A 144,179-nucleotide genomic window follows, 5' to 3' on the forward strand; every position below is an offset into this window, starting at 1 on the left:
AAAAAAACCAAAACACTTCCATTTGCTCCTGGAGGCAGCCTTGTTCATTTGGGCCAACTGTACAAACAAGTTTTCAGTTTAAAAATGCATATTCAGAAGAAAGAACAAGTATCACAAATGCACACAACACAGAAAGAAATTGTAAAGACCACAGTAAAGCGAGCAATGGTGATTTTTGTTTTTTTACATCAAATTATCCACAGCACAAGGTAATATCGCTCACATTATGGAGATCCTGCTTTGTTTCTATTTTTTCTTTTTTTTTTTTCCAGAGAGATCAGATTTGTCCTCTGCATACAATGAAGAAAAAACTCCAGTAACACTGAGATAACAAACTCTGTAAAATATACATCACTACCAGGGAAGTACACACGCTCTTCATAATCATTTTTCACAATTAAATAGCTAAATGATTTGATTCTTAGGATCAAGCTTGAGACCCTATTACAACAATCCATCTAGATTCTTATGGACTGTCTGATTTTCTTTACCATCGTTGGAATCTCCTGGAGGTGTATACTGGACTTGGTATTCCTGAAGGATTTTAAATACATCATGGTGTCCAAAATGTAGAGCTTCATCCATGGGAGTGTTATTCCACCTGTAACAAATAGCACAATTGTGACTGAAATGTTCAGTGAATGAAAACACTTGTCAGTCATCTGCTTTGTAGACAAGCCATCTGCTACCCAAAATGATAAGACCCTTTCATCTCACAGTCTTGTGAGGTATTATAGTCCATATATGCTTTTATCCCTGCCTTCTTCTGTAAGGTGGATCACTGAGATCAAGGAGGGAAGGGGCTTGCCCATCAAGTGGTGGGACCAGTTCCTGAACTCACAATCTTCTGACTTGGTCTAGTGCTCTCCCTATTACACTCTGGAAAATCATGGGCTCTGCATTTAATTTATTTCAGTGATTTCTTGTAGAGGGAATTTAACAGGGGAAATTCAGAAAAGGTCTTTAAATTCAAAATGTGAAGCTTGAAGATGAATTTTCATTCTGCAATCAATTTATCTTTCCAAGTCAGTCTGAAAAGTAAACTTTAAAGAAAATGTTGCTAAAGGGAGATGGTATAATGAAGACTTTAATAATCTAAAAAGTTGAGTGAAAAACACCAAGGCATCTTTTTCAATTATATTTAAAGATGATTAACAAAGCTTATATACACTCATCATATGTACATAGTTATATATGGGGTCATATGCATGTATATATGTAAAAGTTTATGTATATGTATACACACATATACCTATCTTCATATAGTGTGTGTATAAATGTACACACACACACACACACACACACACACACACGAGTTCCATTCAAAGACATTGTTTCTCCCCACATTTCCTCATCCCAAACTACAACTTAATTGGGGTACATAAATGCAGCTAGGTAATAGTGTTAACTATAGAACTCAAATTTTACTTTACTACATCTTCCATTCTCTTCAATGATCTGCAACTACCATTCAAAGATTCTGAAGGTTTGTTTTTTTTAATTTTTATTTTAAAGAATACATTTTAGGACTTAAGATCAAAGATAACCTTGTTCCTAACTGGATAATTTGCATCTTAAAGAATGGTACTAAATGGTAAGGCTACTCAAATAAGCTAAATATAGAATAATAATGATGACGATGGTGATGATGATAGCAGCTAACAGTTACATAGCACTTGCTAACTCTTGAAAATCATCACCTGAGCCTTTCTCCCACTTTTTTTTTTCCCATGCTTGCATTTCTCTTTGGGATGCATGCCATCCCTTTCTACATCTTGAAAACCTATTTATTCTTGAAAAAGCAGCTAAAAGTCAAAATAGCATATTAGAAAGAGTATCTAAAGCCCTGGGCTCAAATATTATCACTGACAACAATTTGCTCTCTGATTTTGGGCAAGCCATTTAAGGTTTTTAAGACTCAGTTTCCTCATCTATAAATTGGTAATAATACTAGTTATAATTACCTACTTGACAAGGTGATTGTGAAGAAAATGCTTTGTAAACTTTAAGATATATAAATGTGAGTAGCACATTGATTAAATAATAGCTAAATTCTAAATACTAATAAAGACATTCTAGCTTTACATTCCCCAAATCTAGCTTTGGGTGCTTGTGTAAAAGCTGGATCAAAGCTGGAAAACTGAGTGAGATCTATGGTCATCCTGGCTGCTAGGTAATCCTCAAGAATAAGAAACTAACATAAGATTTCCCTAAAGCTGGGCCTAGTCCATGGCTATTAATAAATCTATTTCCTTCTAAAAGCAAAGTTCCATTATCTATCTTTGGTGTGCTCACACAGACTCAAGGGTTAGGATGCCCAGGTAACTGTTAAAGGTACCATACAATAGATGGAGGACACAGAATAATTTTACATGTATTAACCTGACTGCTAACTCAAACAATACAGCATTTTGGAAATCGATCTGGCCAAAAGGGTCAAGAGAATTAGCTTTGTGATTAACTAATTATTGAAACCTTTGGAAAACCACTTCACCACTTGAGCCTGCCACCTTACTTATTACCCAGTGGTTCCTGGCCTCCATTCTGGCCAAACAAACTCTAAAATGCCTTCTTTCTTTCTTTGCTACAAATCATACTTATCCCTTTGCTCAAAATCCAACTCTTCCATACATATGTTCTCAACTTCCCACTAATCCCGCTTCAAGACTTCCAAGAGCCCTCAGTACTCATTTATATAGTTCTGCACCATTAATTGTTTATACATTTGCTCATATGCATCTATTCTAAATGCAATTATATAAATGTTCACATGTTTATCTTTTTTCCCTCATTAGGTTGTAAAGTCCTTGAGATCAAGGAACCAGTCTTCTGTTCCTACAATTCTCACTATAGTGTTCTACATAAAGAGGATGCTAAACACTGACTAACCAAACAGTCTGAAAAATCAAAATATCTATGTTATCTCCCTAGACAAGAATCTGGGTGCTGGGGGGAGGGGGAGGAGAGCAAAGAAAAATTGAAAGTAGACACTACATATCAAAAACAAGGAACTTGTCGACTATGAGACCAGCTGGAAAATACATCATGGTTTCAGGTATGAGTGTTCATTTATAAAGCACCACTACCTTACAAATGGCAATAAAACACCACCAATATAATCAAAGGAACCAGTAAGAAACTCCATATTTACAGGGGAGAAACCAAAATAACTGCTCACCTGTCCTTGGGGAAAGGATTCACTTTGCAGGCTTCCAACAAAAATTTAACTACTTCCACATGACCTGTAATCCCAAAATAGTAACAGTTAAGCCTTCATATCTACTAGAAAGCTAACATGAAGATGAATAAATTAAAGGTTTCAACTATTACCTTCTGCAGCAGCAACATGTAATGCAGTTCGAGAATCATAGTCCCGTTGTTCCATATCCATTGCTGACAAAGCAAATCTGAAAATTCACAAGCACAATCACTCATTAAATATAGGTACTCTAAAATTAATCCACTCATGACATTTACAAAGGTAGTCTAGTACATCAAGTGCTTGCTGCCCTACCTACAAATCACCTTAAAAACCTCTCAACCAAACTTTTCTCTTTAATTCTATTAGATAGCTAAATTGAGCAGATGCCTTCTATAATGAGGTTCATGGAAACCAAGATACTGGAAAACTAATTCACGTGCATATTGGGGGAATTACCTTCCTTCTCTCTGTTAGCTTGCTGGACTGGCATAGGGATATAAACACTGAGCACCTCACAAGACAATTACACTTCATTATGATAAATACTCAGAGATCTGAAGAATGGAAGCACAATAGGCACCTTCAAGTCTCTAGAGGACAAGAAACCAACACCAAAAAAATCCCCCGTGTTCACAAAATTAAAAAAAAAAAATCCTGATTGCCCTACATTTTAAAATCTTCAATCCAAACAGTAGAAAATAAGATATTTCAAGAACATCAATGAAAATTAAATATTAGGATCTTTCCATTCCAAAGACCTAGAGAGACAATGGCAATGAGATCCACTGAATTTGTAGTCCAAAGAAAAATAGTTCACAACCAGATACTGCTATTTTACCACCTGTATGGCCATGGACAAATGATTTCACCTGGGGGGATTAAACTTGATGACCATAAAACTTCCCTTCCAACTCTAAATTTCTATTATTGATATCTTTCTAAGAATGGTATACAATGCTGGAGTAGTTAGCCTCCTATATAGCATTTTAGGGATACCAAAAGGCTTTATTTATATAAAAAATACTTTACATACTTCTGCCACTATTTAATTATAAGACTTATTTCTTGATGGAAAAAGGAAAACAGATTCATCTCTTTCATTCATTCATTTTAGAAGGGGATTGCTAAAACCTGATTTGGGTGGGAAATTTAGGATGGGTAATTTTCATGATTGGTCCATCACTACCCATAAATGTAATTTATTAGATTAGCCTCTGTATACAAAGATCAGGTCTTCAGAGGGGAAAAAAAAAGCTACATAAGTTTTTATAGATCAAAAAGGAGGGAAAAAGAGGCAGCATTCTTAAGTGGGACATTGGAAAAGTATTATTTAACAACAGCTTTGTCACCTGTGAAATTTTGTGGGGGGAGGGGTCTTTCTATCTAAAGAGAAAAAAAATTAAGAATTGACTTTGACCACTTATTAAGAAATAAGGTCCATATGTGTGGCAAGGAGACTTTCTCTAGCCAGTCACTCCCACCCTTTTAACTGACCTTCTAAGGGCTGACACATCTCCAGTATATGCAGCAAACAAGAGGTTTATCACTGATTTCACCTGTGAAGAAGACAAATTTCAGGAGTTAGCTAAAGAAAAGATGCAGGGTATAAAAGATGCTATATGTAAATAACTATACATATTTTAAATATAACAGTCATACTGACTAAAAAAGGAAATTATTTACCTCATCCCCACCATTTTGTGTTAATTAGAAACAATAGAATACACGTTCTGTGCTACCAATTCTTCCTCTTTGAAGAGTAAGAAAGGTCAATCAACACACTAAGAACCAAAAGGAAAGAGAAGATGGAAACAATTGGCAACAAATTACAAGGATTTAAAAAAATAAAAAGAATCATGGGAACTTCTGTTATAAAAATATGGTATGATGAAAGAAGAAAATATAGTTTGGACTATTTTTGTGCATCATGGTACTTCTTAACTATTTAACAATTCAGAAAACTGCTGGAAGAAAATGGCTTACCATCATATTAAAGAAGTATGCTAAACACCAGTACCCTGCCAGCAGTTATCATCATCACTAGAGCCATTAGCTCCACTTGGAATCGTAATCAAAAAAAAAAAAAAAAGAAAGAAAGAAAGAAAGAAATGGTATCCACCTTTAACTATTCTCTCAAACATAGTAAATGGGATTTGCCTGAAAGAAAATGTTTGGTTCTGGGTTTAAGCTACCTCTGGTGAGGGGGCTTCCCAAGTACCAAGAGCAGAACATTAGAGTTCATTAGAGAATGGAATATCCATTCATTAGAGAATGGATAATGTCTGGTTTAAGATTATCAGGAGCAAAGCATTCCACCATCACTACTCCTATACCAACTCCAAGAAAAATGTGAAACACCAGTTCAGTCTTGATAGTGGAGCATATGCTTAGCAGTTATATACAATAGTTATATAGTATTAAAAAAAAAAAAAAAAACTTTAGCAATCTGTGGTTCTCAGTGAATTTAGCATCCATGTTGCCAACCCACCTAAACCCCCCATTCTTTCTGCTCCTCTTTCAACTCTGACCTTTAGTGCCATGTTCACTTGTTCAGAAAAGCATACATTCTAAGGAAACCAAGAGCCATGCCAACTATTGTGCCAGGCACTGGGGGATACTAAATGACAAAAATGAAACAGGTCTTGCTCATTGGGCCTTTCTGTTCTAGTAGTGGGGAAGGGGGAAAAAATGTGGATAGAGATCACCACAAAATATACTAAAAATGGGGAGAAGGCCCTAACAATGGGAGTTAGGAGCATGGAGTAGCAAGTGGAAATGTTGATAATGTGATAAAAGATCAGTTTGGAAAGATAGATTGGAGCCAAATTATGAAGGGGTTTAAATGCTAACAAGAATCATGGGAACAGAAAAGGAAAAGAATAAATATTTATTAAGTATCTACTTTGTGCTGGGAATGATACTAAGAATTCTACAAATATTATTTCATTTGATCCTCACAATTTTCCTAGAAGTTAAGTGCTATTATCCGCATTTCAGCTGAAGAAAGTGGGCAGACAGTGGTTAAGGAACAGAGGTAGTATATATATCCGAGGTCACTTTTGAACTCCAGTGCTCTTCATTCCAGCCTCCTCCAACCCAGTGCCCTGTGCCTGCAGGTTGCCTCTGAAAATGCAAAGCCACTTCTTCAGGGAGTGATATGGTCAAACCTGTCCTTCTGAATTACTGTGACATGAGAATGGGAAATGAATAGTCACCAATCTTCCATTACTAATATCTCAGATTTAATGATCCTCCTCCAACCAGTTTCTTTATCTATTATCTCTCACTTGGGCTAACCACTGAAGCAATTTCTTCCCTTCACAAAATAGTCACTGTGCTTTTCCAGTTCATCCAGGCCCATTAGTTAGGATGGGGGAAGGGGAGGCAGGAAGGAACCAGAAGTAAATATACATCTAAAATACAAGTTTCTCCAGACTCTCTGTGACTCTGTCTAACCCTAATTCCATAGTCCACTTTCACAAAGATCCTAAGAATGTCTCACCTCCTTAACTTCAACCCTACCACTACCCTGATCATTCCCATGTTCTTTGTCCACTCCTGAATTTCAGGTCAGAAGCAGTGGTTAAAAATCAATTCACTCATTAAATAAATATTTAAGTACCTACTAATGTGCCAGACATTGTGCTAAGTCATTGACACTTTGCTACTCTGGTTCATTAGAAATTTCATTCTGGCTAATAAATTGGATCCTCGGCTGCTGACTATCAACATCTTTCATTTATTTCTGCTTATTCCCTTCTCTACTCTCTATCCACTGGATCAAAAGAATAAAGATTTAGAGACCTTTAAGGAGGGACCTTAAAAAGTCCTCAAAAAGAACCACCAAGAAGAGGTCACTAACCCAAGTTTACATAGGTAGTAACAGGGCCAAGATTTGAACTCAGGCCTTCTGACTTCAATACTAGCATTCTCTGATGATTATCTTACCCTCAACTTTAATGAACCTAAAGTTACATTAAAGTTTTCTCTCTTCCAACTTAAATATCTACATCTTTTTTTCTATCCTAAAAGGTGTTTAGTTCTCACTAGCCCCCCTTACATGAAATGAATCCCCATGAACCCTCATTCCAGTTGTTATGGTCAAATTGGTCTGTTTGTTATTGCCTGAACTGTGATTTTTTTGATCTTCCTACCTCTACTTATGATGTAATTCTTTTCTTTCCGGACTATCTTCCCTTGTTCTTACTAGCACATTAAGGAAGGATGATATGATATTTAGAACATTGTAACATCAAAAGAGCTGGATCCAAAATCCTAATTCTGCTCATTGTTGGCCTTGTAACTTTGGGAAAGTCATGAAGGTTTTCATCTGTAAAAGATGGTGCTCTCAAAAGTTCCCTTCCAACTAAAAATCATGACCAAGTCAAATAAGTCTTTATTAAACATACCATGTTAGGCACTGTGCTAAGCTCTGGGGATAAAAAAGGGAGCTTATATTCCAATGGAGTTCTGAAAAGGGAAGGTACCCCCATGGGAATATTATCTAACACTTATCCACAAAATCTATCTCAAGTTCCCATTCTCCAGAAAGTAAGGGTAGGGGCCATGTCTTATTTGACTTTGCCTCCCGACTCAGTTTTCTCAGAGAACTTAAGTTCGCTCCTGGATCTAAATCTATGATAAATATTTCTTGAGCAGACAAAAGAAGCTATACCATTGATAAGCTATGTGACCCAGAGTCAAAACCAATGGGCTAAACTACTTTTAATATGAAGGAGGCATGAAATAGGGTTGAAATGGAGGTAATTCCTTACAACCAAACCACTGTAGGAATCTGTGATTAGACAATCTTGAGAATATCTTAAGAGTCTCCGTCTTTCCATCTCCCACACTTTTAAAATTAGTTTTTGTGAATTTATGTTTCCTTACCAACTAATTTTCAGCACTTTGTTTAGTTCAATTTAGGGATTTAGACTCCATTTGTATAATTTTTGACCATACAGTAACCAGACTCAACTTTAACTTCTAACATATTATTGAGTTATAAAATTTGCATTATGGGGGACAAATTATTTCAATTCAATAAACAAGAATCAATCATCTACTTACTACAGACAGCAAAGCACAGTGTTAAAGGACAGGAATTTAAAGCCAAGCACAAAAATGCTCACTGCCTTTAAAACTCTTACAATCTAACAGCAAGACTAAAAGTATTTTAAAAAAATTTTTATTAAGGTACCCAGTAGATAAGAGTGCCAGTTCTGAAAGTCAGTAATTTCCTGAGTCCACCTCTCACCGTACTTAGTAGCTGTGTCACTTAACCCTGTTTGTCTCAGTTTCCTCATCTGTGAAATGAGCTGGAGAAGGAAAGGGCAAATTGCTGTAGTAGCCAAGAAAGCCCCAAAGGGAGCCATGAAAAGGCTCAGATCACATCTAATTCAATTTTTCATCTGCTTAGCACTGAGAAGTTCTTTTGAACCTCAGCTTCTTAATCTGTAAAACTTGGAGTTTAACCTAGGTGACCCCCTAAATTCACTTCTGGCTTAACAAAATTAGGTATGAGGTAAATACATGGGAATAAAAGTTCATTGAGGGCAGGGTCTGTTTGTACCTTTGTGCACAATATTGGCTGGCACACAGTAAGCACTTGTTATGGTTGTGGATTTTTATTAACCATGCTTGATGCTTGTGAACTGACAAAAGTAAATTCCATAAAGAATAAAGACTAGACTAGGCCTGCATTTTCATTTTAAAACATCTGAGGGAACTCAGCTAATAATGCAGGGCTGCACTTTCTCTACAATTCATTAGTCTAATATGGCCTAGAACACTGAGACACAAGTAATTTGCTCACAATCACACATCCAGTAAATGAGAAACAAGGCTTGAACAGAGCTCTTCTTGCTTTCTGGCCATACTTCACTAATCATTGAAAAAGAATGGCTTCATGAAGGAGATCATTATATACTTTAACAATAATACTATATGATGATCAATTCTGATGGACATGGCCCTCTTCAACAATGAGATGAAACAAATCAGCTCCAATAGAGCAGTAATGAACTGAACCAGCTACACCCAGCGAAAGAACTCTGGGAGATGACTATGAACCACTACATAGAATTCCCAATCCCTATATTTTTGTCCTCCTACATTTTTGATTTCCTTCACAGGCTAACAAAATAACTGTATGGGCATGTATACATATACTGTATTTAACTTATACTTTAATATATTTAACATGTATTGGTCAACCTGTTATCTGAGGCAAGGGGTGGGGGGAAGGAGGGGAAAAGTTGGAACAAAAGGTTTTGCAAAGTGTCAATGCTGAAAAATTACCCATGCATATATCTTGTAAATAAAAAAGCTATTTAAAAAAAAAAAAAAAAAAAAAAAGAATGGCTTCATGAAAGTGGTAGTGCTTGTACTAGGCCTTGATGGACACAGCTCCACAGATAGACCCCAGTTAAAATCCAGCCTCAGACCCTTCCTACCTGTGTGATCTTGGGTATATCACTTCACCTGAATTTACCTGAATCCACTAGAAAAAGAAATGGCACAACACCTCATTATCTTTGCCAAGAAAATCTCATTGACAGTATTGGTCTACACTTATGAAGAGTCAAGATATGAATGAAGAAATGATTCTGCAAGAGACACTTCCAGACTTGAGGGACCACTTGTACAAAGACAGAATTCAAACACTGAATGAAGTGTCTAAAAGTAGTATACAACTGTTAACTAAATAGCATTCTACTATAACCATGAAAATAAGTCCACTGCTTTATTGGCCTAGGTTATTTCTGACGTATGCCTTTGAAAAAAGGTCTTTAAGAGAAAAAAAGAAAGAAAAAAGGCCTTTATATTTGGTTCCTTCCTACTGTCCAAATTAGCTGGATTTAACTGTTAAGGCACTTTCTGTTACAGCATCTAAGCATCTGCTTACTAATAAATTATTCTGAAGTCTCACAACAATATTATCAGGTAAATTCTTTTCTTCATTTATAAATTATAGATAAGACCCAAAGAAATCTCTTAGTAAGGGGCTTGCTTAGATGAATTCTAAACAGCAAGATTCCTTACTGAGGGTATTTAAATAGGCTCTTAAGCACTAATCAACTTATGTATATGAATAACAGTATGAATGAAACAGGCAACATCAATAAAATCTTCTAAGTAAAATTTACAAACATGTATAAACATATAATTGTGTGCACCCAAATACACATTTTACTTTTAAAGTCTACTTTCTTCTCCAAATAACAAAATTGCATAAGATAGTAGCCAAACAGATGCTCTTCCTTATTTCCTAAGATTCTCTGCAAGATGGAATGAATTAAGGCCTATGTCAGAAAATAAAAGGCTAACTAAAATTGAATCCTGATGGACAGAAGCAGCTACACCCAAAGAAAGAACACTGGGAAATGACTGTAAACTGCTTGCATTTTTGTTTTTCTTCCCGGGTTATTTATACCTTCTAAATCCAATTCTCCCTGAGCAACAAGAGAACTGTTTGGTTCCGCACACATATATTGTATCTAGGATATACTGTGACATATTCAACATATAGAGGACTGCTTGCCATCTGGGGGAGGGGGTGGATGGAGGGAGGGAGGGAGGGAGGGGAAAAATCGGAACAGAATTGAGTGCAAGGGATAATGTTGTAAAAATTACCCTGGCATGGGTTCTGTCAATAAAAAGTTATTAAAAAAAATTTTAAAAATGAATCCTGAAATTCCCTGTCCCTAGCACACAAACAGAAACACTAGGAGGCAGTATTAGCAAAGTAATCATGATCCCTTGGAACTTCCTCATTAAAAGTGGGTTTAAAGGGGGCCAATAAAAACAAAAATCCACAGCAAACTAAATTCTCCAAGAAGCTACTGCACTTCCAAAATTTACATACAGCATGAAATGAACTGACTTGTCACTGAAAAGAAACTTAAGTGTGCTGATTCTAAGAGCTATAAAGTAATTGGTGGATTAGTCATTTGGTTAATTTAAACTAAAACTTGTAGTTACATCACAGACTTTGTGTTATGTTGTACAGGGTATCAAACCCTTTTCCATGTTTTTCATCTATTAATGGGTTCCAAATAAACTGACATCCTCTGGAATAGCTGCTGTGGAGGTCAAAAAGGAGACGAGAAGGAACTTTGGAGCTGTACATCCATCCTCAATTTCTGCAACCACTGGACATGTCAGTAGGGTTGGCCAAATGGAGTTCAACCCTCTGTCACCTATATAAGTCAATACTAAAGAGCCTCTCATATTTTAGCTTTTAAAGTAACTTAAATGCCAAGGTCCAGTAGATAAAGTGTTAACAACAGTGCCTGGAGCTAGAATTTATTTGATGGATCACTTGAAACATTACTCAGTATTCTGGAATACAAACTCCTGCAAGGGTAGTCTCCTCCAAAGATTATGAGCCCTAATGTTTATGATTCTTGTAGGAAAAAAACAATATAAAACTATACATTCCATAAATGCCTCAGACAAATTTTCCAGGTACAGACAGACAGATGAATTCATAAACCTAATTGTGAAAGGTTTTACTTCGAGTTACTTAAATGGCTACACCAGATGAACTTTCAAATCTGTTCAGAACTTGTCAGAACCAGTAATCTTTATCAGGGTTGTATTTGTACAAGGTCACAACAGTAGAAAACAATGTTCCAGGTCACAAGATCATTTAACTCTTTTCCGAACTTTGTCAATGTGTGGCACCCGCCTCCCAACTAACTCCTTTTTCTTCCATAAACACTGGGTGCGGCTGGAAACTGGAGTTTCCACCTGATTTGCAAGTCATAAACATGGTATCACTTCCCTTTCACTGTTTGTTTTATATTTCCAACTCCAACTTGGAGTTTGTTTTTAGAAAGAAATGTGTCCGTAAAGACATTTTGTGGCCTTCCCTTTATCCCCCCATTCCCCCATCAATTAATTAGACTTAATTTTCCTAATTTATATGTAATGCTAGTACTTATCTGTAATGCTAGGGATGCAACTTTTTTAAAATTAGAATTTAAAAGGTATAAATGTTAAATAGGAAGGTTTATTGCTTTTATAGGTATTTTATTTATTGCTGAGATTAAGAGACTGCTCAAGGTCAGGTCAGAGAGGAAAGGGAATTAGAGGTTCAGCTGGGAAGAGAACCCAGGTTTCTTGATCCTCCCAGTCCTGCAGTACAGCATGAAGCCTCTTTTTAATACAGTCTCAAAAGCTTTATCCAGGGGATAAAAAGAAACCATGGGATTAAACATTAATTGAGCTCCAGTCCGGGTAGGCATTTATGGAAAGCCTAAAATAATGATGATGATGACGACGACATAGTCACATTGCCTTTAATCCCACACTCCTCCTAACATCCCAACTTGAAAAAACATTATTCCTACAGCTTCTTTTACTCATTTTTGGTTCCAGTTCACACATAAAGGCTAATTCAGGCTTTTGGCTTTGGGAAAAAAGGGCCTTTAAGGAAGGAAATGACTAACCAAAAAGGTAGTTAACTGAAATGTCATCTTCCGGCTCCTACAGTTTCGGCTTTATGTAAAACTCCACTCTCATTTCAGGCTTACAGTGAGATGTGTAGACATAGAACAAATATATTCTCATTCTTTGTGTTAAATAAACCATCCCTACCCCAAGTAAGATTTGTCTGAGTCACTATAAAACCAGATGTCTTGAATATAAATGAAGTGTTTTCAGACAGGTTCTATGGATTGATACCATGCATGTACTTGGTTTATAAAGCTCCATTTAATCTCCAGTTCCTCCATTATTGCATGTGTTAAATAAAACTACTGGGAAAATGTAATTTTATTAATATGGTTAAATAACGCAATTACCCCTTCTGACAAGATTTTTTAAAAAGATGGTATGTAAATGTATATAAAAGGCACTGGTTACTCAATGTGAAAAAACTAAGGTTTAAATCCCCATTGTTTGTGTTTTCTAGCTTTAAGTCTTAGAGCCTTCCCTTTCTCTCCCCATGCTTCCCCAATTCCCAAGCAGCTTATCAATTAATTAGAATTTTTCTAATTTATATGTACATATATATAAATTCTTGGGGAGAGGGGGATGCAATTTTTTAAATTAAAATTTAAAATAGCTAAAGTAGAAAATCCATTGCTTTTATAGGTATTTTATCACTGAGATAAGCCCAAGTCTGTTTTCTCCTATAAGATGAAAATGAGATGGCTTGAGCATTGTGCATAGGAGATCAGCCTAAGAATCTTCAAGCCCTGACACTGATGCATATAATTTCTATAATCTTTTAATGACTTAGGCAACTAAGACTAATAAATTTCCATCCAGGCAGTACCTTACACTAAAATTGTAGGCCTGGACCAAAAAATAAATATACTTCTACTGTCTGCTTTACAGGGTTAATCGTGAGCAAAATATTTAGTGAAATCTTAAAATGCTATGCATGCCATTATATTGCTGGGAAGTTTATATAAACCCAAAGATAATTTAGAATTTCTTCTATTTATTACTTAATTGTTAATAGTCATGTAAACAGGCTTCTAAAAAGCAAATCATAGCAAAGTCAGTTGAGATGAACTAAGATTACTATAAATTTCTAAACTTTCTAGACACTGCAACATATTCTGTAGGAAATAGCTGCATCTGTGGTTTCATTAGTATATAGGGAACTCCTGAGAAGGGAAATTCTCTACTAAATGCAGGTCAGCAACTTCTATGAAAGGTATTCATTACAGATTATATCATTTTAAAAGCATAAAACTGAATCCCAAATTAGATCATTTACTTAGAAAATATCTTTTATGGGAATACAGTATGGGAATACTGCAAATTCATGACCAGATCCTGAAATGGAGGCAAATTCTTTAATTGCATTTTTCTATGGATGAATTTGCAATCTCTGAAGCAATCAAGTGAATGTGCTTGAACCAGAAAATGCTCATGTTTGACTGTTTACTTCAGAAAAACGTACTTGTTGAAATAGCCTCCACTAATACACCACGCTGAGGTATTTAAGGTTTTTAAAAAGTATTCAATTTTAAAGTACTTTAAATTGCTAACAGTTGGTCTACCATTAAACTACAAAGATCAGATTCAGAACAAAGGAAATCTGGATGACCTTTCATAAAAACAAGGATTTAGGTTTAGCTTATCATTTAAACTACAGTTTTAAGAAAACTGGTGCCATGAGTATAAACATGGCACAACAGATCCCAACCACAAAGTGACCTTCTAGATCTGTTTCTGGAAATCTAAATTAAAAGGGTTGAGCTAGAACTAATAACATTTTATCTAGCATAAATTCCTATGAATATGCCTGAGCAGATTTATTCTGCTCAGTATCTGAACAAAATCTGAAGATCTCACCACTTCATAGTATCAACATGAAATGTATACGTACCATAGAAAAAGCACTTAAGAAATCTTATTGGTATAAAAAATACTTTTATTTTAAATTGAGGAAGTAATCAAAGCCTTTTGGGGGTAGTGATGGAATTGTGTGTGTGTGTGTGTGTAAAGATCAAAGAGAAGGCAAGAGAAACCCAAATGATTGGTTTTCATACATTTTATGTGCTAAAGAATAGATGAAATGTTGGAAGCAAATAAGCTTTTATTCTTTATTTATTTGCCTTTAAAGTTCTAACAGTGAAGCCTATATTTTGAGTTCATATTGATGAGAGCAAAGATCAGCAGAGGTGTAAACATCCCTTATCTTTTAGTGGCTCATATTATGCTACCAGACTTCTAACAAATGGTTTAAAAGGAAATGGCAACATAACTATCCCTCCTTTTATTACTGATTACAAAAGTTAACTATTACATCTTTATTTGGTATTGGGTCTCTCAAAATATTTCACTGAACTTGTACACTTAGTGTTAGACCCAAATAAAGGAGGAAAAAAATAGAATTTCAAATACAAAACTTGACAAGAGAAAACAGTTTTCAAAAAAACATATTGTCTAAAAATAGTTTCAGCATATCTAGCTTTCCCTCTCATCTTTTGTCCCAAGTCCTGCTCTTACCCCAATCACTGTGAATTCGAAGGGAATCCAGGGGTGATTTATGACAAGAAATCATTACATGTCAATTCTCAAAACTAGGAATTAAGATACAAATAATTCTTACCCAAAGAAACTACTGAAAGCAAATCAATGGAAAAATATGTAGATGTCTACACTTGGAGAACTGTTTAAGCCTGCAATTTCAGGGATCTAATTTATTAAGAATATGCCTCCTAACAGGTTCCAAGTACTTATTTAAAAAATCTCATTCCGTGAGTTTCAATCCTAGTACTTCCTCATATACACTGCATTCATTCTCTTTAAAAGATAGTCACTTTTCCCTTTTTTCTATAGGATTATACATTAATTTTTGCAACTGCATTTTTAATAGCTAGAGATGTTTTGCAAGGCACACACAGTATAGGTAGATTATAAGGTAATAAAAACACAAACTTATTTTTAGTTCTATGGAGAGATGTGTCATGGTTTATAGAATTTAAATGGTAAACCTCATCCAACAAATGGGAGAGGAGAGAGGGAAAAGTAGAAAAGATAACCATATTTGTAGTGTTTTTCCTCCTTCAATTTGTACTTTGATTTCTCAACATGGTGTACAAGCTACTTTAGGCTTTCTTAAACGCTATGGGTACCAGTCTGGTGTTAGACAAACAGTAAAAAAACTTAAGCGCAGGTCCTAGCAAGTTGCCTTCAGAGGTTTTTCACTAGGCAATTGGCTACTGAGTGATGTCTCTCCTTCCCAACCCTGGTGTTTTTCAAGTGGCTTTACATGAATAAGGCTTACAGATATATTAAATGGTTTTAAGCTGTGCAGATAGAATGCCTACAAAAATCAGAATTCCTTCTAAACTAAAGTCCTTTAAAATTCTCATTTTTACTGAGGGAAAGATTAATTCAGGTACTAAGCAATTGCCCTTAAAATTGTCTTTATGGTCAGTATACAGATAGACATTCAGCAAGTGTCAGCCCTCCTCTGATGTTTCTTAGTGTTGTGTAGCAAGGAACCATCTGTAACAGGTTCTAATGACCTTGAGCTCTCCTAAGTCACCAAAGTAGTACCACCAATAGCTGCTTGGCAGCGAGAGGATGGATTAGCCATCAATGAATAAATAACCTCATCAAAGGATGATGACTTTTAAGATATGAACTCATGTAGGAATAGAAATTTTTAACTTAAAAAAAAGCAAAGAAAATCCTACTTTAAAAAAACTTGGTTTAGAAACCTAAGTGAGGATTACTGTAGTTCCTACATACCTTAAGATTATGCCTCTACCCATTCCCTATCCTTCCTAAACTGTGCCCATAGAACATTCTTGGAAGGTCTATTAATGTTATCCTTGCATAGAGCAAAGGGATAAGTAAGGGTACATCTGCAATCAGTATTTGTTGCCACAAGGAATAAACTAAAGAATCTGCCCAGTTTAGCCCTATTCATTTAAGTGCACTTTACTGAGTCATGTGAAAGACTTTACCTGATTTTCCAGATCTTCTCTAACTATAGATCCCTAAAAATCATGACTCCAGTCATGACAAAAAAAAGATTATAGACCTAGAGCTAGAACAAACCTCATTTGTTGTCTACTTCAACACTTTCCTATCACGGATTTGACAAGTGCAGCTCAGGGAGGTTGTGACATAACAAGGTCACACATGTAGCATCAGGGAAATGGGAACACATAATTGCAGTGCAGCAGTGCAATCTCCTGTGGATTCCTACAGTGTCCTTTGCCAGTTTATCACTAGGAAAGCACTCCCTATTAAACTAAATTAAACAATCCCTATCAAGAAAAAGATTATCAGCTACCATTTGACCTAAGCACAAATTACAGGTCCCAAGATTTAATAGTTTGATATTACTTAACAAACTTGTTTCTATAAATGTGTGTGTGTGTGTGTGTGTGTATAAAACTGTCCTTTAGAGACAATTCATTTTATACAGGAATGTCATCAATGTCACAGAAAATAGATAATGACAATTTCTTATAGGAAGACATCCATTTCACCTAGAGGAGGGAATGAATACTTAAGTTCAATTGAATCTATTCAATATTTTGTACTAGGCATAGAGGAAATGTATTGTGGAATTGTCAATTATATTTGAAAACTATGATTAATGTCTTGATTCTCTAGTGGCTTTAATTAGTATTTTCAGCACATCCACCTTGCTGTATAGTTAATTAAAACCCAGAAATAATAATAGTAAGGAATAGAGAAATCTTTATGGATAACTTTCCACCAAATAAAGGGGCTATGATAGAGAGCGGAAAAAGAATACTTATGTTTAGATAAATTCTTCTCAGTGCTAGACAATCTATTATGAGGGTTCCAAAACCCACAATAATGGCTTAAAAACAAACAATTTGTAAAACCCTCTTCCACTTTGAAACTACAGAAATGTAAGATTATATAAGATCACATAAAATTTGTGTTAAGGTTAATAGAATTTTTTTTAGGGAGGCAATCAGAGTTAAGTGACTTGGTTAGTCATATAGCTAGTGGCTGAGCCGGAATTTCAACTCAAATCCTTGACTCAGGGCTCTCAACTGTGCCATCTAGTTGCCCCAAGGTCAATGGACTTTAAAGAATAAACTAAAGCTTTCAAAACTAATTAAGCTTAGTACTGATTCAAGTTTTAAAGATCATTAGGGCAATTTATCTTTAATCTTAACTAATGAGGTATTAAATAAAACTAGCATTTGATTTGTTAAGTAAAAATATAGGACATATAAATAAAATTTCATCCATAATAGCTGCTTCTATAACTCTGCATAACGACAAATTATATCCATATACATAAAAAATGAAACACTAAACTGAAAAGCCAAGTCAATGGGTAGGGAAGAAAAGAGTAGGGGGTTGGGGAAATGGGAAAATTAGGATAGAAAAAGAAATGTCAGTATTATATATATATGCTGCTCATGGAAATGAATTAAAAACATGGCAGTACAAAATTAGCTACTTTAAAGAGCTAAAATTAAAACATTAAGGAGTTTATACAACCCTGTCACCTTTGCCATTTTCCTTCATGTAATATGCCATATTATTGGATGGAAGATGCTACTTCTCTCCAAAAGAACAATTTTCCAAACAATTAAGTGAAAAGTCAATTTTATCTTTCCACCAAACAGCTTGGAAGAACAAAAAGAGTCTTTACACCAATAAAGGAGTTTAATAAAATTAGTTTAACTAAAAATTGTTATTTTAGTTGTCTTACATTTTGATGTTGCAGAAAACATGTAGGGTATACATTAATTGAAATACTTTATATTTTTATTTCAGTTCACCTCTAATTAATACTAATTATAATCAACAATAGCAAACCACTTATTTCATTCCTTTATTTAAAATACAGTCAAGTGCATATAGACTTGGACACATGGCCAAATCCAAATGTACCCAAGACCATATCAGGAAGTTTTAATGAAAAGTTAGAAAAGAACCGTTTGTCTTTATTAACATTAAGTGTATTTTTAACAATACAGATGTTATGGAAAAGATTATCTTAAATTTATGGGTTTTTAAAATAAAAACACAAAGGGAAAACTTTTGGTGGGTAAGCTATTTAATTTAATAGTTTGTTCCCAAATTCTAAATTTCACATGTAAAAATAATAAAGGTAAGATATTCTGAATTAAGACAGTGTTATATGAGAACATGTAAGAATAAAACTACTCTAAAAGCTTGAACCAAAATTCATTTAAACTTAAGATCATTTTGGGGTGAGGAGGCAGAGTGAAGTGACTCATCTGAGGCTACCCAGCTAATTAAATGGCTGAGATCACACGTGAACTCAGGTCCTCCGGTTTCCAGTGCTAGCATGCTATATCCATTGCACTAACTGCCCCTTATTACCATTGTATACAATGGGGATACTCAAAATAGAAGACCAATTTTATTTTAGTCAAAAATACATAATTAATAAATGATATTATATGCAAAACACTTCAAGCAGATCACACTAAAATCAGAACAAGAGCATTTGCAATAATTCCCAGAATAAAAGGTCAAGGAGGGGCTAAATATTAATGATTTTAGTATTAATTCTATAATGAAACTTTAAATTTGCATAGTCTTTGTGACAACTCCAATTTTAGTATGTTACTAAGAGCATTTTTTTAACTGAATACTAATTTCCATAAGCTTTCAGATAGACTCAATTTATTAAATTTTAGTGTACACCAGCATTTTAAAACATGTTAAGCTTGTGATTTATCAAACTTAAAAGGATAAATGAGAATTAAAAAAAAAAAAAAACATTAAAACATTTGTTAAATATTAACTGTTAATATCACTATTTTGAAACCAAGCAATTCTAATAAAAGAATAAGAGAACCCTAGCAATGTGGCAGAGATTTTTGGAGAGCTTGATAAATAAAATAAACTTAGAAAACATTTTTTTTTTCAATTTGTGAGAATCTTTTATTTATTCATTTCCTTAGTTACTATCTTTTGTGTACCTTCTCCCAACTTCAAAATGATTATTTTTAAAACTGTTGGTGTAACATTTATTTTTTGAGTCATAATGTCCCAAAACACATTATCAAAGGCTCAAATTGATACTTCACTTTTGGAACCACTATAAATTATGTGATTGCTTCCATAATTAATGAAAAATTAACTTTTACAATTGTGGAAAAAACTAATTTAGTAATCTCAACAGTTGATCACACACCACAATTGATTTGCCTTTAAATTGGTTTCTTTCCAATGTGCCTCCTTTTTAATGGAAAATAATCTTTAAGAAAACACATAAAAACAAAATAAAGCAATTTATTAAACCTGTTAAGTGTTTTCAATTTTGTTTTTGTTTAACTGGTTAATTTTTACTATAATCAAGTAACTATAGACTTTTGGTGGGTTCAAGTCTCTAGTTCAAATTTCTGTGATTCTAAAAATAAACAGCAGCATAGAAATGTTGCCATAAACTGACTCACTTTAGAACAAAAATTATTATAATTGGCTGGCTGGGGGCATAAATGAAAACCAAATCTTCTTAAATTTCCAAGTTGAGCTGACAAGTTTATAGCCATTTTTAATTATTGAAAATATTGATATGGTATGTAAAAAAAAAAATCAGACTTTTTCTTTTCATACTGTCCTTTAGATTCACCCACTATATACAATGCAGGTGTCATTTATGCAATTTTTATATGAAGCACAGTTATTAAAGATTTAATTTTGAAAGACGCTGATTCCCTTTAGTATACTGATAGTGTATGATAATTTATATGCAAAGTATAATGAACAATCTAAAATATAGACAAGTGTCACTTAGATCATGTACATTTGAATGGATCATAGCACATCAGGAAGTTTTTATTCAAGATATAGTATATGGGAAAAAGTTGCCCCTTTGCTCATGAAATAATATAAACTAAAAATTTGGCAAAACAATAGTCCTGAAAAATATCAGTTTTTTAAATTAATAATACAAACCTTGACAATGGTTTATAAAGATGTGACAACGGGGCAGCTAGGTGGCACCAGCCCCTTTAGTCAGGAAGGCCTGAGTTCAAATTTGATCTCAAACACTTTTAACACTTCCTAGCTGTGTGACCCTGGGTAAGTCACTTAACCCCAATTGCCCCCGGGGAGGGGGGAGAGAAACTGACAACAAAATCTTATTTCTTCAAGTTGATATATTTTGCAATACAGAATTCACAGTAATCACCTAATTGGCAAAACAAAAGAATCTTCTATTTTTCTATAACAGAAGAAATGAACATTTTTACTGTCTTGCAAACAAGTAATAAAGAAACAAATGACACAAAAACTTCTTGATATGGTTTCTAATTGTATGTGTAAACAAAATTTACATCGTTTTTAGGTAAAGTGACTTCAATTACATTGGAAACTTGATCTAAATGATAGTGCAAAATAGTCTATTGTAAAGCTAGTATACCAAATTTCAAGTTATGCTCTCTTCAACAAAGTTTTGCCAACTTAAGTTTTATTATAAATGGAAATTTTTGAAAATACTGAAAATGGCTGATAAAGGATTAAGGATACTCAGATATAGTAAGGGATGCACAAATAGCAAATAAATTCATTTCTCTGAGAAGAAACAAAAAATGTTATTCAAAAATACTTGAAGGTTTCCAAGCACATCAAGAAGGTAAAACAAATCAATATACAACTGACTGGTGAAGTAAAATGAGTTATTAAAAATAAAATTGTGTTTAGTCAAGGATGTGCACTATTTAAACCAATTTATTTTTAAACTGTAATGTTCTTGTACCCTGTTAATTTAAATATTGGTATCCTGATATAATCTAGGTGTTCCTTAACCTATTCATACATTCCATATATAAAAATCCTATAGATGATGGCCTTGGGCAGACCTTCTGAAGATGATCTTTAATTTAAGGGAGAACAAAAATAGTACAAGGTGAAAATTTCATAAAACAATTTTAAAACCCATAAAATGTTAACTTGTTGTTAAGGGAAAGCTTTTAAATTCACATACTGTGAAACTATCAAAATGAGTTAATTCCAAAAATAAAATTCTCATGCACAGGGCTTAATATTATGCTTCTGTAGTACAGTGTGTCAGATACAAGAATCTAAACTCATTCTTCAATGAATAAAGCAACAGATTTTCCCTATTCTGTAAGATTATAAATGAATAAATTCAGGGTTATGTAATCATAAATACAAATCTAGGATTATGTGAGAATAATAGTCTTCTCAGAAAGCTGAAAGTAACTTAATTGAATGTTTACTTCTCAAGGAATGATTGTTGTTTTTTAGGTAGAGGAGGGAATTAGTGCTGAATGGGAAAAAAAAAAAAAAACCTCAAAGAAAAAATCTTTATTTAAATGCTTCTGGTACAAACAATAAAAAAACAAAACAAAATGAAACAAACCAAAAACAAACAAATAAACCATTCCCCATACCCCACTGCACAGTTAAAAAGGAAAAAAGCAACTGATGCACCTTTAAGTATTTCCAGTTTTTCTTCATAACCAGTCTTATAAGTAAAAATATTTAACACGTTTGATGGTATTTTTATAGCAGTTAAATTTTTTCTAAATTAAAAATCTCCAACATGATTTGTATAAATAGTTGGAGTTGTTTTCACCAAAAACACTTTCAAAACAATAAAATCAGCTTAAAATAAATTTATTAAACAATACAAAAATATGCATGCTGGAAACAAAAGGTACATTAAATATACAAAAGCAATGAAAGAAGAAACTATAAGACAAATGTTTTAAATCTAAATACTCAAGCAAAATGCACAACATTTATGCTGAAAAACAAAATATTTAAAGAAATGTACATTTCAAACGAAATGTCAATGATCCCAAACAAAGAAAAAAACATATTCTAACTCCTAAAATGCTTGAATATCAAGAATCAGTAACTGTATGAAACAAATGAAACCCAACAATCATAGGCATTATCTTGGGAAAAAAAAAGTATTAGGTAATACTGAATAATGCAAGATAAAGCCTTTAAGGTCTTAGGCAAAGTGTTGTGTTTTTGTTTTATTTTATTTTAAATATAAATGTTTTGGGTCCTATTCACAAAGTATCTTTCCTCTCATTTCAATTGCTTTTTTTCTTTATTGAAGGAATATTTTCTTAATTACTTTTAGATCTTGTTCTATAAACTTATTGGAGTAAACGTGGTTATTTTACTTCTAAATGAAAATTTAAGTTTTACAAAGACAGGAAAATTCTACAAATAAACAATTTGTGATTATAAATATATACCAATACATGAAAATACATTTCCTTTTTATAATATTTTCATAACTATTTCCAGTTTTAGTAACAAAATTAAACTTTATTAAATGTCAACTCTAAAAAAATAAAACCTATGACAAAATGAATAGTAGAAGGATTTGAATGGGAACATTAAGAGCAGAGAACCCTTCTTCATATTTACTGCTTTGGGCATTCAACCTGGTCAAACTTTCAATGGCAAGTTATATGAGGATTATTAAGAGTCTGAATCAGGTTTAAGGTTACAGTGGTGAAAATGCTCTCCAAAAGAGCGACCTTACTTTAAAATTTAAATGTATGACATGATTTTAAGTAACCACATGACTCAGAAAAAAATAACTTAGAACTGAGGGTTAAGTGACTTGCTTATTAATAAGGTCAAAAAGCCAGTATGCATTTGAGGCAGATATCAAACCAAAGTCTTCTTGGCTTCAAGGTTGACCTGGTATTGCCATACTGTCTTGTCCTTAACAACATCTCTTCATCTTGGATAGTCATTACAATCAAAACAACTAACCTTTCTTTTATGTCTTATTATCCTTTAGTAATCTTTACCTTGACATGTATAATCTACAATTACAAAGTCTACATGCTCTACCCCTCTCAAAGGAAATGATTATAGCTTTAGAGAAGAATAAGGAACTGGCTTATGATGGAACTTAGGTGAAGTGAGCAGGTAAAATGAAGGAAGAATTGTGAATAGGTTCTGTCTAATTTCAAAATATCATTTGTCAAAAGTTTTGAGTTAACATAGTTACCAATTTTTAAAAATACAAAGTAATCAACTGGACATGTTATTCTCAATACACATTTTAAGTTACTAGACATCTAACCTCAAGAACTTAGAATATAAAAGTAAATGTCTTGATGTAGTATTAAATTCCAACAAGTTCTTCAGTCCATTCCTATGTCGCTACACTTAAACAGTTAAAATAAAACCTCTTTTAAAGTTAATGGATGTGTTCCAACCTTATTGTATGTGAGGAGAGGTGGGGAGGGAACCTTCATGAAAAATTAAAGAAAAAGAAATTTTTTTTATGCAATTATCCCCTAGAAAAAATTAAGTTGGAACATGAAAATTGCCAATAATCAGAAACAATTTCTCCTAAGAAATGCTTTTGTTCCTTCTAGTTTACTAGCAATTTGAGCATTAATTTTATTCCTTAAGTTATTTTGGCTGGAATATTTAGGAATAATACAAGTTACTCCTCACCCACTGTAATTTCATCATTTACAACGCTGGAGTTACAAAGAAAATGTACTTAATATATTCACTACCAGACCTCAAAAAATTGCTAATATTTAAAGTAATAAAAAAAAAAAAAATACTAAAAAGTGCTACAAAATATTTCTGAACTTAACTTGAAGTTACTTTGTATTTTGGAACTATTCTGGTATGGTGTCAATGATTAATATTGAAATAAATCTGACTATCACTTTAACTTTTTAATAGTAACAATTACAATTATTTTGTCCATTGGATTTGGCTTAGAAAGTGATAATATTATCACCATGTCAGTTTATAGAACTGAAAATTAAAGGTTTAATAAGAGATTTGAAATTAAGAATTTCTATTTTTCCAATATGACAATGTATCTTTAATACTGTTAACAAAAATACTTTTAGAGGAAATTTTTAAACCAAATAATATATTTCCTTTCTATAGTTTTCTTTAAAGTAAATTTCCTTTAATGCCTATTTTGCAGTCTTTAAAAGGACAATGAACCTATTTTTTGATTTCTGATAGTTTTACACAAGGGATAAGTCCATGAATTGCGTCAAAAGTTGAGGGAAAAAAAACAAATAAATAATAAGAGTATGCATAAAACAAAAGACATTATGAGCTCAATAAAGAAAATTCTGACACTAGAAATCCCATTTCGTTTAGCTTTTCTCTCCCAGACTTTCCATTCTATACACTACAGTTGTGGAGATGTCCTCATTTGCCTCAGGTGACACTTTTTTCCATACTGTATCTTTTAGAGCAAGTTCTTGTTGAAGACTTTCATAATCCAAGGGTCCAAAGGCATGCTAGTTGTTCAAGCAACATACATAATTTTATTAGTGCACTTGAGTGAAGAAAGGTCCAAGCTATAAAATGGTATTTTTCAATGAATGTTATTAAAATCCATTAGCGTACACCCACCACCACCACCAATAACAACACCTAATATTGTATTTCATATAATTTAGGATACCTCTTATGGAAGGTTCTATCTTGTCTTGCATTATTCTTATGTACTTAAATAAAACTAATCAAAAAAGAAAGTTATAAATAACAGAATTTATATAAAGTGCTTTGTAAGCCTTGCAGTACTCCTATAAATATTAGCTATTATCACTTATTATTCCAAGGGAGAACAGCAAGAACATAAAGCATTTACCAGATCTTTTTCTAGTTATAGAAAGATTCAAATTTCTACTATGCCATTTTTCATGAAAACTCAACACCACCCCAATAACCAGTCCAATATTTTTAAATATTCATGCAAATTTGCCTCTCATTGAAGCTAATCTAAAAACAAGGGAATGATAAGCATTGCTAATACTTCAAAAACCTTACCCACTGATAAAATAAAAACACAACTTCCAACTGAGGCTACTGGTTGAAAATGCACACATAATTAAAAGGTGTTTTTTTTTTTTTATTTTAATAAAAAATATTGTAACTTACCATGAACTAGGAAATTTTCTTTCTCAACTTGGTAACCTCTACTACTAACCCTATAGCTTCTTCTTTTTTAACATATCCACCAACATTCTAGTCAGGAGAAAAGGTTCATTTCAAAGCAGAACTTGCTTTTTAAACTAACAATCATTGAGAACAAGGCATATTTGTTTGCAGTACTACCAATATCTATCTACATCTCTACAAAGAATTAATCCCAAATCTCATATTCAGTAACTAGTACAGAAGACAGAAAACTTATTAAGTTACTCCAGTTTTTAAAAACACAAAGGAAAATGCTCATTGTGTATATATATATATATGTGAAATCAAGATAATTTCCACAAAAGCTTCCGATAATTTAGACTCATTCATAATTATTGAAAACTGAACTAAAAATCTATATTAAATACTGACATTATCAATGAAAGGTAGATCTCATTTTTTATTTTTACTACAAAAAGTTACAGTGTAATATAAATAAAAGTTTTAGCTTACCCTCTGATCACCACCTTCTCTTCGAGGATCAAGTTTTTTTGCAAAGTGTCTCAAATTATCATAGTTATGGAAATTGCACAAAGAAACAAGATCCTGCAAATTAAAGAGATGCTATAAGAAATTCGTTATTTTTAATGATTCATCATGAATATTCCCAATACAAAATACATTTTTAGAAAATGAAGTCAGTTTTACTTTTATCTTTTCATCAAACCTAAATTTAACTTTTTAAAAATTCTGTGCCTGAGTGCAGCTAAGACACTGCCAACTCTGATACCAGAAGAATCCAAGTACAAATTGAGACTCAAACACTTATCTCTATTTGCCTCAGTTTCCTCATCTGTCACATGAACAGGAGAAGGAAATGACAAACTACTCCAGTATCTCTGCCAATAAAGACCTCAAATAGCATTCTGAAAAGTTGAAAAACTACTATCTACTCTTCCTAGTTATGCCCTCTGGAGCCAATCACTTGGAGCTTCTTTTATACAGAAGATCTCTAAACACCTGGAAAAGTTCTGTCTAAATCCCCAATTCTTTCAACAGACTCTCTTATGACATGAATTTGAGGTCCTCCTCACCATGCTAAGTACTTTTTTTTCCAATACATTTTCCACCTTTACTCACTGATGTCCTTCCTGAAAATAGTTTCACAAATTGAACACAATCCTCTAGAAAAGGAAGCTCTGATCAAGGAAGGATATAGTAGAAAGCTATATTTCCATAGTTCTTATTTATACTAGGTCCCCCTTACTCCAGACTAATGCATTAGTTTTCTTGCCTGCTCTACCATACTGTTGACACATATTGTATTTTAAGTGTACTAATCCTTATTCCCTCATCCCTGCATTCTTTTCAAACTTCAACACAGCTATGCCTCATTCAGCTTGTAATTGGGAATTATTTTTATTAAACTAAATATAAATTTTAAAATTTAGATCTATTAAATTTCATTAAGCATTCAGCTCAAAGCTCTAACCTATTCAGAATCTTTACATAGTTTTCTGAATCTCAACTTAACCATTGTGTTATTCTACTTAGATTGGACTTAGATCACCTGTACACTTGAAAAATGTATTAAAATATTATAATACCAAGCAAGCAAGACTCCTGGGATACCATACTAAATACTACATTTCCACATTAACATAATGCTATTAACAATTATTATTCTGTACCTGGCTATTCAACCAGTTCTAATTATACTATACACTCTATAACATTATATTAAGCTGGGGTCCATGAACTTGTTTTTTGTTTAATGTTGTATTTCAACATAACTGGTTTCCTTTGTAATCTTTTCTATTTTATTCTAGGCATTTAAAAACATTATCCTGAACAGGGGTCCATAGATTTCACCAGACTATCAAAGAGGTTTTGAGAGAAAAGGGTTAATAAATCTGCTTACACCTCTTCATCTTTCCCACAAATAGCACCAGGCTTTGACAAATGCTTGGATAAAAACCTAGATAAATTTTATCTACACCACCTTTGGATCTATCAATTTAATAACCTGTCAAAAGAAGACTTTTTTATTGAAGCTGCTTTTTTTGACTACAGATATTCACTAATATAAAGATTTACTGTCTAATGTTCAGATTTTTTTCTGATCAGAAACCAAAATCAAGTTTGCAGATTTCCATTATCTTAACCTATCTGGAAACTGGGACAATGTTCCTTTCTCCAATTCTGTGGTATACCTCTCCTATACTACATGAGTTTTCAATCACCAATAATGGCTCAGGAATCACTCTGCTAGTTCTTCAGTGTCTTATATGGCTCATGTGGTCCCAGTGATGATTCCAACTCATTCAGGACAGTGGAACTCATTAATGGCAACTAGATGCTCTCTTTTTATTTGTCTTGGTTATCAACCGTCAATTAGGGAAAAGAGTCTATTAGCCATAGGCAAAAAAAAGTGTATTAATTTCTAACAACTTTGATCTGATGTTATTATTTCTTAAAGTAAGGACTCTCTGGTTACTATCATTAAAAAATTTTACTTACATGACAGAAGTGAATTCCCTTAACACTGTTGCCCATCTTATCTAATGGAGGAGACCAGCACATCATTCCCATAACATTAGGAACAACTAAAAGAATGCCCCCAGCAACTCCAGATTTTGCAGGGAGACCAACCTGCAAAAGCATTAAAAAAAAAAAAATGTCATTTAAGTTACCATGATAAAAAAATAACAAAAGCTAATTTTTATATAGTCAATTGAAGGTTAACAAGTCTATTAAACTGACAGAAACAATTCTTTTCTTCTTTCTAAGTCTAGAACTCAATCTATTATGCCACTATGACCTAGGACTTGGAAATGTGTGATGATGATTCATAATTTTTAAAAATTACCTGTCCCTCCATGCTTGCTATATGACATACAAATATGAAAAAGGAGAGATGTTCTATTCAAATTCACTTTCCTCTTCAAAATAACCAACTACATAAATTAATAGGCAATTAAGTGTCTAAGAATATATGACCATGGGGGTAGGGGGAAGAAGGTAAAATAAAAGATTTCTTCCCTCCTCCCTCCTCCAACACAAATAAAACTTGAAACATAAAGGATTGTTTTCTTAAAGAAGCCACATAACTTTCAATACTTACAAGTGCAAAATAATGTAAAAGAACCTAAATAATAACAGGTTTTAAAATCATGTATGCTACAAGTTGACTAAAACAAAGATTTATTATTTTTAAATTTTAGTAATTCTTGAAGCATTAATAACTCTAGTGCTAAATATTAACAACTATAAATATGTTCTCTATTGACCTTGAAAATACAAATAGATATGAAATATTTCTATAAACTAGTTCTAGAATTTTTAAGAGCAGTCAAGATAACGTTTAGCTGTGTTACTTAATACTGTAATAAACCTTTTAAGACTCTCATACAGTGTATATGTATACAGTGTAAATGTAAAGTATAAATGTTTTCAGAACATATCTTAAAAATCAGTCCAGACTAGTTTCTTGCTAGAGAAAATAAACATGTAATTACTTACATGGAAAGCAAATTGACCTGAGAAGTCATACATGCCACAAGAATGCATCAGACTTAGTGTATTTCGAACTGCTTCTGGACTCAGTACTCTTTCACCAGTGATTGGACAGAAACCACCATTAGCTAATGTAGAAGCCATCACACTGGCTGATTCACAAGTCACTTCAATGGAACACAACTACAAGAATAAAGAATTTTGAAAATGTAAATTCTAATTTCCTCTTAGAATTTTTTCTTTTTTTTTTTTTTCATTTATTTTCATTTATTTTATTTTTGCTGAGACAACTGGGGTTAAACGATTTGTCCAGGGTCATACAGCTAGTTATTATTAAGTGTCTGAGGCCAGATTTGAAGTCAGGTCTCTTATTTACTGCATCACCTAGCTGCCCCCTTTAAGAAATTTTAAGCTAACTCCGAGGTTGGGTTATCTGGATTTTTATTTTATGGACATTTGAGAACTCTCTTTCTGGGGGATAATATGGTTCTATTAGGTGACATCTCATAAACCTCGCTTTATTTAAAAGTAATTAAATAATGAATAAAATCCTGATAAATGAAATGATTTGTCACCCAAGCAGCAAACTTAGCACTAGAAACACAGTCCTCAAATTTACAACATAAATGAGTTACACAGTGAGGCTTCATGGTGTAGAAGACTTGTTTCAAGTTTCACCTCAGTTCAGACACACACTAGACTGCCTAATTGGAAAAGGGGGTTTCCTTATTTGATGGTTCCCTAAATTAACGGAATTCTTCTCCCTAGTCATCCTTCTTATACAAGTTATTCCAAAGCTCGTTTGCCTGCCTGCTAAGTGCCTGAAAGGGCCCTACACAAACTACCCTGATGTTTTCTTGCCAACTCTACTGGACACATACTTAGTTGAACTCCTTCTTCCCCTAGGCCTCATTTTGGAACCATTATCAAATGAATTCTGCCACTACTTTTATCACTCTACTCCTTCCTCTATGGCTATAACTCATGAACTCTGTAACTTTTAAAACTAAATTATACTTCCCTGATCACTCCCCTTCCCAATGTGTTTTCCCTCATTAGAATAGGATATGTTTGACACATAATGAACACTGAATAACTATCTTTTCATTCATTCAAACACTTTGTTACTTAAATAGGAATACTCAATGTAAAGAATTTATTTTTATTTCAATAATAGAGAAATTGAAGCATGCTATATTTTAAAAGTTAAGAAATATATCAGAACTAGAGTTAAGTTAGAAGAAAATGCCTATTTGACATATGAAACTAGAAACTTACTCCTTCAATGAAACAAGTATTTGTCAAGATATTTAGGACATATCTGAGAATTACAAAGAATAAAAAGGACTTAATTTTCCCCAACTTGATCCCTCTTAGCTCATCTACCTTAAAGCTTCTTAAACTGTGGGCTGTGCAACTGAATGCATGGGTTGCAAGATTATGATATATATTATCAATAAATCTTTGATTTGTACACCTCTTTTATAAGGATCTGACAGCTCCAATGCGTTATTGGCATGCTAAGAAAACTTCCTAAGAAGTTTGGCCTTCAGATAATGAAATTTGTAGCTTAAGGAACATAAAATATGGAGCTGCTGTTACCTATGTTGGAATCCCTATACCGATGAAATTATGGATCGAAGATACGTAGATACTTTGATACTTCAAAGCAACAATGCTTTAACAGAAAATTATTTTTCCTTACTTTTACAATTTTTAAATGCTTATTCAATTCTGAAGTATAATAAAAGGCTACAAATCCTTTTGCCTTTGGGCAAAATGTTTATTTTAAAAAGACTTAAAGTGCTTATTAAAAGTATTTATTGGGGACGATGCTTTTACATTTATAATGGAAGCTAATGGAAAATTTGCATATATACATTAGCTTAAGTCATCTTTTCTGAAACAACAACATTCTATGACTTGAGGTAGAATGGCAAACATATTTTGTATAGTGAAATCATAGCAAATCACCTGGAAGTAGAAGTCTAATATCCCAACCATGTCTGTGCCTTCTGGAAAACACTAAAAAAAGAAGAAAGTCAAATAAAGATATTTAAGCAATTATTTAGTTTGACAAAGAAGAAAAATAAGTAAAAAGAAGGCAATGTATTGTTTAAGTCACAGTATTTGATATCCATTTCCAGATGCTGTTTGTAACATAATGATGGAAACATTTTGGATCACAACTGAAAAAGTATTAGTATTTAATCCACAAAACTTTATAGTACTACAGGCATATTACAGCAATGAAAAGTGAAGATAATTTAGAAGGAATTAGGAAAGATTATTAATCACAAGTAAATGTTTAAAATGTGACTAATCACATCGTTTTTTAAAAGATTAGTGAAATATAACTTTTAAAACTATATTTGCCATATTAAGTATGTTATGCACCTTAAAATTCCAAGTGCTGAGTTGGAATAATAATTTTTCAAGGGCTAAAAAACTAATCTATGCTGAGACAAAACAAGAACATAAAAGCATAATTTGTACTTAAAAAAAAAAAAAAACTTTAAACCTTTTTCTCCTTTAAGTAATATCCTATTGCAAAATTCCGATCTCCACTTTCCCGTTCAGATTGAAACCTGGAAAACAAAATAGATTCAATCTAGAGAATAAAGCACAGTAATTCTGTAAAACTGCAGCATTCTAAAAGCTAATATCTCAAATATATTTCCATGAAATAATATTACAAAGGTGTAGTATTAGAAGGAAATTTTAAAAAGTTAAGAAATATGTTCAAATAATGGGTCTCTCAAGTGGCAATTAAGCTAGACTTAGCAAGGACTCTGGCAGGGGAGGGTTCACTGTGCCCTCCTGCCAGCTTAGTCATAAGGCCCAAAAGGAAAAAGTTGAATCTTCTCTTCCCTCTCAACCCCATGGCCAGTACTCACCAATGATAGATGCTTACTAACTAGAATGCTAACCCCCGAGGTCTTGCTCTATTCTGATCCTCAGGGATCATCATTCCCTTCATGATAATATCGATCAGGAACATGACCATTGACAATGTGGTCAATAACTACAATATTTCAGTGAGCTGGTGGAACACTTAATCCTTACTTCTTGTCTTGCCATTTCTCCCCAAGAACTCCAGGCTTCTCCCCAAGACTGGGCCTTTATATCTTCCCTGAATCTAAACCATTCTATGTGTTTTGTTCCCTAATTATGATGGGAGCTCCTTAAGAGTTAAAAACTGTCTTGCATTTATATTTGCGTCCAAGAAAGGTTCAGCACAGTCCTTGGCAAATAATAAATATTTATCAATTTCTTTCTTTTATTCTAGTCCATCCAACCCAGCTGCTGAGTGTCTGAACCCAAGCCATTTGTTCTCCCATATATTCTATTTATTTTCAGTATGCAATACTGAAATACATATTATAAAAATTTGAAATCTCTAGAAAACAGGACAATTTTATTCTAGGATGAAGCTGATTTATTTAGTTATAAATACATCTTTAGAATTCAGATATGATAGTAAGAATAGAAGCCATTAACTATTAAAAAAAATTCAGATTAGTTATTAACTAAGTCACTAAATTAAATGTTTACACTACATATGCCATTAGAAGTATAGTTCAGGTTCTGAACACATGAAAAGTCACAACTCCATCTGTCACTGCAAATGTTTCAAAAATAACAAGTCTCATGAACAAGATCTAGCAATCAAAGATAGAGATAAAATTGTTTCCTTAAACATTTATAGGGCTGCTTTCATTGTATTTTTACAGAGCTATTTGTCCTGCTTAGCAACACTCCATTTACTCAGCTTTACTCATATAAATCCACATGTAGACATAATCTGATGTCCATTCCTAATATCATAAAGGCTTAGAAAAACTAAAACTGCTGCTTGTTTTTTCTTTAGACTAAAAGCTAAACGTAAAGAAATTACATATCAATTGTATCTCAAATGCTTAATATACTTTAAAATTTAAAAATTGCTATTTTTGAATGTTCTGCATCACCAATTTTAATTTATAAGAGAAAAACTGCTATAGAGCACAAACCATATGTAAGTTACTACAAAGGAGACCCAAAGACAGGTTGCCAAAATTATAGCTTCCTGCTTAGGATATGACCCAAATTTTGCATCACTCAAATTCATCTCTTCCTTTCCATTTTTACAGTTATCATCCTAGTTCAACTAGGCACTCAATATTTCTAAGTCTTCTTTAATAGCCATCACTGATCTTCTAGTTCTAATTCATATGTATGTATATGTGTATAAATAAAACTACCAGAATATTTTTTTAAACATTTAAGATATTCTACTAATCAAAAATATGCAAAATTTGAGTAACAGAATATTCTGACTAGTGAAAGCCTAAATTAATGGATAGAGAAACATGGATGAAATGGCTGGTGCAAAAAACACAATAAAAAATTCACTAAAATACAAATCAAAGGACATCCAAGCAGCAGTAAGGGTCCACTTGAAGTATAAATCTGTAGTGGACTCACTTCCTTCAATAGTATTTTGTAGTTCCAAAAGGATGGATGAGGATGACCAAGAGTTAGGGACTGCCAGGAAAAGAACAGCTAAAAGGTCAAAGTAGTAAGGGGACATCAGGGCTGAATAATACAATGAGGTTTTTTTTGTTTTGTTTTGTTTGTTGGTTTGCTATTTTGTTTTTGTAATACTGGATAGTCCCATCTCTCCCAAATTGGAAATAAAGAACCCAGACTCAGGCAAGATCTCATTACTTGTTGGCAGGGAAGTAGTTTAACCCGCCTCAGGCAACTTGATCAATCCTCACTTCTGAGGGGATCACCATACTGACACTGAACTTTTTGCAAATACCCTATAGTTATCCCACTATGGCAGTTTTCCCATCAACCGTTAACCACTTTAGTTTCCAGGATCATAATTATTTGCCACCATGCCTGGAAACCAGAAAAAAAGATGACAGACTTAGAAAACAGAGAGGGTTCAAAAAGGAACAGTTTCCAAATGAGTTATACAGATTCCTAAGCTTGGATGAGTTGGAAAGTGAAAGGCAAAAAGAATGACAAAGTCAGAGTAGGCAATTTCAGAGGTTCAATATGTTAAAAAGCAGATATGCAAATAAATAAATAAAATTTAAAAAAAAATGTCAAAGAGTTATGATTTAAGTAAGATACTTAAAACACAATCCATCCTGCATACAGCATAGCCTTTTTTTCCACTTGGAATTATTGAATAGTTTTCTACACATAGTCAGAAAGAAAAAAGTGAGGAAGGCCTTGTGCATTATACAAAATAAATAAATAAATAAACAAATAAATGCCGATTCAGTAAAGAAGGAGACCTGACCAGACTCATGAATCAGAGAGATATCAGAGTATGATTATAACAATAATACAGCAGTATAGTGGTAGCAGCAGGAGTAATTATATATTGGTATAGAGAAATATGTTAGTATTTAAATTGTAAATTTTCTTTGCAATAGACTTTACAAATCTTAATTTTTCCTCACAAAAGCCTTTAGGTAGGTGCTTTTATTATCCCCATTTTAGATAAGGAAACTAAGGCAAAGAGGGATTAAATAAATTGCCCTGGGTTACTCAACTAGTTAAATGTCTGAGACAGGATTGGAACTCAAGAATTCCTGACTCCAACCACCACACTAGCTAGCTGCCTGAAAACTCTGCTGCCGAATTCAGAAATTACTACTGGAACAAGACCTTTTTGATCTTTACCTACTCCTGGCCTGTTAATATTAGGAAATGCTTTCTAATGAAGACTTTAGACTTCTAGAAATTTCCCTTATTTACTAATTTTGCTGCTTGAGTAATCCTTCAGAGTTGGAGCAGCATAAATCTAGAAAATCTTAAAAGGGGCTAGCTATTTACTTTAAGGATTAAAAGGCAGAAGAAAAGATACAACCTTTATTTTAACACTAATTCATAAATTTTAAAAAGACACGAGCAAACAAATCTCAAGATTAATGCAAACCTATTAACAACCTTATAAAAAAACTGTCCAAATAAATGATAAGAGAAATACAAATCAATACAATCCTAATAACATCCAGTGAATTGGTAAAAATGACAAAAGAATGGAAATACTCAATATTGGAGGTATTATGGAAAGGGAAGAATTTAATGTATCCACTTTTAGTAGAGATATGTAAAGGAATTTAGAATTTTGCAAATAACATGGCTGAAATGCTCAGAACATTGGACCTAGACATTCTACTCCAAGATGTATCATTCCAGATAAGACACTGACAAAAAGAAAGGTTCAATATACACCAAAATATTTTAGCAGCAGTATTTTATATGGTAGCAAAGACTTGGAAATAAAGTAGATGCCAATCAATTATAGGAATGTGTAAACAACTTGTGATACAAGAAGGAAATGAAATGTCATGCTGTAACAATATTGACGAATATTGAGAAGACACAAACTGATAGAAAGTGATGCAAAGTCAGAAAAACAATATACCCAATGATTAACAATTAATAATAAGAATTTATGCTTTTTGTTTTAAACTACTTATGTAAGAAAACATTTGGAAACAAGGGATTCCACTGTATTGGATAAGAGCATTCAATAAAAGTATCACTAATGAAATCTGTGGTAAACACCATTTTCCTAGAGTTTATCTTTACCAGTTTTATGACTCAAATGTTTCTTAAAAATATTCATTTTTAATGAAAGTCAATAGATCAGCAAAACTTTATGAAAAAAATTTTCAACTCCTTCTATTCTAACACATTATTCCTAATTATTTGAAAGTTCTTCCCCTATGCTTTCAAGATATAACTAGAATCCAGTTCCAAATTCTGATTACAAGTAAATAAAAATACATTTTAACATTTTATAATAATTTGGACTAATTTTAATTTTCCCTTCCCATCCCATCCCACATAAAAACTCCCATACACTGAGTAAAACCCAATAGGAAATACTCACGTGGCATTACTGAATCCAACATATTCATTACCAGCCATCTTATTCAAAAACTGCATCACCTATAAAATAAAATTTAAATTTTTTTAAAGTTATAACATGATGATCAGTAGAAAAATATTGAATGCAAAGTAAAAAAAAAAAATACAGTTCACTTACATAGTCAAATTTTTCAGCATTATTTACTCCTTGCTGCAAAGAAAAATGAGAGATAAGAAAGTGTAAACATATTAATTACCATAAACTTTTAAACTACATACTTTTAAAATTTCTACTATTATAATGGGTACATTAGTACTTTTAAATTTAAAAAATACTATTCAAATAATTTAGTATTTAGATAAACTGTTTTTACTACATATAAGTTCTTTCATCAAAAACCTGTATATTGAGAATGGATTTGAAGGAGGAAGGGAATGCTTTATTTTAAGTATTTTAAAAATACAACACGACAGATGCTAACTATATAAGTGTAAAAAAAAAAAAAAAAAAAAAAAAAGATTCCTCCCATCTTTCTAATTAGCACATTTTGGTCCAAGTTCAATTTTGCTAGGATTAGTGCTATCAATTTAATTAATATTGAAAACTTAAAATAAAGTTTAACCCTTAGGCACAGGAACAATTACATTTTCATCATTATTTTCAATAACTAATTTTAATCAACTTTAATCAGTGCTAGAGTTAGAAAAATGTTATTTTTCAAAGCTAACTAGTATTTTATTGTTATAGAACTAAAAATATCTAGTTGTGTAAAAACTACTGGTGTAGAGAAAAATCTACACTTAATGTCATTTACGACACCAATACCTTGGCTATCAATTCTATTCCAGAGTCCATTTTGTAGAAAATTGGCTACAACAAAACGTGGCATTGAACCAAGTTCAGTTTATAGAAGATGTATTGTTTCATCTTACTAATTCTAACATTTGAGTTACTGCAAATTTAAATAAAAAACCCTACTAAGCTCACTTTGTTTTCAAGTAACCAAATGGTTTCATTTTACCTCAGAGAAGTTTACATAGCAGTAAGTTGTAGATCTGAAATCAAACGTATTAATTGGTGATATGCAGCACCACAACAGAAACAATACATCTTTAATTTTTTTCAAAGTTACAGAAAAGTCCGCTACTTTATATAATATGTAAAATTTATCCTAAAAAAATCATTTTTATTACAAAGTGAAGGACAATATATCAATATTTTACTTGGTGAAATGCATAAAGCCAGGTTAATTTTTCCCTTTACAGTAAATTGGGGTATTTCCTGATATCTGTGAATTCCCATGTAATTAAATCCATCAGAAATGAGTATGTGCAATCATACACGTACAATCACTAGCTGTAACAAACATTATACATTTGTTGCATAAAAAGTGAGCACTGATCAAGCTTAATGAGTACAAAATAAAGGCAATTAAGTAATAACCATATTTTACTCAGATCTAGCTATTTTCCCTACAAGACCTCCATCATGAATTTCATCATCAAATGTTGTTTCTAAAATATAGCAGAAAATACAAAATGTAGAAATGTAATGCCCCAGCTGTTCAATGAAAAAATAATTAAAAGAAGAATTACCAACTTCATTGAACTGTTGCAGTTGTCAAAATATTCCATAGATCCTAATGCTGTAAAATATGTAACAACATTTAAACCACAAAAACCTTTAAAAAAAAAAAAAAACAAAGAACATCTCTTTGGAAAGGTATGTCAGCATTAGTCATGGGATGACATAGGAAGAATCACTTGGTTATACATTTAATAAATGTAAAAATAAAACAACTTACACTATGGTTCTGTACAAGTATAAGCTTGTATATAAATAAGACATAAGTATATGTCATAAGTACATAAGTATATGTTTGACTTTATTTTGGTTCTTTTACTCATTACTTAACATGACAAATATAAAAAGTTCTTAAACTACCTTTATAGGCATATGTCTAAATTACATAATAAATAAATGAAGGGGGAAATTTTTCATTTTGCTTCTACTGAACATTTGAAAAACCATATGTCTTCCTTGTATATTATTATATTATATTATTATTATTATTATATATTATATATATTATATTATCTAAAATCAAAAAAAAAGAAAATCAATTTAAATCCACAGGCTGTAGTTACATATAATGGAAAAAAGGAAGACATTTAAATGTCCTCGAACTAAGTATCTTGACCACAAATTCCATATCTTAGTTTAAAAGTATTAGAAATATCTTTTAAATGGTAAATCACAGAAAATCCCATCATTAAAATTTAGTGATCAAATTTATTATTTGCTATCTATATTTTCCGAATAATAACTTATAACCACTCAATTAAATTGATTTTCAAACTACAGCTTAAATTTTAGATCTTTTTTTTGGAATAGAGGGGGGGCAAAATGGTTAACATTCTTATGTTTCAGATTAAAGTTTGGACACTTTTGGAAAAATATGTGCAGATTTCATCCAAACACGTATTCATGTGTATACTCATATAGGTATATAAGAGATATACCAAAATAATACATTTTTACATTCATGATATACATGCTTGTGTATATAGACCAGACTGTGTGGATGCTGTTGTACATGCATACATACATATATCATTCCTTTGTTAGATATATAATATACCCATTCATAAACATGAAAAAATGTTTCTAAATGAATACGTGAATTTATCTGGTAAATATTATGTCTAAAATGATACGTGGGATGCCTACTTTTATATATATATATAAAATCAACTCTAAATTTCCTCATCTCTGATAACTTGAAAAACTACAATGGTTAAGGAAACTTTATTGTCCTATGTGAATCTGATATTTTAATTTAATTTAATTTTTATTTATTTTTTTATTCTTTACAGTATTCTTAAAAGATGCCAGTTTAAATTTATTAAGTCTCAATTAAGCAATTCTTTATCGAGTATACTAAAACATATATAAGTACTTGAGGAAAAAAATGAACTGGACAAAAGAAATTTTAAAAAAAATAGAACCGACTTTCTAATTAATTTCTCAAGCAGAGTACAGAAAATATTTTCTAGTTTATACAAAACTGACATATTACACTCTCGTCATAACCTCAAACACACAGTAGTACCACATTATCCAGATTCACGCCTCCAGAAATATAAAAACCAACTACAAATAGCGCAGCATAGCAGAAGGGTCACTGGAAACGTAGTCAGTCAGAAGACTTCATTTTGAGATTTTTCCCTGCCTTTCATTAGCCATGTTACAGCTCTCGGATTCCCACTTTTCTCCCCTGTAAAATGGGGGTAGTTAGTTATACTTGTACTACCTACTTTCTACAGTTATTATGAATATCATGCATGGAGAAAGAAGTACTTTGCAACTGCACAGAAATGCATAAAGATGTTTTATTATGAAAAAAAAAATTAGAGGGAGATTTCAATTTCAAAAAGGAAAGGTATGATAGAACCCATTTATGGAAACTGGCAAGTTGTTGAATCAATTGTTTATTTTAGTATTTATCCTGGGAAACAAAATCCAACCTAAATATGGCTATGTACTTCTTTGTAAGTATGTCACAAGGGGGATTTTCTACTATATATTGAGGTGAAAAATACCATTAGGTGACTATGATACAGGTCCATTTACAAAATAAGATTAACTAAAAAGGATTAAGCTAATTTGTTTTCTTCTCTAAATGAGCTACTTGATTCTGTCACCTAATATAGCAAGCCACCCTATATATTAAGATTTAAAAACTCATCTAAGAAGACAGAGGGAAAAGAGGCATTTAAGCAAGAAAGGTGGGAGAATTATACTAAAATGGTTGAATAAAATTCCCATATTATCAATTTAGCTCTCTCATTGAGAATGCCTTGAAATCAAAGATTACTGGGAAAGTTAAACTAGATATTACAATCACAAATAAGAAAATTATTAAGTCATATAAAAAGGAAAAAAAGAGAAAAATTATTTTTGATAATAAATTCTGTTCCTATCTGATATGTACTAATATCAAGGAGCACAAAATGAAATAGACTAAACAATTCTCTCTTTACCAAATCCAATATACCTACATTTATGCTTTGAATTGACCTTAAAAGTAGGTAACATAAGCAAGCCTAAAAGGATACTGATACATAACAAAAATCCTAGTTCAATTTTTGTGATACGCTTAAGGGCACCTGCAAAATAAGCTGTAATTTTTTATGTGGTCTTTAAATTAAGGAAAACTCCAATGTTTTTTTGTTTAATTCCAAAGTATTTATCTTATGGTTTCTTTTAAAAAGCTAAATCAGCATTTAAATAAGTCAACATCAGAAATAATAATTTAAAAAAATCTTGAGACTTGAAGTAGAAAGTGACATAACAAGATTAGGCAACTTCTTGTTAACTTTTAATAGGAAAAGCAGGAGAAGTTGACAACTGTGTTCCAAGTTTCTTTGATAACTGCTGTCCCATTCCCACCACGTTATTTCCATAGTTACATTTTTGAAAATTTAAACTAGGTCATAAAGATTTCTTATTACTGAAAAGGAAATGAGTATAAACTATCTTTTAAAAATGTTAAGTGTCACAAATATAGGAGCATCTTCTTTCAAACTCTCTTGCTTTTCCAATTCATTTAAACAGGCAAAAGACATGTGAGATCAAATGAAAGAGACTACATTCAAGTGTAATGTCCATAGTGACCAACTGCTGTCCCCCACCCAAGAAAAGTAACTGTAACACCTTTAAAAACTTAATGATGTGAATTTTAAGTGCAAGATTACATTTGTTTTTAAAAAGGTATTTACCTAGGTAAGCTTTGTTTTAAATTATTAAAAATTGGAGTTTTCCTATAAGCTTAGTAAAGTATATATGCAACAGGTTCCTTCTGTCCAAATTCTCCTCTTTCCACAATCTGCTAATCCTTTTGAACAATTCCTTTGCCTCTTCCCCCATTTCCTGAGATCACCACCAATCCTACAAGGAAAAAATATCAATACTACAAAAGTGTAATCTAAAGAGTCATACGTAAGACTCCACCTTAAAATTTTTGAAGCAATATAAGGGAATATGGAGCAAAGAGCACTACAAGAAAGCCTGAAATTAACAAGACATCACAAATTAAGGTTTTAACTTTTTTAAATATATTATCTTTAAAAGAGTGATTCTAGTTCACAAGTCATGCTAACAGCAAATTCTGAAGCATTTTGTGTCAAAGCACTTCTCTTACAAACTATATACACAGAAAAATTAACTTTGAAGCACATTTATCATTATTAATGGTCCTGATTGTCACATTTGAATAAATTATAATTCCTAAAGCAATTTGTCCACATACTTTTAAATTTTAATGAGCTGGTGTCCTCTGAATAATCTTAACTTTAAAAATTTTATTTTCTCTTTTAGGAAAACATCTCACAAATTCATATAAAAAAGTTAAGTTGGTAAGATTAAAGTCCCTCATCTTCAGAAAAAGTAAACATAATTATGGAGCAAAATAAATGCCCAGTACCTTGTTCCTTAAGAAATTAGCTAATTAAAAGCACTTAAATTTGTATGACTTGTATTTCCATATATATATATATATATATATATATTCTGATTTAAATGTTTTATGACTGACTTCAACTTGAAAATATCACCTCTAACAGGTCATCCTACAGGTATAACATACTTAATTTTTCTATAAAAACTCTGAAGTCCTCAAACAGACATCATGAAAATATTACTAAATTCTTAGATATTAATTTTACCATAGTTATTTTAAAGTAGAATTTTTCTCTAAAATAAGCTATCATGTTGAAAAATAATTAAAACAGGAAAGTTGCCTTGAATATAAAATCATAGTCCAAATCCTTATTTTTTTGTAAATTTGCTACTACAAACTCTTAAGCAAGTTTGTTTTGAGAATTTTAAAACTAAGGCTTTTTCATACTACAAGACTTTAAAGTATACAATTATCTCTATGTTTTTAAGTATCCATGTTAGAAATACTTTAATTGGTTGAGGATATAGTCCACTGTCACTAAAAACAAGTAATGAAGTGATAGTGTAAATATGATAATCAAACATGCAATTTCTACATGCAAGATTTTGAAGCAGTAAAATAAAACCCAAAAATCATTATTTAAAAAAAAAAAAAAAAAGTAAATTTAGGCAGTTAAACTTGCATAAAGTATACCTTAGGGTACTTGGGGTACTATATTAGTATCTCCAATGATTCTGTCATCAAAGCATAAAGGTTTCATCGAGTATGGTATAATTTCTAATCTCTAATTTAAGTTACTAGCTCTAACTTTAAGAAAACAGTATAACTTATGATCAAGCCTCATTTTGGAGAAGAGAATCTAAAATATTAAAGACTTATTTTATTCTGAAGGCAATTTTTATGTCACACAAAATAGTTTTATAACAGTGAGTCACATGCATAATACTTTTTAGTAAGATAACTAAGAATAATTGCATAAAACCAACTCTGTTACAAGGGGTTCTTTTCCCTCCAGAGGAAAGACAATTAAAAATGAAAAAACAGGGCATATTTCTAGTGATTAACCTAAAAATGATTATACTGGTTTTTTAATAACTTGTAGGATAGGGCATTAACTTATGCTAAAACATTTTCTCATGTAAACAAAGCAAAATGATTCTATACTCATTCATACTAATTCATCTAACATTGAGTCATGTGGTATGACTTATTTCAAGTTCAATTATACAAATAGGTTTGCTGATGAAAAAGTTTCAAAGTTAAATGACAGGAACTTGATATAAATAGAAATTCAAACAACTTTAACAAAATTATAAATGAAAATCAATTTGAAATATCTATCAAAATAATGATGTAGCTTACAATTATATAACTCAAACTTCAAAAAATGTGATTTTTTTTTACATTTAAAACTTTAAAAATACATATTCATAATTAGAATATGCCATGGAAAAGTGAAATAAATGAAAAGCATTTAACCACAAGCATAATTCAAACTTACAAAACTGAGAACATTGAGAACCCTACTAAATGCATTTTGGCAATAATGGAAATGACAAGACTATTTGTCACATATAAACTTATGACAAAACATCCTTAGTAAAGAACTTAAACTCTATCCAAAACTGTCCAAATGAAAACAAAAATACATGCCAGACCATTAAGAAAAAAAACATTTCAAACTGGATTTTTTAGTATTATATGTTGAAGGAACCCAAAAGAAAACTTTTTTTTAAAAAGAAGGTTCCTTTAAAAAGTTTTTTCCTTTTGACATTTCTGTAATATTTATACTTAAACAGAAAACTAATACTCAAATACTTACTTTTAAAATACCAAAAAAAATTACAAGACTATTGATTTCACAGCTATGAAAAACAATGCAGGATTCTTTTCAATAAGCTATCACTGAAAATAAAGGAAAACAAATAAAAAAAGGAAAAAGAAATGTCAACATTTTACCTTTATTAATGAAGTTACAACAATTGCTCCAGCATTCACCATAGGATTATGAGGCCTATCTGTGAAATATAAAATACAGTATTATCTAAAATGACTGATACTATGAGGACAAATCTTTAATGCAGACATGCATATACTTTCCAGAACAGTGTATTTTCTTGTTTTTTGGATGCAAGGGGATCTGAATTTTAAAAGCTGCTATTTCAGAAATTTTTAGAATATAAGGTTTTTGTTCCCTTCTCAATAATCTTAAGTTCCAAAATAAGAAACAAGATTCTTGGAGGAAATCTGCATTTTATATATCAGAAACTTAGTTTGGTACTATCTCTTGTTGTTCAGTTATATATGACTCTCCATGATCTCATTTGGGATTTTCTTGGCAAAGATCTCCAGTTCATTTTACAGATGAACTGAGCTAAACAGGGCTAAGTGACTTGCCCAGGGCCATATAGCAAGATAGACTAGATTTGAAAACACTAATCACAGGAAGGAAATTATTAATTGCAAAATGCAAGCACATACAAGTATATATGGATAAAGAGTTAGAGGATCTGATTTGAAATCTCAGTTTCTGCCACTTACTCCTTACTATCCTGGCAATTTAATCTCTGTGAACCTCAGTTTCCTCAATATGCAAAAATGCAAGGTGTGAGAGATGCCAATTATATGATCCTATGACATATTCAAGTCTTTCCTTAAATCAGTCAGGTTGGCCTAAATTCAAGCAAAACCTAAATTGCTAGGATTCTTCATTTACTTTCTGAACAGTGCAAACCATGAAGAGGTCAAAATTAACTTCTAAAAATATTTGTTCATGGAAAACAACCAATTACATGTCCCTAAAAATCTATTAGTCTTCACTTGACACTACTACCCATTCCCTTCCAACTCACATTTATGATGTACTTTCAGGTTTATAAAATACTTCATTAACAGCCATGATGAAGAAATTTTGAGTATTAGGATCTGCAGGATCTGCTTTTCTGGATAAATAACCTGAAGGTCAGGGAGCTTCTACCTCACTTACCTAGGGTGTCACACAACTGTTAAGTCTTAAAACATACTCAAACCAAAATCTTCTGATTCCAAGATCAGTCCTTTTTTGTAGTAAATCATGATATCTGAACCCTTCTAAATATGAACCGACCAACACAGAAATAAACTCCCCTGACATTCAACTAGCATGACAGTGGATAAAAACTAGCTTTGGGATCAGGAAGATAAAGGTTCAAGCCCTGTCTCTTACATATATCAACTGTGTGACCATGGGGAAAGTCACTTGTCAATTCAGGCAATGTTTTTTCTTTTTCTTTTTTTTTTTCCTTATGAAATAGAGCATTCTTTCAATTAAAATGTTATCAAAATAAGCAAATTACAGGGTTACAAGTCTGGACCAGCAGGTAAAGTTGAAATTTCACCTCCCCCTGATAGTTTACTACAATGAAAATTAGAAACATAGGCTTCAAAACTCTCTAGCAATAATATCCTTTGGCTCCCAATTATATCTGAAATCTTAAGTTTTGAAATATTTTCATCTCCATTTTACAGCTGGCCAACAAACCTGAGCAAAGCTGTTTGGACTGACATTTCAGGAGACTGTCTACCAGGTCTCAGGGGCCAGACAACTCTCTTTAAAACAAATTACAGGTAAGTTATCAATGTGAATTGATGGCCAAAAACATAAGTCTAGATAAAATATGACAGTATGTTGTGCTGTTTTATGTGGTTTTGATCTATGTACTCATTAACAGAGACTTTCTTCCCAGGTAAATTCCACCATTTCTAGTACAATGATAAGCAAACAAAATAGGGGTTTGATAGTTACTTATAAACTGATCAAACTGCCGGATATACTAGGATCTTTTAAAACATCTACTTACTAAGTAAGTAAGCTCTTAATGAAAAAGACCATTTAACATCCAGCCATTCTGAAGAATGATTTGGAACTATGCTCAAAAAGTTCTCAAAGTGAGCATACCCTTTGATCCAGCAGTGTTACTACTGGGCTTATATCCCAAAGAGATTTTAAAAAAGGGAAAAAGACCTGTATGTGCATAAATGTTTATGGCAGCCCTCTTTGTAGTGGCTAGAAACTGGAAACTGAGTGGATGCCCATCAATTGGAGAATGGCTGAATAAATTGTGGTATATGAATGTTATGAAATATTATTGTTCTGTAAGAAATGACCAACAGGATGATTTCAGAAAGTCCTGGAGAGACTTACACGAACTGATGCTGAGTGAAACGAGCAGGGCCAAGAGATCATTGTATACTTCAACAACAATACTATATGATGATCAATTCTGACGGACGTGGCTCTCTTCAACAATGAGATGAACCAAATCAGTTCCAATGGAGCAGGAATGAACTGAACCAGCTACACCCAGCGAAAGAACTCTGGGAGATGACTATGAACCACTACATAGAATTCCCAATCCCTCTATTTTTGTCTGCCTGCATTTTTTGATTTCCTTCACAGGTTAATTGTACATTATTTCAAAGTCCAATTCTTTTTGTATAGCAAAATAACTGTATGGACATGTATACATATATTGTATTTAACTTATGCTTTAACATGTTTAACATATATTGGTCAACCTGCCATCTGGGGGAGGGGGGAGGAGAAAGGAAGGGAAAAATTGGAACAAAGGGTTTTGCAATTGTCAAGGCTGAAAAATTACTCATGCATATAACTTGTAAATAAAAAGCTATTTAAAAAAAAAAAAAAAAAAAGACAATTTAGCAGCCTGGTATAAAAGTTAGGTTTGGACTCAGAAAGCCCTGTCTCTGGAACACACCAGCTGTGATCCTATGCAAGTAATAAAACTTCTCCCTTCTCAATACTCATGTAATAATATTGCATTTGTTACAATTCAATACCAACTTCTCAGTTTACAAAGAAAACTATAAAATCAGCATATGGTCACAAGGGTTGACTCTAGTTTGACCTCAGAACATTTCTAAGAACACTTGGGGTACTGGCTACTACCCATAAAATACCAAAGCAAAATAGTCAAATGAATAACTAAAGGAAATTAAGGCACACAAGGCAAATAATCATCAAAATTATGGAATATATTTCTGATATTGGATATTTTGGCTTATTTAATGGTTAGTTTCATTATAACACTATGGACCAAGAATTTTTAAAAGCTACTGCCATAATTGTGATTGGCAAAAAGTTCTTTATATAGGCAGGAATGAGAGCCAATAAAATATGCAACATTTTATCTAAGGAAAACCTAATTTCTAAAGTCATACACCTCTCTTGAGATTAACATTATTCAGAATAGAAACAAACCTTGGGGGGAAGAGAACAAATATTACTACATATGGTGCTGTTCTTAGTGCTTTATAAATATTATCTCATTTGAACTTTACAACAATTCTGGGAAATATATGTTAAATATCATCCCTGCTTTAAAGTTGAATCTGAGGGTCAACTAGTTCAAATCCTTCATTTTACAGTGAGGAAATTGAGGGTGAGAGAATTTCAGTGACTTGCCCAAAGTCACATGGAATCAGGACTCAAACTCAGGTTATCTGAATCCAAATGCAGCATGTTTTCTTTTGAGCCACATTACTTCTCAAGTTTATCATTAATGCTACTTAACATCCCTCTCCCCCATATGGGTAATCCAGTGTTTTCTCTATTGAGAGGCAGGTAAAAAGAGTATTATTCTGAGAATCAGAAGAAATCTAGGTTCAAATCTCATCCATAAATTTATTAGTTCTAATCCTTGGTAAGTCACCTTATCCTTGGGGCTCATTTATAAAATAAGTATAAAAAGCTGTGATACTTTCCTCATGAGACGGTTAGTATTAATGAAATAAAATGAGGTTGATAAAGCTGATTGTAAGTTATAATGTACTCTATAAGAATATCAACTGCAATAATTATTCCTTATTTTAAGGATGAGATGACTTAAGTCTTTTCTGTTTCCTATTATTCAAACATTAAATTCCATAGAAGAGAAATATGCAAGGTGGTATTTTAAAAATAAATATGAAAACGTTAATTTGCATCCTCAACACTGCCCTCCCCCCCAATAATAACTAGCCTTTTAACATTCAAAAAAAAAAAAAAAAACTTTTTAGATACTTTCTCTTAATATATACTGGATATATATTCTCAAATATATATCAAAATTTGAAGAAACCTCAGAAGATATCTAATTGGTATCCTCTATATCCTAACAGACAAACTTGAAGATCCCTAGATAATCCTCTTACTTGGGGATAGCTCTGATTTTTCCTAGAAAGTCTAAATTCACCACTGTGGCAATTTCTACTCATTATTCCTATGTAGGCCTTAGATGGCCAAAAAAGAATGAGACTATTTCCCTTTTTCATTCATAAATACATGTTATTATTTTCCCCCTAAACTTGTACTTCTTCAGGATAAGAAGAATCCAAATCTTTCAACAAATCCCCCTATGGCATGATCTCAAAGCCTTTTTACCATTTCTGTTGCCTTCCACTAAAAATTCTTCAGTTTCTCAATGTTGTTCCTATATTGTGGCATCCAGAATTAAACACAAGATTACAAAATCTGACGAGGCACAACACAGAAAGAACATTCTAGCCTAAACACTTTTGTCTCTTAATGCAAGCTAGGATTGTAGTAGCTTTCTTGATTACCATAACATACCGATTTATATTCAAATTGCAGAAATGAACTACCTAATATCTCTCCCACTTTGCACATGTGAAGTTGATGTGAAGTATAAAAGTAAGTAAAAACTAAGGAAAGTATGGCTGGATAGCAAATCACCTGACCAAGAAATGAGGTTTTAGTGGTTTACAAACTCAATATGAAGAAAAACCAGAGTCCTTCAATTTATGCTTACTACTTCAGAGGTCTTTAGGATATAATAACTTTGAATTCATTTTAAAAGTTAAGTAATGACTACTTGGAATCATGCAGGAAAATAAAACTTCTTATCTTTTATTATCTGATTCTTACCATCTTCATTCAGGAAGAGTTTGTTGAATCTTAATCCGCTGGGCTCTTTTCCAACATATCGATGTACATACTCTGTTCCAAGGTCATTTACAGCAATGGCATATTTCAAGGGCTTTACACAGGACTGAAGACAAAAGGGGACTTTGGTATCTCCAATAGAATGCCTTTTTAAAAGCAGATAAAAAGAAATATTAACTTGTAGAAAATGCAATAGCCTAATTATTGCTAATACAATATTAATTCTTATTTTAAAAACCATGCTTTCCTTTTGTTACAATTATTAATCTTAGGAAATAACTAAGAAACAAGTTCATTTTCAGAAGTAAAGGGCATGATTCACAACTGGATCACATAGCAAGTTTCATTAACTTTCATATTTGGGCAGACTTTTTTTTTAATTTAATATTTAACTAGACCAACTACCATGACCTAGGTGAAGAAGTCACTAAAGAAGTAATGGTTAAACAACTGCTTGAGAATTATAAAGCTCTGAGAAATTTTTTTAAAGAGGAACACCTCAATAAAAGAAAACAGTACCATATGATTCCAGAATCTGCACTAAGTACCCAAGAAGTACTATACCAAAAGATGAGCTATATATGCCTTCATGCATTTTCCATGGAAAAACAGAAGAATGAGGATTATGTTGTGAAAGTAGGGATAAAGAAAATGGAGTACATCCTAAAGTAAAAAATTCTGGTCATTCTACCAAAGTAGTTTTTAACTATGACAAAAAACAAAAAAGTATGAGTGATTAATTTTGCTAAAATAAAATTATTAATTTTGAAAAACAAAGTCCCAAAGGTTTAAAACAAGTTTGTATTTGCATAGAACTTCACAATTTAAAAGATATGTCATTACTATGTTTTGTTTTTATATAATCTAAATTTTCCCATTATATTTTCCCCTACTCACTTCCTTGAAAATCATTCCATAACATTTTTTTTTTCCAGGAAAAAGGATAAAAATCTCAAAAAAAAAAAAAATTTTGACAATTTAAGTGATGCTCCACAATGCATGGATCTACCACTTCTGCAAAGTTGAAGGGGGAGGAAGGGGGAAAAGAAATATCTTCTTATATCTGTTCTTTGAGGCCAAGTTTGTACTTTGAAGTTTTACAATATTTGTTTTCAATTGTTTGTGGTGATTGATCTTTGATATTTATTTACATTGTTGGCAATATGTATGTTTTCTTCGCCGTTTACTTCACTTTTCATAGCCCCTCTGCACCACATATCATATTATATTAATGTAACACAATTTAACCATTCTATAATTGATAGACATATACTTTGTTTCCAGTTCTTTAAATGCCACCAAAAACATGCTCTTATAAATTTGGTGAATCTAAGGAATTCTTATCAATGACCTCCTTGTAGTATATACTTAGCAGCAGAATCTCTAGATCAAAGCATATTAGCCATTTTATTTGCCCTGATTTAAAATTGTATTCCAATACAACTCTACTAATTTACACCTCCATCAATAATGTCCTTGGAGGACAGAGACAGAAGCAGAGTGGGTTCATTCTATAGCAAAAGCCAAGAAAGAAACATTTTTCAGATATTTTAAGTGTTCATAATGTTATGAACAAAAAGACAACCATGAAGTTAAAATCATGACTTCTATGCTCACTTTTGTAGCAAAGATGGAAGAGAAGAACAGAAATCTTAGGAAAAACTTAACAAACCAACTCTAAATATAGAGTCTTTCAATATAAAGATGGGCAAAGGAGAAGATAAAAAATATTAGCGAATAGGACTCATGACTAAAAAATGGTTTATAGGAGACCAAAGGTTTGTAAACTACTCAAAAGCAATCTCAGTCAATAAGCATTTACTAAACACCTTTGTGACAGGTCTCATGTTACTGACAAAGACAAAAATGAAATAGTTCTTACCCTTAAAAAGTTTGCCTTCTATTGGGGAAAGAACATGCACATATAATGAATTAAAAAAAAAAAAAAATCACACACACACACAAAAAAGCATCAGGATACAAATAAAAGCCAAGACAGTCCCTGCCTTCAAGTGGCTTATTTTCTAATGAAAGAAACAACACAAACACACACAGTAAGAAGTGTATTCAGTGAAGGGTCTGGAATGTTAAATTATGTTGACGATGAGACTGAGGTGAGGGAACAGACTGACATTCCTTTTAAGAACAATGGGAAATCTGAAAAATGATTCATGTTCCCTATGTTCATGGGTCTATATAAATAAGGGAGGGAAGGTTGAAGAAAATAGATAGAGAGGAATGCATGTGAGCAGGAGATCAGTAATGAGGTCAGGAAATCATAGAAGAGAAGGTTAAGTGAAGACTGGGTAAGGGTTTCCTGGAAGCATTCCTAACGAAGCAGTCACCAAAGGGGAAAATTATCTGAGATTATCTGTGTGAGCTTTAAAAGACTGTGTATTTTATTAGATTGACTCCTAAACTTTTCAAAAATCCTCAAAATTCTGTCACAAAAAAATAACCCTTCCCACAAAAGAAAAAAAGACAGAATCAATGTTTAATAAGAGCAACTGACTTATAAGCAGTATCATACTGATACATTCAGCTCTAAACTACTGAAAGAACAAAATCACCAGAGAACATAATTCTCTATGTGTTCTATGATTCACTCAAGATTACTCACATGTATAATACTGTTAAACACAGCATCGAAAAAAATCAACTAGGAGACTAAAAATGATTACTAATCAAAGAACTATCAGAAAATTTCAAAAAAGCAATGATGTCATTTTTGAAATAAAATGCTATTTTCATAGCCTCACACACCACATTGAATATAAAGAACCTCCAGATACTGAGACCTTGGTTTTAATTCCCCGAATTCCCAAAGGAAACTTCTTAAAAATGTATGAAATCCTCAGCTTGGCTGGTGGTGAATAAAGCTTTCATTACATATACACAGTAAAAGCATTGGTTTCTTCAAAAATATAATTAATAGTATGAAAATGGATTCCTTAAATTCTATCAGACACCTTCAACAAGGTCTGAATAACACATTTTAAATATAGAGATATGTCATATATATGAGTAGGTTTCTATAAAATGTGGTTTTAAAAAAAGAAAGTTACATACAAACCAATACAAGGTGTGTTTACTGTTCCAGATTAAGTTTTTTACTAAAGAAACTTGAGATATGCAAAATTTTACTTTTTAAAAAGCAGAAATTGACTTCATTATTCTAACATTTAAAAGGTTCTTTTAACTACATATCATGTCATTAAGTTACAGAAAATTTAGTTTTACTTAACTTTTTTTTAAAAAATGAACTACATCAGAGATTACTTCATGTTTTCTCAATAACCACTGATAGAAAGAACATTTCTGATTTAATAATCTATGTAATTTTAACTTGAAAACACTTCAACATCAAACAATGTTTAACATGTGTATAAAGGTAATGACTACATAAAACATTGGTTTTGCTACACAAATACACCCAATTAGAATGACCAGCGCATACATATATAACATAAACATACAAGATTTACTTTAAGAGCAAATTAAAAGTTTCTAAGCTATATTTATTTATGCAAATATTTAATAAAGAAACAGAATCTTTTCAATCAGAAGAAAAGTAACAAAATTATCAGCATTAAAAATTTTATTTTCACAACATCCAAAAACAACACACACTAGTGACCACTTTTGAGAAATTCAATCAAATAGTCCTTTTCCTTTTTCTAAACACCAACATACTTTTAAGGTATCCTATATTAAAGTTACATTGAAGTAAGATTATCTAACGTCATCATTCACAATCCAAAAAACAAATATTACAAAAATTATACTTTCAAAATATTCACAATATTTTAGACATTTACAAGATATGACTCACCTCTGTCCATCCACTGTACACACTGATACTCCCCATAAATCTGGACTGAACTTGGCCAGTTGAGGGATGTAATCAGCAACCTAAACCAATACATTGGCAAGGAATAAGAAGTTTAGTACAGACCCAGGAATGTAAAGTTCTAATGCAGGCAAATAATATGCATACTCTGCAACAATTAACACTTTTGATTTTAATAGAGACTCTCTGTTCCTGGTTGCATACTTTACTAGGTGTTAATGTCATTTTGTAGAACATCTGTGGTATTTTGAAAATACCTCTAAGATGGACCCATAATAACAGGACAGCAGGAAGAAGTGAGCTCCATCTCCTTACAATCCCTTCCTCCTCAAACTCCAAAATGACCTAGAAACATGTCAAACTAAACCCTGACTCGGAAACCCAAAGGATTAAAAAAAACTCACAGTAGGTATTTTTTTTTTTTTTACACTGAGGCAATTGGGGTTAAGTGACTTGCCCAGGATCACACATCTAGGAAATGTTAAGTCTGAGGCCAAATTTGAACTCAGGTCCTCCTGACTTCAGGGCTCGTGCTCTACCCACTGTGCCACTTAGCTGCCCTCAGCAGGTAATTTTTATAGCCCAGATCAGTATAAAGAGACAGAGGTCCGGCAACAGAGGGAATGTAACATTTGGCCAGGAGCCCACTAAACAGAATGTTTTAGAAAATGAAGAAGGTAGGCACCAGGTCTTACCCTGGTTTCATATGCAGCAAAAAAGGATCTAAGTTTGTACAGAATAAAGGAATAAATACCAAATGACAGGTCTGTTACCCGCTACTGAATTCCCAGACATAGATCCAGAATGGATCCTACAGAGGGGAAAAAATGGGCCTTTAATAAAAAAGAAGATTTCGTCAAAAGAAACACAAAATAGTAAACATGAGTAACTAAACAAGGATTTTTCCATTCTAATATGGTAAGATGATATGTGTCTCTTCTAAACTCTATCATCACTTGAAGTCACAGAGGGAATCTAATTAGGACAGAAAGCCTGGGAGTGGTTTCATTAAGCCCTGATGATCTTAAAAGAATGCAAATAGAATTGGAGAATTACTGAAGGGTAAGGAGAGAAAAGGTAAGGAAATTTTTATCTCATACAATCAAATTATTCAAGTAGAAATCTATATAAAAAAAGAATAAAGTGATTCATCTGAACTGGTTTAAAAGGAAAGGATATCACCCCTACACACACCTCCACCCCTACACCAGAGATCAGAAATACATTTCACCCAACAAGGATACAGAAGGAAAAATAAGGACTGAAGAAGAGGAAATAATAAAGTAATTAATTAAAAAAAAAAAAAAAGCAAACTTTTCTTTCTGTAGTAGCAAAAAATTATAAACTGGGTATAAGAAATGGCTGAACAAGTTTTGGTATGTAAATGTGAAAAAATTTTACTGTAAGAATAATTACTGTGCTGTAAGAAATTATGAAGGCAATGGTTTCAGAGAAACCTGGGAAGACTTATATGAAATAGAGAATGAAGTGAGCAGAACCAGGAATACCATTTATAGTGACAATACTGAAAAGGCAATCAGCTTCGAAAAAGCATGCTCAATCATGATTTCAGAGTTTCATCATTAAACTTCTTCCCCCCTTCCTGACAGAATCATGAAAGAATTAAAAAGATTTTTTGGTGGGGAATGAGGGTTGAGATGGGGAAAGTGTTATGACCAATGCAGGAAATTTTTTTGTTCATTATAAATGTTTGTCACATGGTGTTTGTCTTTCTTTCCTTCTCAATCAGGAATGGAAGTAAAAAAATTCAACTGAAAAAGCCAAAAAATAAAAATACCTCTACAACTTGATCTATAAGCAATCTCTTCACTCCCTAAGCATCCCCTCAGGTTTATTCTTTCCTTATCTTTCAAAGCTACCAAGCTTATAATAAGCAGAGGCTTGTTCTTCCCCACATCTCCAAGAGAAAGATATAATAAACATTAAATGCCTACTATGTGTGAAGCATTGCATTAAAGGATACAAATAAAGAAGGAAGACAGTAGAAAGAACAGCTACACAGGTGACTTCAGAGGTGTGAGAATTGACAGGGACATATCATGTATTAAGAACATATCCTAAAATTATCACTTGGCCATAATCTACAACCAAAACAAAACTACATTTCTCAATAGGATTGACTGCAATAAGAATCTATTGCATTACTCTGCATTATAAGTATTATTAAGGCAAGTACTGAACATTTCAGAGCTATCATTAAAAATGAGGAAGTTAATTAAAATTTAAAGGCAGCCTAAGCATAGTGAATAAAAAGCAAGTCCCAGAACCACAAAGATGTAGATTCAAGTCCTACTATCTCTGATAAATTCTAGATTTATTCATTTAACCTATCAGTGTCCCAAACAAAAAGGTGCTGTCTTTATATTACTTGAAGGAGGTTTTTATAATTATACATTTTTAACCCAATATTAAAAAAACTTCTTCATTCATTCAAAACATGAACAATTTGAGAAATCAATTATGATAATGATTTTTAGAAATTTGTAATAACAAAATAATTTAAAATATCAAAGTAAAAGAAAAGTCATTGTCCTGATTAGTTGGGAACCATTTGGAAAAGCTGAGAGTGAGAAGTAATGTGATAAAGTTGGCGTTAGAGTTAGGGAGACCTGCATCTGAATTTTTTAAAAGTATAATATAAATATAATAATATATTTATATATAACATAATAACATAAATTCTAAGTACAATCTTCTCCTAACTTTTGGACTTTGTAATAAGCCATAGAACATTTGTGTTTTACCTGCAGTTTGGATTTTTATAATGACATCAAGTAAAGTCACATAAAAGCTTACCTTTCCTCCAGACTGTTTTTTAGCACTTTCATACAATTCATCAATGTGTGAGGTAAACGACATAAAGTCTGGAATGACAAACTTTCTCCTAAAGGCCTGTGTAAGCAGCACAATGTTGCTTTGAACACATCTGTGAAACAGGAGAAAAAAATTAGCAAATGCTATATCCTACTGAAGTATTAATAAAAATGAAATACTTTAACACATTTTTTTCATGCATATTGTTACTTTATGTACTCACATGAAAAAATACATTTTAAATAAAACGGTAGTAAAGATTGAGAATTATACAAGATGACAAAAATGATAGTGCCGCTCAAAACAAAGCATTTAGCATATCAGAATAACATTTAACTGTTGCTCGTTTAGGAGGGGGGAAGCATTCTTACACTTTCACATCTAGATTCAGTTTATTTTAACTAGATGTCTTTGAAAAGGTGGCCCTTACACATCTTTATTTTAAAAATCACCAATATTTCAGAAATCTAAAAAAACGAAGTATTTTTAACAAAGAGACTCGTGGCTTAAATGAGATTAACATTCCATTAAAGTACAAATTTTCGAAATCTGAAAGTTTCAATTTCTAACCAAAAATTAAATTACAATATAGAAGATAAAAACTTATGGATCAAGTTCTTCTTTTCTTTTCTTTTTTTTTTAAAAGGATTTAACTTGAACTTTACTAAAATGCTTTGTAGAGAAAAATTCACTGATGATTTTAAAAACAAGGTAAAGTGCTGAGGTGTTATATAAGTACATCTAATTAGTATATTTAAGACAACATATTCAAATAACCTTTTGAAAAGTTTTATAAACAGGTCAGTTTGTTGTACATGATCCCTTGATCATTTTCTCACCATTACTTGTTACAGTCAGTACCAAAGTTGTAAAAATTAATGATGTTTTAGCTATTCTCCCAAATATCCTGAGTTTGATCTATCTCCTAATAGTTCAAAATATTTATTTCAATTACATTTAGTAAATAAAATATTCAGTTGTTGCATAATGAGGAACACCAAATAACCATATTAACTTAAAAACATATTACCTTCTTCCAAAAATGAAATTTACATATCCTTCATGATATAAATCTATAAAATCCACCTTACCTTATTTTTCAAGAAGTTCTACCACAAGTGACACCAAAAATAATTTTCTATAATAAACTATTGACCAATTTGGCACTTTTAAATTAATCAGTTTTTCTTGGGGGAGAGGGGGAATGACTACTAATAACTACTAATAATTACTAATTATTACTACTAATAACTAATATTCTTAAATAGTCAAATACTGTTTTTATCTTCTTAACAAAATTCTTGTATCTAATACAAGAATATGTATTAAATATGGCTCCACAAACTTAAGAAATCTGACTTCTATCCACAAGAAATGTTAACTCTTTCCTCTTCTCGAAACCCTGATCAAAATATACACAATTATTCTGTCGATATAAAATTAAAACTGAAAATTGTATATAACCCAAGACTGAAATATGATTTAACTTTGAGAAGAATTAAGTACAACACTAAGCTCTCCAGGTAGATGTGACTCTGGACATAAGTTTTCTTACTTATCCTTAAAAAAGGAAAAATCAGCCTTTCCCTATCTGCACAGGAATACTATGAGAATTAAATATATATTGTAAAGTCCTATTATATTACTCAAGTTTCTCAGAAGCTACAGTATCTCAGAAGAAGTATTACACATATAAATGTAAAATGTAAAATGTACACATTTCTGGCACTCAGTTATACTAAAGAAAAAATGCTGTCTGAATCCATAATTGTACAAAGCAGTTCTAAGCTCTCAAAATTCCAAGTATTTTGATCCTTTGAGTGATTCAAAGGGTTGGGCATTGCAAACTATCCTTTAGAATTAGTTTCCACATATGGGACAAGACACATATTCTCATATAACATTAACAAAATAGAGAAATCTCCATACTAAGTAGATTCTATGACTACCCCAAATACATCATTCCTGGCAAATGCTACTTGATTTAATTCAATGTAGTTACTCACAAATTAATTATTCAATAATGGATATTTATGAATATCTACTATGGACCAAGAACTGTACTAAGTAGTGAGGACATAAAAACAAACAAAAAACAATCTCTGCCTAAATGGTTTAAGATTATCCCTACATGGTAACCAAAACAATTCACCTCTAAACTTTTAAGCTTCTACAAAGAAATCAAAAATGACCCAATGATTTTGTAAAAACAGGTAAAGAATAGATTCCTTAGGCCTTACCTAGATCCTGATAAGATTTTTCAGAGATGGAGTTTATAATCATTCACAAAGAATTTTGAGTAGTCCTCAAGAGATGTCAGATTGTTATCACACCCCCTCAGACTTTCTGTATCTTATACTACTTTATGCCTCTTAGGGAATATATATATCATCTAGTAAAAGTAATTTCATAACAAAACTGAACTAAAAACATATAAGCGGTAGTTAAAGCTAGGAATAATCAAAATGTACAAAGATATATTATTGTTAATCAAGCATTCATACAAACTAATCTGAATTAAAGTACATAATTAAAATTACATATAATTAAAAGTATGTAATTTTCAAAAATTAAATGAAAACATTATTTTCTTTACAATATAACTACACATATTCAAATAATCAGGTATAACCACAATATATATGTATAAAAATGGATCTTTGCTGAAATCTGGGTATTCCTATGTGTTAGGATTATAAGGATAAAAAGATTATGATATTGACACATCTGAGTATAGGGGGACAGGAAGAATAAGACTGTTCTGTGTCCTAAATAAATTCATTTTCCAAATACTACAAATTTTTTATACTTTTTGTCACTTGCAATTTCATTAAAATGAGATTTCATGAAATATCTCTTTTAATTACACAAAAGCATTAATCTTCAAAACAAATGCAACTTAAAATTTTTATATAATTAATCATATGTAACACAATAAATTGTTCATTAAAATTTTGACCAAGTTTTTACTTTTTAAAAAGATCTTTGTCTAGCATGACACCATCTGATGTTGTCTGAAGAGTTAATCTCAACATATCCATACACTCTTTCAACCTGGGATCAGAAGTTCGCAATCCTGTAGATTTCAGTGCCTATTAAAAGTGAGTGACAGAGAGAGAGAACTTGTAAATACATATCCCAGATAATTTGCACATTCATTTTTATTACACATTTTTATCAATATATTAAAAATGCCTTCATTTGTTTAAAAATTGTTTTTACAAAAGAATTAATATCACTGTTATGAAATTTCTGTACAATTTTTCATTGTTTAATTTGTGCTTTATTGATTATTTAATCATGAAAACAAAAATGTAATAGAAATTGTGGGAATTAACATGTAGACAGTCATTAAAATATTTCAATTACAAGACCTAGGGCTACCAATGAAATGTACAAAATGTGGGGAAGAAAAAGATAACTTACTGTAATGAACTTATGAACTGGTATTTTTTCTTGCCCTTCTGCAATGGTATAGAACAGCAAATCCTCCAAGCTAGGTAGAAGACCCTGTTTGATCTTACTGGAAATAAAGGGGAGGAGTAAGGGAGAATGAATTAATATTTGCAGTTTGTTAGATATAACATGTTTATAGTACCAAAAACTAGACTTTGGCCATGTTTATATAAATCACTATGAATCAATCTATATATATCAGCTATTCATCATGGATATTTTTATAAAGAATAACAATACCCCAAAATTAAATAAGTAATCAAATACTAAAATTGAAAACTATATCATTCATACTATGTTCTATTAATGTGCAATATGGTGTTTATTTTTAAACTGGAGTTTTTAGTCTATTTTCACTCAACCACCAGCTAAAGCAGAGAGTTGTACTGATAGCATCATTTATAAAACTACTGAGCAAATATTCAGGTAGGCATTTCTAAAGATAACAAATAAAATGTTATTTTATCAATAAAGTTAATTCTAACATTTTGGAAGACTTTGAGAAGATAGGAAATGGTAGATGATTTGAACACAAAGTTGGACTTAAAACCAAGTAGGAAAAGCGGACATTTCAAAATGGATATTCCAAAGACATCTCAAACTCAACATATAATAGAACTTATCTCTCTCTTCTGTCCCCAAGCCTCTCCTTTCCAGTCCAACCTCAGCTCTCTCTTCAGACCATAAACTATTTTTATCAAAGGCACCAATCAGTGAGTCAATTATTTCCTAAGCACCTCATTAAGCACTGGGGATACAAAGAAAGGTATAAGTTCCTAAGAAGCTCATATTCTAATGCAGGAAAGTAAATAACTATGTACAGACAAGCTATATACAGGATAAATTGGAAATAAATTAACAGAAATAAGGCATTAGAATTAAGAGGGATCAAAAAAGATTTCTTGTACAAAAGATTTAATAGGACTTGAAAGAAATTCAGAGAAATCAAGAGGCAAGGTTGAAGGACAGCATTTCATGAAGAACATTTAGTAAAAATAGTCAGGATATAAGAGTATCTTGTCCAAGGAATAAGAAGACCAGTGCCACAGGCTCAAGGAACACCACATTATCCTAGTCTCTTAGGATTTTAACACTGGTATAATCCTTAATATTGATCCCTTAAAAGGCATCAAGGACCATCCTTGAAACTTAAAACAGCCAGTGGAAGTCCAGAGGCTCTCAAAAGCCTGCCTGGTGGATAATGAAAGACAGCTTCACTGAAGTGAATCAGCTTGAAGTACTTAGCATAGTTAATATTCTTCCTTTGCTATGGCTAAGTAAATCTCTTTTTTGGTCTTAATATTGAAATTAATTTACCACGCATAAGCCTGAATTAAGCCTAGAACTTGAGTGAAAGGAAATAAATCTTTAAAGATCTACATGAACAAGAAAGAAAACACTCATGTAGTGAAAACTGAGAAAACAGGTGGACAATGAGCATTTTACCTGGGAAACTGCCAAAATACTAAAAGAACTAGTTGAAGGCTTCAAAGAGCATCAAGTGGCTTTTCTATAGAGAATAAATGAAAAAAATCAAATAAAAATCACAAAAGATAGGAGTTTACTCCAACCTATATAGCTTAACATGGGATTACATACTGTGTTGGTAAAGATCTTGTAGGCCACCTAACCCTCTTAAGACTTCTATTTAACAGATAAGGAAAACAAGGCAGAAAAGGTTGAGACCTGACCTGTGAGTAAGACTATAAATTCCACTTAAGTATCTAAATACACAGATTTAAACTCCAAGAACCATAAATATAAATGTGATTTTAATAATAAAATCACTATAGTCTCAATTAGATACTCCCATTAGAATGTTGAGGGAATAAGATGATGTGGTCAAGTAGTCTTAATTAGTAATTAGACCTTTCTAACCATTTGTTAGAAGTCTTTTACAAGTAGCCATTCTCCTTTAGACTATATTGAGTCTTCAGGTTTTCATTCTCAACAGTTAAGAATCACTACAAAGTACTAGAAACATAGACAATATAGAATATTGCTCCCTCAAAGCACCAGCCATCACTTCCTTGTTAAGAAAATAGCAAAAGACATCGAGTCATCATCTTGCTCTACCAATATTTATTTATAAAATGAAAGACTACTCAAGTTCACCGAAATTTAATTTTATCTCTATATTCTAACATTTTTATTATATCTGAACTCTTATACCAGTAACAAATATCAAACTTTCACCAAAAACAATCCTGAGTCCACATTCCCCACCAATAATAACAACAAAAGTTTATTTTCCATTACTGAATTTAGGAATCAAATTAACAAAATACTGGAAGACTCACAGGTATGCTGGCAACTAAGACAGGAAAATTAAAGAACACAGTGCCTTTGTAAAAACTGCCACGCAGCAAAGTCTATGTTAATAGCACTGTTAGACTGTCTGAAAAGACCATTTCTAAATATCTAAAAATTTACTAGATTACAGAAAAATTATGCAGTAATTCATTTTAACAAATGTTACATGTATAAAGTTGCTTCCCAATATTCTCTTTCCTGTAATTTAGTTTTCAGTTTATGTATTTGCTCTTTAAATTACTTATAAAAATTTGGCTTTTTTAGAAATTTGCAAATATAAGAACTTTAAGATGAACTATTTTAAAAGTCTGCAATCTTTAAGATAAAACATTTTATACTAAAATACATTAGATATTGTATTTCTTCCCAATTAGTGTGAATTCTTCCACTGTTTGACAACTTTTAAAAGAAAATTTATATTTTGGCTGACAGTCTTTACCCTTTAACAGGAAAAGAAAAAATTTAGTTTCCCTATTTCAATTCACATCTGATACTATAAAATTAGATTGGACAATTCTAATGTCCCAATATGAAGAAAAAACTGCACCATCTGTCAAAGCAAATAGACAGTAACATTCAGATTATTAACAGAAAATGATTTTGTCAAATGAACTACCCTTAGATGAAGTTTGTTGCTGAAAAAAACTTGCAGAATAAGCCTTCTCTCTATTTATCATGCCAGTGAATGGTGTTTACTTTGCCTACAAGCAAAGTAAATATATAAAACATACAATTAACTTTTTCATGTGATTCTTCAGGCTTTTGCTATAGTTAGGGGGGAAAAAAGTAAACATTTATTCACTTTATAATATTTTGCTTTTTTTTATTTTTGTAAGGACAGAATTTTTTTTTCTTATTTTTAGCTCCCTAAAAAAGACTGTGCGTTGCTCATATATACACTTGTGTGACTTATAGCATTAGAGTTGGAAAAATTCTTTCTTAAATTGCAACTGATTTGGTGACACTTCCTGTTGAGTTTTTAACAGCCACAGCCAAATGGGCAGCATTCTGTGGTACTTCAATGACAAAATGACAAAGAGATGGGAATGATGGTCACAGAATCACTGATAAAAGCTTTCTTTCTGTCAGATGATCCTATGATCATTAATGCCCTTAAATTCTGCCTAAGCAAATTCAAACTAACCTTCAAAATCCAGTTAATGTTTCAACTTGGTCCTCCATGATGGAATATTCCATCATTCATTCAACAAGCAATTAATACAAGCCAACACTGGTAGCACAAAGGAAAAAAGAGAGAGAAACCTTGGAATAATATAGCAGTAACTAAATACGAGAGTTTATATTCTGTTGGAGAAACTTGAATACAGATAAATAATTACAAAACATATACAGAGTAAACAAAATAATTTCTAGTGAAGGAAGGGCCAAATCAGGATACAATAAAGAACTATAAAGCAAAAGACTAAAAAGAACATAATAAGGAACTGAATAACTGATACTGTTGGTAACAGATTTCAGATTTATAGATTTGAGAAGAAATGGTCAAAAAAAAAATTTCATGGAGGAAATGTTGGCTTGAAAGGGCAGGTGGCTTTTGGAAGAATTTGTTGACTGGAAATGACAGAATCAATACTCAGTGAACATTTATTAAGAAGCTAGTACAGTTTGCATTTTTGTTTTTCTTCCTGGGTTATTTCTACCTTCTGAATCCAATTCTCCCTGTGCAACAAGAGAACGGTTTGGTTCTGCACACATATATTGTAACTAGGATATACTGCAACATATTTAACATATATAGGACTACTTGTCATCTGGGGAGGGGGTGGAGGGAGAAAGGAGAAAAATCGGAACAGAAGTGAGTGCAAGGGATAATGTGAAAAATTACCCTGGCATGGGTTCTGTCAATAAAAAGTTAGTACATAGAGACCATCACTAGATGATGAGGAAGATACAACAATAACTAGCATACAGAGAGTCTCTGCTCTTGGGAAGATCATACCTACCTATTCTTGCAGTGTATAGAGTTGAAAGATAAAGGTAGGTTCTCCAACATTAACCTAGCTTACCTTTAGAAATCAATCCTTTCTCTATTTCATTTTGATATAGATATGACGCAGGATTCTCAAAGGCTACCAATGGACTTACAAGTTTTAATAGTCTCCCAAGTGGGAATCACTTGGAAAAGAGGTCAGATCAAAAATTATCTTTTAGCCAACTTTAGCCAAAGAGTTGAGTGGGCTTGGCTTGACAAGAAACTATAAAATGGACAATTTTTTTGTCATCACGTAGTCTCAATCTTATTGGCCACATTAGATAATTCTATATCAATGGTGAAGATGTAGCCTTGGAATCATAAAGTCTATGAAACAATGGAAAACAACAATGTGCTCTCAGGTTCAACTAGAGTGTGAATCTGGCAATGGAGCACAAGGGCAGCTTAATAAGTGAGAAGAGGCTTAGAACCAGATAGTTGGCTACAAAGTAATAATTCACAATTCAAAACCCATCATTACTCTTTAACTAGAGTATAAGTTTGTATAGAATATGGACCACAATATGGTCAAATCAACATATTTATGAACCATTTCACAATGTGCAAGAGGAATTTATCTGCTCTCAAAGTGTTAATTAACATTCTTAAGAGAGAAATAGCATGAAAACAAAACTTATGAATACAAAACAAAGGAACCTATATAAGGAACTATGAAATACTAAAAGGGGAAGAAGTAGACACGTAGAAGGACAGAATTAAGAGAAAAGGAAATAACCGAGGGCAAAATCAGGAGAGTCTTTCTGTAAAAGGTGGCACTTGAGGTGACTAATAAAACCAAGGATTCCAAGAAATGGAAGTGAAAAGAAATAACCTGTTATACAAAGAGAAAGAGTGAAGTGTCATGTGTGAAAAACAGATAGAAGGCCAATTTGGCTGGACTGTAGAGTATGTGGAAGGAAATTTTGTACAATAAATTGGAAAAGTAGGATGGGGCCAGGCTGTGAAAAACTTTAAATACTAAATACAATAGTTTAGATTAGATGTGGGTAACAGGGAACATCACTGGCGTTTACTGAATGGGAGGGAGAGGGCAGCAGCGAGCGGATACATAATGGATGAAGAAAGCAATAGATTTGGCAAGATATTTGGAGAGAATAAGGAATGAAGGATGACACTAAGGTTGTGAACCTAGATGAGAGAAAAGTGGTATCTTTGAAAAGAGAGGTAGGTTTTTGGGGAAAAGATAATGAATTTTGCTTAGTAAAAGTATAAGTTGCAGAGAGAGGAAAGATAATGAATTGTTTTGAATGTGTTGAATGAGATAGCCAGTTTGAAATATCCAATAGGCAACTGGTAATATGAGAGACCAAATCGCATGAGAAATACTAAAGCTAGACTTGAGGTGATAAAGTCACTAAGTGAAAGAGTACAGAAAAAAAGACAAAAAGATTCTAGTATATCTAACATTCAGGGATGGGTTAGAAGATGAAATGTAACTCTCAATGACTGACCTCAATTTTCTCAATAAAACATACTTGGCAAGATCCTTAACTGAAAGAATGCTAAGGAAGGCCTTAAGAAAGAAGCACAAGAGACAATCATTCTAATGAGAGGAATAAAAAAAAAAAAAAATCAATTAAAAGAACACAGAAAGTATCACAGTACTTATTGGATTAATGTTATACAGAGACAACAGCAGCTAAAAGCATTAAGTACACAACCCAGCATGCACTAGACAAAACTGACAACAGTCCCTGACCTCTATCTAGATTACATGAAGAGGGAATAGTTGCAGTTATATGTATGTTCTATACACATGACATTCAACAAAACCAACTCTCATAGAAATTAGAATCCCCAGATTCACCGCAATGCACTTTGATGACCTTTCCAGGCTTGTTGCTACATGTTTCCCACCTCCCCCTCCGCATCCCAATTCCTCAGCCTTCCATCTCTTGCCCTGGGAGCAGCAAATTAATACAACAAAAAAGAAACATGCATCAATTGCTCTAGGTTACTCATCATCGCAGTGACTGCCTAGTCCAAAATAAGGCACCTAGGCCACTACTCCCTGATTAAAATTTAAATGTATTGAGAGGCAGAACTGTCTTAATTTAGCCAAATGCCTAACTCATTAAGAGCTAATAATCACATGTACCATTGCCCCTCACAATTGACAAATGTGACTTAAAGCACCACCACCTTTAGATTAAAACTCTGAAGACTTATGACAGACTCCCAAAGAAAATGGCTATCAGAGTTTAGCTCTGCCTAATAAATGAACTAAAATGTTCCTTAAATAGAACCTTTTAATAGCCTAATGTAGCTTATGATACTGTAAAATGACTCATGACCCTTTATTATGAATTCTACCATATAAATCATGGATCTCCATGACATCCCTACTTAAATTCAGTCTTGTACATTTACAGAGGGTCTTAGAGATAAAATAGAATCCTTATCATTGGCTGATAAAAATGGACAAGTCACCTTGTCTCTTTCCACTTCAAAGTCACAAAGTAAAAACTTGTAGTAGGTGGAATTAGAAGGCAAGTCTCAACTCCCACAGTAGTGTGCTTTTTATTTCTAATGGGAACTGTCTGACCTGAAAACCTGGACTTTCCCATAAAGACTGACAACAATATATTTCAGGAGAATTCCCCCCTATAATTTTCCTGAGAGAAGACGAGAGAGGCAGGCAATGCATCTGATTCTTTAGTTGCTATGTTCTGTGCAAAGATGCCACATTCCCATGACTCTCCCTCTAAAAATACTTTTTTTTTCTCATCTGTAAGATAAACTTACGATCTTCTATCTCCTCTAAAACATCATAGTTTACACTATATCATATATATACTATATCAATCAAAGTTTACACATATCAATCACTCTTTGGATCAGGGAATCCCTTATACCTTGCCAGTCTAGAAAGCAAAGAACAAGGCTCTTTCATTAGGCCTTAGCACCAAACTTTAACTGGAGTTAGATATTTTAAATGTAGAGTATTAACAGCTTGTCTCTGATTTGGGGACAAATCAGTCTTAAAGAGCAGGCTCTATTCACAAAACCTATTTGCCTTGGTTACTTGGCATTAAAGAATCCTGGAATATTATTGTTCAGTAAGAAATGACCAACAGGATGATTTCATAAAGGCCTGGAGAGACTTACACAAACTGATGCTGGGTAAAACGAGCAGGGCCAGGAAATCATTATATACTTCAACAAAATACTATATGATGATCAATTCTGATGGACCTGGCCATCTTCAGCAATGAGATGAACCAAATCAGTTCCAATGGAGCAGTAATGAACTGAACCAGCTAAGCCCAGCAAAAGAACTCTGGGAGATGACTGAGAACCATTACATTGAATTCCCAATCCCTATATTTTTGCCTGCCTGCATTTTTGATTTCCTTCACAGGCTAATTGTACAATATTTCAGAGTCCGATTCTTTTTTTACAGCAAAATCACGTTTTGGTCATGTATACTTATTGTGTATCTAATTTATATTTTAATATATTTAACATCTACTGGTCATTCTGCTATCGGGGGGGGGGGGAGGGGAAGGGGAAAAATTGTAACAAAAGCTTTGGCAATTGTCAATGCTGTAAAAAATTACCCATACATATAACTTGTAAATAAAAAGCTATTAAACAAAAAAAAAAAAAGAATCCTGGGAAAGGCTTCTGTCAGAAGATAGGATTTTATAGCTATGATCAGGAGAAAAGAGAAGGGGACAGAGAAAATTCCAGGCATGGGGAGAGCCAGTGAAAATACAAGAAGTCTAGAGATAGAGTGACTTATTCAAGCAACAGTAAACAATACAGAGTTAAGAGTTGTAAAGTATGTAGAATGGAGTAAGGTATGACTGCAAAGTAAGGGAAAAGCCACGCTACTGAAGCTTTGAAAAGACATCAAGATTTTATATCTGAACCTGAAGTAGTAAGTAATCACTAGAGTTGGCTGAATAAGGACCTGATCAGGCCCATACTTTAGGAAAATCACTTTGATAGCTGAGTAGAAGACAGCAAATGTGGGGTATGGAAGCCAACTACATCATTTTTAATACAATATTTATTACGTGCCAGGCACCAGGCTAAATACTATCTCATTTGATTCTCATAACAACTTTGGGCGATAGGTATTTTACAGAAGGATTCCTGTTTAGGTACAGAGTACACTAGGTAGCCTCTAGGGCCTTTTCCCCTCAGCTCTGAGATTCTACAAATTGATAATGAATAATAAATGTCACAATCTTTTATAAGTTACCTCTTTTTGTTCTTTTATCATTACTTATTGGTGCATATATGTACTACATATCATATGGTCAATGAATACCAACTTAAAATTTTAATTATTAAATTTGTACTCTTGCTCTCAATCTGATGAATTACCTTTTGTCCACATGAGATGTTAAAACAGAAGAAATCTATTGAACTTAAACATGGCAATAAATTCTGCTTATGTACCTCAACTTTTTGTTAACAATGATAATTACCAGTCATAAAAAAACAACCTCTTTTCATCTGCTAAGACTTCCTAATGAGGCATCCATTAAATGATTAAAATTGGAACTGAAACAATAACAGATATAATCTATTTGCTTATGCCAGTTGACTCTTAGCCTTATCTAGACAATTTAGAATATGTATGTGTACATGTATCTTTTCTGTAACATGTTTTATATATACAAGATGTATATTTGCATATATATTTATTAGATAACCAGCCACAGATTATCTAGTCTTATTTTAGAAACATCTACTTGAAAACAATATTTATAAGTGCTCAAATTAGACATTTAAAAAATTTTCCATTAATAAAAGGTTGCAATTAAAAATAAACTTCTATGTTGTTTTAATTCAATTATATCAGCAATTACATGAAAGAAACAGATTAGTACTAAATGGCACCAGACTATTTACTGGCAGTTTCCTTCATATATAAAATCAGAGTTAGAGTAGCTGATCTGTAAGATATACTCCTAGCTCCAAAAATTTTATGTTTTAAGTCCTCAACTAAGTCCTAGTCCAATTATCTCATCTTAGCATTATAATAACTTTGGATCTTTTGCAGATTATACAACAGCAAAGTGCCAGGACTTAATAGTAAGCTAGAACAGCTTTGATTACAAGCCTTGTCAAAAGACTATCTGAATGCCTAGTTTCTGAGGACCAATCTGGTCATCAGAATTTCCATCATCAAAAGTTCTGCTTTATGGATACAGCTATTGAGTCAAAGGAGGTAATGCTTACACTTGCATCTTTTGAAAGATAAACATAACCCTCTCTTATTCAAATCACTTGTTTAACAATTTCAACAATCTACAATATTTCTAAGAATACAGAACTAAGCAAAAAAGGCTTCTTCCTTTTCAGAAGGAAATATTTTTTTACTCTCTCTTACCTCAGTTTTCAAACTATAAAATAAGAAGGTTGGAAAGATGATTTCTAGAGTTCCCAAGAGATTTAAATTTCTAAATTTCTAGTTTTACGAGCAGCTAAAATACAGATGCCATAAAGTTCATGCAATAATGTTCCTGTTTTTTTATTAATGGGTTCACAGGAGCTTACTTTAGATAATTCTAAAAGTGCTACTTATTTGGCTTTCTAACCCACAGGAGATTATGGACTAGAAAGACAAAAAGTCACTATTGAACACAGGTATGCTGTTAGTAACAAAAAAGTAACAATGAAAGAAAAAGAAAAAAAAAGAAAAAGTCATGAAAAAGCACAGCCTGAGGTCATTTAATGAGGGGCAATTAAAGCATAGGATTTAGAGTTAGAAGAGACCTCTAATTTAGTGCTTTCTTAATCTGAGGGCTACGAACTTATTTTTTTTAAATATTATCTTGATAATTGTACTTCATATAACTGGTTTCCTCTATAATCTTAATTTGAGTTTTTAAATTTGTTTTTGAGACTTGGTCTCTATCTCCTATTGTCTGGAAGTTGGCACCACATATGGCATAGGCAATCCCTGCTATTGATCGAACTTCTCATATGCTATTTCGGACTTGCTATTTCTCCTTAGGAAAACTGATGATCCTCTACTCCCAGAGATGCGTGTAATACTGGTAGTCAGACTTAGCACAGACACCCCTTAGTGTAGCTCTATTATAGTCCAGAATTCCCAAGCTCAAGAAATCTACCAGCCTCAGCTTCCTCATGGCAATGCCTTTTATAGGTTTAAGTATAATTTTTTGAGAGGGGATTAAGTTTTAGATTGTCAAAAAGATCCATATGACATTTAGGTGGTCTAAGTGATTATAGCACTGGACCGGTGCTCAAGAAGAACTGAATTCAAAAGCCTCCTTAGATATTTACTAGCTATGTGATGATCCAGGACCTATCATTCTACTCCATCTGTAAAATGAGGATAACAACAGCACCCACTTCCATGATAGGGTTGTCATGAAAATAAAATGGGATATTTGTAGAGAACTTTGCAAATCTTGAAGCACTACATAGTACAAGCTATTGTTATTATGATACACAAAAAATTAAAGTATTCAAGTGCAAGCATATCATTTTGCAGATGAAAAAAACTGAACATACCAATAGGTAAGTGATGTGGTCAAGGTCATACAAAATCAAAAAAATGTTAAATATATTTGCTATACTATATAAGATAGGAAGATGTTTAGTACATTTTGAAGTCATTTACATGATAAAATATTAAATCAAAAGTTTTGCTACTTAAATGAAACTTAAATGTTAAGTTTCAGCCACTTGAAAAATTCACATTGGACAATCTCATTCCCAATCTTATCATGGAAATCCATAATGTAATATTTTTGAGGGGTAATAAAGCTAATTTCCCTCAAATTTAATTACTTCTAGGGAATTGGGCTGGTAGCTTTTTAAGCTGGTCACTTAAAAGAATCTATTTTATTATACAATACATTTATGCTACAAGTAAGTAGACTACAAACATATCCAATCTTGAAAACTATAAAAAGCAGTATACATTATCAGTTGGTTTAAAAAGGATACTTTCATTTTAAAATGTCTTGCTTCTTTATTCACCAGCAAATGATAATGCCCATCACAGTCAAAGAATGGCAATTGCCTTAAAATTTACGCTTTAAATTTTACAAGTTCATAAAATTAGCTAAATGCTGATTTTGGTCATATACAATTAATTTTAACAAACAGCACTGAATTTCATAAGAGAATTTTTCAGGCAGCTGCATTATACCACATTAACTGTTGGATTCTCACCTAGAGACTTAATATAATTGGTCTTTTGTCTTGGCAATATTAAATTTTCCAATGTATCAGTTACACCTTCTATGTCTTAAGTATTTTATATATCAGAAAATCATTTGAGTAGAGTTAGTCTAATCCAGAAATCAGCAGCAATTGTACTGCCTTATAAAGAATTTTGTACTACTGAACCATTAAGAAAATAAAAATTAACTACAGGAATTTCACTTTTCTGTTTCTAGATTTCCTTCATTCTAGCTGGCAATGTCTTTATAAAAATCTTCAATTAAATCTCTTTGAACTCAAAACTACTGAAAAGAGACAAGTATTTAAAATAAATTTCATTACTGAGCAAATTCATGCTTATTTCCACTAAAAGTAGCACATTTATTAAATTTTTTTAAAGCAAGCAAATTACAGAAAAATAAATAAAAGGTCAAATTCCATTTGATAATCCTTTCCTGAGTTAGCTAGTTTTGAGGTAGGCAGTTCTGCCTGGAAAAAAGGCAAAGAAGCTTCTTCCACATTATGGAGAATATATTTAAGAAATATCCTTAAAACCAAGTCACTGTTAAACTAATGTTATCAAATACAGTAATTGTATTCTCCTTTTCAGAAGCAAGAGAAAAATATAAAACATTAAATTTTCAAGCTATATTGAAATCTGTCAGGTTGAATCAAAAATCTGAAACAAAAATAAATTTAGCACCAAAATTCGTACATCACTCACTATTGAAAGATTCTAAAAACACATACTGCAGTGGTCAATTATTACATTATTTGCACTATCATTACCAAGAATCTAATTTAATGTTTACTGAACTGTAAACTGTAGTAACATGGGAAAAGATAGTTAACACTTAAGAAAAATCACTTAATATCAATTTGCAATATTTCCCAGTATCAAGATTTTGTATATTCCTTCTACCCCCCCCTCCCCACTGGATTTCCCATTATTATTAGAAATACAAAATCCACACGAGTATTTTAAGACTTATCTAATCCTATATATGCCCTTTATAGAAGTTAAAACAACTTCTAGAATACCATTTTTAAGAACCACTAAAAACTACTTACTCCAAATTCTGCAGATAGATAAACATAAGATAGTCATTTTTCTGTTGATATATGAGAAAAAAAAAATCAAAATCCAAAACCAAAAAATATTTACACTCACAATTCTAGGACAAAGATTAGGATTTAATAAACACAGTTCTTAGAACAACAATCCTCAATATTTCCTTTTTAATAGAACTTTAGCAAGCTCAGGGGATGAAACCAGAAAAGATTTTAACTAAAAAAACAAGGCTTTAACAAACTCAGATGCAATGTGACAACCTAAGGTCACCATTGCCACCAGTGATGTAGTAGCTCACTGCCCACTACAACAATGCAGTATTATTTACTAATCCATAGTAATTTTGTCTTATGCAACTGTATGCTGCTATCAGGTAAATGGCAAGTAATTTTAGGAGTCATTTTAGGATTGGTTTTGAAATAATAGTGATTGATATCAAATAACTATACATTAATGTTCTGCTTTTGTACAAGCATAATAGGACACAGGTCAATTTTCAAAATTACCACAAGCATATTCACTAATTATAAGTACACAGCTTAGTATACTCATTTGTATACACATTTGTACCTAAATGTACTTGAGAAGGGAGGAGAAATGTACTTACTTGAGAAGGGAAATACTCCAAGAAAAAATTTTGAAAAGAATTTGGCACAATTGATGTGAAAACCAAGTTTTCTCTATTTTGCATATATGTTCTACACTACTAATAAAATTATATCCTAATGCTTTCTAATGAGATGATTACAGTTCCTGATAGCAATGCTAGCAAGGCACAAGTTCCTAGTAGGGTTCTTTCGAGCTGCATAGGCTCCAAGCACTGACCTAGGACAGGCTATGTTCTATACCTTACCTATTGTGCAAGGCTCAGTCATAATGAGATGAATTTTTTGGGCACAGCAAATATCAAAGACCAACAACATACAGTGATACAGGTTTTAAAGTTAGTGATCCACACCTATGTATCATAGAAATCTGAAACATTGAATTGTTCTCAATTTTACTTTTTATATAAGACTAATATCCTCCCTTTAAAAAACTGCTACAAGTAAATGAGGAACTTAATTAAAGCATATCAAAACTGATAACATAAATATGCTGTTGCTTAGAGTATATATGAATGTCAGTCTCTTTTTTTTTTTTAAAGGAATACTGTTCTTTGCCTAGAAGAGCTATCATGCTTTTTGTAGTGAATTCAAGCTATTATGCTATTAGTGACCCACACTTATGCATTTTTTAAAGGAATACTGTTTTTTGCATAAAAGAGTTATCATGCTTTTTGTAGTGAGTTCAAGCTATTATGCTATTAGTGATCCACATCTATGAAATAGAAATCTGAAACACTGAATTGTTTTCAATTTTACTCCTTTAAAAAGCTGCTACAAATAAAAAAATGAGGAACCTAATTAAAGCAGATCAAAACTGATAAACATATAATGTATGCTGTTGTCTAGTGTATATATGAATGCCAGTCTGCATTTTTTTTTTAAAGGAATACTGTCCTTTGCATAGAAGAGCTATCATTCTTTTTGTAGCGAGTTCAAGCTAGTATGCTTTTTGCAGCAAGTTTCAAGTTTCAAACATCCACATTTTCTTATTATTTCCTCCAAATGACACCAACGGCACACATTTGTAAGATGGCAATCTAGTGTATATAGTGGTCTGTGACAAGAAGCAAACTTTCTGTGTAAAGCCAATTAAATTCTTGAGGACTGTTTCTTACTAGCACTATTACACTCTAAACAACTGAGTAAACTTTTAAAGTGACAACTTAAAGTGGCATAAATATGGAATTCTTTTCCCAGAGGTTCTTTGCCCCAGAGATAAGATTTCAGAAACATCAGGAGTTTCCTTAATCTTTTTTTTTTAATTTTTAATAGCTTTTAATTTACAAGTTTTATGCATAGGTAATTTTACAGCATTGACAATTGCCAAACCTTGCTCCAATTTTTTCCCTCCTCCTCCCCACCCCCTCCCCTAGATGGCAGGATGACCAATACATGTTAAATATGTTAAAGTATAAATTAAATACAAAATAAGTATACATGTTCAAACCGTTATTTTGCTGTATAAAAAGAATTGGACTTTGAAATATTGTACACCTAGCTAATCTTTACCATGGTGCTAATTTTTAGGGAAAGAGGTCATCTCTAAAGTAATATCAAATGTGCACTTTATACAAAAGGGTTCCTCTGAATCAAAATAGTAGGTGGTAAATGAGCTATGAGCCAACTAAAACCATCAAATAACTGAGTGCACCATGCAATGCAAGCTTTTTTCTGCTGAAAAAAAAAAAGTTGAATAGTGTCAATCATTTTCAAGGTCAATTCTACTTGAAGGGACTTGAGTCATTTAGTCCAGTCCTCTTAACATTACAGATGAAAAAAACTGAGGCCCAGGCAATGTAGTTCTGGATAATCTGCCTCAAAGTTACAAAACACCACTGTTCAATTATAGGAAGTAAACATGCTGTTACAATAAAACTTGTAGTACTATATACACACACACCCATATACACCTTGCCCTGCTTTGAGAATGGCCAAAAATAAAGGTGAAAAATTGTACACCTTTTACTAAAATAAAAAAGATAGCTGCAATGTTTTCCAATCTGAGAAAATTACAGGAGGATAATGAACACATGCACAAGTCAAGGAACCATTTGCAAAGATTTCAGGAGTTACCAATGTTAACTACCAGAAATAGCAAACAAGTTCCTACAGTAAAACCCAAGCTTCCTCTTATGCTACTCTTAATTGTGTAGGATGGAAAGGAGCAAAAGTAGGACTTCCAGAAATCATATATTCGGTCAAGTCAGACAAGAGTAACAAACAGTAATAAGGAGAATCTCACTCAGAATAGTAATTTAGAATCCATTCTACATTCTATTTAGATTTTGCAAGTCTTATTAGGTTTTACATATTTAATATGGAAAATTAACAGTAACAAAATGTGAATAAAGTACAATTTAATTAGTTTTTTTAAACTAGATTCATTTCTTATTTTAATTTTTTTTAAATGACTATTAACAAATGCCTTAAATAAATTTTTTTGTTAACCAGTTTTGTCTCATTTAATTTTGGTTTTCTTGGCTGCTTTCTAAATGATATGGGAACATCCTACAGCATACATAGAGGATAGTCCAAGACTGCTTTTGAGTGGGGTTAGGTAGTTTATGCCATCCTCTGGTCTATAGGACTCTTCCTCATAATCTGGTTTCCTTCATGTTGGTTTTAAGTGTTCCTAATGGTTCTTCATAGCAGTTCATAAGCCACAGAAATTATCACTATTAAACAGTTTTTAAATATTCCAGTTTGCCCCTCTTGACTGCTTAAGATCGAAATACAGTACATCTTAAAGAATCCATCCAAGGACAAGCCAAGGCTACTGGTGAAGGACTTATACGTTCCTCAATCCACAGGACTCTTTCCCCTCATAATCTGGTTTACTTTATATTGTTGTTTCACCTAAGTAAAGGAGATTCCTCAGATATGCTATTATTGCTCTGAAACATAAGGTTTCCAGGCGTCGGTGGTGGCAAGATTCGGGGGAGGAAGATAGAGAAGGAGAGAGGAGAGGAGAGACAAGAGGAAGGAGAGAGGAGAGACAAGAGGAAGGGGAGAAGAGAGACAAGAGGAAGGGGAGAAGAGAGACAAGAGGAAGGGGAGAAGAGAGACAAAGAGGAAGGGGAGAAGAGAGACAAGAGGAAGGGGAGAAGAGAGACAAGAGGAAGGGGAGAAGAGAGACAAGAGGAAGGGGAGAAGAGAGACAAGAGGAAGGGGAGAAGAGAGACAAGAGGAAGGGGAGAAGAGAGACAAGAGGAAGGGGAGAAGAGAGACAAGAGGAAGGGGAGAAGAGAGACAAGGAAGGGGAGAAGAGAGACAAGAGGAAGGGGAGAAGAGAGACAAGAGGAAGGGGAGAAGAGAGACAAGAGGAAGGGGAGAAGAGAGACAAGAGGAAGGGGAGAAGAGACAAGAGGAAGGGGAGAAGAGACTAGAGGAAGGGGAGAAGAGACAAGGAGGAGGGAGAATAGAAAGGAGAAGGGAGAAAAAAGGAGGGAGGAGACAAGGAGAGAGAAGAGACATAAGCGGGGAGGAGAGGGAGTGAAAGAAAAAGGAGGGGAAAGCTATATAGAGAGGAAAAAAGAGGAGAGGGGTGAGGGGAAAGGGACAAAAAAGAGACAAAGGGGAAAAGAGAGAAGGAGGGAGACGACCTCTGTTAAAGGTGTGACAAATCAAAAAAAATATGGGCGAAGAGGTTCCAGCATCCCTTCTTCCCCGCCTCCCATGTCACTAGAAGAAGTTCACGTGGGCATCACCCTAGGAGAGGCGTCGGGTAGCAGGACGCACAAGGAGGGGGAGGGGGAGCAGGCCCGTGCTCGGCACGCCGGCAGCGTGGCCACCGCGCACTCCAGCTTCTGCCTCCTCGGTACCCTCGGAGGGGCCCGCGGGCATCTCGCACGTAGGAAGAAGGGAGGGGAGAGGAGGGAGCGCACGCGGCTTCGAGGCCGGCGGAATTGCGGGCGGAGCCCGGGCCTAATCACATGGCGCACTTAGCGCTGAGCAGAGCCAGCGGAGCCGGCATTTTTGCACGCCCTCCCTTTCTCCCCCCCCCACCCCCGCCCGTCTCCTCCTCTTCCCTCCTCCCCTCCACGAAGCCTGGATCTCCATCCCGGCCTCGGCCACTCCCCAGCCCAAGTCCAAGAGAAGGGAGAGGCCTCCTCCTCCTCTTCCTCCGCCTCCCGGCTAAGGGAAGCGACTCACTTTTCTCCCCCGGCCATCTCCTTCCCCTCGCTGTTGCCATAGGCGTTGCCCTCGCCCGGGCCGTCCTTCGGGGGGGTCGACGTAGGCGGCTGCATTTGCGATGTCTGCGACTGGGAGCTCCCCTTGCCCAGCTCCTGCAGAATTTCCGAGTGGGAGCTCGTCAGCCCCCGGGCCAGGGGCACACCGGGCTGTCGGGTGCCTCCACCCCGCCAGGGGAACAGTTCTCTGGCGGCGGCGGCAGCAGCTCGGCCGCCGGCTCGGGGGCGCCGGCACAAGGTGGCGAGGGGCTGCGCCCGTCTCAGGGCCGCCCCAGCGGCGGGCGGATGCAGCAGCAGCAGCTCCCGCAGCATCGCAGAGCCTCGGAGCCGCATCATGCCGGCTGGGAAGTTTCGCTCACCCCCTCGCTATCCACCCCTAGCGGGGCTTCTCCGGCGCCGACTAGAGAAGGAAGGATGCACCGGGTCAGCGGTTCCTCAGAGAGACCGTCGATCCTAAGGAGTGACGGAGGTTTTTACGGGCTCCGGAGCTGGGGTGGAGAATGAACGAGGGAGGCGGCGTGGCGGGGATCCTAGCCTGGATGACGGCTGCTGCGACCGCTGCTGCGACCGCTGCTGCTGCTGGCGCTGCTGTTTCTCCGGTGGCCGAGGGCTCCGCACTGAGGCCCGGAGCTGAGGGGAGGGCCAGAGACACTCCGCTCTCGCCCACCCCGAGGCGGGAAGCGAGAGACGGCCCGCCCGCCACGCCAATTCTTATTGGCTCACGGGACAGACTTCTCTTCTAATTGGCGGATGGAACAGTCAAATTTCTCTCGGTATCCGTGCTCGAGGGGGGGCAGGTGGAGAGGGGGATGAAGAATTAAACTGACGTAGGAAGAGGAGGAGGGCCTGGGTCCTGGGCTCTGGGCTTGGGTCCTTCTCGCGTGCCCCTAGATTCCTTAATGATATACGAGTCCCCCAGGTCTCGGTACCTGAGGGACCCCGACATTCTTGCGGGGTGTAGCCTTAACTATGGAAGCCCGGGGAAGATTCTTGACTTTGGAGCCTTAAATGGGGGAAAACTGATGGGCCTTAGATCCTGACTCTAGAGCTGGGGAAACGGGAGGGCAGCTGGGGGGAGAAGGGCGGATTGATGCTTCCTTCATGGCTTGCTTCAGGACCCCCAGCTAGCCCCTAAAGGAAAGAGGAAATGCACTTAAACTGCCTGGAGCAGCCCCGTTAAGAGGACCGCGATACCTTCCCCAAATAGCGTGTTTTTTAGTTTAGGGTTTCCCGCCCCCCTCCCCAACTTTCCGTTTTTGGCTTCCACTCAGATATGAAGTGTTTTGGAAAAAATGAATAAAATCCTTTCAGCTATGTGGCTCCTTTAAGCCACAAAGGAGAAGAGAAAAAAAAAAAAAAACTCCTTTCCTCAGGAATTCTTTTGAGATCCGCACATATGTTTTAAAAAAGTAAGAATTTTTAATTGCAGCCATTCAACTTTAGACCAGTTACTCATTAGCTTGAAAATAAAACCTTAAATAATTTTAGGTAATTTGCTTTTTTGTTTCAAGAGAAAATGTCCAAGCTTGCTAATAACATAAACTAAACTTTTTATATCCATATCTTTTCATTCTTACCTTAAAATCCTTGGTGAATTAGGGATCCTAGGAATATCGCAATTTTAAAAATAAATGAAGAAAAAGTCGCTTGATACACTTTAAAAGTTTTTTTTTTTCATTGCTGTTTTATTATACTATTTATTAAAACTTAGCAATTCGTAGTATTAGCAAATCCCCCTATCTCTTTGATAGAATCTTGGTGCCAATTATGGTTTCCTTCCTCCTCTGACTTCACATCCAAATCAGGTGTTTTGTTTTGTTTTGCTTTGTTTCCTAACAGCTTTTCTTTCATCCTGTCAGTTTCCTCTGAGAAATAATTATATTTTTCTTTAATAACTTATTCATTTTTCTAATTTACATGTAATAAAAGTACAATAGTTTTTCTCCAATCTCTCACCAAGAGAGAAGTATCAAGTATGAAGTAGAGTCAGTTTCTACCAAAAGAGAAAGGTTTTCAGTCTATCCCAAGCAATCCTGTCTGTTGAGGACCTACCAAAATAAAGAGATAGATATAGGGACATATATAGATAAATAGATGTATGTATGCACATATGTATTTATATATTTACAAATATATAATAAATTGGCAATTCATTGATCATGGCAACCTATGAAACAAAACAAATACTTCAAAACTCAGAATTGGGGCAAAATTATGAGATTTGAGGGATAAGCTTGAGAAATAAATATTACTCCAAGCAACTAGATAAACCAAGAGCATATTATCCAACTTATCAAACTCAATGAATCAACATCTGGGCAAGTTGTAAATTGCAAATCTAAACCATTAAGTAAGTAAATTTAGAATTAAAACATAATATTATAATTTTGATTTTTGGTAGCTAGTCTGTCTTTCCTATAATTTGTTTCAAGTTTAGACAATATTTCAATCAAATAAATGCAATTACAGAATCTAATTTAAATTTTTTTTTCCTAACTTAATTGTATTTATTATTAAATTCACTTCATCTCATTTTCTATTGGAAAGAGAAACAGCATGATAGAGATCTGTCCTTGAAAACCAGTAAATCTTGGTTTCAGTTCAGTCATTGTTACATGCTGGCTATTATCTGTGGGTAAGTCATTTGACATCTTAAATGCCTTAAATGACCTCTAAAACTATAAAACAGATAACATTGACCTGACTTTCCTCATCTAAGAGAGCTTTGATTCCTCAAAGTATATAAAAGATCTCCTGGGGGTTTGGGGAGAGACCTTTCAAGGGGTCCATGAAGTTAAACTATTTTTATAATAATAAGATCTTTATGTTTAACATATATTGGATTTTTAGATGGGAGGGAGAAAAAAAAATTTGGAACACAAAGTTTTGCAATGTTGAAGATTATATGTTTTTAAAATAAAATAATAATAATGTTTATTCTGTATATAGCTTTCTTTGTATATATTTGTTTGCATGTTGTTTCTCTTTCCTCCCCATGCCCCTACATTTAGGTTGTAAACTCCTTGAGGGCAGAGACTTTTTGCCTCTATATATCCCCAGTCTTTACACAAAGTATCTGACACATAGTAGGTACTTAATATATATTGATTGATTTATAAATCAAAAGAAATGTTTCTGAGTTTTCATAATCTTGAAGGCATTTTAGAGTCTGAGATAATTTTTTCAGTATCTTAATGCTTTTCCAAGTTACAAAGCAAATCCTTCTTTCACAAAAAATGCCTGATAGTTTACAATTTTGTAGAAATTTTGAAACACACAAAAAAATCATGTTCCATTTGGACAGCATTTAAAATTAGCTTAAAATTACACTTGTGGTTTTTGTTGTAATTCCTGGGGAGTCTATATGTGCTAGTCCTCTTTTTATTAGTTTTCTGCTTTCACTGGCTAAAGTGGTAAGACTTACTTTTCCTTCCAGTACATATTATTTAGTCATTCAATGGTGCCTGACTCTTTGTGTCCCCATGGACTATAGTATGTCAGGCCCTTCTGTCCTCCACTATCTGTCGAAGTCTATCCAAACTCATGTATGTAATTCCATGACACTATCTATCCATCTCATCCCCTTCTCCTTTTGTCTTCAGTTTTTCCCAGCATCAGTGTTTTCAGGGGAATCCTGCTTTCTCATAATGTGAAGAAAGTATTTAAGTTTCAGCTTCAGTATTTGCCTTCTAATAAATAATCAGTTAATGTCTTTTCTCTTTATTTTCCAAGAAAGGCACTCTCAAAAGTCTTCTTCAATACCATAATTAGAAAATATATATATTCAAACATATACAGTACATATAGATTAATATAAAAAGCCTACTCTGAAGGCTAATTCTCCTATACAAATTTTATCAAGTATTTGATAAATTTCTATTCCTGCTTTTGAAAACACAAATGAAAGTTTAAAACCACCAGATCATGAAAGCATCTCTTTTAAAAATTCATCTAATTTCTCCTTTAAAATAGCCAAATGTAATTTAGAAAACATCTCAAAATATAATTCATGATTTCAAGATGCTATGAAGACAAACAAATCTGAACTCAGTAGGGTAAATACATAGACATTTTAAAATAAAGGATTTTATCAAAAAAATGCATGATCAAAATGATGGGTTTGTCACGACAAGAATGAGGAACAACTAATAGATAGCCCCTATGCTCCGTTGGTGTCCTCTCAGGAGAGAGCAAGAATGATAGAATCCTTGTGGAAAATTTATGCAAACACTTGGACAATAGTTACAGAAGATTTGTAGACAGATTGAATATGATCTGCGTTTTTAGAAGGACAGAGATTTGGGAGATTACAAACATTGTATTCTAATATAAAAACATATATATACATATATATATATATATATACACATGCATATCAGATTCACAGTGGATGTTAATTGCAAGTCATGAGAGCATCAATCTATTGTACATTGGTATTAATGTTTCCAGGTTCACTGCTTCTATCTTCTGTCCAAATAGGTGGGTTGTTGGCTTGTCCCATTAAATTTTTGACTGCTTGGTCAGCTCTGTATCGTCCCAGAGGAGCCAATCAGTTACTTGAACTAGTATCTGAGTAATCTTCAGCAAATTTATTTTATTTTAATTATTTTATTAATTTCAGGGTGCATTTGGAAAAGGAGATGCATTTACAGCAAAAGGACTAGGATTATAAATAAGTAGTCTATCATTTAACTGCTATGTGATCTTAGAAAAGTCCAAACCTCTCTAGGCTTGTTTCCTTACCTGGAAAATGAAGATATTGGATTAGTTAGTCCCTTTCAGATCTAAATCTATTCTGCTATAAACATTTGGGAGCTTCATTTTCCTCATTGGTTAAATGACATATGCACTACCTATATTTCATAGGGTTCCTATGGGAAAAGTACTTTGTATGATATAATCTCTTTTATAACAGAGGGTTATTTTGACTCTACACTTAGATTCAAATTATCAACTATGGTGCCAGTAACCAAGCATTTATTAAGTGTGTATTATGGGCTGGACACTGTGGTAAATGCTGGAGAAAGACTAAAAAAAAAATGCTCCCTGACTTTAAGGAGCACACATTCTAATAGGGAAGAAAACATTTAAATAACTAGGTATGTAAAAGATAAACATAAAATCTCAGGAAGACACTAGCAGCTGGACAGTCAAGAAAGGCCTCCTGCAGAAGGTATGATTTGAGCTGTTTTAAATGAAGCCAGAGAAATTAAGAGGCAGAGGTTAGTTGAGAGAAAATTCCAGGCATGAGGCAAAAGGTAAAGTGAAAACCAGTAATAAGGTAATGTTGCCTGAAATTGTAGTATTATGTTGGAAATAGCAAGTAAGGCCTGTATTGCTACATTCTATACTATATGGTGGGAAAAGATGTGTAAAAAGACTGGAAAAATAGGAAGAAATCAGGTTTTAAAGATGTTCAATGTCAAACAGAGAACTTCATATTTGAACCTGGAAAAAATAGGGAGACATTGGTATTTATTGAAAGGGAGGCAAGGCATGACATGTGATCAGACCTGCATTTTAGGAAAATGACTTTGGAGGTGAGTGGATTGATAAATTAAAGAGAAGAGACTTAAGGCAAAGAAACCAATTAGAATGCTATTTTATAAACCTACATTAGCAAATTAATAAACTGCTAATTTGCATCTGTGGATAGAAAAACTGAAATAATCTCTTAATGGAAATATTCTACAGAATCCTTGACAAGGACCTTCCCAGGCTCTGACAAGTCCACACTGCTTGCTTGCTCCCAGGCCTCTTCCATCTCTGTCTAATGCCCTGAGGCTAGACACCATTGCAACATAATCCAATCTTCTCACCTGCCTAACGGGGATTGAAATTCCACTTTCCATAGAGCTTCCTCCTTATATCTCCAGACCTTGTCTAATCTGCCTACAAGGGAAAAATAAATAAATATGTTCTTCCATCCATTCCCTGCATAGGCATTGTTTAACAATTTGAGAGGACTCTGCCTAAAACCATCATATCCCCAAGGGATGTTGATTCTTCAAAGATTTACTCTCAACCTTATCCTCTGTTACCTTCATCCTAGCGATTGTGAACTGCTATTGTTTATCACTCACACAAGTTCTCTGTCCTCCAATGGTCATACATACTTTTCCCTGTAATCCCTGTGACTATCCGTTACCTCCAGGATCAAATATAAAATCCTTTATTTGGCATTTAAAGCTCTTCAAACCTGACCCTTTTCTGATATTATTACACTTCGTTTGCCTCCATTGTACTCTACAGTAACTTCAACCTTCTGACTGTTTCTGAGTCCTGGCATTTTCACTAGCTATTCTGGAATTCTTTCACTCTTTATTTTTTCTTTGCTTCCCTGATTTTTTTCAGGTCCTAGCTAAAATCCCCTTTCTACAAGAAACCTTTCCTGAGATTATCTCCAATTTATCCTATCTATATTTCATTTGTACAAAGTTGTTTGCATGTTGTCTCTCCCATTGGTCTCTTGAGACCATTCCCTTCTTTGTATCTTAACACTTAGCATAGTCTCTGGCACATAGTAAATATTAAACAAATACCTTTTGACTTAGTTTGACAGAGAGAAAGAGGATATGAATGATGCTTTCTTGTTGAAGATTGATAAATTGGTACAGGGGCAAGTAGTGATAGGCAACTTAAGGTACCTGGATATCTGTTAAAAATATCATGCTGTTAAAAACATATCTAAAACTTTTTTTTTTCTTTGTTAGTAATTTCAATTCAGAAGGCAGAGGAATCAATTGGCAAGTATATGTTTAGAACCTTTTATGGGCTAGAGCCAGGGGTCTTCAAACTTTTTAAATAGGGTGCCAGTTCACTGTCCCTCAGACTGTTGGAGGGCCGGACTATAGTTAAACAAAAACTTTGTTTTGTGGGCCTTTAAATAAAGAAACTTCATATCCCTGGGTGAGGGGGATAAACATCCTCAGCCGCGGGCCATAGTTTGAGGACCCCTGAGACCCTAGTAGATTATCACAGAATATTTTCAAAGAATAAAATAATCCCTATTCACATTAATATGCTATCCTAGTGGGGGAGACAAGTATATATGAAAATGAATGCTGTTTAAATACAAAGGGATAAAATATGCATTGTATAAAATGGTTAAAATACATGATAATTTTGAATGGAGAGTACTAGCAGTTGTGGACAAGTGGAGGAAAGGGAGAAAGAAAAAAAATCTCAATGTAGAAGATAATACTTGAGCGTCATCTTAAAGGAATTGAGGTACTCTGAGATAAAAGTAAGGAAGAAATGTATCCCACACATCTGGGACAGCTCATGCAAGGCACAGATGCAGCAAACATTATTATATGATGAAAAAGGTACTAAGTTTAGAGTTATACAACCTAGATTAAATACCAGTGTGACACTTGTGATCTTAGGCAAGTCATTTTTTTGAGTCTCAATTTCTTCATCTACAAAATGGGTCTAATATTTAAACTACTTATAGGGTTTTTTTGTGAGAAGAAAAAAATATTGTAAAACAAAGCAACATAGAAATATGAATTATTGTCATGTTATATTAGGATGTTAGCATATCCCTTAAGCTCTAACCTAGGTCTTCTTCTCTTTCTTTTGGTGTTCTTATCAGCTCCAGTGGATTCATCTCTAAGCAGAGGATTCCCAGATCCATACATCCTAATCTTCCCTCTTGAACTTCCAGATCAAAGTTGCCTCTTAGACCATTTCAAATTGAATATCTCAAGGATATGTCAAAGGAAAACTTATCTTTCCTCCAAATCTTCTTTTCCCAATTCCTGTTTTACTGTTGAGGTCCCCATGGTCCCCATCACTGAGGCTTCAAACTTTGCTATCATCCTTAATTTCTCACCAGTGCTCACCTCACCTATCTTGTCTTGTCTCCCTTCACAACAACTCTTGTGTGTATTTCCTTCTCTTCATTCCCACATGTTCCATTCTCATCACCTCAACCCTGCATTACTATAGCATTCTTCTGATTGGTGACCCTGCCTCAGGCCTTTCCTCACTCCAATCCATCCTCCACTCAGTTGCTAAAGTGATTTTCCTAAAGTATCAGGTCTTATTTATTCAATTAAATCTATCCCTATCCTTCAGGATCAGATATTTGACACTTAAAGATCCATTTGATATTTAAAAATCTTCCCAATGTAGCCTCTTCCTACCTTTTCAGTCTTCTTACTCTTTACTTCCTTCCATGTTATGATCCAGTTATAATGGCTTACTTGCAATTCCTAATACACAACATTCCAATTCTGTGCATTCCTATCTAATCCCCAAACTATCTTCTCAGATCCTCCCTCTTTTTGCTAAACCCCATGAGGAGTCCGCCTCCAATCAGGGCTTCTACTTCCTTTCCTCCACTCACCTCTTCATTTTCTACCATCATCATTCAACCGAAACAGCTCTCTCCAGCAACCTCTTACTTGTCTAATCTAATGACCATTTTCTCAGTCTTCATCCTTCTTCATTTCTCTGCTCTTTGACATCATTGATCACCCTTTCCTTCTTGGTTTCCTCTTAGCCTGACCTTCTTTGGCCTTTCCGCTCCAGGTTTTTGACATTGTAGCTGATAAGCAACCAGTCTGAAGACTGGCTATCCTCTAGGCCCCATGTTTGGAACACTTTCCTTTATTTTCACCTAATTTACCTTGTTTCCTTCAAATGTCAGCTCAAATCTCAACTTCAACAGGAGGCCTTTCCTGGTCCCTCCATCTTACCTTTAGTGTCTTCCCTCTAAGGTACCCTTCCATCTATTCAGAATATATATTTTATATACTTATTTATTTGCTGTTCTCCACCATTATAATTTAAACTACTTCAGGGAAAGATTCACAAAAGCACTTAATAAAAGCTTATTGATTGATTGACTGATTGACCCCTTTTGTTTTTCTTCTTCTTTTTAAGCTTTTTCCCCTAGAATTTAAACACCAACTAAAAGGAGTACCTTCATATACACAATGGGACAGAAAAGGGGAATTGTACTTGAAATTTTGAATATTATGTGCATACTTTGATTTTCTTTTTAAATATATAATCAAGCCAACATTTTCAAACTATCTTACTTGTTAGTGGTTCCTTTTGGTCTTCCTTTCATTCCTTTCTGTGCATTATAACACTTCAATGATTATCTTTTCTTTTATCTTTTTTAAACAATTTTATTCATAGTCTCTCTTTCAACCTAATTTTTTTAAAAAAAGGAAAAATTCTTTAAAAATAAGCATAGTCTGCTCAAAAAGTTATCAAACTGCACATACCCTTTGATCCAGCAGTGTTACTACTGGGCTTATATTCCAAAGAGATTTTAAAGAAGGGAAAAAGACCTGTTTGTGCAAGAATGTTTGTGGCAGCCATCTTTGTAGTGGCCAGAAACTGGAAACTAAGTAGATGCCCCTCACTTGGAGAATGGCTGAATAAATTGTGGTATATGAATATTATGGAATATTATTGTTCTGTAAGAAATGACCAGCAGGATGATTTCAGAAAGGCTTGGAGAGACTTACATGAACTGATGCTGAGTGAAATGAGCAGGACCAGAAGATCATTATATACTTCAACAACAATACTACATGATGATTAATTCTGATGGACGTGGCCCTCTTCAACAATGAGATGAACCAAATCAGTTCCAATGGAGCAGGAATGAATTGAACCAACTACACCCAGTGAAAGAACTCTGGGAGATGACTACGAACCACTACATAGAATTCCCAATTCCTCTATTTTTGTCCACCTGCATTTTTTATTTTCTTCACAGGTTAATTATACACTATTTCAAAGTCTAATTCTTTTTGTACAGCAAAATAAGTGTATGGGCATATATACATATATTGTATTTAACTTATGCTTTAACATGTTTAACATGTATTGGTCAACCTACCATCTGGGGGAGGGGCAGGGGGAAAGAGGAGAAAAGTTGGAACAAAAGGTTTTGCAATTGTCAGTGCTGAAAAATTACCCATGCATATGTTTTGTAAATAAAAAGCTATTAAAAAAAAAAGAATGTAAGTGCCAAAAAAAAAAAAATTGTATATGTTAAGACATGTATACATAATAAAGTACATCAAGCATAAAAAAAAAAGCACAGTCAAGCAAAATAAAGTCTCATGTTGTCCAAAAATAAATGTCTCATTCTGCTCCTTGCGTCACCCATCTGCCAGATGATGGATAGAGGACAATGATCCTCTGAAATTGGGGTTGATCATTGAATTGATCAGAGTTGTTAAGTTTTTCAAAGTTGTATTTCTTTACAATGTTGTTATTATATTACATTATTCTGCTGATTTTGTTCAAAGAAATGCACATAATACAATGACCTCATGTTCCAGTAGTATAAAAGACTCAAGAGGGATGAGTTTCTTCAAAAAGAAATGTTGATAATATAAAAATGCATTATTCCAGTTGACAAAGTAAAGAACAATGATAGAAATCTATGTGACTACACAGAAAGCTCTTCTGTGAGCTAAAAGGATCTATGCAAATATTTATAAAAGCAAAGCACATAATCAAAAGGTATATACAAAAGAGTAACATGGACACAAAAGGTTCTTTAACCTGAAAAGGGCAGAATAGGAATGGTTAAAAAGGAATGAAGCCAAAGATAGGTGAGAAGATAGTAAGAGAGTACCTTGCTAGTTCAAATATCCATGCCCAGATAAATTACATACTGTAGTACTGAAAGAACTTAAAGAGGTTAATAAATGATACTGAGGAACTGTGGAAAATGGGAGAATAGGAACACTAAAGATAGGCAAAAGTTTTGACTTCAGAAGAGGAAAAAGGAGTGGATTTTGGAAAATCTAGAGGGGTAAACTTAAATTGACAGTCACTTTACCTTAATAACTCAGTCTTTTGAGCCTTTTCATGTGATTCAAGGGGAAAGGGGACAGACACACACACACACACACACACACACACACACACACACACACAAAGGAATAAAGGAATGATTAAAGAAAACAGAAATTAAAGACAGATCTTTACTGATGTTGTAACATGAATTTCTCAACCCAGATCATTCCCCACTGCACAAGTTGTCTACTGGAGAGGCCGGCAGTGTGCTATAATGGAAAGCCTGTATTTAAGTGGAGAAGGGATGTGGATTGGAATCTCACTATTCACACTTACTCCCAGAGTGATCATAGGCAATTTATTTGACTCCAGTTAGTCTAAATTTCTTGGACATGACATTTCATGGAGATGATATCTCCTGTTATGTACCTTAAAGTGCTATTTAAATGCCGGGTATTGTTATGAAATTCTCTATGCTTTGTCTACTTTGATAACTGATGTTCCCAATTAAAATTCCCAAACAGGTTCTTAAATGGACATTTTGTGAGCTTTTAGAAAGAAAAGCAGGAACGGCATTAGAACACAAACTAAAGCATACTTTTTTCCACTTTTTTCCTTTCATTTGTTTTGTTTGAGTTTTTTCCTACAATATGACTGACATGGAAATGTATTACATGATTGCACAAGCATAACCTATATCAGATTCCTCATCATCTGGGGAGAGGGGTGGTGAGAAAAGGAGGGATAGAATTTAGAATTTGAAACGTGAAAAAAATGTTAAAAATTGTTTTTACGTGTAATTGGGTAAAAAATTTTAAAATTAATTTTTTATTATACTTTTTATTTACAAAACATATGCATGGGTAGTTTTTCAACATTGACCCTCATAAAACCTTCTGTTCTAACTTTTCCCATCCTTCCCCCCATGCCCTCCCCTAGATGGCAGGTAGTCTACTACATATTAAATATGTTAAAGTATATGTTAAATCCAATATATGTATACGTATTTGTAGAGTTATTTTGCTGCACAAGAAAAATCAGGTCTAGAAAGAAAGAAAAAAAAAAATTAAGAAAAACAAAAATGCAAGCAAACAATAAAGATAGAGTGGAAATGCTATGTTGTGGTTCACACTCATTTCCCATAGTTCTCTCTGGGTGTAGCTGACTCTCTTCATTACTAAACAATTGGAACTGTTATGAATCATCTCATTGTTGGAAAGAGCCATGTCCATCAGAATTGGTCATCGTATAATCTTCTTGCTGCTGTGTATAATGATCTGCTGGTTCTGCTCATTTCACTCAGCATGAGTTCATATAAGTCTCTCCAGGCCTTTCTGAAATCATCCTGCTGGTCATTTCTTACAGAACAATAATATTCCATAGCATTCATATACCACAATTTATTCAGCCATTCTCCAATTGATAGGCATCTGTTCAGTTTCCAGTTTCTAGCCACTGCTGTATCAAAGGGTATACACAGTTTGATGGCTTTTTGAGCATAGTTCCAAATTACTTTCCAGAATGGTTGGGTTTGTTCACAATTCCACCAACAACATATCAGTGTCCCAGTTTTCCCACAACCCCTCCAATATTCGTCATTATCTTTTCCTGTCATTTTAGCCAATCTGAGAGGTGTGTAGTGGTATCTCAGAGTTGTCTTAATTTGCATTTCTCTGATCAATAATGACTTGGAGCACCTTTTCATATGACTAGAAATAATTTCAATTTTATCTGTTCATATTAGAGAATGGATTGATTTCTTATAAATTTGAATCAATTCTCTATATAATTTGGAAATGAGGCCTTTATCAGAACGTTGAATATAAAAATGTTTTCCCAGTTGATTGCTTCCCTTCTAATTTTATTTGCATTAGTTTGGTTTGTACAAAAACTTTTTTACTTAATATAATCAAAATTATCTATTTTGTGATCAATAATGAACTCTAGTTCTTCTTTGTTCACAAATTCCTTCTTCCTCCACAAGTCTGAGAAGTAAACTATTCTATGTTCTTCTAATTTATTTATAATCTCATTCTTCATGTCTAGATCACGAACCCATTTTGACCTTATCTTGGTATACAGTGTTAAGTGTGGGTCAATGCCTAGTTTCTGCTATACTAGTTTCCAATTTTCTCAGCAGATTTTGTCAAACAGTAAGTTCTTATCCCAAAAGCTGGGGTTTTGGGGTTTGTCAAACTCTAGATTGCTATAGTTATTGACTATTTTGTCCTGTGAACCTAACCTATTCCACTGATCAACCAGTCTATTTCTTAGCCAATACCAAATGGTTTTGGTGACTGCTGCTTTATAATATAGTTTTAGATCTGGTACAGCTAAGGCACCTTCATTCATTTTTTTTTTCCATTACTTCTTTTGAAATTCTTGACCTTTTGTTCTTCCAAATGAATTTTGTTGTTATTTTTTCTAGGTCAGTAAAATAGTTTTTTGGGAGTTTGATATAGCACTAAATAAATAGATTAGTTTAGGGAGTATTGTCATCTTTATTATATTTGCTCAACCTATCCAAGAGCACTTAATATTTTTCCAGTTGTTTAAATCTGACTTTATTTGTGTGGAAAGTGTTTTATAGTTTTGCTCATATAGTTCCTGCTTTCCCTTGGCAGATAGATTCCCAAATATTTTATACTATTGGCAGTTATTTTAAGTGGAATTTCTCTTTGTATCTCTTGCTGTTGGATTTTGTTAGTAAAGTATAAAAATGCTGATGATTTATGAGGATTTTTTTTTTGTATCCTTCAACTTTGCTAAAGTTGTGGATTATTTCTTTTTAGTAGATTCTCTGGAATTCTCTAAGTATACCATCATATCATCTGCAAAGAGTGATAATTTAGTTTCCTCATTACCTATTCTAATTCCTTTAATCTTTTTTCTTCTCTTATTGCCAAGGCTAGCATTTCTAATACAATATTGAATAGTAATGGTGATAGTGGGCAACTTTGTTTCACTCCTGATGTTATTGGGAATGGTTTCAGTTTATCCCCATTACATATGCTGCTTACTGATGGTTTTTAGATAGATGTTACTGATTATTTTAAGGAAGAATCCATTTATTCCTATAATCTCAAGTGTTTTTTAATAGGAATGGGTATTGGATTTTATCAAATGCTTTTTCTGCATCTATTGAAATGATCATATGATTTTTGTTAATTTGGTTATTAATATATTCAATTATGCTAATGGTTTTTCTAATATTGATCCAGCTTTGCATTCCTGGTATAAATCCTATTTGATCATGGTATATGATTCTGATAATGATTTTCTGTAATCTCTTTGCTAATATTTTATTTAAGATTTTTGCATCAATGTTCATTAGGGAGATTGGTCTATAATTTTCTTTCTCTGATTTCATCCTACCTGATTTAGGTATCAGTATCATGTCTGTGTCATTAAAGGAATTTGGTAGAAGTCTTTCATTCTCTATTTTTTCAAATAGTTTATATAGTATTGGAGTTAATTGTTCTTTAAATGTTTGGTAGAATTCACATGTAAATCCATCTGGTCCTGAGGATTTTTTCTTAGGGAGTTGATTTATAGCTTGTTCTATTTCTTTTTCTAAAATGGGATTATTTAAGCAATTTACTTCCTCCTCTGTTAATCTGGGCAACGTATATTTTTGTAGATATTCCTCCATTTCACTTAGGTTATCAAATTTATTGGCATAAAGTTGGGCAAAGTAACTCCTGATTATTGCTCAAATTTCCTCTTCATTAGTGGAAAGTTCTCCCTTTTCATTTTTAAGACTAACAATTTGATTTTCCTCTTTTCTTTTTCTAATCAAATTTACCAAATGTTTATCTATTTTGTTGGGGTTTTTTTCATAAAACCAACTCTTAGTTTTATTTATTAATTTGATAGTTTTTTTATTTTCAATTTTATTAATCTCTCCTTTTATTTTTAGAATTTCAAGTTTAGTATTTGACTGGGGATTTTTAATTTGTTCTTTTTCTAGCTTTTTTAGCTGCAAGCCCAATTCATTGATTTTCTCTTTCTCTATTTTATGCAAGTAAGCCTCTAGAGAGATAAAATTTCCCCTTATTATTGCTTTGGCTGCATCCCACAAATTTTGGTATAATGTCTCATTATTGTCATTCTCTTGGATGAAATTAATGTGTCTATGATTTGCTGTTTCATGCGTTCATTCTTTAGGATGAGATTATTTAGTTTCCAATTACTTTTTGGTCTATCTTCCCCTGGCTTTTTATTGAATGTGATGACCACCTTAGCACCCGGATACGTTAGAATCAGCCAGAGTCAGGATAAGCAAAAGTCCTTAGTCTTTATTCTTGGTTTTTAGAGGTAGGATTGAATTGGATGGAAGCAGAATCTCTGTGACCTTCCTTCTTTGTCTCCCGCCCAGAGTAACCCTGGCTAGTCTTACTCCACCCCCTAGTACCTTCTGCAATTCTCTGTATATACCAATTATTGAGCCAGCACAGGATAGTGGGAAGGGCCATTTTCGAAGTATATGCTTATAGAGTATTGTCCAATCAGTAATCAGCCTTAAGTGCTCCATTGTCCGGACCTCAGTGCATGAACTCAAGAGTTTCAGCCCTCTACAATTGAATGTAGTTTTTATTGCATTGTGATCTGAAAAGAATGCATTTACTATTTCTGCCTTTCTACATTTGATTTTGAGGTCTTTATGTCCTAATATGTGCTCGATTTTTGTATAGGTTCCATGAATTGCTGAGAAGAAAGTGTACTCTTTTCTGTTTCCATTCAGTTTTCTTCAAAGATCTATCATACCTAACTTTTCTAATATTCTATTTATCTCCTTAACTTCTTTCTTATTTATTTTGTGGTTTGATTTATCTAATTCTGAGAGTGCAAGGTTGAGATCTCCCACTATTACAGTTTTTCTGTCTGTTTCTTCTTGCAGCTCTCTTAACTTCTCCTTTAGGAATTTATATGCTGTACCACTTGGTGTATATATCTTTAATATTGATATTGCTTCAAAATTTTTAAAATTAAAAGAGAAGCAGGATCATTAAGTAGCAATATGGGCTTGTAATCTCATACTCATAATTTTTGAATAGGGTTATTATATTGATAGATCAGGAAAACATAGTAGACAGCATGTCTGGATTCCAGGAAGTCATTTGATAAAGTCTCTATCATGATTTCCTTGTAGACAATATGTAAATAAGCCCATAAGGAGATTTCTAGGGCATGCCACAGAGGTTTCTTCCTTCTTGTCTTAAAAAATATTTTTATCAATGTTTTGGATGAAGGCATAAAAAACAACCTTAAGAAAATTTTGGCTGACACTTACCTAAGATGTACCTAATAAACAAGCAATAGAATTAGTTGCCTTGAAAAGTAAAGTTTACCTATGACCAAAGGATTATAAAACTGTGTATACTCTTTGATCCAGCAATGCCCATATTGGGCCTGTATCCCAAATAGATCATAAAAAGAGGGGAAAAGGAGCCACATGTGCAAAAATGTTTGTGGCAGCCCTTTTTGTAATAGCAAGGAACTGGAAACTGAATGGATGCCCATCAATTGGAGAATGCTGAATAAGTTGTGGTATATGAATGTCATGGAATATTATTGTTTTATAAGAAATAATGAGCAGGTTGATTTCAGAAGCCTAAAAAGACTTACATGAACTAATGCTGAGTGAAGTGAGGAGAGTCAGGAAAACACTGTACACAATAACAGCAAGATTATGTGAAGTTCAACTATCATAGACTCTTCTGAGCAATGTAGTGATCCAATTCCAATAGAGTTGAGATGAAAAATGCCATTTGCATCCAGTGAGACAACTATGGAGACTTTAATGTGGATCAAAACCTAGTATTTTTACCTTTTTTTTTTTTTGCTTGCTTGCTTTTTCTTTTCATTTTTTTCTTTTAATCTAATTTTTCTTCCATAACACAACAAATATGGAAATATATTTAAAAGTATTATATATGCATAATTTATATCAGACTGCTTACTGTTTTGGGGAGGGGGAAATGAGAGGAAGGGAGAAAAACTTAAAACATTTAAAATTAAAAATTTTAAAGTTTTACAAAAATGAATGTTGAAAACTATTTATTGAGCAGGGCCAGGAGATCATTATATACTTCAACAATACTATATGATGATCAATTCTGATGAACCTGGACATCTTCAGCAATGAGATTAACCAAATCATTTCCAATGGAGCAGTAATGCACTGAACCAGCTACACCCAGCAAAAGAACTCTGGGAGATGACTAAAAACCATTACATTGAATTCCCAATCCCTACATTTTTGCCTGCCTGTATTTTGGATTTCCTTTATAGGCTAATTGTACAATATTTCAGAGTCCGATTCTCTTTGTACAGCAAAATAACGGGTTGGTCATGTACACTTATTTTGTATTTGATTTATACTTTAATATATTTAACATGTATTGGTCATCCTGCCATTTAGGGGAGGGGGTAGGGGGAAGGAGGGGAAAAATTGGAACAAAAGGTTTGGCAATTGTCAATGCTGTAAAATTATCCATGCATATAACTTGTAAATAAAAAGCTATTAAAAATAAAAATTAAAAAAAAGAAAACTATTTTTCTTAAAAAAAAAAACAAAAAAAAAAAAACTTTCTTCACAATGTATTTGGGAAAATAAAATGCCATGGAGAAAAAAAAAGTGAAAAGTAAAGTTCACGCCCCATAAGTAGCCCCTTAGCCAAGGTCAGAGGATATATTGTCAAGTGTGCTGTAGAAGGAATTCACTACAAGATTTGAGAGTTTGTATTAAATAATTCCTTAAGTTACTTTCTAATTATAATATTCTATTATGCCATGCTATATTAGTATTCATTTCAGAGAACATAACACTAACGAATGGGACACAGGTAAATTGTATTAGCAGGTAAGAGGAAAAGATCTGGAAAAATGCAGTACATAAATAGCTATCCTCATAGAAAAGGTTCATATGGGGGACCCATGAAATGATGAGGGGCAATATTAGATATTCTGGAAGAGAGGGCTGCAGGAACAAACTTCCCCTTGTTTATATTTTTTCCCCATCAATTACCTCTACCTCAGTAATGTGGAAAGTAGGCCAAGGAATGTTTCTTTGAAAAGTAACTGATTTTTTTTATTGATTTAAGGAACAGTTTATAGACAGAATATTAGGTTGGAAATCGGGTGATCTGTCACTAACTAGCAAATCACTTATTGTTTTGGGGCATCAATTTCCTATCTCTATAAAAAGATTGGACTAAAGTAAATGATTTCTCATGCTTTCCAGTTCCACATTTCTTCTTGACTCTATGGGGCAGTTTGCACTAAATTGCATCTTTTATCTAAAGATAATGAAATTTTTCTCAGACCTTGACTGATTAAATCTCATAGCCCAATCTTACCTCCTCTTGTCATTAAATACCTCAAATGACAGGTGACATGCTGTAAATACCAAGCAAAATTAAACAAAGCAAAACAAAACAAAACTCAACAGTGCCCAGACTGGACCAAAGCTATAAACAATCACTTGGCAGTTTTGCAACAGCAATAAAAAATAGTTTCTTTTGGTTTATGATATTGGATTGCCAACTAACCAGAAATCTTAAAAGAACCATAGCCTAGGGACTAAGTATCATCAAAGGCTTAGACTACCTAGTGGAAATATCACCAGGGTGTGGATAGGTATCTCTATGTCCCAGCTGATAGGGCTGTGATCTCTGTCTGAGTTTTTTCCAGTAGTAGGCATTATTAGAATACAGAGATAGATAAAAACCAAAGGCAGCTCACGCATTATGCAACAAACAGCCTGAACACATGCCACTGGGGTAGTGGTCATTGAGAGATACTATGTATGCATGTGCTCACAGTCATCAGAAACAGCCGCTGGCCACTGCCATAGCCACTCTTTATTGGAGACATACCATGGCTGAGGGCTGTATTTTGGAATAAACCCACCCCAGTCATTTCAGGGTCATTAGAAAAAGTCACTTCCAAGTGGATGACCACAAATAAATAGCAAGATCGTTAAGGCTGAGCTGAAGTATTTTTTAAGTAAAGTTGTTTCTATTCTTCCTTTTTAGAGGCAAAATACCTATCCTCCACTTATCTTTAATCAAAATCTCTTCACTTCAAAAAACTCCACCTGATAATCACTGGGGTTTACTGTTTGTCAGGAGATAAATCCCCAGTACTTTCAGCAATGATTGGAATGGCTTTAAGAGAACAGATTTGATGAGCCACCAGCTTTGAGAGCTGGCTGCCACATGAGAAGGCATTATCCTCCAAATTCTTTCCAGTCTCACGTGATGCTTTGACACTATTTAGCCAGTCTATTACTAAAATTGTCCACAAAGCACAATCTATATCCAAACTGAAAGCAATATCTAAGAAATCTTCTTGTACCTAGGGCTTCCTAGCTACCAAATAATGACAAAATAACTGCTTTTATTGAGTCTAAATGAGGGAATCAAGATATACTGATCAAGAGAATATATCATATGCCTATTGCTTATATAGAAGAAGCTAGATTCACTTGACAAAATGTAGCCTGAGGACCTATTTCAGCTTCCTTCTGCCAGTGAGGTAGCTAGATAGCTCAGTGGATAGAATGCTGGGTCTGGAATCAGGAAGACTGGGTTTAAATCCAGCCTCAGACACTTATTTAGCAATTCACTTTACCTCCGTTAGCCTTAATACACTGGAAAAGGAAATGGCAGCAAATACCTCCAATGTCTTAGCTAAAAACAAAACAAAACAAAACAAAAACAACTCTCAGGAACCCAAAGGTCATTTATTTCCATGTATCAGACTTTTCCCACTACTTATTCTTTACTATCAGTATTCCTTTTTCCCCAAGCTATCCACTGCAGTTCATCATTCACAGATGATTATTCTAACATAACAAGGTCTAGTACAAGATTTGATTGTGAAAAGCAATTTGAGGAATACACATATCATATAACTGAAATATATCAGAGATCTATAGCTTCCAGCTCTAAACACTAAGAGCTATCCATAAACTCTCAAATTTAAAGCCCTCAACCAGGCATTCTTTGTTGTCATATCTCTTTAGTTCCCTCAATGAAGCATTGTCTTGTTTTAGCTTGATGACTCAATTCCAAAGAATTGAGCTCCTACCTTCATTTTCCTTTTGGTCACTAAAGGATTAATGGCCTTTCCTGATTACAACCAACATAAAGTTCAGAATCTTGATGTTGGAAGAGACCTCTGAGAACTAATTAACTTGTATCTATTCAAGAATCCCCTCTGACATTTGTCTTTGCCTAAAAAGCTCAAATCAAGGGGAGCCTACTTCCTATTGAGGCAAACCATTCCACTTTTGAATATCTCTAATTTTTAAGAAAATTTTTTCCCCTTATATCAAATATAAATCTGCTTCTTTGAAATTTAGTCATTGTTTCAAATTCTGCCACATTGGGCCAAACGGAATAAGTCTACTTCCTTTTCCAGATGAGAGCTCTACAAATACTTGAAAACTACTACATTTTCCCTAAATTTTCTTTTTTTTTAATTAAAACTTTTTATTTTTAAAAACATATGCATAGATAATTTTCGGCATTCACCTTTACAAAAACCTACGTTCCAATTTTTTTTTTCCTTCCCTTCCCCTCACCTCCTCCCCTAGATGGCAAGTAATCCAATGTTAAACATGTATTATTCTTCTATGGTACATAAGAAAAATCAGATCAAAAAAGGAAAAAAATGCAAAAGAAAACAAAATGCAAACAAACAACAATAAAAAAGGTGAAAATACTATCTTGTGATCCACATTCAGTCCCCATAGTCCTTTCTCTGGTTGCAGATGGCTCTCTTCATCACAAGATCATTAGAACTGGCCTGAATCACTTCGCTGTTGAAAAAAAGCTACATTCTTCAGAATTGATCATCATATAATCTTCTTTTTGCTCTGTACAATATTCTCCTGGTTCTACTCACTTCCCTTAGCATCACTTCATGCAAGTCTCTCCAGGCCTCTCTGAAATCATTCTGTTGATCATTTCTTATAGAACAAAAATATTCTATAACATTCACATACTATAACTTACTCAGCCATTCTCCCAGTTTCCGGTGTCTTGCCATTACAAAAAGGGATGCTATAAAAATTTTTGCACACATAGATCCTTTTCACTTTTTTATGATCTCTTTGGGATACATCTTATACATTTTTTGTTCTTTGGACTATCCAGTTTCTTCAATCAGTCTTAAGATATCATAGATTTGGGGTCTCTCACCATTCTGATTATCCTGGACATTCTCTAGCCTGTCAATATCCTTACTAAAATGGAATACCTAAAATTGAACACAGTACTTCATATTTGGAGTAATGTACAATTATCCTTTCCCCTATTATTGGACACTTTGTCTCTCTTAATACACCCTCAAGTTGCTTTCTTTGATGATTGACATATTTAGCTTGCAGGCCACTAAAACCCAGAGTTCCTTTTTTGGATGACATGCTATCTAGTGATACTTCTCCCATCTTATACTAGGAAAGTACAAGTAAGTGTAAGATCTTACAAATATTGCTATTAAATTTCATCTTATGATTATAAAGAAGGGGAAAGGATCCACATGTACAAAATATATTATAGCAGCTCTTTTTGTGGTAGCAAACAATTGGAAATTGAGAAGATGCTCATTAATTGGTGAATGGCTGAAAAAAATTGTGGTATATGAATATAATGGGATACTATTTTGCTATAAGAAGTTATGGGCAGGAGCATTTCAGAAATACCAGGAAAGACTTCTTTGAATTGATGGTGATTAACATGACCAGCAATAGGAGAACATTGTACACAGTAACAGCAACATTCTGGGATGATCAATTTTGATAGACTTGGTTCTTCTTAGCAATACAGTGATCTAAGATAATTCCAAAAGATTCATGATGGAAAATGCTGTCCACATCCAGAGAAAGAATTATTTTCATCTTTATTTTTTTTGTTTCTCATAGGTTTTCGTTTTTGTTTTGATTCTTCTTTCATAACATGACTAATATGGAAATATGTTTAATATGATTGTACATGTACAATGAATATCACATTGCTTGCCATCTTGAGAAAGGGTTAGGAAAGAGAAGGAGGGAGAAAAAATTGGAACTCAAAATCTTATAAAAATGAATACTAAAAGCTATCTTTACATGTAATTGGAAGTGGGGGAGGAAGTATTTCATCTTACTAGATTTGGCCTATTGTTTTAGCCTATCAAGACTTTCTGATTCTCAATTGACCATTAGTGCATTAGCTATCCTTCTCTCTGTCATCTGCACATTTGATAAATATTAACTGCACAGAGCTAAACATAGATCCCTACTCTACTAGAAATCATCTTCTATATTAATATCAAACAACAACTAATGACTAATTTTTTTAAGAAAAGCAAATTATAGGGCAGCTAGAGATGGTGCAGTGGATAGAGCATCCACCCTCAAGTCAGGAGAACTTGAGTTCAAATCTGGCCTCAGACATTTAATACCAATTGCCTTGGGGGAAAAAAAAATCACTGAAAAAAAGAAAAGCAAATTGTGTCAGTTCTAAATGTACCTAATTATATGGTTATTTAACATGAATCAAAGACTAGCCAAACTAATTCTTTGGTATTTTTCTGACCTGCCAGTTTGGTAATACTGGCAAAAAGAAAGAAAGAAAGATTATTTTGGCAAGCCCTGTTTTTTGATAGCAATATTCACTATCTCTTTGAAAAAAAAATTCTAGGGTGACAAGGAAGTGGAATCTGAGTGGATGTCCATCAGTTGGGGAAGAGCTGAATAAGTTATGGTATATGATATTATAGAATATTATATGTTCTATAAGAAACCATCAGCAGGATGATTTCAGAGAGGCCTGGAGAGACTTACATAAACTGATGCTAAGGGAAGTGAGAAGAACCAAGAAAACATTGTACACAGAAACAAGATTATGTGATGATCAGTTCTGATGGATGTGACTTCAACAGCAGGGTGATTCAAGTCAATTCCAATAGACTTGTGATGGAGAAAGCCATCTGTATCCAGAGAGAGGACTGTGGGGATTGAGCATGGATCACAATATAGTATTTTCACCTTTTTTGTGCTGTTTGCTTGTTGTTGTTGTTGTTTTTTTCTCATTTTTTTCTTTTTTGATCTGATTTTTCTTGTGCAGTGTGATAAATCTGGAAATATGTATAGAAGAACTGCATATGTTAAACATATAATGGATTACATGCTGTCTAAGGGAGGAGAGAGGGGAAAGAAGCAAGAAAAATTTGGAACACAAGGTTTTACATGGGTGAATGTTGAAAACTATCTTTGCATGTATTTTGAAAATAAAAAACTATTATTTTTTAAAAATTTAAAAAATACATTATAGGATTTTTTCAAGAAATCAAAATCAAAATCATTGGCCTAAAGTTTGAAAAATTCATTTTCTTCCCTTTTTAAAAATTGGGACAATTTTTGTTTTTCTCTGATCCTACAGTAACTTTCTTGGTCTTCTGACTTCTTCCTAGTCCTAATAATGGCTTGGTAATCATGCATGTCAGTTCTTTCAATTTCAAGGAGCTAGGATACCTAAGTACACTCTTATTTAACCTCCTTTTATTGGAGACAATTCTCCGTTACCCATTTTTGTTCAAACCTTGTCAATCTGCAATCATTGTCCTTAACAGAGAAAACAGAGAGTCAGAGTCAAGTGGCTTTGTCTTCTTCCCATAGTAAGTTATCATTATTTCATCCATTCTGAGCGATGGTTTTATCCTTTTTCTAATTTGCTAATTTCTTTTATCCACTGCCCCTTCCCATCTGCTCCTGTTCCCCCCCTCCCATTCTTTACTTTTCTTACTAGCTTCAGCTCATTCTGAACTGCCACACTACTGACTTCTCCCAGAACCATGCCATATTTTTTTCATTATTTTTTGCTTGCTCTTGCTTTCATTTTCTACTTAAGTCTTTTTAAAAATCTAAGTTGGTTGGTAAATTATTTGTACAGCTACATTGGTTGCTTTAGAAAAATCCCCTTTTTATTTTCTATCAGACTTTTTCTCTTTGTTGAGAATTCTTGAGAATTGAATTTATAAGAGTTTCTCATATTTTTTGGCCTTATATGTAATTTTAGCCCATGGAATCCTACCTATCCCTTCTTTGACTTTTTCAAACCTGCTCTCCAAAAGCTAAGGTTGATGTAACACTATTCCAGGATTTCCTTTTCTGTATCACAAATTCCAAAACAGAATGGTCATTTCCCCACAAGTTTTCCTTCATTTATATTCTAAGGGATAGTTTTTCTCTGTTGGTAAACATGAGACCCAGAATAGGCTTTTCTCTCCTTGGAAATTATCATTAAGACAAGTCAATAAAGTATTACTTATATATGTATAATGAATATCACATTGAAGGGGTTAGGAAAGAGAGGAAGGGAGAAAAAAAATTGGAATTTTTAAGATCCCTTCCATCTCTAAATCTATGATCCCACATTCCTGTGATATTTATCCCACGGGGTTATTCTGAGCCTCAAATGAGATAATAATGTGTAAAATGATTTATAAAATACTATATAAATGTTTTATTTCTAAATATTAAATATACATTGCAATGAATTTATAATTTATCTTAAAATCTTATTAATTGATGATACTGGGTAATTCACTGTATCTTATTAGTTGTGTGATATTGGGTAATTGCTTAAAATCTGTCTCAGCTTATTCATCTGTATAAGGGTGATGATAATAATAATATCTCCTTCCCAGAGTTGTTGAGAGGATAAAATGAGATAATATTTGTAAAGGGCTTTGCAAACTTTAAAGAATTCTATAAATATGAGTGATGATGATGCCTATTATGATGATGAGCTATCCATGTGAAACTACAAGAAAATAAAAAATGTGCTGAAACTGGACTAAAATTTTTCAGTCTATATCATGGCAAATTTATACCCAAGATCTTTGACTTCTCCAAAGGAATCATGAAGCTATAAGTTAACAAGAAATATCATTTCCCAGGAAACTTGTTCATTTTAACTTGTGGTGCCTATCATGACCATTTATTTGTGAAAAGACTATCATGAAGATAATAGCAGGAAGTGGTACAATTTTGAGAGCACTGAGGGAGATAACATTTCTAGAAGCTTGAAAGGGGATGGTACCAAATGCTCAGAAAACAAACAAATAAACATGGATAACATTATTACTGAAAAAGGTATTTAATAAAATATCAGCAATTACCAACTCTTTTGTTTAATTTCCCATTTATATAAACTCTCTGGAAGAATAATCTGTACATGAGTTAAAGGAATACTTGATAAGGATAAGAAGAAGGGACCAGCAGCAGAACATATTTTTATAGTCACACAAATGACTAAAATGTGAAAGGAGTACAAGATTTTAGTGTGTTGTCCATTAAAAAGGTATATGATTTGAGCAGTTGAGCTGCATGAAATCATAAATGCTCTCCAACAAGCTTTTCCCTTGCATGTGTTGAAATCATGCACAATACCTTAAAAGAAGAAACAACAGAAATAACTATGTTCAATGACCCTTTAATTATATAAAACAAAGAAGCATTCTAATGAAATGTGTTTCCCATTCGCAGGGAGAAATTCAACCCAGAGTATAAATCAAAAAATGATCAGTACTGATCAGTATCTCAAGATCCTTGCATTTGTGACATTGTGGAAGGTAAGTCCCAGAACACTGCAGAGCCTCCAAGTAACAACGTTAATCACTTAAAAGAATTTGGCCTATCTTTCTGGGAAACATGAATAAAGAATGTATGTTGAACAGATTATAAGGTGTAATTGGATAAACAGCCCAGAAGTTATAAAAATACATATGTGTGCATATATGCACATATTAATACATATTTATTTATGTAAAAAAATATATAATTTCCATTATTCTAATATCAGTTGTTTGTAAGATGTGAGTGAGAAGAACTTCTTATAATCTAGGTTCAAAAAATAATGGATAGATCAAAACTTCAGGTGCCATAAATAGTTTTACTTGAAGGCATAAATGCTTTTGTTTTATTTTAGATAAGACAGAACTCTGACTTGGCTCAATGAAAGGTGATTATATCTTTTTGCTTAAACAATACTTAAGAAAAATTATTAGAAAGGAACTTATAATTTGTATATGAATATAGACATATTGATGTAGATAAATCTATAATTGGATTTTAGATATAACTATATAGAGTTATATATACATATGTGCACAAGTAATCCCATTCCATGCCATCTTCTCTAGCAAATTGGTTCTTCCCATCATCCCTATTTTAATCTTTCTTTATCTCCCAGATGGTTCACTATTGTTTACAAACATACTCATCCCTCCCTCATCTTCAAAAAACACTCATTTGATCAGTCCATCCTTGCTAGCTATCTTCCTGTTCTATATCTTTCTTTTTTTGGGATGGTTAAAATCTCTGATAAGATCAGTAGATGCATCCCTGATAAGGTCAATAAATGCCTAAATTTCCTTTCCTTTCACTGTCTTCTCAATTTTTTATAGTCTGACTTTCAACTTCTTTATTCAGTCACAATGATTCACTTCAAAATAGCTAATGATCTCCTAATTGCCATACTAATGGCTTTTTCCCAATCTTCATCCTTCTTGACCCCTCTACAGTCTTCAACACTGTTAATTACTCTCTTCTCTCTAGGTTTTTGTGACACTGCTCTCTCTTGTTTTTCCTCCTACATATGAAGTATTTCTTTTCTCTCTTTTTGATGGCTCTTCATTTAAGCCATTCTTGCTAACTATGGTTAACCCTCAGACTGTATCCTTGATCTTTTCCCTTCTCTCTCAGTGCTATTTTGCTGAGTAATATCCTTGGCTCCCGTGGAAGAAGGAGCCCTCCCAGTCTTCCTTAATTTTAGTGCTTCCCCTCAGAAATTATTCTTAATTTATCTTGTATATATCTTCTGCTGTTTTCATGTTTCATGAAGTCCAAGTCTCCCACCTTGGACTGTGAGCTTCTTGAGGAGAAGAGTTGTTATTTGTTTGTTCTTTACCATTCTTGTATCAATATTAAGTGGCATAGTACCTGGAAGATAATAGATGCTTAATAAATCCTAGCTCATTATGACTTATAGTTGACATATGAACACAATAATTTAGATTAGTTTCTCAGAGGGAAAGGAGCTGATTTTTTAAAGCAAGTATAAGAAAATGGTATAGATACATAACAAGTACATTTTAGTGTGGGAAAGATGGGCAAAAGGGGGCAAAAAAAATTATTGAAACAGGAACATCATCTGGAAAAAACAGAATCAAGTCAGATTGAGGGATTTGGGTTTCCAGAAAGCAGTATGATGGCCCCTACTGTCTAGGAGAAAATACCTCTTAGGAGGTAATACTTTTTGCTGAGATAAAGATTATTTGTACTTCTTATATCTTCACTACTATAAGCTTTCCCAAGGGAAATATTCCAAAGCATTTAAAGGACAGACTGTATTTCTTACTCCATCCTGTAATTTTTAGTACTGTGCTTTACATTAAATGGAGGCTCAATTTTATGTTGACTTTCTGGTTGACTCACTAAACAATAGATCAGATTGCTAGAAAAACTACTAAACCCTGAGGACTATAAGATTCTTAAAGGGTAGCTTTCCTTTAGGAGAACAAAACATATATTTTTTTTATGAATATAGGCACCTGAGAAGTTTTTAGTGTGATAAATACTTCCCAAGGGTTTCAGAGAAAATCGAAACTAGATCATGACTTGAACTTTAAACTCCACATCAGCACATTCTGTACTTGAAAAAAGTTAGCCCTCAACTTCTCCCACTTAATTTAGATCCATAAATGTTAAGTTCTGAAACAATAGGCATAAAGATAATTTTGTTCAAATTATAACCTTGGATTATGCTAGTACTCTGCGTTTCTCAAGTAGTTAGTGTTATAAGAAAAAATATTTCTGAAAATGCTACAGTGAATTACAAAAGATCATTAAAACACATGTGTTCTTACATTTATATTTTACATGTGTATGTGGTATGTACACAAATATATATATATATATATATCTGTGCATATATATATATATCTGTGTATATATATATATATATATATATATATATATATATCTCTTGTGGTTTCATCTACATAGGGAACTACTGATATAGTTGGCTTCTGCTCCCTTAAACAGATTGACTTATCTATAAGTTAGGGTTTTAGAAAATTGCTGGAGTCAATTAAACTACTTGTCAAGGTTCACATTCTTATTATATATTCTCTTAACCCTTATTTTTATAAACTCCAAATTTACCCATTTGTCTTCCTCTTTATTTCTCCTACATCTTTCCTTTTTAGTTATCTTCTAAAGATGCTTCTTTGGTTTCATAAAACTTAGAGTCATAATAGAACTTAGAGGTTCTTTATGGATGCCCCCTCATTTTATAGATGAAGAACTCAAGATTTAGAGCTGTTCACAGGCAGCACCAGCTAAGTTTAATATTAGTGAAGCTAAAAAATTTTTTAGTAAGGCAAACCTGTTGTACAATAATCTTTTAATACATTCCAAAGACTAATGAAAATTACCACAGACAAATCTCAATCTATGATCTTACATTCTCTGTGTTCTAGTCACACTGGTCAGCTGCATGTTCCCAGAACTTGGCATGTCATCCTTGGTCCTTCATGTCTAACTAAAACGTGCTTCCCACCCTTCTAGAATCCCTAGTTTCCTTCAAAGTTCTGCCTATTAAAGCCTTTTCTGGTTTTCTGTATTGTGAAATATTCAGAAGGAAGCAAAGCATTCCCATGGTAAGCTGTGAATACCACCCCAATGATGGTCTTCTTCACTTTGGGATACTGCTTCTCTCCCTGAAACCTATTCCTTCAAGACTGAGTTCATATTCTACTTTGGGTTTACAGGATTCTTCCCTGGATTCTTCAGGTGCTAGCCCTTGTAGTACTCTGTTTAAACCTTATATGTACTTCCTTACTCACATTTCTCCTCTATTATATGAGCCTTAGCAGGGATGGGAGAGGGGGGCATTGTTTAACCACATGGTAAAGATCAACTGCTAACTTTGTTTTTTCTGCAAAGCTAGAATCTCCCAATAAGTAGAACAAAGCCAAATCTTGTAATAATGAAGGAAAAACAAACAAACAATGAGAGGTGTGCAGTACAGAGACACCAGAGCATGAGAGTTTGGGAGATTAGTGAATCTATGGAATTGTTCATGAAATTAATGGATACATTTAAAAGTGAATCACTGAAATAAAGCAAGTTCCTCCAGAATATTCAGAGAAAGCTAACCCATTTATAGTTAAGGTATTATAAGAAATTTTGTATAATCAGGTAGAATAAGCCTTTCATTGTTCTATCTAAAGTCAGCAAGTTTCCCTTACTTTCTTCAGGTTGTCAATATACAAATGCACAGAACTTTATAGAAATATCAGGGAAGAAAGGAAACAAGTATTTATTGAGTACCTACTAAATATTTAACCTCAATCTCCATTTCCTAGTTGAGGAAACCAAGGCTAAGTTACATTCCCAGAGTCACACAGTAAGTATTTGAAAATTATATTTGAACTCAGGTCTCCTGACTCCAGGCTTAGCACTCTATCCACTGGGATACCTAACTGCATCTAACCAGGCTCTGGAAAAGCACAGTAGAATGCTGATTCCACACAAGGGTTCTACACTATCTCAGAGGAACTTGGGCTTCCTGACTCTGAGATCATTGCTCTATTATATCACTTGGCTTATAAGTTTACATCAAATCATAATAATATGGTACTTTAAAGGTCACAAAGTACTTCATCTCATTTGATCTTCACAATCTTGCCTTATGAGGTAGATATTATAGTTAATATTATTCCCATTTTATTAAATAATAGCTTTTTATTTTCAAAATTTATGTAGTTTTCAACAGTCACCCTTGCAAAGCCTTATATTCCAAATTTTTCTCTCTCCCTTCCCTCTTACCTCTTCCCCTAGACAGCAAGTAATCCAAAATATGTTAAACATATGCAATTCTTCTATACGTATTTCCACATTTATCATGCTACACGAGAAAAATCAGATCAAAAAGGACCCCCATTTTATAAATTAGGAAAATGAATCTCAGAGAAGGTGAGTGACCCACCTATAGTTTACCCAGTCAGCAAGTGCTAGAAGCAAAATTCATACCCAGGTCTCTTCTAATTTCAGCTTAGAATGCTCTTTGCTCTGCCACACTGTCTCTAAATATTAAAGAACTACCTTAAAACCATCTGTATTTTTACATCGATTAGTAACAACCCGGATAAACTGATTAGAAATATAATTTATGCTAATGAAAAACTATACAAAATGCTGGGGTCATTCCTACCAAGACAATTTTAAGAGCTATATAGCAACAATAAGAACAACTTAAACAAAAATAAAAGATGGATTTAGTAATTAGAGATCAATTGAATGTACATTGTTAGGTGGAGTCAATATAGTAAAAAATGTTTGGAGATTTTAAAGTAATATCATTAAAAATATCAAAGGACATTTCATAGAATTAGATAAATTGATATCAAAATTTTATACAAAATAAAAGGAAAAGAATATTAAGAAGAATAATATTGGGGAAGGGTAATAAGCTGAGGAAAGGGGACTTGCTCAGCTAGATCTTAAGTTATCCTCTAAGAAGATAATTATAAAACTATTTGGTAGTAGATTTTTTTTAATGACAAATAAATGATATGGACATAATAAACAATCAGGAATTAGATTTAAGGAGATTCAGATCTAATAAACCCTGCATTGTAAAAATAAGATCATAATTCAAACAAAACTGGGAAAATTGAATAGCAATATGATAAAGAAAATATTAAATTTATATCCTACAATAATTCAAAATTCTTCAAAATTAAAAATCAAAATTAAAAAAAACTATAAATTCATTTTACAATATTCCAGAGATAAATGAGAAAAAAATAAAATATATATGCATATATATGTGTATGTATGTATATACACACACACACATACATATATATATATACACAAGTGTGAAGAGAAGGGAAATTCTTGTCTATTTCACAAATGGAAGAGAATTAAAGGTAATAAAATGTATGGGTTGTCATAAGAAAGAAAGGGGGTTTTAACAAATTGTAATCAAGTAAAACACAAAGAAAAAAATTGGAAATTTTTTTGTCGTATGTAAGTATTTATATTGATAAGGAATTGACACAAATTTAATAAGTAATATCTGTTCTCCAATAGATAAATGATAGGACAATATGAATAGGCAGTTCTAAGAAGGAAAACTATAAAATTTAAATAATTATATATAATAAATAATTATTTAAAATATAATTAATTATATGAAAATTAAGTTTCCCAATATAAGAATTCAAACTAAAGTAACTTTAAAGTATTACCTCATAGCTATCAAAGTGGTAAAGAGCTAATGGCAATAAAATTTAATGTTAGTGGGGCTATAGGGGGAAAGGCATGCTATTAGATGTCTAGTGAAGCTATAAATTTGTGCAATCCTATGCCAAGTAATCTTAGCAAAACACAATAAAAATTATGTCTGATCATATACTTTGACCCAGTGAACCTGCTACTAAAACTATATACTAGGTATGTTATTGAAGTAGAGGAGGAGCCCTATCAGGATATAAATATTTATGAAGTCTTTATATACAATCATGAAAAATTAAAAGCAACCTCTATGTTAAAGAATTGGAAAATTAAAAAACAAATGATGATATATGAATGTAATACCAAAAGAAAAAAAATTTTAAAAGACTAGAAAAAATGGGAAAACATTAAAGTGATACAGAAAGAATAAAATAGAATGAAAATAATAATGTATATTTGATTTTATATATAAAATATATTGCATGTACCTTTGTACCTTTATTCATCAATAGATACTGATATGTGTGTAGATAGAAAGTAAACATCCAGGGAAATATTTACACTCAGGTTTATGTAGATAGATAGATATCAATATTTATAAATAGAAAGAGAGATAAATATAGATATGCTACATGCACTATAACAACAAAATCCAATAAACTACATAGAGGGAAAAAAAAGAGATTAGAATAGAAGCAGAAGGAAATAAAACATTCTATTTTTTATTTGTATATTCTCATTTTAAACTAATCATAATTTAGATTTTGTGGGGTTTTTTTTAGTGTTTACTTATATAAATTGTTGTCTCATTCCACACAGCTCTCAAATCATAAGAACCATTGGATTCAGTGTAAAATAATTATGAACAAGAATACTTCAATTGACTTTAGTCCTCCATCCCAACTCAGCTGGGAATCTCTACACTTAATTTTTTTTTCCCCAGTTACATGTAAAACAATTTTTTTCATTTGTTTTTAAAACTTTGAATTCAGATTCTCTCCCTTCCCCCCACCCTCGCTTAAGAAGGCACATGTTCTATTATTAAATTCGCGCTGTTAATAAAGAATAAGGAAATACTTCTTGACAGCAATTGCCACATGAATTCAGACATTTCCAATTGCCACTCTAGTAATCTGGAAAAAGTATCTTCAAGACTCATGATTATCAAATGGAGAAAGGTCACTTCTTATGTTTCTTCATGCTTTATGTGGTCTCAGGAAGGTCAGGCTACTCAAGTTTCTGTACAGCATCACTTCAATCTCTCCATGTGGATATTCCATTTCTTCTTAGTTAGAAAACTACAGCCAACCTTCTTTCTTTCTGCTCTCTCCCTCCACCACCACTACCATAGATACAAGATACCCTTGGACTCTAGACACAGTTTCCTCAGTAGTAGACTTTTGATGGGACCAAAAATGCCTTTTTATGGAGTATGGGGAAGTAGCTCAGCCCTTTTTACATTTTGTTTTGATTGATGGCTATGATGTTTATGTCTTAAAAATATAATTTTTTTTAAAGAATGAGCAAGTTTGACTAAGTAACATTTTTGTCCTATGAAGAAGTCAAATTTTGTACACTAGAGTTTTACTCCCCCAAAATGTTTCTGGACAGAAGCTATTAGTCTTTTTTTTTTTTTTTTTTTTTAAATAGCCTTTTATTTACAGGATATATTCATGGGTAACTTTACAGCATTAACAATTGCCAAACCTCGGAAGCTATTAGTCTTAACTGGAATTTTTTTCTCTGGATTCCAAATGAACCAGATGTATTTTCATATGCCTAAGCCTCTATCAATAAGTCCCATGTTAAATTTTAGTTTCCTCATTTATAAAAGGTAGTCAACACTAACCATCTTTAAAAAAAAAAAAAAAAAAAAAAAAGTGCAGTTTTGGTTTTGTTCTCAAAACCTTCATCAGTATGATATTTACTTGAGTCCTAATTTTTTTTTTTTTTTTGTAAAAATTTTATTTCTCTGTAAATACAAATCCATTGTTCTGCTACTGGGAGTTGTTGGAATACATGGGAGTCACCTGACAGTGGCCGCTGGAGACTCAACCCAGACCTGCAGAATGGGTCTCCTCTTGTGAGAGGATGATACAAGGAGACAGTTGCTATTCTCTGACTTCTCAGACTGAGATGCCTTTGCGTTGTCTGATCTCTTTCCTCTTCCTTCTGCCTCCAATTTATCTCATTCCCAGTCTGTAACACCTGTGTCAGCAAAGGCTGCCCTGCAGCTTCTTCAGATGTTATAATCCACAGCTGTGGAAGCTCTTGGAGAATTGACCTGTCTCTTAACAAAACATCAACAAACAATTCTCCAATGGAAAAATATTGAAAACTTTCTTTATATTTAATAAATGGTACTTTGACATTCAAAATTCTAGCTGTAAGTCCTATTTTTAAAAACACCTCCCTCCCCATTCAAACATCCAAAAGCACCCAAAACAACCCCTTTACACAGAGGCAAGAATGATGGGCCTGAAGGCATAAGCCATCCAGTAGCTTCACTTCCTTTTTACAATGACTATGCTTTAATTAAGCCATGACAAATGAATTTATGCATGAGGTATTCTGAATGGTTCAAAAACTGAAGCCAGTTTACTAAAACTGCCAGTCATAGAGACTGATCTAATATACACACTACTATACTTTTAATGCCTAGCACCCTACTTTTCACAGTTATGAATACTGTAATATAATTGAATACATTCTGATGGAGATTCCTGTCAAATCCTAATATTATGATTAGATGTGATCACACATGAAATGTGGGGCACTCAATTTCTGCAAAAGTTCTACTGTAGGGTTCTCAAGGACTATGTGGGGCATAAAATCTAGTGGGTTCTACTATGCTTGAAAGATTTCAAATATATTCCTAATGACAGACTGTGAGTCTACTGTCCAAGGACAAGGGCAGAAAGTTGACCAAAAGAATTACATTTTTGAGGTACCCCAACCCAACCAAGGAAAAGGTTCCTTCAGATTTCACAATGATGGTAGTAATGGGGTGAAAGATTTTAAGAAATACAATTTTGGGAAGGAGGAGAAAATTTGGAGCACAAGGTTTTGCAGGGGTCAATGTAGAAAGATTATCCATGCATCTGTTTTGAAAATAAAAAACTTTAATAAAAAAAAGAATTACAATTTTTATAGTCTATCTAAAAGTTATTTAACTATTGATACTCTTAACTACCTTTCTCCAATTATACCAATAAAATAATAATCTACTAGTAGAACAAAACCATGTTAAAACTGACTTTCCTTAACAAAGAAAATTAGAAAAATTACTAAATCAATAAAAAAACAATATTTTTTCATTTCACATTTGGTGTCATCAAAAAACCACCATGAAGATAGTTGCAAGGGATGAAAAAAAGAAAAATTCTACCAAACAATCTATAGAACTAAGTCAGAATATACTTTAGTATTTGGTGACTTGAACATAAAAATGGGCACTGGGATAGATGGTGAGAACTTGAAAAATGTGGTTCAAGATTCTGAGATAAGAGTCTGAAGACTTATTATGGGTTACTCATATAGCATAATTTCACACTCATATAGCATGAATACTTTCATTAACATGAGACTCAAGAGATTCTAGATATAGTGAGCACCAAACATCATTCCAAAAAATGTCAACTGACTTTATCTTAACAGATAACAGATGAATGACAGGTACAAGTACTGAGGCCATCTATTTCATTTTTTTTTTTTTTAATTTAATAGCCTTATATTTACAGGATATATACATAGGTAACTTTACAGCATTAACAATTGCCAAACCTCTTGTTGAGGCCATCTATTTCAACCCCTTCATTTTATACATGAGGAAACTTAAACACAAGGAAGCTGATTAACTTACCCAAAATCACAAAGGTAATAAGTACTAGAGGTGGAATTTGACTTCAGGGACTGTGTTCTTTTCATTGTACCAAGCTAGATTTTATCAGTTATTTTAGAATGAATTGTTTGCATGCAATCTAAATTAGCTGGCAAAGGTAAAAGTCACAGGAAATGCTAACCTATAAGGGTGATTTTAAAAAGAACATTGTTGTTCTTCAGTCATTTCAGTTATGTCTGGCTCTTCCTGACCCCATTTGGTGTTTATTTGGCAGATACAGGAGTGATTTGTAATTTGTATCTCCAATTCATTTGACAGATAAGGAAACAGAGACAATCATGGTTAAATGATTTGCCCAGGATCACATCTAATAAGTGTCTGACCCCCCATTTGAACTTAGGTCTCCCTGACTGCAGGCCTCTCTATTTACTGGTTCACCTAAATATCCTAAAAAAGGAGATAGTATCCTTAATTACAGAATATATAGCTATGCCTTTCAAACAAGCAATAAATTATAAAATGGAGGAGAATTTGGATAAAAGTAAAAACATCAATTCTAATTATCCTCATTGATCAGAGAAATCTAGCCATTATACAAGAGTGACCACCAAGAAATATAAATCTCAGACAGAATGTTAGGGTTTGAAGAAGACTCCAAAAAGGTTGGAGTTCCTTCCAGAACAGTGTAGGAGGTGTCTCAAAAGAATTTGCAAACTCAAACCCATCTCCAAATCAAAGGGCAAGTTTATTGTAAATTGTAATTGCCATTAAAGTGGGCTAAATTCCAAAAGAATTTAGCAAAGAACCAGAAGCAAAAAGATAAATTTATAGGAAAAACAGAGATCTGGTGCTTTATGTCACTGATATACTAATTTTATAGAATTGAGGAATGAGTCTAACTTTGAATTTTATGGTTTAGAGGTAAAGTTGAGGAGTGGTCTGGTTTCAGACTAGTCTCAAAAATGAAGACTTGCCAATACTCTTATAAAGATCTATTTTCATGGGCTAAAAATAATGGAAACTTCATATTTGTACTCTATAACAAATAGAAATGGGGGCCACTAAACTGTACATAAGGAACTTTGTGGGTCACATAGTAACTTAGAAAACCCACCAATGTTTATGTATTTCTTTTTTTTAATTAATATAACAATGCATTAAAATCAGATAGGGACCATATTTTATTTTGGTTTGGGCCTCATTCAAAAGTGTTGTGGGCCACACACTTGACTTTTTTGCTGTGCTACCTTTGTACCTAATGTGCCATATAGGCAGGAGGGAAATAGCATTTAAGAAAATAAAGTCAAAAGAAACATTTAACTAGATCAAATACATACAGAAGTATCACTGGATTATAAATTGAGAGCTAGAAGGGATCTTAGAGGTTATCTTCCAATTCTTTTATTTTACAGGTAAACTGAGTTTGAATGATTGCTCAAGGTCCCACAGGTATTTGGTGATTGAATCAGAATTCAAACCCAGGTCTTTTCATTGAGTTTAGACCTGCTGCACTATATTGCTATGGATATATGGCTATCCATATGGATAATAAAGTTGTAAAGGTTCTCAAGGATTGATTTTTAAATGATCTACTCCCAAAACAAAACATTAAAAATCACAGTAAGTATTTTTGTCTCTTCCCCAAAAGGGGAGGAGGGATAACCAAGATGATATTAGCAGCTCCTGCCCCTCCATGTTTGCTTTGTTATCTCTAAATAATCTTTCAAGAATAGTCTGTGGGGAATGTACCCATTGGAGATGATGTTTTCATAGGAATTCCAGTACCAGACCAATTTCTGGGTGACTTATTGACACCATAGCCCAGTCTGGTTGTATTGTAGCTGTGATAACGGACATAGGAATGTCAGGGGTCCTCAAACTATGGCTGTGAGCCAGATGAGGCAGCTGAGGACGACCCCCCTCACCCAGGGCTATGAAGTTTCTTTATTTAAAGACCCACAAAACAAAGTTTTTGTTTTTACTATAGTCCGGCCCTCCAACAGTCTGAGGGACAGTGAACTGGCCCCCTATTTAAAAAGTTTGAGGACCCCTAGTAGACGGACAAAGAGTGGGGAGAAAATGGGACAGGCCCTATTGCAGGAATCAGAACTGTCTCCACTGCACCATTTGTCTTGATGGGCATAGGCATACCCAATTCTGTAGCCTCCTCTTTGGCTGCTTTGCTTCACCCCCCCTGAGCCAGAATGTGCCCCACAGAGGATGGGGTGGGGAAGCCTCAATATCCCGATCCTGACCTTCCAGCACCTGTGGGCCCAACAGTGACTCTGGCAGAGAAGGCCATTGTCGCACATGGCATTGGCCTATTGTTGGAGAGATTGATCCCCTGGGTGTGAAGTTACAGAAGCAAAGGAGAATGGATTGAGAATGATAAAGTACTCTAGGACCCACTGACTCCAGTCCCAAAGGTCTCTAGCCAACTGCAAATTGTTTAAGTCCTCTTTGCAGGTTCTAAGCCTAGGCAGGGTTTGTTTTATCTCATTTTTAAGAGCAGGCTGCTCTCTTCACCTTGTAAGAGCCACATTCTCTTTCACTGAGGAATACAGATGGCCATTTCCAGAAATGGCAAAAGACTCTTGATAATTAACTCAGGTCAAGGATGAGCAATCACTAGATTTGTTTTCTAAAAGCAAAGGATCATGATAAGATAGAATCATCGGATAGGATCATAGATTTAAAGCTAGAACAAGCCTAAGAGACATCAAGTCCAATGCTCAGGCGAGGAAACAGAAGCAGAGAGACTATGTGAGTTCCCTAAGGAGCATATCAAGTATCTGGGGTAGGATTTGAAATCAATCCTTCTTGACTCTAAGTTCAAGTCTCTGACTGCTCTATCATGACCTGCTTCCTTAGTAGGTGTCATGAGCCCATCTGTTGTTGCACTGTGTTGAACACAGCAGAAATAAGGAAATGGGGGTAAATGTCAGCAAATGAAATCCCTGATTGCAATTTGAAAGGCTAAAGAGTAGAAGATCAGATTCCAGCATAACATGTTTTGTTTTGTTTTGTTTTTATTCTGTGTTAGACAATTAGAACTGGGAAGTTATTAGACCATCATCTTGTGTAATACATGTGTTTATTATTTCCTGAATTTTGCTGTAACTTTATTGAAATATTTGCTTAAATAAGGCCATTGAGGCAGTGAGAGACTGAATCTGGAATAAATGGGAGATTCCATTAAGGGTAGAGTTATAAATGCCAAATAATAATTGACACATACACTTAAGTACAATAATGAATGTGATGATGGAGATCAGAGTGCTGAGTGATTAATGAGTCTTATTTATTATGTGACTAATCTGTAATAAGCTTATGCAAACATTGATGTTCTCACTGTTGAAACCATGAAATAGAATGGAAAGGATTTGGCCAAAGGGTTTTTTGTTTTTTGATTGTTTGGGGCTTTTTGTTGTTTTTTGTTTTTAACAAATTTTTATGGTCACAAAACTGAGATAAATAAGGCCCATGAGATTGAACAGGATTTATTGCTTTTTATTTTATTTATTTTTGAAAAAATTTTGTCTCTTAATAAAATGCAGTCTCAATGGTTTTACCCTAAACAAAGGGTCCTTCTTCTCACAATAAAAGTAACAATTAGCGAAGACTCTGGCAGATGTGACTACCTGAGTTACTTTGATCAATGAACTACTATTGAGCATTGATATCAAGTGAGGTGTAAGGCAGGGAGACAAATGCTTATATACATATGTCTTCTTTTTAAACTTAATTTTTTCAATTGTCAAGTATTTATTTTTTCCAGCCTCCCACTTATGTCTATCAACAAAAGAAGGAAGGAAGGAGAGAAGGAAAGAAGGAAGGAAGGAAAGAAGGAAGGGAGGGAGGGAGGTAAGGAAAGAAGGAAGGGAGGGAGGGAGGTAAGGAAAGAAGGAAGGGAGGAAGGGAGGAATAAGGGAGGGAGGGAGGGAGGGAGGAAGGGAAGGAAGGAAGGAAGGAAGGAAGGAAGGAAGGAAGGAAGGAAGGAAGGAAGGAAGGAAGGAAGGAAAATAAAACCCTTGTAACAAGCATGGCGGTTTCAAGTAAAACAAATTTCCACATTGGCTATGTTCAGATATGCATATCTCACTCTTTATATTAGTTCATCATTCTTCTCTCGGGATGTTGGTAGCATTATTCATCATTAGTCCTATAGAATCAAGATTACTCATTACATTGATTTTTCAAATTGTTCATATTTACAATAATAATGTCACAACTTACATTGTCCAACTGGTTCTGCTTATTTCACTCTCCAACAATTCATGTAAGTTTTCCCAGGTTTCCTTGAGACCATCTCTTTCATCATTCCATACAGCACAAAGATATAACTTTACATTCATACATAATAATTTGTTCAGCAATTCTCTCAAGCAAGGCTTCCTCCCCTAGTTTTTAGTTCTTTGACATTAAAAAAGGGCCTGGCAAAAATATTTTGTACATATAAGACTTTTCCTCTGTTTTTGATTCTTTGGCATATAACTTCCTAAGGTATGTACATTCTAAAACTTTTTTATCAGTTTCAAATTGTCTTGAAGAATGACTATTCAACCCACAGTTCCATTGTGTATCCATGTGCTTGTTTTCCTATGGTCCCTCTAACATTTGTAATTTTCCTTTTCATCAACCCTGCTATTCTCAAAGATGAGAAAAGAATCTTCAGAGATAATTTACATTTCTTAAATTCTTAATAATTTGAAGCATTTTCCCCCAAATGGCTATAGACAACTTTTATTTCTTCCTTAGAAAATGTCCTTTTCAACTGAATGGCTATCTATCAGTTGGAGAATTGCTGAATAAGTTATGGTATATGAATGTTATGGAATATTATTGCTCTTTAAGAAACGATCAGCAGGATGATTTCAGAGAGGCCTGGAGAGACTTACATGAACTGATGCTGAGTGAAATGAGTGGAACCAGGATATCCTTGTACGCAGCAACAGTAAAATTAAACGATGATCAATTCTGATAGACATGACACTTCTCAACAATGAGACAAGTTCCAATGATCTTGTGATGAAGAGAGCCATTTACACCCAGAGAGAGGATTGTGGGAACTGACTGTGAATCATAATATAACATTCTCACTCTTTTTGTTGTTGTTTGCTTGCATTTAATTTTCTTTTTCATTTTTTTTCTTTTTGATTTGATTTTTCTTGTGCAGAAAGATAATTATATGAATATGTACGCATATATTGGCCTTAACATATTCTTACCATGTTTAACATATATTAAATTACTTGCTATCTAGGGGAGGGCATGAGGAGAAGGAAGGAAAATTGGAACACAAGGTTTTGCAAGAGTTAATGTTGATATACTTTAACATATTTAACATGTATGGGACTACCTGCCATCTAGGGGAGAGGGTGGAGGAAAGAAGGGGAAAAGTTGGAACAGAAATTTTTTCAAGGATTAATGTTGAAAAATTACCCATGCATATATTTTGTCCATAAAAAGCTATAATAAAAAAGAGTTAATGTTGAAAAATTATCCATGTATATCTCTTGAAAATTAAAAAGCTTTAATAAAAAAAAGAAAAAAAGAAAATATCCTGTTGCTATCTTTTTGAAAAATGTCCTCATCATTGATCAAATATCAGTTGATCAATGGTTCCTATCCATATGCTTTTGAATTGTTTCTTCACATATCCTTAGAAATGAAAACTTTACCAGAGAAACAGATTGTAAAGACATTTTCCCCCAGTTAATTATTCCCCTCCTAACATAAGCTGCATTGTATCTTTGCAAAAACTTTTTTAATTTTGTGGAGTTAAAATTGCCCTAGAACAAGATTGAAACCCTGGGTGTAAGTGTACCACTAATAGTTTATATTCTTTTATTAAATCCTTTAATAAATTATTTTATTATTATTTTTATTTAATTTAATTTAAAATTCTTTTAATAAATCCTTTAATAATTTTTTTTGATAAAAACAGGCCAGAAATTCTTAACTTGAGGTCCAAAGACCCCAAAGTAGTCTCTGAATAGATTTCAGAAGGTCTTGAATGGGGGAAATGACATCTTTATTTTCATTAAACTGTCACTAAAATTTAACATTTCCTTCAATTATTAATTTATCATTCTGAGGAGTCTATCTTACCAGACTGCCAAAGAGGTCCATGAAATAAAAAAGTTGAGAACACCTGGATGAGTGTAGAGTCTTGTCTACAGGCAGTTCAAATTCTATCTCCAGGTAATAGAAGGTCTTCAAGTTTTTCTAGTTCACTGCAAACTATTCAAGGATTTTCACTCGTAGGAATTCTCTACAAGGTAGGTCACGGATGCCTTTGTTTTATCCCAGGTTTCTGGGATAAAAGTCAGGTTTCTACGGGGCCATTCTTATTTTATGGGATATAACCTCTTATTAAAGGAGTGTGGTGGGCATCTTCCAGAGGGCCAAGAGACTTTTGAGGACCAACTTTGGTCAGAATGACCAATCATCAAATTTGTTGCTTCCAGAAAAGACAAGGAATTGTGGTCAAAGAAGAATAGATTTTGATCTGGAAGGGGCCTCAGAATCACTGAATCTAATCCTTTTATTTTAGAAATAAGGAAAGTAGGGCATAGAGAATTTATAGAAAAGACTTAACTAGGATCACATGGTAAGAGTCTGAGGCAGCAATACTCTAGCTAGCTTTCTTCTAGAACCTAAATCATGATGTAATGGAATATGTCTAGTTCTTAGCACAATGCCTAGAACATAATAGGCAATTACAAATGCTTGTGAACTTGATTTGACTTGACCTGTTTTGCTGGATAATTTGTTTTTTTAATATTTGACTATACTTACAATTAGCTCTAGATGAAGCATTCAGCAAATCTAACTAAATTTGTCTGGCAGTCTGCCAAGACTAGAGACAGCATATTTTACTTACAGACATTAAAAGTCCTAAGAATATACTGGTAAAGTTTTGAGCAGATCCATGTATCCCACCCTTGGAGTATTATTGATATAAACTGAGACCTTATGACAAGGACAAATTAGAAATATTGCCTTTTTAGTCTCACTGAAAAAAAAATGTATAGATGTGAGGATAAGTATATGAGTTTATTGGAAATTGAACTTCTTTTTGGGATAGGTATTTTACCAATCTGCAAATAAGACATCTGAAACTGGTCATAGTGTCTCATTTCTACAGCTAATAAAATTGAAGGGACACAATCAAGGTCATGTCATGTCAAAGCTTTTGGTCTGCAATATCACTTATCAGCATGGCTGATCTCTTAGGTGTTCACATTCTGCTTTCCATGATAGGACATCTAATACACAGATTATGGTGACTTGTGTAGTGATGCAGAATTTAATATAATAAAACAATATTTTATTTTTAATCTAGTGATTAAGTTTTCAGATAATTTAAAGGTGCTCTAAGATCTTATAGTCAATGTGGACGATGCTGGAAGGCCATATACTTTCAAAATGTTATTTCCATATATCAAACATGATTTTGACTTTGGATAGTTCTTCTTCCATATTGCATAGTATTTAATTCAGGGGAAATGTGCAAAAACTACTAGAAAGGAAGAAGGGGCAGTGCAATTGGACAGATTGGCCCTTATGATATTATTGGGTATACTGAACTAAGAACTGTTTCTGTAGGTACAGAATTAGTTAGTTGTTAAGATCAGAAAGTGTTCCTTACACCTCCAGTGACAAGTGGAAGACTGAAGTGTTTAAATAGCTCAATTAAGATGTGATGTCAGAGTAGAAGATATAAAATCAAAAAGAGAATAATACCCACTAAAACTGAAGTATTTTTCTGAGGTGGGAAAATATTACAGCAGTAATATTCAGTTTCATAATAAGTCTCTGGTGGTCTTTTATGTATACCAGAAATTCTATCTCTTTCTTCTCAAATAGACATTTGGAGAATAGATTCTCCAAAATAGCCACTAGTACTATATGATAGAGTAGCATCCTAGACCAATAGTGAATGCTAAGAAAATGTCAGGAAATGAGGATATCACAGAGATAGATTACCAGTCATACCATCCTCCTGTGCCCCAATAAGTTTGTGATTCCTTGGAAAACTGCAGGTATATTGAACAAACAAACAAACAAAAAAATCAATTCTATCATACATACCAAACTAAGTGTGAGAGGCTCTCTTCCATTGATTGCTTTCTCAAATCCCTTTAGATTGTATCATAAAGTGGAATATTATTATTCTGTAATAAATGATGAAGGGAATAGTTTCAGAAAAACCTGGGAAGACTTAAATGAACTGAGACAAAATGAAGTATGTAGAACCAGAATAATTTCTGTAATGACAAACAACTTTGAAAGAGTTGGGAATTTTAATAAATGCAAAAAACAACCACAGTTCTAGAGGATTTATAATGAAACATGCTTTCTACCTTCAGAAAGAAAGAAAATAGATTCAGAGTACAGATGGAAGCATATTTTTGTTTTTGTTCTTGGACATGGAATCTGTTTTGTGTGACTATACACTGTTTTGTTTTTCTTGTTTTCTCAATGGAAGAGAGAGAAAGGAGAGAATTCAAAGTTGAAAAAAATTTAATTTTAAGTTTAATACAACACACATGCATTATTGTTTATTATATGCAAAACATTGTGCTAGGTGTAGGAGAAGACACAAATCTTAGGAGAGTTAGGATCTCTCCTCTTAAGGAATTTTTCATTTATACCCTTGGGAAGGATGTATATTACTGTTATAATTACTTTGTGACTCGGGGCTTTCAAACCATTAAGGATAGGAGATACGGGCCCCTAGCTGATAGTGGTGTTCATGAATCATAATTACTTTAACATCATAATTACTTAGCTGTCTACTGACCTAGGGTCTGACTTTAAACATGGTTATGTCTCATACTTGCAATTCTAAGACTTGTATGCTTGGCCACCAGTCTATATTTGTTCTTATAATTTTATTCTTATAATTTTGTTATTCTATCAGTTGTTCTCTATAGCTTCTGCTAAAATATGCTGGGTGAAACCTCTTTTGGATTTCCCCTCCACTAGAAAACCTTCAGTCAATTCCATGAAGTTGGAAGAGTTTCAGTTCTTTTGGGGTTAGGAAGAATCATATATAAACCTAATGGGATTTTCTGGAAAGAAAGAACTGAAAGAAAATTAGAGTCAAGACCTAGCAGTTGTCCTTATTAGTTGTATGAACATAGGTATGTTGCTTCATCTCTAAGCCAATTTCTCACCTTGAAAATGATAACATTACTTGCTTCATTACATAAGCACATACCTCATAGGTTTATTTTAAGGGAAGTGTGCTGTAAACCATAAAGTTCTATTTAAATGTGAGGTTTTTGTTATGGTTCATATAGCCAAGACTTGGTCTACCCACTGAATAATTGCATATAAAACTCTGTGACAGTGAAAGATCTTAGATAGCCAGATGTTATTCAGGACTTTTACCCATTCTAATGGCAAAACATTAAAGAATCAGAGGATTCAATTAGCCAGATCTATTTAATTTTTTCTCCAAAGTCCCTGTCACAACTGAGAATCTGCCCATCTTCTGACACTGGTTCATATCACTGATGAATTTCCAAAGCCATAAAACCATGGAAAGGTTAGTTGAGGCTAATAGGAAAAGAAATTGGAAAGAAGTTAGGAAAATGGATTGTCAGCTGAAGGAATGGTGATAAAAGGCTAGACTGAAGAAATCTCACTAAATGAATGAAAGGATTTCTTTAAAAGATAAGTTTTCTAGCCTGTTTTCTTTGAAATTCAATCTTTAAGACCTGAGAGAATCAGGAGTACTGAATAATTCCCTTGAGAAGGTGGAACCTAATAGGGGAAATTGCTCAAAACCAAAAAAGGAACTAATGAACAGAAGTGCTACTTTAAAATATCTCTGGCCCATTTTCTTTGAAAATCAAATAGTGAGTACCTGAATGAGTCTTATGAATTGTACTGGTCTCAGGGGAAGGTGGAAAGATTGCTTAACACCTACCAGAAAAGGAAGAAGAGTTTTTGAAATTGTCTGGGAGTTTTGTTATGAGTTCATTTTACATTTTCTGTTAGGTTAAATAAAACTAGTCCTATGTCCAATATCTTGTTAAACTGAGTGCCTACATGGGAGGTTAGGGTCCTTTTATGGTGAAACAGAAACCAAATTCTTATGCTTGTAAGGGAAATAATCAGCAAGACTTTGCATGAATTAGGGATTAGACATCATGACCCGAAACCTTCCCTACTTATCAGAATGTCCGATGTCTCCCCCCATTCTGTCATTGTTCTTCTAGATCTCAAGTTATCAGAATGTCCTGTGCCTCCCCCCACCTTGTCAGAACCTGATTGATAGACTGTTCCAGCTCTCAGTGCTCTGACTCTGCCCCTGCCTTAGTCTACCCCCTGATAGCTTGGAGCCACATGCATGCATATATATATATATATATATATATATCACTGAGAACTCACATCAGTGGCTGGCTGCTGGATTCTTGGCAACCTTCCCTCGAGACCAGAGATCCTATGTGGAAAACACACAGGAAAATTATTGCCAAATTTCAAAACTAAAGAGAAAAGAGAAACAAGAAAAAAAAACAATTCAAATATGCTGGAGCTACAATTAGAATTGTATTTATCAGCAGCTACAATAAAAGACTGCAGGTCCTGGAATCATATCTACCAACATCATAAGAACTAGGCCACAAATATCATATCCAAGGAAATTACCTATAATACTGAATGAGAAAAAAATGAACATTCAACAAACTTGCAGATTTTCAGGACTTTCTATCAACCAAAGCAGAACTTAATAGAAAATTTAATATATAAGAGCCAATATCAAAGATCAGTTTCAAGGAATTCAACATGGACAAATTGGTTATATTTTTTTACATGGGAAATATGTACCATATGTTTAAGATTGATATCAACAATAGGGTAACTTAAAAGAAAGATTGGGGCAGAGTTAAGATAAAAATAGTAATCGTATTATACAAATGAGATGCAAATATCATATAGATAGATCAAATAGACACAGAAGCATTAGAAGGAGAAGAGCTTGTAGTTCTGAAATCCTATATACATTGGGAATGGGTTAAATAGGCAATATGACATGTAATACCGTGCAGGGTATAGCACCAAAATATATAAAGAAATAAGGATGATAGGTGGATGGGAAAGCAAAGATTGAGGAAAGAAGACAAGGGAGGGATCCATGAGGGGAGGGGGGAATGTTAAGCAACAGCAAGGCAAGTTAAAGAGCAGAATTAAAGCAAAGAGTCAGTAGGGCTAGGAAAGATATGTGTGTGTAGGTGGAGAGGTAGGGTGTATATGTATATTTATGTGTATGTATAGATCTACATATGTATACATAAATATATCCTTTCTTAACTATAGCCCCCTTGGGGGAGTTGGGGGGAATGAAAGGGGGAAAAAGAATAAAATAAAAAAAGTGCACAGCAGAGAACAAAAGAATAATTTCCTACAAAGTAAAGATGGATACTCATGAATATAATTTCTTCTACTAATATGTATACTTTCCTGAACTGGTAATTTGTTGTCATATATTCTGAATGCTCCCTGATGTTTTATTGGGCACTTGACAAATGTTCTGCTCTGTTTTGTTTTGTTTTGGATACCTTTTCTGTTTTTCTTTTTTCTTATTCTGTTTTTTTTTTAATTATTATTATAAGTTTTTATTGACAGAACATCTGCCTGGGTAATTTTTTACAATATTATCCCTTGCACTCACTTCTGTTCTGACTTTTACCTTCCCTCCCTCCATCCCCTCCCCTAGATAGTAAGCAGTCTTATACATGTTAAATGTTATAGTATATCCTAAATACAATATATGTGTTCAAAACCATACAATTCTCTTGCACAAGAAGAATTGGATTCAGAAGGTAAAAATAACCTGGGAAGAAAAACAAAAATGCAAGTAGTCCACATTCATTTCCCAGTGTTCCTTCTCTGGGTGTAGATGATTCTATCCATCATTGATCAATTGGAATCTTTGTCGAAGATATCCACTTCTATCAGAATACGTCCTCATACAGTATGGTTGCTGAAGTGTACAATGATCTCTAGTTCTGCTCATTTCACTCAGCATCAGTTCTTGTAAGTCTTTCCAAGTCTTTCTGTATTCATCCTCCTGGTTATTTCTTACAGAACAATATTCCATAACATTCATATGCCACAATTTACCCAACCATTCTCCAATTGATGGGCATCCATTCATTTTCTAGTTTCTAGCCACCACAAAAAGGGCTGTCACAAACATTTTGGTACATACAGGTCCTTTTCCCTTCTTTATGATCTCTTAGAGATATGAGCCCAGTAGTAGCATTGCTGTATCAAAGGGTATGTACACCCTTTGATAACTTTTTGGGTATAATTCCAGATTGCTCTCCAGAATGGTTGGATTCGTTCACAACTCCACCAATAATGTATCAGTGTCCCAGTTTTTCTACATCCCCTCCAACATTCATAATTATTTTTTCCTGTCAACTTAGCCTGTCTGACAGGTTTGTAATGATATCTCAGAACTGTCTTAATTTGTATTTCTCTGATCAATAGTGATTTGGAACACCCTTTCATATGAGTAGAAATAGTTTCAATTTCATCATCTGAAAATTGTCTGTTCATATCCTTTGACCATTTATCAATTGGAGAATGGCTTGATTTCTTAAATAAGAAAGTCAATTCTCTATATATTTTGGAAATAAGGCCTTTATCAGAACCTTTAACTGTAAAAATGTTTTCCCAGTTTGTTGCTTCCCTTCTAATCTTGTTTGCATTAGTTTTGTTTGTACAAAGTCTTTTTAATTTGATATAATCAAAGTTTTCTATTTTGTGATCAATGATGATCTTTAGTTCTTCTTTGGTCATAAATTCCTTTCTCCTCCAAAAGTCTGAGAGGTAAACTATCCTATGTTCCTCTAATTTATTTATAATCTCGTTCTTTGTGCCTAACTTATTCTGTTTTTTTTAATAAAACAAACTAAACCTTTCACTGTGGTCTGAAGATGTCAGTTCAATTGAGCACTTACTGTGTGCTTTAGTCCTGTGTTAGGTACTGGAAGAGATACAAAGTTTTAACAAATAGAGTTATCTTCATAAAGCTTCATAGTCTTATAGAGAGAGACATATACACAGACCATTATATCATATGTAAATACATAATAACTGCTGTATGGTTCCTGATAGGGAACAGGCAACTCTTACATCATGGAGAATCAAGGGTGGGTTTGGGGAGTGAAGGGGGGTTGTATCTTGAGGTGACATTTAAAGGATGGATAGGAAGACCCTGGAAGAAGAAAGAAAGGGAGAAAAATTAGGCATCAGCAAAAATATGGAAGTTTGGAGAAGTAAGGAAAAAACCTCATTTTGCTTGAGTGTAGAGTGCACTGCTGTAAGGATCATAAAATTAGGTTTAAAAGACAAGAATAGATAGTGAAGGACCTTGAATACCTAGCAAAAAGGAAATGATACTTTTTAAGATTGATTCTCACTCTTTCCCACAATGGATTGGTCATTCTAGAATTCCATCTTGTGATTTTTCTATATTCTAGTGCCTTATATAGAACCTAAAAACACAAATATTTCTCAAATAATAAAAAAGTTTTTAAAAAAAATCACAGGGAATACTTTGTCCTATGGCAAAACTCTCTTTTATTCCATTGGTTTTGGATCCTTGGCCCCACTGTTTATGTTAAGTATAGTTAGAAACAACAACTGTTTTTAAAACATATTGAGTTTTCTATTTTAAAAAGCATTACCTTGAAATATTAGTTCCTGAAGAGATACTGGCTCTTTTAGAAAAAAGTTCAACTTATTAGTCCCAAAAAAACAATATGTAAAAGTTGCAGGCTGTTACTGAATTACTAAGGCATTCATAGTTAGTTAAAATAATAATAATAAGGGAAGGAGACACCTAGAGAATTGTTTTGTTCATTTAAAAATTTATAGGACATCCACTATGTATGAAGTATTGGCCTACACACTAGAGCTCCAAAGATGAATTATTAAAAGTCTTAACAACATAGAAAATGAGAAAAAAAAACAAAGGCATAAATAAATCTATCAAGTAGATTATGATAAATGCATGATAGGTTCAAAGTGCTCTGAGAGGTCAGGGGAGAGAATGTGTGTGTTTCTCATTCAAAAATGAAAACAGAAGAGAGGACCAATGTACCTTTTTAGGAATGAATGAATGAGCACTGAACAAGATTAGCCATAAAGACTTTTGAGCTCTTATTAGGGAAATACATTATTTATTATTTATTATGTACATATATAGGGAAAATTATGAGACTTGTTCCACCTTACTACTTCTTAAGGAACAGGGCAGGAAAATTAAGAGCAAGGAACCAAAGTGAAGATCTTTTTCATTCCTAATTTTTTCCTCCTGTTAACCAAGAAAGGAAAAAACTAGGAAAACAAGTATTGTTAGATGTTAAAAACTGCTGAGTGAGAAAACTCATGGCAGCTAATGACTCTAGATATAGATGAATATGGCCAGAAACTCTTGGAGGTTTCTAAGAGTAGTGCCAAGACTATATGCTTTTAATCAACAAATTTGGGTTTGAGTCCTAGTTAGTTACTAGTTGGATGACTTCATCTTTAGGCAAATGACTTTATCTTTCTTAACTCAAATCAAATGGAAAAATATTTCTTTCCAAGGTTTGCTCCTAGATCTTCCAGACTTTCTCTATATGCCTCAGAAACCTCTTCATCCTGAAAGTTCACTCTAATTCTGGATTTCACTGAAAGTATCCTCTGAATTGTGTCCTCTCCCTCTGATTGGCTGGTCGCTTCCAAAGCCTTCCTTTTAAGAAGAACAAAGACAGTTATATCTTCATTCCTCTCCAGGAACACTCCAGACCCTTCCAGTCTTTCTCCAACAGCCCTTCCCTCCGTTTTTTGTCCCTCCTCCAGCCTCCTTTTAAGTATTGTCTTCTCCCATTAGATTGTAAGCTCCTTGAGGATAAGGGCCATCTATTTTTCTGTTTGTTTGTATTCCCAGTGTTAAGAACAATGCAATACACATAGTAAGCATTAAATTCTTGGTAGATTAATAAATGTTGGTTGCTTTAGAAGATTTCTTATTACATGGATACTAATAAAATACAAGGGTTTCCCATCTCTCATTCTTGCTACATGACTTCCTTTTCTGATTATACATTCAATTCAATTCAATGATTATTTATACTATACATATACATTGTGTGTGTGTGTGTGTATATATATATATATATATATATATATATATATACACAATGTATATGGTATACTAATGCTAAGTTCAGAAGATATTCAAAGAAAAATGCAAGCCAGTACTTGTTCTCAAAATTCTTGCATTTTATTGAAGTACATTCACACAGATAAAGTAATTTGAAGATAATTTGAAAAGGAAGACTAACATCAACAATTAAGATTCCTTAGGCAGATGGCACATAAGGTGAACTTTAAATGGAGTTAGGGAATTTTAAGGGGCAAAGGTGAAGAGAATATATTCCAGGAATGTGAGACCACCTGAGTAAAGGCACAGAGAAGCAGGATATATGACAGTAAGTGTGTCTGAAATGCAGAATGTATGAGGGAGAATAATAAGCCATACATCTGGAAAAGTAGATTGGAATCTGACTGTGAAAGCCTTTGATGGCTAAGTAGAAAGTTTTGTTTTGTCCTAGAAATACTAGGGAGCTACTGCAGTTTGCTGATAAGGGGAGGGATGTCATCAGATCTGTAGTGGAAAATTATTTTGGCAACTATATGGCAACGAGATCAGAGAGAGATAAGACTGGAACAAGAAAGTCAAGTTGCAGGCTATTATAGGTGCAAACCCCTGGTAATTGCAGGAAGAACAGGTGATAAACAGGGTCAAAACTGGAACAAAAGTAAAATGGAAGAGAACTGACGAAAAGGACATCAGATTAATCAATTAATATAGCATATATTATATGCTACATAATTTTGTAGAAAGTGTTCTACAGAAACATAGTACCATAAATCTGAAGTTAAAAGGGGCATCAGAGGTCACTCCAGTATCCCCATTTTACAGGTAAACATACTGAGGCTCAGAGAGACAAAATCACATAGGTAGCAAATAGAAGAAACAGATTCCAGTCTTCCATTAACAGGAAAAATATTCTTTTCCTATACTTCAGTAACTCTGTAAAATAATGTTTATTTGTAGGACACTCTAAATTCTCAAATGAAGAATGGTAATTTATACCAGCCCTTTTAAAAAGAGGGGAGAGAGGATGTCACTTTCTATGTAATAATTTAGGATCCATTGATTTTGAATTGTTCACTCTTTCCATATGACTGGCCTACCTTTATTTTTGGTGGACTGCCTCCTATTCAGTTCTGGGCTTAACTTATCATCAAGGTATAGCATCTGTCCCAGATACATGAGTGTGTATTATACATATATGTTTAATATATATTTAATATATGTATATATTCATGTATATTTAACAAATTCCATAGGTTGTCCATTTAATTGCATATCATAGTTTGGACAAGAGACATTTCTTGTCTAATATGATGTTTAAAAAAAGTTCTGAGACATAATTTTTAAGTAATGTAATGATTTTATTAATAAGCAGCCAGCATGTTTTTTAATAAATAGCCATGCCAAAAGAATGGTCATTTGGCTATTTATTTTGGATCAAAAACCTCTAATGGTGGTGGGCTTGGAATATATGTCCTTGGAAGTTTATATGCCCTTTGAAAAGCATGTGTTCTTGAGAATGACAATCAACTCTATTTAACAATTAATGAGAGAATCAATATTATAATGAGAGGATGGGCTGTATTATAATAAGGGTCGTGGAGTAAGTGACTTGGATCACCCAAATCTTGGTTTCTCACAGAGATATATCACTGGTATAACAAAAAGGAGAATCAACACTTCCCAAACTTGTTTAAGCAAACACAATGAGCAGGAAAGCACCCAAATGTAGAATTTCTTTTTCTGTCTGATGAGATCCTGGCCTGGGTAAATCTCCATGTAAAATTTCCCACACTGGTTGGTTTCTAGATGAAGAACTAGATAATAAAGGGGGAAAACCTTGGTTCTAATAAAATAATTAGTTATTAAATGCAAAAAAGAAATATTCATTCTTTACACCACTTGTCTTTTTCTACATAACTAGTGCAAACTCTTTTGAGTAATCTATGAATGTGCAGTTATTATCATTGTTAATATTTTAACTAAGCAAGTATTAATGAGTGACAGCATAGCAGAATGGATAGAGAACTGACAGCCTTGGAATTAGGAGGACCTGGGTTTAAGTCCTTTTTCTGATGCATGCTGTGGCAAATCATTTAACTTCTAAGTATCCTGAAGCAATTTCTAGGTTTTCTTACCACTTGCTGTGAGCTATAAGTGGTCAAGTTGGGGTAGAGGTAGAGTTTCATGATAAAATGGAAAGAAATTGTATTTGGAATCAGCAGACCCAGATTCAATTCCAGGTTCTGCAATTTATTACCTATATGATCTTGGTTGGACAAGTCATTCTTTGAGTGATTTTGATCCTCTTTGAGCCTCATCTTCCTCAACAGTTAAATGAAGGAGCTGAACTCAATGGTCTCTAATGATCATTACATTCACTCATCTAAAAAAAAGGTATTACTTATCCCTTTGCGTGCACACACACACACACACACACACACAATCACATCACAATTCTGATGACCGCTTTAGCACCCTGGATAACTTAGAATCAGCCAAAGTCAGGATAAACAAAAGTCCTTGGTCTTTATCCTTGGCCTTTAAAGATAGGATTGAATTGGATGGAAGCAGAATCTCCTTGACCTTCCTTCTTCATCTCCTGCCCAGAGAGTGACCCTGGCTAGTCTTACTCCACCCCCTAATCCCTCCTACAATTCTCTGTATACAACAATTATAGAGTCATCACAGGATAGTGGGAAGGGCCATTTTCCAAGCATATTCTTATAGAGTATTGTCCAATCGATAGGTAGCCTTAAGTGCTCGATTGTCCAAATGCATCACCTCAAGAGTTTCAGCCCTTTATACATAATCCCTCAAACAACATATTTGCTTTTTTGTAGCTTCTTCAAACCTTCAAGATTACCCTTGATCTTCACCTTAACCACTCTTGATTTCACCTGTGGGAAACTTTGGGTTAACAAGAACAGAAAAGAGAGAATACCATATGATTTATCCTAGGCCCCATTCATCATTAAATACAATCCTATGTATGAAATGTACACACCAAAAATTGTCCTAAATTAGCATGTAAAAAGTGACATCCTCCCCCACCTCTTTTTTTAAAGAGCTAATATAAATTACCATCTTTCATTTGAGAATTTATAGTGTCCTACAAATAAACATTATTTAACAGAGTTACTAAAGTATAGGGAAAGAATATTTTTCAAAGTCATATAACAAATCATAGCAAATCAGTATTACTCTTCCTGTGCTTTTATACTGCGCTTTTGAAAAATTGTTGTTCAGTCATTCAATCATGTCTAACTCTTTGTGACCCCATACACCATAGCCTTTCTTTCCTCTACTATCTCAAAGTCTGTTCAAACTCATATTCATTTTTTCCCTTATACTATGTTATCCTCTGCCATTCTCTTCTTTTGCCTTCAATCTTTTCTAGCCATAGTATCTTTTCCAATGAATTATGTCTTCTTATTATGTAGCCAAAGTATATAAGCTTCAACTTAAGCACTTGACCTTCCAATGAATAGTCTGAATTAATTTTTTTAAGTATTAACATATTTAATCTCCTTGCTGACTAAGGGATTCTCAAAAGTCTTTTCCAGCACTACAATTCCAAAGAATTGATTCTGTAGTGCTCATCTGATGGCTGCAACACTCATCTTTTCTTATAGTCCAATTTTCACAGCCATATATTGCTACTAGAAAAACCACAATTTTGACTATATGGACCTTTGTCAGCAAGGTGATATCTCTGCTTTTTAGTATGTTGTCCAGATTTGGCATAACATTTCTTCCAAGGAGAAAGCATCATTTAATTTCTTCACTGCATTCATTTTCTGCAGTGATTTTTGAGCCCAAGAATATAAAAAAGTTGACATTGCTTCTATTTCTTCTCCTTCTGTTTGCCAGGAAATGACAGCTATGATCTTCAAGACAGTTTTTAAACTTTCCTCTTTTACCCTCATGAAGAGATTTCTTAACTCTTCCTTCTCTTTTGCCATCAGTGTTTGCGTATCTGAGATTGTTGATATTTATCCTTGAAACCTTAATTACAGCTTTTTATTTATCCAGCCTGTCGTGTCTCATGATGTACTCTGTGAAGTTTAATACAAAATATGATTATGTACAGTTGTGTCATTCTTTTTTTCCAATATTAAATCAATTAATTGTTCCATGTTCAATTCTAACTATTGCTTTTTGACCTGCATACAGGTTTCTCAGAAGACAAATAAGATGATCTGGTATTCCCCTCCCTTTGAACACTGGGCACATTTTGTTCTGATTCACACAATTGTTTTTTAAACTTTAAATAAGACTTTCTCATTTTAAAAGGAGTAATGGAAACCCACTTCATGCAATTTAAAAAAGAGAATGAAGAAAACAAACATAATGGGTCATTTTGAATAAAAACTTAGCAACTTTTTTAGGGATATGTGAGAATGAAAACTCTGATTTTTTTAAAGTATGAAAGTGTTTTATTGCCACATAAAAAAAGTAGTAAATAGCCTATATACACAAAACAGGTGTATTAGGCCTGACAATAAAATGACCTAATCATGTTTAGCAAAGACATGGGAGGAACTGCTGTTGCCAAATGAATATTACTTTTCAAAGTGGTCACCTGGGACAGCTGTCCACTTATTACTCTTTGTATTGTCCCTGCTTAGAACATTTTTAAACTTTCTCTTCGGTAATGATCATAAGAATCTTTTTATGAGCTGTACAAAACAACCTGTTTCAATACTTTAATTTATTTGTATTCATTTGTTTAATATGCTACTTTGGCCTCAACACCTTTCCTGATTTCCTTCCCCACCCTTAGAAATGCTTTCCCTTAACCTTCAATACTTCATATTTATTTAGTATATATTTTGTGCTACTTATAATACACTAAAACTTAAAATTGCACTAACACTTTTGGGACATTGAATATGATAACAAATCCTCAAATTCTCAAATATATATTTTTTCTAATTTCTGTTTTCCTGGTTGCTGTGCAATTTAAAACAAAATAGCTAGTTTTTATATGGGTTTTTACAGGGGCTTTAAAGTTTGTAAAGCCCTTTGCTTATGTTAGCTGATTTGAAATATATGCATATGTTGTTTGTTGTTGAATGTAAACTTTTTTTTTTTTAAATAACTTTTTATTGACAGAATCCATGCCAGGGTAATTTTTTACAATATTATCCCTTGCACTCACTTCTGTTCCGATTTTTCCCCTCCCTCCACCCCCTCCCCCAGATGGCAAGTAGTCCTATACATGTTAAATAGGTTGCAGTAGATCTTGGATACAATATATGTGTGCAGAACCGAACAGTTCTCTTGTTGCTCAGGGAGAATTGGATTTAGAAGGTATAAATAACCCGGGAAGAACAAAAATGCAAGCAGGAATGTAAACTTCTTGAAGGAACTGTTTCTTCTTGTTTCTTGGGGATTGCACTTACTATGCACTAAATAAATGCTTATTGAATTGGTAACTGACTAAGCTAGTCGATTTGTCCAAAAGTAAGAGTACTTTCATTCTTCAAAATTAACATCATGTCCAGAGAATCAGATTCTTCAGAGAAGTCATGACAGTATATGATACCAGCAGATAACCCAATGATATATATCCAGTGTCACTCTTGGTACAGGATTTGAAAATTATAGCAATAAAATAGTCACATACCCTTTGGGTTGTATGACAGATCATTTTTCCAACATGAAAGAGAGACACAGTAATTATTATGTTGAAGCAAGTAAACATGATATTTTAATAAAAGGAAGAAAAAAATATTTTTTCTCTTGGTGAGGCTTCAAAGTCCTTATTAAGAGTCACTGAAGGAAGTAAAGCAAATTGAACTGTTAGAGCTAACAGATGGAAGCTACCCCCTTAAATAGCTGTGATCAGAATTTTAAATACTTTACTAGAATATTTTGTAACCATCAATCCTTTCAATTTTCTGAAGAAAGGAATATTTATTGAGTTTGTGCATGGAGACTAACTACAATTCAGCTTTTATAGAATCATGTTGTTTATCTAATGTCTCATATCAAAGAACATTTGCTTTAATGGTAGAAACAACTCCTCCCTCTCCAGCTCTTCTTACCTGATTCCCTTTCTTAGGAAAAAAAAGCAGGGGGGGAAGGGGGAACTAGTTTACTTAAAAAATCAAAAATTCCTTAATTCCTCTTCAATTATTCAACACACTGTGTGTCTAAATAGTTTTATTATATATATAAAACTGTGGGGAGCCGGCACTAATCTACAGCCACATAAGGCCAACCTTGAATAGGTTGGAATCTCCTAATCACATTATACCAAAGACTTCCTGAATAGGAATCTCCTAATCACATCCTAACTTTGAATAGGCAGATATCTAGGCATCCCCTAATCGCATCGTAGAGCTTCCTGCCACCTGAAACATCTAAGCAGCTCATCCTTGGGTGGGATACCAACCCTTTGTCATGGACCCCCACCCTGTACTGTGTTTGAACAACCCTGCCTTCTTTTCTACTGCTATATATATCTGTACTATTGCACCCATTAAAATGAGGCTTGATCAGAATGATTTGACGTGACTCCATTTTGCTGTCCCCTCTCTCTTGCCCTTATCTCTTTTCTTCCAGGGTCCACACACTCTGCCTCGAGGCATAAAACAAGTAAGAACTGATAACTTATTCATTAGTGTCCCCTTTGTATTTTATGTCAAACACAATCATTTGTTAGCTTACTTAAGATTCTGAAGTATGGACATTTATGAATCGGCACATTTATGAGTAATCTATCATTCTATGTCAAGTTCAATCATTTGTTAAAATTAATTACTTTTCTTGTTTTCTCATATTAAAGTCCTACTATAATGCTTCATCATTCTAGGGAGGTGACCTGTATTCTTGAGTTTATGCCAGAAAAAGCCCAGCTTTGGCAGGTTCTATGAAGCTGGAAAGGTTTCAAGGACAGTCCCCCTTGCAGAAAGCATATCTTCCCTCTGAAGACCAACCTAGATAAAGTGCAGAAAACTTCATCATCAAAGCTGTGGCCACTTTTGGATGAAGACTTTTTAACCATAGCAACTCAAGGAGGAATCCACACACTGTAATGCTAGAGAAACTGAAGCAAGATAGAAATCAGAGAGTTTTTCATATTTTATTTGAGAGGGAGAGATTGTCTGGGCTGGGGGCAAAACAGGATCCATGTTCCTCCCAATAGCTGAATTGGACTGGTGTCTCAAAGCATCCAGCAGCAAGTGAAGAATTCCAGGGATTCTTATAGGGCTCCAGTGATCAGGGGAATAAAGCAGGGTCGGGGTGAGCTCTGGTGAGCGGGAACTTCCAGGAATGGATCATAATTCAGTTCTGAACAGTTTGGGGGTAAGGAAGGAGCATAAATCCTGAGAAGTTTGGAGAGCTAGGAGCCACTCAGTCTGACATAGGAGATATCCCCCCATCTGAGATTAACCATCTGCAGTTTATGGCTCTATGGAAGGCTAGTGGTCAGGCCTCCTAGCCCTAATTTATATCAGTCCTAATGTTCAGAAAGGGGGTTGCAACCAGGGAGACTGGGGCAGAACAATTCAAAGAACTGAGGCAGAACAATTCAAGGAAATTGAAGCAAAAGAATTCAGGGAAACTGAGGCAGAACAATTTAGGGAAACTGAGGCAGAACAATTAAAGGAAACTGTGGCATAACAACATATACACCATCACCATCCCACTCCCCAATTTATCCTGTATATATCTTATTTGTATATAACTTTTGTTTTCATGTTGCTTAATCCAGTTAGGTGTTATTTTACACCTTTGTATGTTGTAGATTTAGTACTGTGCCTGGCACATTGTAGGCACTTAAATGCTAATCAACTGACTAAGGTAAAGAGGAATTGCTATCTATACTGAAGCAGGACTCATGCCAATGAAGTCACAGATTCTCAAGGTAGCAGCTAGTGGTGTGGATAGCAAACTGAACCTGGAGTCAGGAAGATCTGATTTGAAATGTGGCCTTAGAGATATATCAGCTGTGTCATATTGGACTTACTTCTGGTCACTTATTCTGTCTGGCCCATTTTCCTCTTTTTTAAAACTCAGATAATACTAGCACTTATGTCTCAAGGTTGTTGTGAGGATCAAAAGAGGTAACATTTGCAATGTGCTTTTTAAAATTTAAAGCATTATTTAAATGATAGCTATTTATTATTAGCAAGACTCTCTTTCTTTCTTGAGATTAAGTCACTAGTCCAAGGTCACACAGCTAGTAAGTATTAAGTGTCTGAGAACTCAGGTTTTCCTGAGTTCAGAACCAGTGTTCTTTCCACTGTGCCATCTAGCTGAGGCAGACCTTCTTTCTTAATTATGTGGACTAATAGGCACCAAAGCCAGCAGAAATTTTAGAGATTATCTAGTTCAACACCTTGACTTGATTTTATTTATTTTAGCTTTTAATTTTTAAAATACATGCATAATTTTTAATATTCACCCTTGCAAATTGTGTCCCCAACTTTTTCTCCCTTCCTTCCCCATACCCCCTCCCTTAGACAACAAGTCTAAGTTAATCATGCAACATCTTCATTTTAAATAGGAGTGAACTGAGGCCCAGAGAGGTTGTATTGTATCCAGTGCCATACAGGTAATAAAGTAGCAGAACTAGGATTTGAATGCAGGTCTTTTGGCATTAAACCCAAGTCCTGTGTTTTGTCAATTTGAGGCAAATCACAATCCACTTAAAACTAACTTAGTCTGTATTTGAATCCAAGAGGGGTGTCAGAAACTTGGAGATAAAAGGCCATATTTCCATAGTAGAATATAGGATATATATATATATATTTGTATTAGATAGGGGAACTGAACTTTCTTGAGTAGTTCCATTAAACACCAAATAGATATTTTTTTGGAGGCAATGGGATTAAGTGACTTCCTCAGGGTCACACAGCTAGTAAATGCCCGAGTTGGAGATTTGAACACAGATTCTCCTGATCCTAGAGTCTGATCTTTATCTACTGTACCACCTAGCTGCCCCTGAAATAACTTTTAAAAATAATATTTACTTCAAAGATATAGCAAGAACAAAAGTACAAAAATTACCTTCCAATCATTTTGAGGGGAGAGGAAATTCTCTCTTCATTCAGTTCCTTCATAACATTGGTCCCACCAAATTCAATTTCAAATTCAGCATCACTGCTATATCCTTGTCTCAGCTTTTCCTGGGCTGAGTCCCAGAGGTCACTTCTTGCTCCTCAGGACGTTAATGCTGAGCTGGCTACCAAGACCTAGAATGGCCTCTGACTCATGAATTCCTGGAGGATTGCTTTCCTGACCTTTCAAAACTCACAAGATTGGAGTCTCCATATTAATCTGCTTTACCTAAAATGAAAAAAAAAAAATTACAATCCCTCCCCCAAAAACAGTTTTCACAGCACCATTTAATCTCAGGCCCAGAAAAGAGTCCCTTTCTCTCTTTCTTTACAGCATTATTTCTTAGTGGACCTTATCAGCAGAATGAAATCACTATCACTGCTACTAAGACCTTTGTGTGAGGTTCCCTCGGTTTTTATGCTACAAACAACAAAAAATTCTTCTCCTAATCACATGGTTAGTAGACTGGAACCAGTTACAGAATACCTAAAAAATATCAATCAAGATCTCTCCCAGGCACATCCATTATGACATCACCCTCGTGGAAGCAAGTTTTTCAGCCTCTTTTACATAGGGAGATATTCTGAGAAGGTGCCATGTATATGTGTGAGTCTCATTTACATTGTTATGGTATAAATAGTACTTTCGCTTTTGCTCATTTCACTCTGCAAGTTTGTACAAGTTTTCTCAGGTTTCCTTGAAACTTCCCTTTTATATCATTTCTGAAGAGGGAAACAACCTGATTATTATTTCTATGCTGTCCTTGAGAAAACTTCCTTTGGTAAACAAAATGTTCTATGATTTCCCAGAGTCTCAGTTAGTTCCAGTTCTAACACAGAACCACCAGACTGTCCAGGTCTCATCCAGAACACACCCTTTATTATATATTCTACCAATTTGCACTGCTTGGTATCTTACAAGGTTTCATATATATAATTTTCTTACACTTGGAAGTCATATCAGCAATACTGCAGTCCTTCACCATAGTGACTATTTGTAACAACAGTTCCTCAGTTTTATTCTTGTGTTCCTTTTAAAGTCTTGGACTGAGGCCACCTAGTTCTGGTGATTCATTGACAGCTAGTTTTTGAGTTAAATCTAGGACACCCACTTTCTTTCTAGTGCCTCTGTCCCATCTGCCTTAAAAGAGATCTGGGAGTGGGATTTTCCCCTTATGTCACCCCAAGACAACAGATTCTATTAGTTTCAGAATGTCAACCCACTTCTTGCCTAATAGGTTTCCTCCTCCCTTTGCTCTAAAGAGCCTTTCATTATTGACTTTTCCTGAGTTTTTTTTGCAAATACCTCTTGCAGTTATTTTTGACTTGTGCCATTTCAAATTTCTTTCTGACCTATCAGAAAGGCTTCTGTGTGAGCCTCTGTATTCTCAAGAAGGAGTATTTTTATTTCATCAGATCTGTTTTCCACATGATTATTTCTTTCATTTTATTAGTCGGCCATGGAGGGTTTTTTCTTCTCTGACTTTTGACACATATATTTCTTATGCTTCCAATAAAACATTTTAAAGTAATCTATTGACTTTCTATGGAGTATTTGTTTTTTAAAAGACTATTCCTTCACTCTTTTCTAATTAATAGCTATTTTTTCAGAGTTTTCTTTTCTAAATATGAATAACCATGATATGCATTTTACTAGTTTTCTCTTCTGGGGGAAAACAGAAACCACCTAACATATATTAAAACACAAAGCTTAAAGAAGAAAGATGATTTCTTATATTTCTAATTCTAGTGCACATGAAATTATGGGAAGAGGGTTTAATAGAAGTTTCCATGAAGGTGATGCCATGTATGATTACATTTATTCATTCATTTGAAGTACTGAGAAAGGATTTCCAAAGCACAATTAGAATTTAAAATCCAATATCACATAAACATTAATATTTTAAGGATAATATTTTAATGTTAATAAGAATAAAATTAATAATTTATGATTGCCTCATTTGATTTTTTTTAAGCATGAGGATTTAGAAACAACACCTTCCTGTACTAATGAGGCATTAGGAAACAAGCTATTTTTCTTTAGACTAATCTTAAATGTAGACAGGATATGCACCTACTAGGGAATACCGGGAAAGACATAAGAAAGAAATACTTTGTTCCATTCTTCAGTCATCTGCTACATTGGGCAGATTTACAAATATATATATTTTTTCTTTTTGTCTTTGTTGAAAATATGTTCCTCTTTATTTTATTTTATTTTCTCCTCAAAATCATGATGCTAATATATGGATTGTTAATTTGCAATGAATTAATAGACATTACATCTTCTATGTCTCAATGCAATGTTTTGTGTGTTTTGGGGGAGCTTCAAATTATTTTAGGTAGCACATTTCCAAGTTGGCTCTTTTTAATAGGTCCCTTAGAATTATAGGGTTCTCCACTATATAGAATTCCCAATCGCTCTATTTTTGTCCACCTGCATTTTTTATTTCCTTCACAGGCTAATTGTACACTATTTCAAAGTCCGACTCTTTTTATACAACAAAATAACTGTTTGGACATGTATACACATATTGTATTTAACTTATACTTTAACATATTTAACATGTATTGGTCAACCTGCCATTTGCGGGAAGGAGGGGGGAAGGAGGGAAAAAGTTGGAACAAAAGGATTTGCAACTGTCAATGCTGAAAAATTATCCATGCATATAGCTTGTAAATAAAAAGCTATAATAAAAAAAAAAAAATTATAGGGTTCTCTTCCGGAAGTGATCTAAAAGGTCATTTAGTCCAACTCCATTTTATTACCCAAACATTAAATCAAATTGCCCACAAAGTAAATAACAAAGGCCTGGGATCCATATTCTCTGACTCCATCTTCACTAGATTTTTTGCCACTGAAGGTGAAGTGACATGTAATCTACAAGTGTTAGTTAGGAGGGATAATGCATTAAACTATTAAAAAGTTAGTTTAAATAGTTTAGTAGAATAGCTAGCCTATCAATGAACAGGTTCTAAAGGAAAGAAACTTAGAATAAGGGTGGTGAGGGAGAGATAGATACACACACACAAAGAGACAGAGAGACAGAGTAAGAGAGAGATACAGAGATAGAAAGACAGAGGCAGACAGAGACAGAGACAGAAACAGACAAGCAGAGACAGAGAGAGACAGAGAAAGACAGAGAAAGACAGACAGATAAGAAAGTTGGACTGGTTTGAGGATTTGAACAACCAAGCAGTAACCTAAGGGCTCTAATAACTAAGTAGAACATGGCCTGGAGTCATGAAAAATCATCCTAATGAGTTAAAATCTGACCTCAGACATTCAATAATTGTGTGACCCTGGGCAAGTCACTTAACCTTATTTGCCTCAGTTTTCTCCCTTGTAAAAGGAGCTGAAGAAGAAAACAACAAACAGCTTCATTATCTTTACTAAGAAAACCCTAATTAGGTTACAAACTCAACCAAATGATTACAACTTGAGAAATGAGAAAGGAGCTGCTACTTAAGGAAGAATGAAGAATTGTTAAAGACAAATTCAACCTACCTAGTTAGGTAAGCCAAATTTTCTCGAAGCCATTTCTGGTGAGATTAGTCAGCCAGGCTCTGTGAATCAATAACACACCTACTTGGGAACAGAAGATAGGGAAGAAATTGGTATCCCTTATTAATATACATCAATATCCTGCTTCTCACCTGCCTGAGCTTTCCTAACACTTTCCAGGGATAGTGTCATGACTTTTTCATGTGCCTAAAATATTTCATTTCTCTTACAAATCAAAAAACTTTTAGAATATTTCTTATCATCACTGCATCATCAAGACATCATTGATAAATTAGGGCATGAAGGCTTTCCTCCTCTAACACAGAAGGATATGCCTTCAAAAAATATAATGTGTTGTATGGATGCCTTTGGTTCTCTTATTTTTTATGTCACAGTAATTTCACATAGACCATTCAACCAATCCGTACCTTTGTAATAAAATAAAACAGATGTGTAGAGAGGTCACAGTTTAAGATAGGGTGGTAGGAAGAAGTAGGGAAAACGTCAAGAACCTTTCAGATTTTTCTAATAAATACAATGACTGCATTGAACAGAGAGGCTTGTGGGACAAATTTAAAATAGTTTTGTTACCATGGTGTTTTAAAATCCCATTTCTGTTTATGGAAATTTCCTTAAGGAAATCATTTCCTTAAAATGAAGCTCTAAGGATATTTACTTCCCTAAGAGGGTATGAACTAAAATGCATTTCTGATTGTAAATTAGGTCAAAACTTCTTAAACTATGATTCACAAGCTATAGATAGAGTGATATAACTGAATGTGAGGATTGCAAAATTATGAATTATTATCATTAAATATTTGATTTCTATACCTATTTTAGGTATCATATACCTGGAATTGAGTAAAAGTTTCTTGGATGAAGAGAGGTTGAGAGTGAGAAAACTTTAAGAAGCCCAGAGTTAAGTGACAATGAACCTGAGAAACTTGGGAAGACAATGGACTAAAAAATGAAGGAGTTAACATAATTTCAAAAAAAAAAAGGTATCAGAAAAGCAGTTAACAGAAGCATTCCAAAGACAAACCTAATCTCAGCCTAGGCCTGTATAGAAACTTGACTGAAAAAGAAATAGCTATTGTCCAAGAATATATAATCTATAATATATATAATTTTATAATTCTACTTAAAGGGAGCTGTAGTTATGGAAAAATTTAGAGAAAAATGTTCTGTAATCACTTTATAATGTCATTGTTATGAATTGTGAGTCCTATGACTGACTAGCTAAAGTAAATACCCCTTGTTGTGTTATGCCACAGTTTCCTTGAATTGTTCTGCCTCAGTTTCCCTGAATTAGATTATCTCAATTTCCCTGAGTTAGTATGCTATGTCTCCCTCCCCCTCTTTTTTCCTGACCATTATGACTGATATAAATTAGGGCTGGGAGCCCTACCCAGAGACCATTAGTATTCCATAGAGTTAAAAGTTACAGGTAGTTTATTTAGAGATAAATAAGCATATTTCTTGTTCCAGATTTCCTGTCTTTAGTTTAACCATCTTCTTCACTCCCAACTTAACAGAATTAATGATCCTTACCCCCAACCTGTCGGAACAGAATTTATGATCCGTTTCTGGAAATTCCTGCTCACCAGTGCTCTTTCCACCCCTGCCTTTGTTTCCCTGATATCTGGAGTCTTATAAAAATCCCTAGAATTCTTCATTTGCTGCTATATTCTTTGAGATGTGAATCCAATCTAGTCAATTAATCTAAGCTCTCCAATATAATATTAAAACTCTCTAATCTCTATCTTACCTCAGTTTTTCTGACATCACATTTGGGGTCTTGTAAGGTCTGACTTAGAGAGGATTCTAGCTCACAAAGTACTTGAAAGAGGGGAATCCTACATTTGCAAAAATGTTTGTAGCAGCCCTTTTATAGTGGCAAGGAACTAGAAACTGAGTGAATGCCCATCTGTTGGAGAATGGCTAAATAAGTTATGGTATATGAATGTTATAGAATATTATTGTTGTGTAAGAAATGATGAGCAAACTGATTTCAAAAATGCCTGGAGAGATTAATAAACTGATGCTAAGTGAAGTGAGTAGAACCAAGAGAACTTTGCATATGGAAACAGCAAAATTATACGATGATCAGTTCTGATGGATATGGCTCTTTTCAACTGTGAGGTGATTCAGGCCAGTTCCTATGGTGTTGTGATGGAGAGAACCATCTGTACCCAGAGAGAGGACTTGGCCTTCTGAATGTGGATCACATAGTATTTTCACTCTTTTTGATATTGTTTGCTTGCATTTTGTTTTCTTTCTCATTTTTCCCTTTTTGATCTGATTTTTCTTGTGCAGCATGATAATTGTGGAAATATGTATAAAAGAATTGCACATGTTTAACATATATTGGATTACTTGTTGTCTAGGAGAGAGGTTGGGAGAAGAGGAGAAAAAAATTGGAACAAGTTTTTTGCAAGGATGAATGCTGAAAATTATTTGTGCATATGTTTTACAAATAAAAAGCTTTTTAAAAAAAGAAAGAGGGGAGTCCTGTTGGCTACATAATTTGGAGTAAATGATACACTAATCAAAACTGATAATGTAGACAACATATGATATCTGTAGTCTTCCAATTCTAGTGAAAGAAGAGAGCTATGTTTCCCTACTGTTCTTCACAGCCAAGAATGAGTACTACAATTACATGCAATTTAGTTTTGTTTTGATATTGTTTCTATTTATATTAACAAGATTATCTTGTGCATGATTATCTTAGTCTACTTTTTGCACTTATGTTGAACACACAATTACTTCCTATGTACTTAATTCTTCCCACATTTCTTTGAATTCTTTATATTTGTCATTATAATATTCTATTACATATTCCATATAATAATATTCCATTACATTCATGTACCACATTTTGTTCAGTCGTTCACCAACCAATGGGAACATATTCTTTTCCAAGCTTTTGCTAATCTGATAGACTCACTTTTTCCTCATCTTTTTTCCATTCTTCCTCTCTCCCATCAATATATATCACTACTTTTAGCTCATGATCTCAATCCAGAAGTATTTATCAATCTCCAGAACCCAAAATAGGATTTTCAGTCACTCAGTAAACATTCATTGCATGACAACTATAGACATGTGCTAGGCACTGTGCTAAGTGCTAGATACAAATAAAAATAAACACTGCCCTGGCCTCAAATACTTTACAATCTAATGAGGCATGAGGGAAAAATTTTGTATATAATCCTCTTTTTCCTGTTTTGACTTGTAAAACCCTTCTGGATATTCTACAAACAAGACCATTCATTCATCTTTTAGCTCTCAACATTTTCTTTGTCTGTCCCCCATGCTTGAAATTCTTTGCCTCTTCTGCTCTGAGTGATTTCCTTAAAGTTTCAGCTAAAATCCTGCCTTCTATAGGAGCTTTTCCCAATCTCTCAATTTTAGTCCTTTTTCTCTGTTAATGATTTCTCATTTGTATTGTATAAAGTTTGCTTCTTATATATTTGTTTCCATGTTGTTTACTCCTTTAGTTTATAATATTGATAATCTCTGCCTCCGTTTGTATCCCCAGAACTCAGTATAATGCGTGGCCTACAGTAGGTAGTTAATAAACTTTATTGACTGATTAATTGATCTGTTCAATTATAGCTATGGAAATGTCTGTTTTATTGGTTATTAGTTAAGTTCAGAACAAAAAAAGTGATTTTTTTAAAATAAAAGAGTACTAAAACATTGTACAATATCTCTAATTCCAACTATTCTAAAGAGCAATTTGGAACTATGCCCCAAGGGCAATCAAATTGTGTATGCCCTTTGACCCAACAATACTGACTATTAAATCTGTATCCCAAAAAGATCATTAAAAAAGGTAAAAGGATGTACATGTGCAAAAATATTTATAACAACCCTTTTCATGGTGATAAAACATTGGAAATTGGGGGGATGTGCATCAGCTGGGAAATGAATAAATAAGCTGTGGTATATTAATGTAATACAATACCATTGTACAATAAGAAATGATGAGCAGACAGATTTTAAAAAAACCTGGAAAGATTTATATGAATTGAAGCAAAGTAAAATGAGCAGAATGAGAAAAACACTGAAGACTGAGGAAAACTTTTTTCAGCAACATAGTATGATGATCAACTATGAATGGCTTAGCTCTCCTCACCAGCACTATGATCCAAGACAATTACAAAGGACTCATGATAGAAAATGCTATCCACATTTAGAGAAAGAACTGATGGACTCTAAATGTAAGTTGAAGCATACTTTTTTTCACTTAGTTTTTTTGTTGTTTTTTTTCTTTTCATCTGTTTCTTCTTTCACAACTGTGACTAATATGGAAATAGGTTTCATGTGATTGCACATATATAACCTATATCAAATTGCTTACCATTTTCAGAAGAGGGAAGATGTTGGAAGAAAAAAAATTTGGAACTAAAAATCTTGTAAAAATGAATGCTAAAAATTATCTTTACATATGATTGGGAGAAATGCTATTTTAAAAAAAGAATAGCTCTGATTCTTAGTTTTTCTAATTCATAGGTGAAATCCTGCCTCCTCCTCATTTCTATATTCTGGTATTAATTTTGTGGTCTGGAACAACTTATGTGTTTAATATGTCTCACACATGATAGCCCTTTAAATAATTGAAAATAAAAATCATACCCTCAAATTTTCTTTTCTTTGAGATCCTTTTCTTAAAGACCTCAAAAAGATCTTGGCAAACTCCTGATACTTTAGCCATGATGACTCTGACAATATCTAAGCCTTTTTCTATTTACATGTCTCTAGAGATATAATTTACAGAAACAAACCATTACTGACAGTAGTGACTTTAAAGAATGAAGTTCTGTCTTCATTTCCTTTCACTTTAGTCACTACAACTATAAGAATCAGAAAAGAAGAACAAGGTAAAACTATCAGAGGAAATTACATAGCCTTCCCCACGACCTAATTTGCTGAGGGTCTGCCCTCCCTCTTCTTGGGATTATAAAATCACTGGAGATAATCTGAAGTAAACAATCTTTTTTTTAACCTTTGTAGAAAGAAAAGTAGAACCATAAGCATTCAGTAAGGACCAGAGTTTTAAAGTTGTTATAATATCTATTAATATACTGTGAAAATTACTCAAAATTATCCTGTATCTTTTTCCTTCCTTTGCTGGCTTTTTCAATCCTTGTTTTAAAGCTCTTAAATACTTAATTCTTTGTTTTTCCCCCCTATAACTTGTTCTTCCTTAATCCCTTTTTTCTCCTTTTCTTTCATTCTTTTAACAAAAATCTCATTTGAGAGCTACATCATTCCTTTCTTTCTCTTCTCCAACTGAAGCTGAAAACAGGTACCATAGTTACCTTCTTCAGGAAGGGTATATGAAAACCTCATATGAATACCATCTACAAGAGAACCTCATTTTCCATGCAAAGGCCAAGGAAATCAATGTTGCATCTACCAACCTTGGAAGTTCCTAAAAATTAATGGATGGATGATCGTGGGCAAGTTACTCTCTTTGAGTCTCTTTTCTCATAATCCTGGTCCATATAATTTGTTTTCCACTGACTAGGCATTAGAAACTAAAAAGATGTTAATTCTCTTCCTCTATAGCCAAGCAAGAAAATTCTTGCTGGTTCTTGCATTTGAGAAAAGTGGTATAGATTTGTGTTTCCCAAAGTGCAT

The 144,179-nt window shown here is 33.6% G+C and overlaps 1 protein-coding gene across 4 annotated transcripts; it reads right to left on the reverse strand.

Moving 5' to 3' along the window:
- Positions 1-205: 205 nt before the first annotated feature.
- On the reverse strand, positions 206-76,525 carry GLS (glutaminase). Of its 4 annotated transcripts, XM_031960296.1 has the most exons (18): positions 75,814-76,524; positions 58,470-58,566; positions 58,014-58,135; positions 55,026-55,155; positions 52,191-52,270; positions 48,341-48,504; positions 43,375-43,433; positions 36,132-36,164; positions 35,976-36,034; positions 31,593-31,659; positions 31,046-31,096; positions 29,078-29,254; positions 28,076-28,207; positions 26,069-26,161; positions 4,697-4,758; positions 3,331-3,407; positions 3,179-3,242; positions 206-601 (listed from the first exon to the last, which is right to left on the reverse strand). In XM_031960296.1, exons 1-18 carry the CDS (start codon positions 76,185-76,187, stop codon positions 445-447), a joined length of 1,998 nt encoding a protein of 665 aa, XP_031816156.1. In that variant the 5' UTR covers positions 76,188-76,524; the 3' UTR covers positions 206-444. The 4 variants fall into 4 exon arrangements, with proteins under 4 accessions (XP_031816156.1, XP_031816159.1, XP_031816157.1 ...); XM_031960297.1 differs by lacking the exons at positions 206-601; positions 3,179-3,242; positions 3,331-3,407; positions 4,697-4,758 and adding an exon at positions 22,279-24,933 and having other exon boundaries at positions 75,814-76,187; XM_031960298.1 differs by lacking the exons at positions 206-601; positions 3,179-3,242; positions 3,331-3,407; positions 4,697-4,758 and adding an exon at positions 24,905-24,993 and having other exon boundaries at positions 75,814-76,525.
- Positions 76,526-144,179: the final 67,654 nt, after the last annotated feature.

This window comes from Sarcophilus harrisii, chromosome 3 (assembly GCF_902635505.1).
Source record: "Sarcophilus harrisii chromosome 3, mSarHar1.11, whole genome shotgun sequence".
NCBI classification, from domain to species: Eukaryota; Metazoa; Chordata; class Mammalia; order Dasyuromorphia; family Dasyuridae; genus Sarcophilus; species Sarcophilus harrisii.

Bases quoted from the DNA above. Each gene is read 5' to 3' on its own strand.
- GLS (XM_031960296.1), bottom strand. From the start codon at position 76,187: ATGATGCGGCTCCGAGGCTCTGCGATGCTGCGGGAGCTGCTGCTGCTG. The intron at 58,567-75,813 runs GTGAGTCGCTTC...CTTTATTTCCAG, and splicing joins GAGATGGCCGGGGGAGAAAA to TAAGATCAAACAGGGTCTTC. The intron at 28,208-29,077 runs GTAAGTAATTAC...ATGCTTTTGCAG, and splicing joins CAGGTCAATTTGCTTTCCAT to GTTGGTCTCCCTGCAAAATC.